Source organism: Haematobia irritans, chromosome 2, assembly GCF_050003625.1.
Source record: "Haematobia irritans isolate KBUSLIRL chromosome 2, ASM5000362v1, whole genome shotgun sequence".
In the NCBI taxonomy this organism is placed as follows: Eukaryota; Metazoa; Arthropoda; class Insecta; order Diptera; family Muscidae; genus Haematobia; species Haematobia irritans.
Genome location: NC_134398.1, coordinates 71,060,579 through 71,162,634, shown reverse-complemented (window position 1 = coordinate 71,162,634; position 102,056 = coordinate 71,060,579). Strand labels below are relative to the sequence as shown.

At 32.4% G+C, this 102,056-nt stretch overlaps 1 protein-coding gene across 1 annotated transcript; it reads right to left on the bottom strand.

The window, feature by feature from the left end:
- Positions 1-10,688: 10,688 nt before the first annotated feature.
- On the bottom strand, positions 10,689-77,212 carry H2.0 (Homeodomain protein 2.0). The gene is made up of 3 exons (XM_075295243.1): positions 76,339-77,212; positions 11,161-11,750; positions 10,689-11,091 (listed from the first exon to the last, which is right to left on the bottom strand). Exons 1-3 carry the CDS (start codon positions 76,973-76,975, stop codon positions 10,852-10,854), a joined length of 1,467 nt encoding a protein of 488 aa, XP_075151358.1. The 5' UTR covers positions 76,976-77,212; the 3' UTR covers positions 10,689-10,851.
- Between the last annotated feature and the right edge of the window lie 24,844 nt (positions 77,213-102,056).

Here is a 102,056-nt window from a genome sequence, read left to right as displayed (position 1 = left end):
GTAATAAAAATAAGTTCAAATACGCGTTAGTTTAAATACGGACTTTTTTATTCACATTATCGAGCGAAAATAGTATTTTTTCCACGGCTACTTTTTTTTACTAGTTAATTTTAAAGAATAAAAATAATTAAATAAAGAATAAATATAAAACAAGTATATACGGCCGTAAGTTCGGCCAGGCCGAATCTTATGTACCCTCCATCATGGATTGCGTAGAAACTTCTTCTAAACACTGCCATCCAGAATCGAATTACTTAAGTTGCGGTAACGCTTGCCGATGGCAAGGTATGTTAAAACCTCCTAACACCATCTTCTAAATTGTATGTAAGTCCATACGTGGTATATATTAAATCAAAAAAGATCAATCCAATACGTATATAATTCAGTTTGACAAAGTAGACATAACATTTTTACAAAATTTTCTACAGAAATAAAATTTTAACAAAATTTTCTATAGAAATAAAATTTTCACAAAATTTTCTATAGAAATGAAAATTTTGACAAAATTTTCTATAGAAAGAAAATTTTGACAAAAATTTCTACAGAAATAAAATTTTAACAAAATTTTCTATAGAAATAAACTTTTGACAAAATTTTCTATAGAAATAAAATCTTGGTAGATTATTTTTGGCTCGAGTGGCAACCATGATTATGAACCGAATAAAATTTGAACAAAATTTTCTATAGAAATAAAATTTTGACAAAATTTTCTATAGAAATAAAATTTTGAAAATGATGAAAATTTTATTATGAACCGAATAAAATTTTAACAAAATTTTCTCTAGAAATAAAATTTTGACAAAATTTTCTATAGAAATAAAATGTTGGTAGATTATTTTTGGCTCTAGTGGCAACCATGATTATGAACTGATATGGACCAATTTTTGTGTGATTGGACCAATTTTGGTATGGTTGTTAGCGACCATATACTAACACCACGTTCCTAATTTGAACCGGATCGGATGAATTTTGCTCCTCCAAGAGGCTCCGGAGGTCAAATCTGGAGAACGTTTTATATGGGGGCTATGGACCAATTGGACCGATATGGACCAATTCTGCCACGGTTGTTAAAGATCATATACTAACACGATGTTCCAAATTACAACCGGATTGGATGAAATTTGCTTCTCTTGGAGACTTCGCAAGCCAAATCTGGGGATCGGTTTATATGGGGACTATATATAATTATGAACCGATGTGGACCAATTTTTGCATGGTTGTTAGAGACCATATACCAATATCATGTACCAAATTTCAGGCGGATCGGATTGAATTTGCTTCTCTTTGAGGCTCCGCAACCCAAATCTGGGGATCGGTTTATATGGGGGCTATATATAATTATGGACCGATGTGGACCAATTTTTGCATGGTTGTTAGAGACCATATACCAACATCATGTACCAAATTTCAGCCGGATCGGATGAAATTTGCTTCCCTTTGAGGCTTCGCAAGCCAAATCTGGGGATCGGTTTATATGGGGGCTATATATAATTATGGACCGATGTGGACCAATTTTTGCACGGTTGTTAGAGACCATATACCAACACCATATACCAACTTTCAGCCGGATCGGATGAAATATGCTTCTGTTAGAGGCTCCACAAGCCAAATCTGAGGGTCCCTTTATATGGGGGCTATACGTAAAAGTGGACCGATATGGCCCATTTTCAATACCATCCGACCTACATCGATAACAACTACTTGTGCCAAGTTTCAAGTCGATAGCTTGTTTCGTTCGGAAGTTAGCGTGATTTCAACAGACGGACGGACGGACGGACGGACATGCTTAGATCAACTCAGAATTTCACCACGACCCAGAATATATATACTTTATGGGGTCTTAGAGCAATATTTCGATGTGTTACAAACGGAATGACAAAGTTAATATACCCCCATCCTATGATGGAGGGTATAAAAATGGGAACAGACCTAATTTTTTTCTTAGCAATTCGCTATCTTCGTCTAGATGTCTCATATTTAATGAAATGTTATCTAATACACCAATCACCAATTGGTGTTTGTCTTGGCTATTGTATTGAGTACTACTATGTACGTATAGATGGCAGTATCGAAGGCGAGTTGATAGTGTATTTATACCATTGGAGACACTAACGGCCTACCCCAACCGAATGTGCTTACTATGCTGAGATATCAATTTACTGTGGTGAGAAGAAATTGCAAGTTTGTTGTACCCATTTATTTTACAAATAAAATTACTTTTTATTTATGTTTTGGGATAATCAGAACATACCAAGCCATGTGATATCGTCAACAAATGTTAAATTTCTTACCTGGATTTATGTCAAATTTTTACTAAAGGTGGGTACTAAGTTCGAGTTTAGTCATTTTTTTACGATTACTTTTCTTTAATAATCCATTTTAAGGAATACAAACTTTGTGAAAATTCGCTTTGGGATATTCCCCAACAAATTATAATGAAATATGCAACAAATATGTATAATTTTATGATTTTTATTGATTTAGTTTTCACTTCAGTTTCACTTTAGCGGCTAAAGGTGAGTATTAAGTTCGAGTTTAGCCGCTAAAATCGCTAAAGTGAAAACTAGATCAGTAAGAAAAATGCATGAAATTACACATATTTGTTGCAAATTTTATTATAACTTGATGGGGAAAAACCCAAAGCAAATTTTCACAAAGTTTGTATTCCTTAAAATGGATTATTAAAGAAAAGTAATGGTGAAAAAATGACGTTTTTAGCGGCTAAACTCGAACTTAATACCCACCTTAAACTCTAACTTAATACACTGAAAAAAAAGCATACTCGGTTCCAAAGATTTTGTCTTTACTTTAAAAAATTTGGTATTGATTCCGAGCCAAAGAAGCGGAGAATACAAGTAAGGATACTTTTAAGACACAATTCTCTTTTAAATTTAGGTTTTGTGTACTTGCTTCTAGGAAGCAAATTTTAATTTTTCGCATTCTCAGCTTTTTTTCTTCATATGCTATCAAAATCCGTTAAAAACGAGTTAACGGCAACTTTATTTTCCAAATTAGGACTCGACTTCCAGTAGAAATTATTCTATGTTTGAAGTAAAAAACTTCTTTAAAATAAAGTTTTGAAAAACATGTCCTATATTTGAACGATTTTTTGCTTTGTACTCAAGATGCAAAAAGACAACAAATTTAAAGACAATTTCATTAAATTTAAAGAATTTTTCTGAATTATTAAAGTCAAGTTGACATTAGCCTATACATTTTTTCTTTCATGTTAAGATACCCATTTTTAAGTCAAATCACTTAATTATAAGGACAATACGACTTCATTGAAAAGTTTATCGACTTTTGGACAAGGAAAATAACTTTATTTTAGAGAAATGCGTCTTCTATGCTAAGCAAAATTTGTATTCGTATTTTAAAGACATGCAATCTTTGACCTCACGACAATATTTTTTTCAGTGTACCCACCTTAATGCTCAAAAAAGTATCGGTTTCGAACAGACCCTCAGTTAACAAAAAGTAAGAACAAGGTATATCCGTTGTCGGAAATACCACTTAAGTTTCTAACTGACGCGTGTGTAACCTGAATTACATGTACAACTGCACTCAAAAAAAGTTTACTTGGATCCAAAGATTTTGACCTTCTCTTAAGGATTTTTGTATTGATTCCGAGCCAAAGATGTGGCGTCTTTAAAATAAAGACATTTTTTAGCGACCTATCTGTCCTTAAATCTAGGATCAATAAAATTAAGATTAGGATATTTGAAGCTTTTTTTATCTTAAATCTAAAGATTCAATATTTCAGTTAATTTAAGGACGATTTCTTTAAATCAAAAATGTGTTTCTTTATTTTAAAAGAAAACGTTTCTTAGTTCAAAGACTTGAACAGAAGGACGCAAATTTACAAAATTTGTGTCCTAAATTTAATGAAAAAAGTTTTGAAGTGAAGATTATAAACTTTATTTTAATTAAAATTTCATTGTTTTAAAGAAATTTGTCTTTAATATTTTGAAAATTTCGCATCCTAAAATTTAGGTTGCGTAATCTTTAATATCACGTAAATATTTTTTTCAGTGCAGAGAAGGAATATGATCACCTAGTAGAGCAAAATGATAATTTTGGGCGGTGAACATGTAACATTTTTGTCGGAATCATTTTATTTTCTCATTATGTATCTGATTTCAACAACCATTTTATTTCCCCATCCAAAAATAACATTTGGCTCTAGGAGGTAACCATATTCCTTCTCTGAGTGCAGGAAGAAAAATATCGGTTATTGTTAGAAATGTTTATCTAAATTCAGAGAGTATTAAGAAAACAAGAGGACGAAAATTTCTCTTCTACAAAAACAAGAAATGTCAACCGTATAGATGTCGCACACTGCCTGTAGCTTTGGTATAACCGACGTTGCTGTCGGAGCGCTGTTTTGATAAATTCTTTATTAAGGCATCGGCAGTTATAATTTCAAATTGTCTGACAAAAAATTTAATAGAATGAAAAGATTTATATAAAAGAACATTTGTTACTACAAAGTAGGTTCTAAATCCTATTTTTCTTACGTATCATAGGGCCTGTATGATATTTGAGAGAAGCGCCGACAAAAACTGCATGACATTAGATAAATGTCCTCATGACTGCCACCTACTGTCGCAGTTTCGTTCTCTTGTTTTCTTAATACTCTCTGCTAAATTGTACTGCAAACGCCCATATCACAAAAATATGTAAATATATAGTGAACACAGAGAAGGGATTGGTTGGAAATCGGTTGTAATAATGAACATTCCGATTATACAACAAAATATCAAGTGTATCAAAAATATTCTGTATTTATCACATTGGTTCTATTCTTAAGACCATCTGGGAGCGATTACAAGAAAAAGTTATTTATGACAATAGACAAATTATTGAGTTAACCAAATGTCTCTACTGTGAATAATTTTATTGGAAATTGCTGGGTAGAACATACCAATAAAACATTTTGCAACTTTCATTCAATACTCATCATAATCATTCGGTTGCACAAACCGAATATTATTGGAAATACTTTTAATTGACAATAATAACAATAAGGCACATAAAGGGTGATTTGTTAAGAGCTTGATAACTTTTTTTTTTAAAAAACGCATAAAATTTGCAAAATCTCATCGGTTCTTTATTTGAAACGTTAGATTGGTCCATGACATTTACTTTTTGAAGATAATTTCATTTAAATGTTGACCGCGGCTGCGTCTTAGGTGGTCCATTCGGAAAGTCCAATTTTGGGCAACTTTTTCGAGCATTTCGGCCGGAATAGCCCGAATTTCTTCGGAAATGTTGTCTTCCAAAGCTGGAATAGTTGCTGGCTTATTTCTGTAGACTTTAGACTTGACGTAGCCCCACAAAAAATAGTCTAAAGGCGTCAAATCGCATGATCTTGGTGGCCAACTTACCGGTCCATTTCTTGAGATGAATTGTTCTCCGAAGTTTTCCCTCAAAATGGCCATAGAATCGCGAGCTGTGTGGCATGTAGCGCCATCTTGTTGAAACCACATGTCAACCAAGTTCAGTTCTTCCATTTTTGGCAACAAAAAGTTTGTTAGCATCGAACGATAGCGATCGCCATTCACCGTAACGTTGCGTCCAACAGCATCTTTGAAAAAATACGGTCCAATGATTCCACCAGCGTACAAACCACACCAAACAGTGCATTTTTCGGGATGCATGGGCAGTTCTTGAACGGCTTCTGGTTGCTCTTCACTCCAAATGCGGCAATTTTGCTTATTTACGTAGCCATTCAACCAGAAATGAGCCTCATCGCTGAACAAAATTTGTCGATAAAAAAGCGGATTTTCTGCCACTGATTTTGGTAATAAAATTCAATGATTTGCAAGCGTTGCTCGTTAGTAAGTCTATTCATGATGAAATGTCAAAGCATACTGAGCATCTTTCTCTTTGACACCATGTCTGAAATCCCACGTGATCTGTCAAATACTAATGCATGAAAATCCTAACCTCAAAAGAATCACCCTTTAGTATTTGTATCATTATAGGGGTAAATTTGTATGACGAAACTGCTGCAGACTGCTTTCCTTTTGAGTGTGATGCTTTCTCATAGCATATTGACAAAGAGAAAGACATGGTCGGTGTAAATCGCCTTTTTATTGACATACGTAAGAAATTTAAAGCGGAGTTTTACTTTTCAAACTCCACACTAATTTTCTACATGCAAAATTTCCTAAATGCGGGCTATTATGGTTTACCACTAAGTGCTCAATTGTGGAGGACCTTGTATACATATACTGAAGAATTCAAAGTTACCAGTTACCGCGTTTCCCGTTCGTTCTACAATCAATGCTGATTGCTATGTGAGCTTCATCTAAAACCGTCTCAGATACATAAATGTTTAAAGGTATAATTTTTTTGATTGCGATTAATGTATTGTATTTAGTTATAATAATTTTATTTACTCTATCAATGTAACATATATAAGCATTTTTAAATAAAATACAATACTTTGCGAAAACGACATTAATTTGCAATTTGATTTTGGATGCTGTTTAGGTTGGGTAATACAACCGAATTGAGAAGGGGGTAACGACCAATTACATTGGTTGATACAACTAACAGGTTGGCTGATAAGCCCCCGGTCTGACACATAGATGGCGTCGCTAATATTAAATGCATATTATTTTTATATAGTACCAACCTTCAAATGATTCGTGTCAAAATTTGACGTCTGTAAGTCAATTAGTTTGTGAGATAGAGCGTCTTTTGTGAAGCAACTTTTGTTATTGTGAAAAAAATGGAAAAAATTGAATTTCGTGTTTTGATAAAATACTGTTTTCTGTAGGGAAAAAATACGGTGGAAGCAAAAACTTGGCTTGGTAATGAGTTTCCGGACTCTGCCCCAGGGAAATCAACAATAATTGATTGGTATGCAAAATTGAAGCGTGGTGAAATGAGCACGGAGGTGGTTACCGACGAAAACATCAAAAAAATCGACAAAATGATTTTGAATGACCGTAAAATGAAGTTGATCGAGATAGCAGAGGCCTTAAAGATATCAATGGAACGTGTTGGTCATATCATTCATCAATATTGTGATATGCGGAAGATCTGTGCAAAATGGGTGCCGCACGCGCTCACATTTGACCAAAAACAACAACGTGTTGATGATTCTGAGCGGTGTTTGCAGCTGTTAACTCGAAATACACCCGAGTTTTTCCGTCGATATGTGACAATGGATAAAACATGGCTCCATCACTACACTCCTGAGTCCAATCGACAGTCGGCTGAGTGGACAGCGTAGAAAGACTCAAAAGTCCGCTGGTAAAGTAATGGCCTCTGTTTTTGGGATGCGCATGATATAATTTTTATCGATTATCTTGAGAAGGGAAAAACCATCAACAGTGACTATTATTGGAGCGTTTGAAGGTCGAAATCGCGGCAAAACGGCCCCATATGAAGAAGAAAAAAGTGTTGTTCCACCAAGACAACGCACCGTGCCACAAGTCATTGAGAACGATGGCAAAAATTCATGAGTTGGGCTTCGAATTGCTTCCCCACACACCGTATTCTCCAGATCCGGCCCCAGCGACTTTTTCTTGTTCTCAGACCTCAAAAGGATGCTCGCAGGGAAAAAATCTGGCTGCAATGAAGAGGTGATCGCCGAAACTGAGGCCTATTTTGAGGCAAAACCGAAGGAGTACTACCAAAATGGTATCAAAAAATTGGAAGGTCGTTATAATCCTTGTATCGCTCTTGAAGGGAACTATGTTGAATAATAAAAACGAATTTTGACAAAAAAAATGTGTTTTTCTTTGTTAGACCGGGGACTTATCAGGCAACCTGTTAGGCTTGCCAGATGGCCAGGAAGTGTACCGAATCTTTCACAAAATTTGCCAAAAATCCCGGAATTCCAATTGCTCAATGCATAGGTTTTAATTTTTTCACTTGAGCATTTTATTCTAATTTTATTCTAAATTTACGTTCTTCTGTGAAATATATTTTTACACATTATACTTATCAGTTTACGGTTGGTGCCAACTCTATTCAAGTCTGTATTTCCGGCCAACATTTCAAAATCGATTTTATCCCTATCAGTACCATAGACACTTTAGTGACACTGTGATGCGAAATATACCCAAATTCATGTCATTGGCGACACCCAAATTCCTACACCCTAAAAAAATCGCGTCTGTAACATATACCCCATTTTGCTTCAAGCATATATATATTGAGGATTGGTCCAAACAAAATATTGTTTGTATTGTTCTAACATATTATGTTTCACCTTAGGGCATACACTGGTAGAAAAAAAATTAATGAAATTTTCTTTGTGTGGATATATTTTTAAGCGCCCATTGGTTACTTCCATTATTTTACTTGCAGCATACTCTCTAGGTCTCTCTTTCTAAACACATATATGTTTATAGGCTATTTCTAAATTAATATATGTTTACATCTAAGCATATTATATTTACAAAAATTTTATGTCCCAAACATAATATGTTCTTATATATTAACATATATGTCCCAAACATATTATGCTAGTTTATGAACATTATATGCTTGTACCTAAAAATAATGTGTTAAAAAAGTTGAGTTCGAAACATATGATTTTTTCATTCAAACATATGAAAAACAGTCTTTTTCGTCCTTTCAAGAGACAACTTGATATAAAATCATCGCAGCCATCTTGGGAGAAAGTTTCAGAGGCTCCAACATATCTAGGATTTTCAAAGTCTGCAGGCAACAACGACTGCGACATGGCGTTTATGCAAACTTACCAAAAGAAATACCAAGTGATAACATATGGGCTACTATTTTCGAAAAATGTGACTGTTTTTACTTGTCCCGACAAATCCCGGAATGTACGGCGCTATGTTCCGGATTTCGGCAACCATAATCTGGCAACCCTAGATACAACCATTTCCATATGTAGTATTAGTTGCATCTCCCATAATTCGATTGAGTTGACCGAATCAGTTGGGTGCCACAACTACCAACAGATAGTTGCTGCAACTGCCAAAATGAGGTTGGCAATATATTCGGTTATCACAACCAATCTGTATTCTCTGTGTGACGACCGTTTGCCTTTGCTTGTATCATCTTTTTCATGCGAAGCAGATGATGATACCCGAAGTATACCCTCTTCGCCTTGGAGAGCACATAAAAAATCCTCACCAACCCTGACATTGAACGAGCCTTCCCTCAGGAAGCTAGCGACCAGCCTGCACGTTTGCTTATCGAATCCGAAAAATTTTATGTTGAAAAGCAATCCGTCATGCCAAACTGAATCGAAACCCTTGGAGAGATCCAATCCAACTCGGACAACAAAACAGAGTGGGCGTGCGCAGAAGAGTACCCCGACCTAAAGCCGAACTGCGAATCGCAAAGAACTCCTCCACCCTCGACAAACCCCTCAATCGTGCTCAAGATAAAACTCTCGAATTGCATTCCTGCCGAAAAAACCTGGCAGGAGCTGGAATAGCAACCATCGTAGCCACCGAACGAAACAAGCAATCGACTTTAAACTTGGCCCAAGTAGTTGTTATTGATGTAGGTCGGATGGTATTGCAAATGGGCCATATGACCACTTTTACGTATAGCCCCCATATAAACCGACCCCCAGATTTGGCTTGCGAAGTCTCTTAGAGAAGCAACTTTCATCCGATCCGTTTGGAATTCGGTACGTGTTGTTACTTTATGACCTCTAACCCCCATGTAAAAATTGGTCCATATAGGTCCATAATTATATATAGCCACCATATAAACCGATCCCCAGATTTGACTTCCGGAGCCTATTGGAGGATCAAATTTCATCCGATCCGGAGGGAATTCGATACGTGGTGTTAGTTTGTGACCACTAACACCCATGCAAAAATTGGTCCATATAGGTCCATAATTATATATAGTCCCCATATAAACCGATCCCCAGATTTGGCCTCCGGAGCCTCTTGGAGGAGCAAAATTCATCCGATCTGGCTGAATTTGGCAAGTGTTGTTAGTTTATGACCTCTAGCATCTTCGAGAAGCAAACTTCATCCGATCCGTTTGAAATTTGGTATGTGGTCTATGTATTGTTAGTCTTTAAAAACCATGAAAAAATTCGTCCATATCGGTCCAATTATATATAGCCCCCATAAAAACCGATCCCCATATTTGATCATCGGAGCCTCTTGGAGGAGTAAATTTCTTCACTATATTCCATATACCGGGTCAAGAACTGAATTATATACGTTTTTAATTTATACCACGTATGGACTAACTTAATATTTAGAGGACGATGTTAAGAAGTTTTAAGATGGCAAGGTCATCGACAAGTATTACAATAACCCAAGTAATTCGATTGTGGATGGCAGTCTTTAGTAGAAGTTTTTACTCAATCCATGGACCGATATAGACCGATCCCCAGATTTGATTTCTTGAGTGTGCTTAAGCCTTATATTTCAACCGATTCACAATTCGATATCTGATGTCCGTATCCAACCCTTGAGTATCTACTACTAAACGAAAACAGGCAGGTTGCCGTGAAAATGTGTGATATCATATAAGTTTCTTCTCTGCATGCATGAACAAGATTTGGATATTTCACCATCCTAATGTACTAAGGCAAAACTAATATTTTTTATAGATCCTATTTATCAGATAACTAGATCCTATTTTACCAAATCTACTTTATCTACGAGTATAGTTAAATGAAAATTCGCCACGACCAAAAATATAATAATGAAAAGATTTTTTTTTCATAAAATTAAATACACGTTAGACTTGTTCAAAGTCTACAATCACTTTATATACTCTAAGATTAAAATATTAATTTGAAAGAAAAATTAACACAAGAATAGTATAGCATGTGTAACTAAGAACTAATAATAAATAATTTCTTAAATCTACAGGTGGCACATAGGGTCATTCCACAACATCAATTTCATCTTCATCATCATCAGCATCACTCATCTCTAAACTTGAAGATCCATCAGATGAATAACCTGTGCCACCAAGGTTATCAATGCCGCTATCAGAGTTCGCCTTCAAACTACTTCCTGGCTGGTTGTTATTAGCTGTTGAGGGTTGTTTCTCTTGGCCACTTTTCAGATTTTCTCTTGTATGACGCCATTTCATTCGTCGATTTTGAAACCATACCTTAACCTATGGGATGGAGAAGTAATAAAGACATTAAAAAATATAGTCCGCTTGTGAAGGCTTAGAGGAAAATACCTGAGCATCTGTTAGATTTAGTCGAGCAGCCAATTTACGCCTATCCGGCTTTGTGATATATTTCTGCTGCTGAAATTGTATCTCCAGGCCCTTTCGTTGTAGATTACTAAAGACCGCTCTAGACCATGATCGTTTCCGTTTGCCATTATTGTTGCTTATATGAGAGGGAGTATTACTTGCTGAACTTGTCGCTGCGGAATTACTTCCCTGGGAACTTGTGTTTGTACCGATATTTTGGAAATTTATATGAGATTCATTTGATGCTGTGTTAGTTAGATGATGATGCCTTAAATTCGATATACAATTCATATTTGGGCGCATTCCTGGAATGTCAAAATTGATAGAGGCTTTAGGAGAATATCGATTGTTTGGTATTGGTGATGGAACTGGAAAGTTTTGAATTGAAAGTTGATGTTGAGGTGCTCCCATTGTTTTCATACTACACAGCGGACTCATTAGGGCGTTCAATGAGAAATTTGTTTGTGCAGGAATGGGATGAGGAGGCAATGGTTTTTGATGCATCTGGGCATGATGCAATCTGATGAGGGCAGAGGGCGTTATGGAGGCATAATGTGCCGCCATCTGAGTTACTGTAATGAAAAAAGAAAAAATTGTATGTAACATTGAAAAAATTTTTAACAATTAATAAATAAATGTAGGGTGATTTTTAAGAGCTATACACTCAAAAAAAAGTGAACTCTCTATTTCACTAAAGCCAATTTAACTTTATTTTAGTTCATGGAATTATTATGTTTGAAGAAAGTTTCCTTTACTCTAATAATTTTTTGTTTACTTTAGTTAAATTAACTAAAACCGAGGAAAAAATGAACTCAAATGAAGCATAATGATTAACTAAATTCGTACCTTCCACAAAATAGTTCAGAATTTCTTTAAATTTGTAAATTTTACCAAAAATGCGTCCATCATGAACTTCGTATATCACTAAAGACATTCTTGCAATTTTGAACTCCAAGTTTTTCCTTCAAACTACAAAATTTTCTTTAACAAGTGAAAAAACTTAGTTATGTCTAATAAATTTTCTTGAATTTGTCGAAAAATATTTACTTATTTTTATGACATCGGCGTGATGCCAACGTTTGTAATACTGTTTAGTTAAAATTTTCTACAAATGTTCAAAATTTTCTAAAATTAACCGAAACTTTTCTTCCTGGTGGGTTCACTGTTTTTTCAGTGTAGGAACATTTTTCAAAACACAAGCACATAAAATACAGAATCTTGAATCTATAGTACGGTTCATATAGTTTAATGTTTGGATATTATTTCATGCAAATGTTGGCCATGATTGCGCCTCAAATGGTCTAACCGCTTAGTCCAACTTTGGCATATTCTTTGCAACATTTCGACTGGTATCTCACGAATAAATGCTACAATGTTGCACAGAAAAAAAGGTGTCTTGTTAATTTTAGGACCAGTTTAACTTCCACATAGTTCAAAAAATTTACTGTAATATAGTTCATTTTTCGTAACCACTGCGAAAATTAACTTAGCTAAAGGAAAACTTATAAAACTTCAGTAAATGTTTTTTAGTTCACTAACTACGAAATGGGACGGATTTTTCCTTAAATAAATTTCCAATACAATAGTTAATGCATCGTTGATTGTATTATAAAAAGACATAGGCAATATAAAAATCTTACTACGAAATGTGGACAATTTACTAAGAAAATTTTTTATATGGAAAAAAATTTTTGTAGTAAAAATTAACTTAACTACAGTACCGATTCGTATGGCGGCTTCCTACAGCTTATTTCGGTTTTTACTATAAGTTGGAGTATATTTCCTCACATTGAAAATTTTAGATAAAGTAGAATAAAAAGTAGTTAATTTAATCCTTGACGGGTGTATATAATTTTTTATGGATTCCTCGTAAATTTTGAATATATTTTACCTTATCCTATAGATAGAATACCAACTAATCAATAAACGTGATACTGGAAATTGAAGTGAGAAGAAATTATGAAATTATTGCATCATCTTTTTTTTTTGTTTGTGTTTGTTATTGCGATGATGTTATGGAATGTGTGTTGTTGGTATCTTTTGTGGTGATAGTTGTTTTGTTGCAATAGCGAGATCAGAAAGGGATCATGTGTGTGTGTGGAGTTGTTTTTCTTTACATATGTGTCCTTTATGACTATTTGTGTCTTTGAGTTTTATTGGTGCATTCAGTTCTGTTGATGCATTTATGAAGCGCACACGTGGTGAGCTTGCGTGCGGTATTTGTGTTTATTAATAAAAATACATTTATTTCGTAACATTTTAGAAACTGATAAGTGAATGGTGTGATGTAAGAGAAAACAAAAACACTTTATATTGATAAAAAAAATAAATAACTCTAAAATAAATCACATATTAAGAAACTGTATATTTCTATTAATAATTTAAAATTAGTGCGGTTTTAAATTGGTTTACATAAAAATATTCATAATGAGTGGTAATAAAATGATCTATATTTACTCTACATCTGGATCACAGTACAATTTTTTGAGTCTATATTTTTATGTTATAGCGAGTCCTTAAGGTTCGAGTTTAGGCGCTAAAATCAGAAATAAATCAGTAAGAAAAGTATAAAATTATACGCCTTCGATGCAAATTTAAATATAACTTGATGGAGAATAGCTCGAAACAAGTTTTTTATTAAGTTTATATTCTTTAAATGGATTACACGATTAAGAACAGAAAATCGTTTTTAAGCTTATGTAGAACGCTGTTTTTTTTAATTTAATATGATGAATCGTTTTCAAGTTATTCCAATATATATAGCGGAAGTGCCTTAATTTTGAACATAACCGTATATCTCAAAAAGTCGAGCTCTTAAAAAAACAAGTGTAAATTTGGATTCAGCGACCTCAAATTACTAAAAATTTGATATAAATTTTAACTGAACACAAAAACGGTTCAATTTTGTTCCCATGTAAAGGGTGATTCTTTTGAGGTTAGGATTTTCATGCATTAGTATTTGACAGATCACGTGGGATTTCAGACATGGTGTCAAAGAGAAAGATGCTCAGTATGCTTTGACATTTCATCATGAATAGCCGAACGATCTGCCACAACGTCGAATTTTCAGTGAATGGGCCCTAGAAAAGTTGGCAGAAAATCCGCTTTTTTATCGACAAATTTTGTTCAGCGATGAGGCTCATTTCTGGTTGAATGGCTACGTAAATAAGCAAAATTGCCGCATTTGGAGTGAAGAGCAACCAGAAGCCGTTCAAGAACTGCCCATGCATCCCGAAAAATGCACTGTTTGGTGTGGTTTGTACGCTGGTGGAATCATTGGACCGTATTTTTTCAAAGATGCTGTTGGACGCAACGTTACGGTGAATGGCGATCGCTATCGTTCGATGCTAACAAACTTTTTGTTGCCAAAAATGGAAGAACTGAACTTGGTTGACATGTGGTTTCAACAAGATGGCGCTACATGCCACACAGCTCGCGATTCTATGGCCATTTTGAGGGAAAACTTCGGAGAACAATTCATCTCACGAAATGGACCGGCAAGTTGGCCACCAAGATCATGCGATTTGACGCCTTTAGACTATTTTTTGTGGGGCTACGTCAAGTCTAAAGTCTACAGAAATAAGCCAGCAACTATTCCAGCTTTGGAAGACAACATTTCCGAAGAAATTCGGGCTATTCCGGCCGAAATGCTCGAAAAAGTTGCCCAAAATTGGACTTTCCGAATGGACCACCTAAGACGCAGCCGCGGTCAACATTTAAATGAAATTATCTTCAAAAAGTAAATGTCATGGACCAATCTAACGTTTCAAATAAAGAACCGATGAGATTTTGCAAATTTTATGCGTTTTTTTTTTTTTTAAAGTTATCAAGCTCTTAACAAATCACCCTTTATTTCTAAAGAAAACTAATCATGAAAAATTGGGATTTTAGCCACTAAACTCGAACTTAATATCCACCATAAATACTAAATGCTATATTGACAAGTGGAAATTATATCTAATTTTATAATAATTTTATTTCATTTATATTCTGAGAAGGATTTCAAAAATGTCCCATTTGTGCATGGATATGATTCCACTAATGTAGTAATTGGATGATGTTTTTCAATGTGGTAAGTTTTTCGTCCATTTGTAATAAAGCCAAAATTACTATTTATTAAAAATAATTTTCATTTGCAGGATGACAGCAAATCTAATGGTATTTTTTGGAATCTTCTTACTGTTTAATGCTAACTAAGCTGATATCCCTATTTGCTCTAAGAAAATTCTCTTGTAAGTTAAAGATCAAAATACCATAGAATTTGATAATATTTTTATATTTTATATACCTTTTTAACTTCAGAGGCTTATGACGCAAATCCACACAACAAAAACTAACGATATCGGTGAAATTGGACAAAAATGAAATGAAAGTAGCAACTTATGGCATATATCTTTCATATGGATAAAAAATGGAAATTGATATTAATTAGTTTCATTCTACTAACATAGAATATTACTCTTTTGAAGAAGCAATTACTAACTACCGAAAAGTAACAGCATACAGCGTACGAATAAAAACACTTCTTTTATTGTATATCATAAGCCATAGTTTTATGTAATATAATAATAATTTTTTGAAATAAAATACTGGTAGTTATGAAAAATTGTCTTATATTGTACGAAAAATTTCTTAGTTGTATACAGGCTTGTTGTACCTTTAATTCCTCAATTTATTTACTTCTTTGAAAATTATACTGATAAACAGTTTATTTGAAACCAATTTCTAAATATAGGATTCCCAAAAACTTGTTCATTTTTCCGGATAGCAAGAATATTTTGAATGAGTGTAAGTACATTCTTCCCACAGCGTAGTAAGAATGAACTAAAATACGATGCAATACATAAACTTATTTATAAGAAAATCATGAACTTATCTAGATGAAAAAAATCTTTGGCGCCAAATCATGGTCATTCTTACTATGGGTTAGTTCATTTTTCGTAAACAATAGTAAACTTTTTTTTCGGTGTGTCTTCCAATACGCCAATTGAAGCGGGTTTGTCTGTATAGCTTTACCATAGCTTCATAAAAAATAGTCAAATCCCATGATCTAGGCGGCCAACTTTCCAAGAGCCCATTCACAAAAAATTCTACGTTGCGGCTTCAATTCTTGCACCAGCTGAAAGGCTTAACGAATCGATTATTAATGGTCATCTTTAACACTGGCCGATAGGGCTGCGATATTTTCTTCAACTCGCACTCTACTTTAGCATGTTGGAGGTATAATGTCCAGCAAGGTAAATTTGGGACAAAAGTTAGATGTAATAGCTCGAATAGCTGCTTCAGTGAGTCGTTAAACTGACCATAAAATTAAAGAAGCGCGCGATGAACTTTCTTAAAATACTAAAATTCAATAATTTGCAATTGTTGTTCGAATGTTTCTACTTGCTAAATTAGTGAAGAAATTGAAAAGCAACCACAAAACACGCATCATATACTTTCTTTCGTATTTTCAACAACGCTATTATTTAGGTCGAGGAATAAAAGCGTCTTCAACAGTTGTTTGAAAGTGTAACCATCTGTACCGTAGACTAGCTACAGTGCAAAATGGGTTACATTTTTGGTCTTGCGATCGAACGTGCACATTTTGGGTAGGCTTCACTGGATTTTCCAATCGAACAAAAATTTTCGAATTATCGGTGTAGGGTGTAAAATCCCAGCAAAAAAGCGTCGCCAAAAAAGTAGTGAAAATGTTCTTTTTCAAAAATTTTTCTAGAATGGATTTGGCATTTTTTTCGGCAAAATTTAAATAATTTGTACCATTTTATAAATTCTTAATCTGTTTTTAACCTATTTGAAACACAAAAAAAAAAAATAAATTTCCCATTAAAAATATGAAAAAAGCGATTTATAAAGAAATTGACTCAAATGAACTTCCTATGCAGTTAAAATAAAGAGCATCTTTGGGAGAGCATTTTTGGAAGTTCTTTTAAAGTTGTGCCATGAGAAAAACTTCCAAATTTGTTTGGTAGGATATGTAACATATTTTTTTCAAACGAAATCACTATTAATCATAAAGAAGCCGATTGCTTTGCTCGAAATCAATACCAAACACACTAAGTGGAAATCTTTGAAGTGAAGTAATTTGATTCTCAATTAAATTGATTTTCACATCCTGTAAAATTGACTTCAGAAACATCAATGCTCTTCAAATTCAAGTGGCCCATATAAAAACACCAATTGAAGCTCTCAATTTGGCCATTTAATTAACTACTCATGCACACCCTAATTTCACTAATTAAATGGTTGTAATTATGTTGAAATCGGCCATAAAATAAACACATCAAATAATCGTGTAAAAATTTAGATCACGTAATTAATCACACTTTAGTGTGGATGATGGAAGAGATCATTTAAACAAATTATTGCCAATGGAATGGGCACCTATTTAAAATTAAAGATCAATAAACGTGAAACAAATCAGTCAGAAAGAATTCAATCAATCCCTCTCTCCGCCATTTACGAGGTGTTTATATTCATCTAAACGGGTCGATTAACAACATGGTTGGGATGGATAGGAATCACATCATGATTGGGAATGTTGTCTAGTCTGATTGTAGTGGTAAGGAGATGCAGAACTATGGGAGAAAATCGATTAACGTGAGTAATTAATTGTTCCGATCGATAAAACAACAGCAACAACAAATGCAGACTGATTAATATCTCTAGAATGAGATGAGTTAAACAATCACCACACAATCGCCAAACAGCAGAAAACAATAACAATGTGCCCCTGAGGCTGCTGCCCGCCACCACCGGCGAATCATCTAAACACAACACTGAGCTATACGCACACACACACATACAAATCTCATTTGATTTGAATGATCGATGAGGCGCCTCATTGGCACTGATAAAGTCAGCGCCACAAAGACGATTTGTAACAAAAACAACATCTTATACAGGCCACGCATATTTGGTTTAAGGCTTAAAGCTATGTGTGATGATCGTGGTAATAGAGCTCAATAAAGATGATCACAAAACAATCGATTCCTATGGCTGCTGCAGCAATCACATCAATAACATCACAGTTATAGTCGTACTATCTACCAGTCAGTTGAAAAGTCATAGACCCCCACCCCCTTCCAAATCAAAAATAGCCACAACACTATTTAGATTGTTATCGTACATGTTAAGAAGTTATGGCTGTAAAACAGTCACCACCTCACTATACCACCACCATTCTTAGCCATATTTTTTTCTGTGAGGTGATTATGAATCCAGTGGGGAATATTCAGTATGTCTTTATTGAGTCCTGCATTAAGTGCATACACGCAAAGAAAAAATACTTTCCTCAAAAACGAACTTTTAGACAAACGAAATTTTTCTCCATTAAAACTTATTTTTTAAGGAGCAAATAACCCGTGTAAAAATTGGTGGATCTAAATAGATATAATCATATCTCAAAATTGGCCGCTTCAGATCTAGGCAGATACACCCAGATATGATGATATAGAATTAGATATAATTATATGTAATTCCATATATAGGGAGATCTGACACCAGATCTACTTACATATAGGGATAGATATAATAATATCTAAGAAATTAGATCTGGGCCAATTTTGAGATCTGATCAGATCTATTTCCATAGTAATTAGATATGATTAGATCTTACCATTTTTCGGATCTACTCATATCTAATCATATCAAATTAGATCTCTCAATTTTTACTCGGGAAACCAGAATTTTTAAAAAGCGTTTCAACGATTATTTTTAATCTTGGTTTTGCCCAGTAAAGAACATTTTTTATCGTCAAAAGAAAACTTCGTTTTGATAAAATTTCGTTACTTAGGAAACTCAGTCCGGATAGAAAAAATGTGGCTAATTTAAAACAAAATGTTGGCATTAGTTTGGCCCATCTACAATCATATACATAACTACTTCAATTTAACCACAAATATGTAAGAAACTCACAAAAATTTATATAGATTTTATACTGCTAATACTAACAATGGATGCAATGATTAATATGTCTGTCTAACATACAAATGGAGGTGGGTTCAACCCCAGTTTCGACCAAACACCAACAAGTTTTTCAGCTGAAACGACGCGTCGTTCAGATTCGGCATTGTCAGTGGGCTTAGCATCCGGTAGCACCCATTGATAAGAAAGAAGTTCGCCTTTTGTGGTATCATAATGGTCTGAATAGTCTGAAAGGGCATAAAATATCGACCCACACTGAAAAAAAAAGCATGCACAGAAAAAAAAAAATTCACGAAAATTTTTCCAATTCCAAAAAAAGCATGCACAAAAAAAATTCACGAAAAAATTTCCAATTAAAGTCTTAATTGAGTTTTAAAAAATATTCAATTAAAAAGTTAATTGATTCAACAAATTTTTTAATTTAAACAAAAATCAATCAAAAAATTAATAGTATCAATTAATTTCTTAATTGACTTTCAATTATTTTCTTAATTGACTTTCAATTATTTTCTTAATTGACTTTCAATTATTTTCTTAATTGACTTTCAATTATTTTCTTAATTGATACTATCATTTCTGTGATTGAAGGCATTTCAATTAAAAACTTAATTGTATCAATTAATTTTGCGATTGAATCAAAAAAAAATTTTTTTTGGGTGCCCTGTTCCAAAGATTTTGCCTTTACTTTAACAATTTTGGTATTGATTCCGAGCCAAAGAAGCGAAGAATACAAGTAAGGATACCTTTAAGGCACAATTCTCTAGGAATCAAATTTTAATTTTTCGTTTTTCATTTTTTTTCTTCATATGCTATCAAAGTCTTTTAAAAACGAGTTAATGACAACTGTATTTTCCAAATTCAGACTCGATTTATACTAGAAATTATGCTATGTTTCAAAAAAAAACAAAATACGTCTTTAAAATAAAATGTTGAAAAACATGTCCTGTTTTGGAACGATTTTTAAAGAATTTTTCTGAATTATCAAAGTCAAGTTGACCTTACCCCAAATACTTTTTCTTTCATGTTTTGATACCCATTTTTAAGTCAAATCACTTAATTATAAGTGCAATATATGACTTCATTGAAAAGTTTATCGACTGTTGAACAAGGAAAAAAGATTTATAAATTTGCATTCGTATTTTAAGGACATGAAATCTTTGGCCTCACGGCAATATTTTTTTCAGTGGACTATACCTAACCTAACCTTCAACTGATAATTAATTTGAAGCTTTGCTAAAAGTAGAGAAAATCTATACTAAATGCTGTAGAAATGAACATTCGTCGGTGTTAAAACATGTATAGATTGGAATCAAAAATTTCCTTTTCAGTACACTCAAAAAAAGTTTACTTGAATTTAAAGTTTTTGACCTTCCTTTAAGGATTTTTTGTATTGATTCTGAACCAAAGATGCTGCTTCTTTAAAATAAAACAAGTAAGAAAAGTCTAAAGTCGGGCAGGGCCGACTATATTATACCCTGCACCACTTTGTAGATCTAAATTTTCGATACCATATCACATCCGTCAAATGTATTGGGGGCTATATATAAAGGTTTGTCCCAAATACATACATAATAAATACATACAAAATATATAGACTCAAAATTTAAGTGGGCTAATGCACTAGGGTAGAACACAATGTTAGTAAAAAAATATGGGAAACATTTAAACCTGAAGCAATTTTAAGGAAACTTCGCAAAAGTTTATTTATGATTTATCGCTCGATATATATGTATTAGAAGTTTAGGAAAAATGGAGTCATTTTTACAACTTTTCGACTAAGCAGTGGCGATTTAACAAGGAAAATGTTGGTATTTTGACCATTTTTGTCGAAATCAGAAAAACATATATATGGGAGCTGTATCTAAATCTGAACCGATTTCAATCTAATTTGGCACACATGACTATATTACTAATTGTACTCCTAGTGCAAAATTTCAACCAAATTGGGCCAAAACTCTGGCTTCTGGGGCCATATAAGTCCATATCGGGCGAAAAACATATATGGAAGCTATATCTAAATCTGAACCGATTTCAATAAAACTTGGCATACTGAACTACACTACTAATTGTACTCCTAGTACAAAATTTCAACCAAATTGGGCCAAAACTCTGGCTTTTAGGACCATATTAGTCCATATCGGGCGAAAGATATATATGGGAGCTTTATCTAAATCTCAACCGATTTCAATCAAATTTTGCACACTTGACTATACTACTAATTGTACTCCTAGTGCAAAATTCGGCCAAAAATCTGGCTTCTGGGGCCATATAAGTCCATATCGGGCGAAAGATATATATGGGAGCTATATCTAAATCTGAACCGATTTCTTCCAAAATCAATAGGGTTTTATTCTGAAATTAGGAACATGTGCCAAATTTGAAGGCGATTGGACTTAAATTGCGACCTAGACTTTGATCACAAAAATGTGTTCACAGACAGACGGACGGACGGACAGACGGACATGGTTATATCGACTCAGGGACCCACCCTGAGCATTATTGCCAATTATTGTGTCTATATCGTCTCCTTCTGGGTGTTACAAACATATGCACTAACTTATAATACCCTGTTCCACAGGGTGGCGCAGTGTATAAAGAATTTTAGGGAGCTATATTTTTGTGATATATCAACAAAGTTATTCATGTACAAATATTGTAGCAGATTTTTCAAAGCAAAAAATATTCCATACTTTCAATTTAAGTTCTTTTTTGCAAGTCTTAGAAAATGCACTACTTGACCGTTTTAAGTGAAAATTTACATTTGGACAAAAACAAAGAAAATAAAATTAATGAAATTTAAATTTGTGTCGTTAGACTTTTTCTTTGAATTTTGTGTTGAACGTAAACAGTTCTAATATCGAATCTAATACGAAGACCTTTTACTTGACGAAAAATCCGCTTTAAATTTATTTAAGTCTTAAGTACTTTCATTTTAAAATAATAAAACGTTTGAACGGCATTGTTCCTTTTTTTAATTTTCTTATCATTCAAAAAAAATATTCATTTTTTTGTATTCCAAAGCCACAATCGAGTTCGTTTAGGTAAAGTTATTAAATAATAGGACACAATAGTTTTCACTGTTTAAAAATGTTGGTCATGACTCATGACATCTTAAAATTTCTAGATTTTCTTTTGTTTTTAACGGTATGTTCCTGTCTATAATTTCTTTTTGGAGGACAGTATAACTATTTGCGTATAATGATTGGTTCTTAGCACTTTCATAAATTCGAAAACCCGCAATAACAAATTCAGTAACACAGTTATAGTCTACACTCAAAAAAATAAAATTTTTGACATTTTTTTTTGTTAAATAAAAAACTATTTTGTGTGTGACCGAAGCTGTGCTTAAACCCATGACCTTTTGAATACAAGTCGGCTGTGTTAACCATCTTACGATGGCTTCCATTGTAAGAGAACTCGAATTGACCGCACGAACTTTAAGATTTAAATTATATTAAATTTCTAAAAAAGGCATTGTGGAACAACTCGATATGAAAATCCATTCAGATCTTTCCTGCTGGGGAATTGCAGAGTTCGATTGCATTGGGAGTATTTTTATACTAGACATTAAGCCCGCTTGCAATGGCATTGGCGACCCCACAACACCCTAACCAATGCACAGCATGTAAAGCACCTGTGGTGTGGCAGATATTTCTTCAAATTACTCACAAAATCATTAAGCATTTATTGGATATTTCTTCTTGTGGTGATCGAATAATGACCATTATAAATATATTTTGGAATTTAGGTTTTATTTTGTATTATCTGCATATTAGAGTGAGTTTAATTTTCTTTTACGCTGAATAAATACTATTATGATAATTAAAAAAAAAAAAAAACAATTACATGTTTGTTATGTCAAATAACGAAAACAGTCATTATCTGAACGAAAACATAATTATAACAAAATGTTTACAAAATAAGTAAGGAAAGTCAAAAGTCGGGCGGGGCCGACTATATTATACCCTGCACCACTTAGTAGATCTAAAGTTTCGATACCATATCACATTCGTCAAACGTGTTGGGGGCTATATATAAAGGTTTGTCCCAAATACATACATTTAAATATCACTCGATCTGGACAGAATTTGATAGACTTCTACAAAATCTATAGACTCAAAATTTATGTCGGCTAATGCACTAGGGTGGAACACAATGTTAGTAAAAAAATATGGGAAACATTTAAATCTGAAGCAATTTTAAGGAAACTTCGCAAAAGTTTATTTATGATTTATCGCTCGATATGTATGTACTAGAAGTTTAGGAAAATTAGAGTAATTTTTACAACTTTTCGACTAAGCAGTGGCGATTTAACAAGGAAAATGTTGGTATTTTGACCATTTTTGTCGAAATCAGAAAAAAACATATATATGCGAGCTATATCTAAATCTGAACCGATGTCAACCAAATTTGGCACGCATATCTACAATGCTAATTCTACTCCCTGTGCAAAATTTCAACTAAATCGGAGTTAAAAATTGGCCTCTGTGGTCGTATGAGTGTAAATCGGGCGAAAGCTATATATGGGAGATATATCCAAATCTGAACCGATTTCAACCAGATTTGGCACGCATAGTTACAATGCTAATTCTACTCCCTATGCAAAATTTCAACTAAATCGGAGCAAAAAATTGGCCTCTGTGGGCAATTGAGTGTAAATCGGGCGAAAGCTATATATGGGAGCTATATCTAAATCTGAACCGATTTGACTGATATTTTGCAAGTTTTTCGAGACTCATAAAATATTCGGATGTACGGAATTTGAGGTTGATATACATGCCAATTATGACCAGATCGGTGAAAAATATATATGGCAGCTATATCTAAATCTGAATCAATAGGGATCGTCTTTGAGCCGAAACAGGACCCTATACCAAATTTTAGGACAATCGAACCAAAACTGCGAGCTGTATTTTGCACACAAAAATACACCAACAGACAGACAGATAGACGGACAGACAGACAGACGGACATCACTAAATCGACACAGAATTTAATTCTAATCCGATCCGTATACTAAAAGGTTGGTCTATGATTACTCCTTCTTGGCGTTACATACAAATGCACAAACTTATTATACCCTGTGGTGAAGGGTATAAATATGGTATAAACATACACTCAAACAAAGTTTACTTGAATCCAAAGATTTTCACCTTCCCATAAGGATTATGGTAATGATTCCGAGCCAAAGATGCGGCTTCTTTAATATAAGATATTTTAAGCGACTTATCTGGCCTTAAATCTGGGATCAATGAAATTAAAAATAGGATACAGATCTCATTTATTGAGATCTGTATCCTATTTTTCGCGATATATTAATAATCCGTATCCTATCTGTATCCTATCTCTTTTCGCGATATATTAATAAAGCTATTCACGTACAAACAAATACCTGTTTAAAAATCCATATTATAACAGATACCTCAAAGTAGAAAAGGTTTTCGTGATTCCAAAACAAACTTTAAACCAAAGATGCTAAATCCTCAAAATAAGTCTTAGCCTATATTTGAAGCGTTTTTATCTTAATTCCAAAGATTCAACATACTTGAAGGAAAATTTGCCTTAGTTCAAAGACATGCGACCTTAGAGGAGGGATGCAAATTTACAAAATTTGTGTGCTAAATTTAATGAAAAAAATTTTGAAATAAAGATTCTAAACATTATTTTAATTAAATTGTCATTATTTTAAAGAAATTTGTCCTTAATATTTTGTAAATTGCTCATCCTAAAATTTAGGTTGCGTAATCTTTAATATCATGTAAATATTTTTTCAGTGAAACATAAAAAATGTAAAACGAACCCATTTTAACATTAATTTAAAATAAATTGAGATTTTGCCTTTTTAGAGGTTTACACATGAGTAACATTTATGTAATACACGCTCACGCTTAATCATTGCTATTTTACTAGAGGCTCACAAACCTAAATTACTTACAATAAGTGAACATAATAACACTTGTGAAACAAAACACGCCACGAAAAATATTAAATATTGTGAATGAAACTATTTGCACAATTAGAACACACACCAGGGACTACACACAAAAAAATAAAATATGAATTTGTACATAAATTTATACATTTTTATAATTTTATGGACTTTTTCATAAAAAATGTGTACACTTACATAATATATTGTTTTCATAAATACTTGTTATGAAATTATGAATCTTTTAATAATATATAGAGACGGTTTCATAAAATTAATGAAATAGTACTTAATATATCAAAAAATACTGGTTTTCTCTTAGCGTGAGAGAGCCCCAACTTAGAGTTACTCTCATATAAAGGGTGATTTGTTAAGAGCTTGATAAATTTTTTTAAAAAAAAAAACGCATAAAATTTGCAAAATCTCATCGGTTCTTTATTTGAAACGTTAGACTGGTCCATGACATTTACTTTTTGAAGATAATTTCATTTAAATGTTGACCGCGGCTGCGTCTTAGGTGGTCCATTCGGAAAGTCCAATTTTGGGCAACTTTTTCGAGCATTTCGGCCGGAATAGCCCGAATTTCTTCGGAAATGTTGTCTTCCAAAGCTGGAATAGTTGCTGGCTTATTTCTGTAGACTTTAGACTTGACGTAGCCCCACAAAAAATAGTCTAAAGGCGTCAAATCGCATGATCTTGGTGGCCAACTTACCGGTCCATTTCTTGAGATGAATTGTTCTCCGAAGTTTTCCCTCAAAATGGCCATAGAATCGCGAGCTGTGTGGCATGTAGCGCCATCTTGTTGAAACCACATGTCAACCAAGTTCAGTTCTTCCATTTTTGGCAACAAAAAGTTTGTTAGCATCGAACGATAGCGATCGCCATTCACCGTAACGTTGCGTCCAACAGCATCTTTGAAAAAATACGGTCCAATGATTCCACCAGCGTACAAACCACACCAAACAGTGCATTTTTCGGGATGCATGGGCAGTTCTTGAACGGCTTCTGGTTGCTCTTCACTCCAAATGCGGCAATTTTGCTTATTTACGTAGCCATTCAACCAGAAATGAGCCTCATCGCTGAACAAAATTTGTCGATAAAAAAGCGGATTTTCTGCCAACTTTTCTAGGGCCCATTCACTGAAAATTCGACGTTGTGGCAGATCGTAAGTCTATTCATGATGAAATGTCAAAGCATACTGAGCATCTTTCTCTTTGACACCATGTCTGAAATCCCACGTGATCTGTCAAATACTAATGCATGAAAATCCTAACCTCAAAAGAATCACCCTTTATATACAATACAAGCATATAATATGAGACAAAAAAACGAAACATAACATTTTGAAGGCAACACGTGAGTTTGATGTGTTTGAGTTTTTCAGTACAGTTTGAGTCGCCGTCGCGATTAGAAGATTTTTTATTGCTGTAAAAAAAATTTACGAAACAACAATATTAACTGGAAGCGTTGGTGCTCATGTTTATCAATAATATAAAATATTATAAAATTATGTTCTTTGCTGGCTGGTCTTTAATGTGGGGTTTAATAAATGGGTTCATACATTTTGACCAATTATGCAGGCATTAAGAATCAGGGGAAAATTTAAAACAAAAGTTACATATAATGCATTTTTGTATATATTATGTAAAGGTACATATTTTTCAAAGACAAAAATATGTACACTTCATTTGTAATATTAAAAATTCCATTCATATTATGTACACATTCATAGTCAATGAAAACCTGTATTTTTGATTTTATGAATTGTTTTCATATAATTTATGAATCTCGTGTTTGGAAAATTTTTGTGAACACTATTCATAAAATAAATGTATTATTTTTTTGTGTGTAGTTATATAACGGTCCTGGGGACGATCCATTTCCCGTAAAGTTTTACTCCCATTATTCGAATGAGTAAGATAAGTACAATTTGTAAATTTTGCTTTTAGTTTCGAGCAATTTGGAAGACCAATGCGGCTTCTATCCTCTCAAGGAAGTTGTTCCACAAACATTTCTTTTTAAGTGCATCCCGGGATCTCTCATCAATTTTTTTCTACTTTTAATGAAGTTTTTTGGTCCATTCTTAGAAAATACGCTATTTGGCGGTTTAAAGTGAAAATTTTACATTTTGGATCATTAAATGTCGCAACAAAATAATAGAAAATAAAAAAAGAAGAATGAAAATAAAATTAGAAATGTTACCCCCGCGGTAAGTTGAACCTGTGCCAACAGACTTTTTCACTTCCATGCAAGTTCTTTTGAGAAAGTTTTGCAAATTGTTAGAATTTAAATCTTATATTGAGTTTTAATGGAAAAAAAAAACTATATTTCAAAAAAAATGTATAAGGCGAAGATAACGATGTGAAACATAAAAAATTTTTTGAGAAAATATTTGATAAAAAAGTTATCGCTGGTGAGATTTGAAATTTTGTTCTTTATTTTTTCATTCATACTATTAAAGATCATCTCGAGAAGTAAAGGGTGATTTGTTAAGAGCTTGATAACTTTTTTTTTTTAAAAAACGCATAAAATTTGCAAAATCTCATCGGTTCTTTATTTGAAACGTTAGATTGGTCCATGACATTTACTTTTTGAAGATAATTTCATTTAAATGTTGACCGCGGCTGCGTCTTAGGTGGTCCATTCGGAAAGTCCAATTTTGGGCAACTTTTTCGAGCATTTCGGCCGGAATAGCCCGAATTTCTTCGGAAATGTTGTCTTCCAAAGCTGGAATAGTTGCTGGCTTATTTCTGTAGACTTTAGACTTGACGTAGCCCCACAAAAAATAGTCTAAAGGCGTCAAATCGCATGATCTTGGTGGCCAACTTACCGGTCCATTTCTTGAGATGAATTGTTCTCCGAAGTTTTCCCTCAAAATGGCCATAGAATCGCGAGCTGTGTGGCATGTAGCGCCATCTTGTTGAAACCACATGTCAACCAAGTTCAGTTCTTCCATTTTTGGCAACAAAAAGTTTGTTAGCATCGAACGATAGCAATCGCCATTCACCGTAACGTTGCGTCCAACAGCATCTTTGAAAAAATACGGTCCAATGATTCCACCAGCGTACAAACCACACCAAACAGTGCATTTTTCGGGATGCATGGGCAGTTCTTGAACGGCTTCTGGTTGCTCTTCACTCCAAATGCGGCAATTTTGCTTATTTACGTAGCCATTCAACCAGAAATGAGCCTCATCGCTGAACAAAATTTGTCGATAAAAAAGCGGATTTTCTGCCACTGATTTTGGTAATAAAATTCAATGATTTGCAAGCGTTGCTCGTTAGTAAGTCTATTCATGATGAAATGTCAAAGCATACTGAGCATCTTTCTCTTTGACACCATGTCTGAAATCCCACGTGATCTGTCAAATACTAATGCATGAAAATCCTAACCTCAAAAGAATCACCCTTTAGTTAGAATGTTATGCCTTGGTGTCATCTTGCGATCATATCACAGACATTTGAATTGGCATTTCGACGCTTCGTGTTCAATGGCGTTTGTGGCTGAGTGTGCTAAGGCGTTCTGCTATGGTGCAAACATACCCAGGTTCAACCCCTGATCAGGTCGAAAAAGTTTTTCAAATTGTAAAAATTTGATTAGAAAGAAAAATGTTGATAAAAATAAAAAGTGAAATTGGCAAGAACTTCTTTTTTCTTTTTTTTTTCCTTTGAATATCTTCATTCAAATGAACTTCCAAGACACAACTTCTAAAGCAATGCATATGATCCGAAAACAAAATATTTCATATACGTCATATGACAAGCCCTTGAAAAATTCATTGGAGGTGATCCAAGTTTGCACTACTTCCGGATCACAAGTTTGGAATCCAAACTACTTTTTTCGAAGAAATCGGGAGATCGGTCTATATTGAGGCTTTACCAAAAAATGAACCGATTGAAACTAAATTAGACACAGATCTTCAGATTTCCAATTTCAGGCAAATCGTATAAAAATATATATGAAAATGTTTCTAGAAGCCCAATAAGTTAAATCGGGAGATCGGTATATATCTGGTACACCTATTTTCGGATCTAAAAGAACTGTAGATATCAATTTTTATGAAAATTGGGTAAAAATTGGGGTTTCTAGAAGCACAAGAAATCGAATCAATAGATCGGTCTATATAAGGGCTAGACCGAAACATGGACCGATACGAAGCACATTACGTACACCTATTTGTGGTCGTAAAATAGGTGTAAAAACCACAATATCCAAAAGCCCAAGAAATTAACTCGGGAGATTGGTCTATATCGGGACTATACCAAACCACGGACCGACAAACACATTATTCGGCACACCAATTTGTGGTCCCAAACTACCTTTAGATATCAATTTTCACTATAAACGGATAAAAATCTTGGTTTTTAGAAGCCGAAGAAGTTAAATCGGGAGATCAGTCTTTACCAAATAGGGACCACCATACACACCTATTTTTTGTCCTAAAATGCTTCTGAATTTACAATTTCAGGCAAATCACAACAAATAAAAAAAGAACTATAGCTTCTAGAAGCCCAAGACCCAAAATCGGGGGAATTTCTCCCTGATCAAGAATGTATATACTTTATGGTGGTGGGTTAATCACCGAGATATGCGTGAGTAACTAAAATTATAGGTCACGTGCACAACTCTCATTTGCAAGTGCCAACATTGTGTTAGTGTTTAACATTGTTTATGTGTTGATTTTAGGCGGCGTTGAAAGTTGCTTGTGTTTAGCTTTATATCAGCTGTCCAGATGTTTCTTATTGGTGTTGATGGTGCTCCTTGGTACTTGGCGTTATTGTTGTTTGGCTGTATTTATCGAGTGGCTAAACGATGGACATATGGAAGTCATTGATTGATTAGATCGCATCTCACATCATAAAATTGCAACAAACCACATACACTAAATACCTCACGGAGACTGATCGGAACAGCTGTGAGCAAAAATATACGACTAATTTAAAGAGAAAACTTGTTAAATAACTGATGAGACATGGGTTCAAGAAAAACGCTTTATTCTATGCATGCATTTGTATAGGGTCCTGGATTTAATAAAATCCTATCGCTTTGCTACTATTACCGTTGATATTGGAAATATTTTATTCAAAGGGCCATTCACAATCGGAGTACATCCTACAATTTGTTGTAGAGTGTCGTACGGGATATCCATTAGCAGAGAAGACGCATTTCTTTGGTATACAGTTTTTTCCTTGTCAAAAAGTATAAAACAACTTTTGAATGTCTTAAAAATGGGTAGCTTTACTGGAAAGAAAAATTTGTTGACCTTCAACTTGGATTTAAAAATCCTGAAAAAATCTTCAAAGTTAATAAAATTGTCTTTAAATTGGTTATTTTTTTGTATCTTGACTACAAAGCTAAATACCCAGCAAAAAAATTTGGAAGTTCCTCCACAGGCACAACTTTAAAAGCACTTCCAGAAGATGCACTCCCAATGATGTTCTCTATTTTAACTACCAAGGAAGTTCTTTTAATGCAATTTTTTATAACTTGGTTTTTTCATACTTTTAATGGATAATTTTAACTTTTTTGTTTCAAATAGGTTAAGAACAGAGTAAGAATTCATAAAATGGTACAAAATATTTGAATTTTGTGGAAAAAAATGCTAAATCCAATTTGAAAAAATTGTGAATTTTTGAAAATATTTAGGGTCAAACGTCTCCGAGAAGCGTTAGAATCCATTAAAAATTATGAAAATTATTTATTTGACAAAATATCACAGAATTTGTTAATTTACATCCAAAACATTGAATTCGAATCACACCTAAAGAAGTGATGCAAATTCTGTGCAACGGCTGTTGAAATGAAGGACTTCCGTCCTATGACAAGCACCACTTCCGGATCCAAAAAGAACATTTTCATTACTTTTTTGGCGACGCTTTTTTTGCTGGGTAGGTGTTCCAAAATGGGAGATATTGTCCGAAATTTCATTTTTAAGACGTTTCTTACTTGAAACATAGCATAATTTCTACTTGAAGCCGAGTCTGGATTTTGAAATTTAAGTTGTTGTTAAAATGTTTTTAAAGGACTTAAATATCACATAAAGAAGAAAGCAGACAAAACGAATGAATTATTTTTTTTTTTGTTAGTATCAAGGACGCAAAACTGAAATTTGAAAGAGAATTGTGTCTTAAGTATCCTTACTCGCTTCTTTGGCTCGAAATCAATACCAAAATCATTAGTGTAAACACAAAATCTTTTTAATCTGTGTAATACCAAAGGATATCAATGAGTGCTGCTTGATTCAATATTTGTCTCAATGACAAGGGACGTTCTTTTTATAACTTAATCCAAACGGCGTTTCACAACACGGTCGTACGGAATAGGTGTCGTTAATGATTCAACTTTTAAATAATTGAATGTTTATTCCCTTAATTTAAAAATAAATTCCCTTACATTAAGGACAATTTGCCTAAATTCAAAGGCCTATGATATTCACTGTAGAAAGCGAATTTTAAGGGCAGTATTCTAACTTGAAATCGAGGATTATGAACATTTTTTAATTAAACTTTTTAAATTAATTTATCTTTAATTGTGTGGAAATGTTGTCTTCTAAATTTAGACTATAATATTAGGTTAATATTTTTTCAGAGTAAAAACGTTTAAGAATAAACAAAAAAATCTTTTAATGAAAATATCTTTATAACGAGAAAAAATCTCTTTAAATACTTCATTCAAATAACAAATCGACGTACTAATGTGTACACACAAAGAAAAAACAGACTCCCCTCTGGAACGAAATTTTAGACAATTGAAATTTCCCTTTATTGTGGATATTAGCTTCGAGTTTAGCCCTTATAATAAATCTGCTCACAAAAAAAAATATTTTTTGTCTTCAATCACGAAATTAATTGATCCAATTAATTTTTAATTGAAATATCTTCAATCTCAGAAATAATAGTATTAATCACCAATGGTAATTAAAAAATTAATTAAACCCATTAAAAACAATTGATACAACTAATTTTGTGATTGATTTTTGTTTCAATTAAAAAATTTGTTGAATGAATTAAATTTTTCATTGCATATTTTTTAAAACTCAATTAAATGTTTAATTGGAAAATTTTTCGTGATATTTTTTCTATGTATAACCCCTTGTAAAAATTGGTGAATCAGATCAGATATGATTAGATCTCAAAATTGGCCCATTTTTATATAAGCAGATATACTCAGATATGATAGCAAATATAGAAATAGATTTAATTATATATAATTCAATGTATGACGAGATCTAACATAAAATCTAATTCCATAGTAATTGCACAGCAAAAAAAAGCGTCGCCAAAAATTTTATGAAAATGTTCTTTTTCGGCCCGGAAGTGGTGCAAAATTGACGCAGAAGCGATGAATCTAACATGTGCTTGTCATAAGACGGAAGTCCTCCATTTCAACAGCCGTTGCACTGAATTTTTATCACTTTTATAATTTTTAATGGATTCTAACGCTTGTCGGAAACGTTTGACCTCAAATATTTTCAAAAATTCACAATTTTTCCAGATTGGATTTAGCATTTTTGTCGACAAAATTTAAATGATTTGTACCATTTTATGAATTCTTGCTCTGTTTTTAACCTATTTGAAACAAAAAAGTTAAAATTATCCATTAAAAGTAAGAAAAAACCAAGATATAAAAACTGAATTAAAGAACATCATTGGGAGTGCATCTTCTGGAAGTGCTTTTAAAGTTGTGCCTTTGGAAGAACTTCCAAATTTTTTTGCTGGGTATATATTACCATATTTCGAATCTACTCATATCAAATTAGATCTCTCAATATTTACTCGGGAAAGCACACTAAATATATAACTTTGTAGGGAATGATCCAATGCAAAAATTGGAAAAGTTTATTTTCTTTAAAATTATTTATGAAAGGAAAGTAACAATGATAATAATATAATATACCGTACTGTAATGTAAAGTATATGCTTTAAGAGCAACTAAACCAGAACTGACGGCAACACATTCACCGATTATTTTTAATCATTGTTACTTTCTTGAAAAAAAAACTTTTTTTGTTTAAGCTGATGTTCCTAAGAAAAGAAAGCTCTTCTCTCAGTGTACAGTATGTAACGGATATAAGCACATCTCATATAAGAAAAAAAAAACGCATATAAGAAACTGTAACATGTCTCTTTGCTCTGTTTTTGGTGAGAAAAATTCCTATAAGAAAAATGTTTCTAAGAAACAACGATACAAGAAATGATTATATTGAATTTATTTAATATTTTTTTTTTATTATTTTTATTAATAAATAAATATTTTGTTACTTTTTTATTTTAAGATTCAGTTTTGCAATGACAACGATGCTGCTCTACACGAGATACTTTGTGTGGCTACGCAACGTCCCAAAAAGTTCTTAGGAACAACCTTAGTCTCCGAAAGTCTTTAACAAATCGAAACAATGGAAAAGCATCCCGTCTGCTATTTTTACAATCCAAACTGTAGTCACCTGAAGAGTAACATTAAAAAATTTTATGTTGCTTTCCTGCCACTTGAGAAGATTGAAATAAGAAAATTCCACTTTTCACAGACATACCTCCAAGCAAATGTATGTAGTGGTTGAATGATCTTTGATTCCATCACTAAAATTTTATGCTGTTTTCTTCTTGATATTTTTGGTTGGAGATCAAGATAAATGGGTGTTAAATTGTGAATAAAATCATTAATTAATTGATTTGTTTGTTTGTTTTCTTAGTGTGTTGTTTGTACATTATTCCATTATTGTTTTCCTTTTATTTTCATCATTAGTGCGAGCACTATTATTATTATTATTATTACTGCTAAGTGATGTTAAAACAAAGTTTAAATCGTTTTCGGTGAAAATTAACGATGCTTATGTGATTATTGACGTGATGGTTATGGGTTTTTGGAACTGTCAAATTAACGGATTCACATCATTTGTTTTTAGTATTCGAGAATTAGCACTGAATTTTCTTTTTGTCGATTGAGATCGAAAGCAAAAAAAGAAAGGATAGTATGTAGAGTAGCTTGTTCCTTCGCGTTCACTGAGAAATCGGTGATACCACACAACCAGAGAATGAAGCCGCTGAGTCGCGCCGCCAATTTTAGCCGCAGCCGTCCAATTTTTGCGAGTCGACCCCGCCGCTGAATATGTCGACTCATCGCAAATCAAATTTATTTGCCAATTAATCAAAGATATTGATTTAAATACGAAAAAAAAATTTAATAATTGTTTTATTTTTTGCTAAAATTTCGAACTTTCCATCCACAATTGATCAGTATCAAATTGCTATAATAATTTTGCAAGAATTCAGCTCCGTAGATTTGAATGAAATTTGAATTTAATTATAAGTTTGGTTGTTCAATTAATCTCATTACCATTTCGATGACATCAAATTGATTTTATAATGGCTTAGCCGTCAAGCTGCCGCCGCCGGAGGCAAAAATTTAGTGCCAGTTGCCGTCGACAAAAATGGGTCGGCTTCATTCTCTGCACACAACCGTAAAATACATATTACTATATCAGGAGAAAATACCGTGAATTTCTTTTCTGCCTGAATGATAGCCATTTATGAAAGTTAATCGATACATAATTGATGTCATAAAACAAAGAAACTTAGCAAAAATTACAGTATAGGTGAAAGATGTGCAACCTCCACGTATGAAATTCATGAGAAAAATACCTGCAACGAAAAGTGCGTGATATGAAAAATTACCAATGTATTGTATTCTTATCGTATTCTTAGACTTTGCAGCTTTGAATCCTAGCTTTTCCTTATGGATTGGTGATGTCAAATTTTCTTCATGGCGGCAGACCACATAAAGAAATAATGAATTCCTCCTAAAAAAACTTTAGGCGAACGGACATTTATTTTCTTGTTAATGTTGGCTCGTTAAATGTAAATAAATTCTTATTCATGATGCCCGTTGCCAAGATGGTCCTGAACTTTATTTGGACTGAAAAAATAGTTTTAACAACGAAAGCAAATACCGTTTGCGTGTATCTAAGGGCGATTTCGTTTTGCAAAAAAATATGTGTTACACTACTTTCGCCCTCATTGTTTTTTCGCCCAAATGATAGTGTCGTTCCAAAGTTATTGATATTTCATAATATTGTGAGGGATACGGACTCGAAATCTATGATAGTGTCCTTCATCAATTGATTATCAATGTGAAGAATGGTGCACCTTTTATTCCAATCGAAATCGCCATAATTGTGTATTTTAATGCTATATTCCTAACTTTATTTCCACTTCATAGCAGATTCAGACACCTAAAGAAGATGTAAATTATATTGCGGAAAAATTTAACAAAACTCTATTTAAAATGGTGACATGAGAAATATAAGTAAATATTTGTAGATTAATGCAATAAAATTTATTAGACATATAATTTTTTTCTATGGTTGTAACCCCAAAGAAAAACTTTACACAAACGAAATTTTCCTTTGTAAGATCGAGTTTAGCCGCTAAAATGAAAACTAAATCAGTAAAACAAGTTGTAAAATTATATCTCTTTGTTGCAAATTTTATTATAACTTTTCACAAAGATTGTATCCTTGAAAATGGATTATTAAAGAAAAGTAATCGTGAACAAATTGCGATTTTAGCGGCTAAACTCGAACTTAATACCCACCTCAAAAAAATAACTTTCATTAAGGGCAAAGCCCGAATTTATGATAAACAATGTAACATTTGTCTCTAATATAATATATTTGCTTTTAAAGAAAGTTGTTGAAAGTTATAATAAAACTTCAAAAATTTTGCTTCTCAGACCATTTCTTTCACAGAGCGTAAAAGATCTTAAACTTAATTCAAGCAAAAAACATAATAATTACCATGAACTATATGTAATATATAATTATATTGCCACTGGGAAGGCACTAATTAATTTTTTGAGTGTATCGTTATCCTCCTAAATGATGATACTTGACTGTTGTGAAATCAGGATAGTGAAACATTCCCTATATGTTCACCATTTGTATACGACACAAAAGAGCATACAACTGTCGTACAAGCAAACGAAATTTTCGACAAACAAATATCGTATGCCGTTTGCTTTTTTCCACAACAAAGTTTATTTGGAAGAAAAGTACAGAGTTTTTTGTCATAAGTGTTTAGTTTTTTATACCCACCACCATAGAATGGTGATGGGGGTATAATAAGCTTGTCATAATATAATAAGTTTTGTCTGCACGCAGTCCAAGTTCCTAGATGGGCTACATCGGTCCAGGTTTGGATATAGGTGCCATATAAACCGATCCCCCGATTTGGGGTCTTGGGCTTCTAGAAATCGTAGTTTGTATTCCATTTGCCCAAAAGTGAAAATCTGGAGGTATTTTAGGACCACAAATAGGTGAGTCGGATATCCCCCATTTTGACAGCCGTTGTACTGAATTTGCGTCACTTCTCAAGGTGTGGTCCGAATTCAGTGTTTTAGATGTGAATTAAAAAATTTGTGATATTTTGAAAAATGAATAAGTTTTATAATTATTTATGGATTTTAATACATTCTAACGCTTGTTTTAATCATTTAAAATACCTCATTTTCAAAAATTCGCCATTTTTCTAAAAATTCGCATTTTTTGACGGAATTTTAGTGATATGTACCAATTTATTAATTTTGACTATATTTCCAACCTATTGCCTATTAAAAATATGGGGGGGGGGGTGGGTTCAACTTAAACAAAAAATATTCATATAATCTCATGTGTAGAAAATTTTAATTATGCATAGGTATGTATACAATATTTTTATAATATTAAATTGAACCGTCGGGCTTTTTGGGCAGCAAATAAATCAATGACTTCTTCAGTCGGCACATTTATTCGGCGATGAACCGACATTAATGCCAATCCTTTGAGTCTATTCTCGCTAGTCGAATTTCTATGATACGTCTTTAATCTCTTCCATGGCTGAATAAGGAGGTTGAATCACGATAACAAAAACAACAAATTCAATATGTTGTTTACAATTTTAAGAAGTCAAAATCAGCTGATAAAAGAATCGTATGGCATTGGTAAAAGTGGCAATTATTTATTCTTTCAATTGTCCTGAAAAAATAATTCAAATCCTGAGGAAAATAAAGGTTCAAATTTAATTGCGTCACCTATGAGTGATTGTGAAGTGGATAATTCATCCGAGGAACGCCGATATGAGACCAAAGTTAATAATGGAAGTCAGTCAAATGGATATTCGCCATCTATTAACAAAAACAGTTTATGATGCAGTTTAAAAACTGATGTGCGTGGTATTTTGGGTCTGGAATATGTTATCAAGATACTAAAGTCATCTTTGAACAATTCTCCAGCTATGAATGCGCGAGTTTGTTTGAGAGGCATTTGCTATGCAGTGTCATTTGGAGAGCTGCAATCACCATAAACATATGATTTTGACATCTTAAAATTTGGTCGAAATAAAAAAATGTAATCATATGGCCCCATGATTTAACCTTCTTGTTCATCCATGAATCTCTTCATTGTTGAAAATGAACGTTCGGATGAGCACGTAGTAACTGCAGGGATGGAAAATGCAGTACTATAGTACGTTTTTAAAACTATAGTACGTTTTTAAAACTTTTTCACCCCGGTCAGTAACGTAGTACCCCCGCGAATGATTAGTACCTTTTGTGTAGACATTTTTGAGTCGATATCAGATTTATGGTACAATAGCTTTGACAAAATATTTTAATATTTTGAGAAAGTCTTTATCAACCTTATTTGCTAATAGTTTTTTACAAATATGGCAAAACAGACATGTTCATGTGGGAAGAAAATCTCTATTTTGTAAAAGACATAGTCAAAAACAGGATTTTATTGAACTTCAAGAATGTTTTAGTCGAAAAAAGAATGCGATTCTATATTATCGATTTTTTATTTCGGTAGAAAATGTTGTCAACATTTTATTTCTATATAGAATTTTTGCAAAATTTTATTTTATAGAAAATTTTGTCAAAATTTTATTTCAATTGAAAATTTTGTAAAAATTTTATTTCTATAGGAAATTTTTGCAAAATTTTATTTCTATAGAAAAAATTTTGCAAATTTTTTTTTCTATAGAATTTTTTTGCAAAATTATTTCGGCATAAGCCGGCTATCATACAAAACCTTTTTTCGGAGGGAACTGCCTGAATTTATTCTGATAATTGGTTGATAGTTTTGCTGCAAATAGAGGATGCTGATAAGGAATGTGGTAATTCCGAAACCATCCAACCATCTTGCAGTCTATAGGTCTTTGCCCAAATAAATTTGACAAACATTCTTTTCCTCTGTTGGTTAAACTACACTTGTAGTTTAGTCAATGTATGGTTTTAAGCTGCAACAAAAAAAAAAAAAAAACAACAATGCTTAAAGATCAAAACCAACAATAACAAAACGAATGGAAAATTTTATTTCTATAGAAATTTTTTTCAAAATTTTATTTATATAGAAAATTTTGTCAAAATTTTATTTTCTTTAAAATTCAGTCTCTTGACAATAATATTCAAGTGAAATTTTTGTTGAAATTTAGTAACAAGTACCTTTCCGATCAAAAAATACCTTTTTTGTACTTTCTTAAAAATTGTATTTTCCATCCCTGAGTAACTGGCAAAGTGACCAAAATTTTTAAAATATGCACGTTTGGAAATATCTCTTTATTGCTTCCATCGCTAAATTAGGCAGGTTCTTTTCGCAGGTTTTGCTCCATTTTATTTACACACGTGTGTTTGGCTGTTTCGTTGTTGTTCTATGGCCAAACAAGTCGAGTCATGTTCACAAAAAGAACAACAAACACACATAAAAAGCAGAAATACATTTTCCAAAAATGAAATTTGTGGTGCGAGAACAAAAACAATTTGTTTTTTTTTTCGACCGTCGTTTGACGGGCTTTTCAACTAGTATTCTATGATTTGTGCAAGTTTTATAGGTAAGCGTTTTTCAAAATAAAACCTCCAGCTTTTCTTCAACATCTTCGATAAGATTTTTCTATGCAGCTAAAAATATATATTTATTTATATAAAAATATTCATTCATTTCGGGGGGGGGGGTTTGATCCCCCTCATCCCCCCCTGAATACGGCCTTGTATATAGCCCCCCCACATATAAACCAATCCCCTGATTAGAGGTGTGCACGTGAGTGCAATTTCACTCCCTCTCACGTACATTCACGAAGCAAACTGTTTATTCACGAAATGAAAAAAAAGTACTCACGAACGCTCACGCACGAACTACTTTCAATGACCCACGCTCACGCACGATTCACGACAATTCACGTGACTTACGATATTTTCCAACCGGGAATGAGCAAAGGTCACAAAATTCACGAATAGAATATAGTTCGACAGCTAAATTAATTTCAGTTAACATACGAGTAAGAATTAAATCGTTATTTTTTTTCATGAGCGTGATTTTGCAGAAATTTTATTCACGCACATTCACGAACCGATTTTTTTTTCTCACCCACGCTCACGCACGACACATTTGTTTCAGTCCCATTCACGAGAGATGCTTCAGATTTCGTTCACAATTCACGTGATTCACACGTGTCCCGCGCACACCTGTACCCCTTATTATTCCTTTTGAACTTCCAGGGGGAACAAATTTCATTCAACATCGGCAATTGTTATCATCTACCTGTACATGTTGGTGTATAACAGTAATTTCATGGCATTGTCTACAATTGCTAATCATTAAAATATTTAGAATTTTTATTCGCATTCATTTTATTCAGTTTTATTTGTTTAAATAATAATAATAATAATATATTGTTTTGTTAAGAAATGAAGAATTTTACGCAGAGAGTATCTGTGGGGAATGAGGTAAAAATGTGAGAAAAATATCTATTGCAAAATATTAGAGGAATGTTAATATCCAGTTGTATAAAAATCATCAATTGCCGCTAAAGAGTGATGAAATAGCCTGCCATTTGCCACAATAACAATGTTGCCAGTATCGGAGTTTTTGTTTTTATTGACGGATGGGAACGACATTATTGAGTGGGGACTTGGGGATTTTATGGGATATTTTCGTAAATTTGGGCATTTTTCAATTCAGTGTACACGCAAAAAAAAATAATTCTTTCCTCCCACACGAAATTTTAGACAAACAAAGATCGTTTCTCATTTGCTTTTCGCTGTAAGGAAGTTTATTTGGAAGAATTGGCTAACTGCATTTTCCCTCGCATCTTTCTCACTTACACGAGGTTTTTTAGTTCTGAGCACCTTGTTCTGTAATGCAAACAATGCAGAAGAATTTATTAGATTTTATATTTTTGTTTTTTTGTTTTTTAATTTTACATTTCGCCTGGACGGAGAATCGAACCGAGCATGCAATCTGTAATCCAGCACACTATCCATTGGGCTACGTAGCTGTTAGTGTCATCAATAAAAAATTATCGTTCTAAGTTATATTTATATAGCATAGTTTGCGATGCACACGAGCCTATTAAACAAATTTCATTTAACAGAAAAATACATTTAGTTGGGCACCGTGGAGCAGTGGTTGGTACGTCCGCCTTGCATACCAAGGGTCCTGGGTTCGATCCTTGCTTTCACCGAACACCAAAAAATAATTTTTTTATTGCAAAAATAAAAGTTTTTGTAACAAACGAATTTTTTCGGTGATAAAAGTTTTAAAATTTAAAAAAAAAAAAGAAATTCAAAAAACTCTAACAAAAGAAAAACGTTTTCGGTACACGTTTTCCAAACGTTTTTTCTTTGCGTGTAATACTAAAGATGGTTTAGAGTAATTATGATGTGGAAAATTCTTAAGAATCATAACGAATCCGCAAAAAATAATTCTTTCCTTGAAAGGAAATTTTAGGCCGACGAAGTTTTCTTCTATTGGTAATGTTGTCTCTTCGAAGGCAAATAAATCTTAGTTTGCGGTACCCGTTGCAACGCTTGTTCCCCACGAATATTCCTTAGCCTTAAAGAAATTACTTTAACAACAATAGAAAACTTCGTTCGCCTAAAATTTGATTTCGCAGAAAAGAAATTGTGTGTTTGCGTGAATTACAACCATTTCTTATCGTATGGGAGTGTAAAAAATTGGCTATTCACTTGAAATTTGGCATAGAAACTTATCGCAGTAGATTGCGCGAATTGCAAATGTATATTTTACTACGCTTTTCCCTGATGTTTTTACACTATTGCGAAATCTATACCCGGAATCCTCCTTAATATGTCACATAAATATACACACAACAAAAACGTGTAAAAAGCAATGAAAATGATCTGTTTGGATCCGGAAGCTGTGCAAAATTGGCTCAAATCAATGAATTTTACATGGACTTGCCATAGGGTGTGATGATATTTGTGTATTTCAAATTTCATTTTAAAAAGATAAGGAAAACATAAACAAGTAAAATATTTCTAAACTTTTTCTACTTGCATCTCTACACAAAGTCCTTTTAAATAACAATAGCAAATATTCGGTCGCATTTCACGTCTGTTAAGAAATGGTGAACTTTCCAAATATTTTGTGGAAATTTCCGGTAAAATGCAGAAAATTTAAATTTATTGCTTAGTAAAATAAACGATTATTATAAAGGGTGATTCTTTTGAGGTTAGGATTTTCATGCATTAGTATTTGACAGATCACGTGGGATTTCAGACATGGTGTCAAAGAGAAAGATGCTCAGTATGCTTTGACATTTCATCATGAATAGACTTACTAACGAGCCACAACGTCGAATTTTCAGTGAATGGGCCCTAGAAAAGTTGGCAGAAAATCCGCTTTTTTATCGACAAATTTTGTTCAGCGATGAGGCTCATTTCTGGTTGAATGGCTACGTAAATAAGCAAAATTGCCGCATTTGGAGTGAAGAGCAACCAGAAGCCGTTCAAGAACTGCCCATGCATCCCGAAAAATGCACTGTTTGGTGTGGTTTGTACGCTGGTGGAATCATTGGACCGTATTTTTTCAAAGATGCTGTTGGACGCAACGTTACGGTGAATGGCGATCGCTATCGTTCGATGCTAACAAACTTTTTGTTGCCAAAAATGGAAGAACTGAACTTGGTTGACATGTGGTTTCAACAAGATGGCGCTACATGCCACACAGCTCGCGATTCTATGGCCATTTTGAGGGAAAACTTCGGAGAACAATTCATCTCAAGAAATAGACCGGTAAGTTGGCCACCAAGATCATGCGATTTGACGCCTTTAGACTATTTTTTGTGGGGCTACGTCAAGTCTAAAGTCTACAGAAATAAGCCAGCAACTATTCCAGCTTTGGAAGACAACATTTCCGAAGAAATTCGGGCTATTCCGGCCGAAATGCTCGAAAAAGTTGCCCAAAATTGGACTTTCCGAATGGACCACCTAAGACGCAGCCGCGGTCAACATTTAAATGAAATTATCTTCAAAAAGTAAATGTCATGGACCAATCTAACGTTTCAAATAAAGAACCGATGAGATTTTGCAAATTTTATGCGTTTTTTTTTTAAAAAAGTTATCAAGCTCTTAACAAATCACCCTTTATATATATCACCTCAAAAGAACATCTTGTGAAGAGAAAATGAAGTTCATCTCTAGAAGAGCATTTTTGGATGTTCATTAAAAATAATGAATTTCAAAAACTTTTGCTGGGTAGATGCTGAAAATGGAATATATTATTTTTTTAACACTCAGAAGTAAATTTAGTTCTCAATTATCTTATGGGACTTATTCATTGTATGTTCCTTAAAAATAACTCTTTTTCTTAGAGATCATATCATTCATAGCACAAAAATTTGGAAGTTCTTTAAAGTTCTTCAAAAGCTCTTTCAAAAATGTGCTCCTAAAGATGTTCTTTATGTTAACTATGCAGGAAGTCCTTTTGATTCAATTGTTTCATATTTTTAATAGGTAATTTTAACTTTTTTGTTTCAAATAGGGTAAAACGGAATTAGAAATTATAAAATGGTACAAATTATTCATTTTTTGTCAAAAAACGAAAAATCCATTGTAGAAAAATTGCGAATTTTTGAAAATATTTGAGGTCAAACGTTTCAGACAAGCGTTAGGATGCATTAAAAATGATAAAAATAAATTTAAAAATTATTTATTTGGCAAAAATAAATTTGGATCACACCTTAAGAAAGGATGCAAATTCTGTGCAAAAGTTGTTGAAATGGTAGACATCCGTCCTATGTCAAGCCCATGTTAAATTCATCGCTTCTGCGCAAATTTTGCACCACTTCCGGATCCAAAAAGAACATTTTCACTACTTTTATGGCGACGCTTTTTTACTGGGATGATAATTATCTCTCATTTTCTTTTTAAATGAAAGGAAATACAAATTTATTTCTCCAAATCATCATATTTTCTTGATATGCAACAATTCAATATAAATTTAATTATATTAAATAAGATCCTTTAGATTTTAACCAGGTGTTCACAGTTATTTTCAATCTATTAAAACAATTTTGCCAACGCCCACATATTTATTCTAATGTACAAGGCGATGATTGTTAGCAAATGAACTCATTAAAATATTTGCTTTGTGTTTTAATAAGCAATCATCATAATCTCCATAAATCGATGAAAATTTATTGAAATGAGAGGAAGGTGGGTATGTGCGTTTTCTTATTTTGGTTCATGGCGAATAAGCATTTTCGAATAAATATTTATGTTTATAAATCAATACAGTGAAAAGTACCAAATATTTATTATATTTATTTTTGGAAAATGAACGTGATAACAAAGAATGACTACGGCAAAGTCATTTCGCCAGAAACTACACAGTAAAAAAAGTCCATCGTTAAACTTAGCATAAGCTTTCCAATAAAAAACGTAATATAAACTTAAGAAGACAATTTCATTGGTCTGGGAAAAATGTTCTTAATAATTTATAAAAATAAACTAATTTTATAAATTATTAAGAAATAAACTAATTTTTATAAATTATTAAGAAAATTTTCGCAGACCAATGAAATTTTCTTCCTTCCTAAAATATTCATTTTTAAAATAATTTCAAAACAAACTAAAGTAGAAGACAATTTTCGTACAATTCTCAATAATAGTTAGGTTAGGTGGCAGCCCGATGTATCAGGCTCACTTAGACTATTCAGTCCATTGTGGTACCACATTGGTGAACTTCTCTCTTATCACTCTTTTTTATAGCCGAGTCCGAACGGCGTTCCACATTGCAGTTAAACCACTTAGAGAAGCTTTGAAACCCTCAGAAATGTCACCAGCATTACAGAGGTGGGATATTCCACCGCTGAAAAACTTTTTGGTGTTCGGTCGAAGCAGGAATCGAACCCACGACCTTGTGTATGCAAGGCGAGCATGCTAACCATTGTACCAAGGTGGCTCCCTCAATAATAGTTAGATTGAACTACGGCGTGATTAATATGGTAAAGTTTTGGGGCCAAAGATTTAGCTATTTATTTTCATTTATCAGGAGGACAAATTTCATAATAGGTTGTTAAAATAGAAAGAAGGTTTGCACCATTTCATTAATTTAACGACGCATTAACGCAATGAAATTTAGTTAAATTTATTCACCAAGTAGTCCATTTTTCCAATAAAACAATTTACTTTCTTCTGTGTAATATACACTAAATAAGTTTACTTGAATCTTTGAACAAAGACATTTTTAAAAATCCAAACTATAACGGGTAATTCAAAGTAAAACATTTTTTACTTTTAATTTTTATTTAAAAAAATTATTTAATTTTTATTTAAGATTGAGGACAATGATTTTGTTGGACGTAATATCTCTTTTTCCAAACATTCCAGTAAATTTGGCGATTAAGATTATAAAAGAAAAATGGGACGAAATAAAGGACTACACAAAGATACCGATCGATGTTTTCATACACCCAGAAAAAAGTGTCTTCCACAATAAAGGAAAAAATGTTCATCAATTTAGTTTAGCCATTTTATTTCCATTCAGTTAAATTTTTGTGTGAATTAATAAAATTTACTTGTTTCAGTAAAAAATTCTAAACTGAAAGCAGTTGGGAATAGTTCATTAACTAGAATAAGGCATGGAATTTTACTAATACTGTTTTCTTCGCTGGGTATAAGAATTTTAAATTTTTTTCATTCTGTAGTATAGTGGTACATAAATATAGAAAATGTTAACTAATATATGGAATGCATTCTACCTAATTTCTACGAAAATCATATCGTTCAAACAAATATAAATGTCTTTGGCGCTATACGAAGTTCAACTTTCTTCACAATGAGTTCATTTTAACTTAAAGAAGTGGTCACTTTTTTCTGGGTGTATGTGTTAATATATTACAACATATTATGTTTGGGATATAAAATGTTTGTAAATATAGTTACTATGCTTGGAAGCAAACATATAATATTTTAGAAATAGCATATAAACATAAAGGGTGATTTGTTAAGAGCTTGATAACTTTTTTTTAAAAATAAACGCATAAAATTTGCAAAATCTCATCGGTTCTTTATTTGAAACGTTAGATTGGTCCATGACATTTACTTTTTGAAGATAATTTCATTTAAATGTTGATCGCGGCTGCGTCTTAGGTGGTCCATTCGGAAAGTCCAATTTTGGGCAACTTTTTCGAGCATTTCGGCCGGAATAGCCCGAATTTCTTCGGAAATGTTGTCTTCCAAAGCTGGAATAGTTGCTGGCTTATTTCTGTAGACTTTAGACTTGACGTAGCCCCACAAAATATAGTCTAAAGGCGTCAAATCGCATGATCTTGGTGGCCAACTTACCGGTCCATTTCTTGAGATGAATTGTTCTCCGAAGTTTTCCCTCAAAATGGCCATAGAATCGCGAGCTGTGTGGCATGTAGCGCCATCTTGTTGAAACCACATGTCAACCAAGTTCAGTTCTTCCATTTTTGGCAACAAAAAGTTTGTTAGCATCGAACGATAGCGATCGCCATTCACCGTAACGTTGCGTCCAACAGCATCTTTGAAAAAATACGGTCCAATGATTCCACCAGCGTACAAACCACACCAAACAGTGCATTTTTCGGGATGCATGGGCAGTTCTTGAACGGCTTCTGGTTGCTCTTCACTCCAAATGCGGCAATTTTGCTTATTTACGTAGCCATTCAACCAGAAATGAGCCTCATCGCTGAACAAAATTTGTCGATAAAAAAGCGGATTTTCTGCCAACTTTTCTAGGGCCCATTCACTGAAAATTCGACGTTGTGGCAGATCGTTCGGCTATTCATGATGAAATGTCAAAGCATACTGAGCATCTTTCTCTTTGACACCATGTCTGAAATCCCACGTGATCTGTCAAATACTAATGCATGAAAATCCTAACCTCAAAAGAATCACCCTTTATATGTATCTAGAAAGAGAGACCTAGAGTGTATGCCTAACTTATAAGTAAAAGAATGGAAGCAACCAATTGGCGCCTTAAAAATATATATACACTAAGAAAATTTCGTTAAAATTTTTTCTACCAGTGTATGCCTAAAGTTAAACATAATATGTTTGAACAATACAAAAAAAGTTTTGTTTTCGATTAATCCTGGAAATATATATGCTTGAAGCACACATAAAAATGTAGCTCGTAATTTATGACAAATTTTGAACTTAAATTTAGTTAAGCGCATTTCTACCCAGGTAGTTCAATTTTCAAAAATTTCATGAAAATCTCGTAATAATTATAATCTCTTGCAGTTCACGCGACTCTTTAAAATTAGTTAAACATTTTACTTAAAGTGGTGTAATTTGATATAGTTTGACATTAAAAGATTTGGTCAGTTTTTCGTGCCAGTAACAAACATTTTACTTACACGTATTACAAAATTTTTTCATACCAGTCAGTGCTCAAAATTTCTACAAATTTTAAAGAAATTTTGTACGGTTAAGTAAAATCATTAACTAGATTTTAATAATATTTTACTTCAAGCGAGTTCATTGTTTATTACTGCAGGGGACATTTCTACCAATTTTAAGGAAACTTTTGTATGGGTAAGTGAACTTGTTATTAGTATAGAAATTTGCTTTGTTTTTAATACATTTTTCAACTAATACAGTTTATTTTTATACCCGTCACCACTACTGTGGTACAGGGTATAATAAGTTTGTGCATTTGTATGTAATGCCAAGAAGGAAAAGTCTGAGACCCATCGTTTAGTATACCGATCGTCTTAGAATTAAATTCTGAGTCGTTTTAGCGATGTCCGTCTGTCTGTCTGGCTGTCTGTCTGTCTGTCCGTCCGTTTGTCTGTCGGTTCATGTATTTTTGTGCGCAAAGAACAGGTCGCAGTTTAAGTCCGATCGTCCTCAAATTTGGCATAGGGTCGTTTTTTGGGACAAAGACAATCGCTATTGATTTTGGAAAAAATCGGTTCAGATTTAGATATAGCTGCCACATATACTTATCCCCGATCTGGTCATAATTGGCGTATTTATCAACCGATGTTCTTCAAATTCAGTACATCCGAATATTTTATGAGTCTCGAAAAACTTGCAAAATATCAGCTAAATCGGTTCAGATTTATTTAAATTTGATTGAAATCGGTTCAGATTTTGATAGCTCCCATATATATCTTTCGTCCGATTTGCACTTATATGACCTCAAAAGCCAGAGTTTTGCCGTGATTTAGTTCAAATTTTGCACAAGGAGTACGTTTAATAGTATCGATAAGTGTACCAAATTTGGTTCAAATTTAGATATAGCTCCCATATATATCTTTCGTCCGATTTGATCTTATATGGTCTCAAAAGCCAGAGATTTGCCGTGATTTGGTTCAAAATTTGCACAAGGAGTACGTTTAACAGTATCGGTAAGTGTGCCAAATTTGGTTGAAATCAGTTCAGATTTAGATATAGCTCCCATATATACCTTTCGCCCGATTTGTACTCAAATGACTACGGGGGCCAAAGTTAACTCCCATTTACGTGAAATTTTGCAGAGATAACAGAATTATTATTCTAACTATGCATGTCAAATTTAGTCGAAATCCGTTCAGATTATATATAGCTCCCGTTATATGTACACCAGAGTTGGGGAAATATGGTAGACTGTTTCATATTTTAGACCCATTTTCAATGAGATTTTCCTCCAATTGACTGGATAGTTTCCACAGAGAATATAAAGGGTGATTCTTTTGAGGTTAGGATTTTCATGCATTAGTATTTGACAGATCACGTGGGATTTCAGACATGGTGTCAAAGAGAAAGATGCTCAGTATGCTTTGACATTTCATCATGAATAGACTTACTAACGAGCAACGCTTGCAAATCATTGAATTTTATTACCAAAATCAGTGTTCGGTTCGAAATGTGTTTATCGACAAATTTTGTTCAGCGATGAGGCTCATTTCTGGTTGAATGGCTACGTAAATAAGCAAAATTGCCGCATTTGGAGTGAAGAGCAACCAGAAGCCGTTCAAGAACTGCCCATGCATCCCGAAAAATGCACTGTTTGGTGTGGTTTGTACGCTGGTGGAATCATTGGACCGTATTTTTTCAAAGATGCTGTTGGACGCAACGTTACGGTGAATGGCGATCGCTATCGTTCGATGCTAACAAACTTTTTGTTGCCAAAAATGGAAGAACTGAACTTGGTTGACATGTGGTTTCAACAAGATGGCGCTACATGCCACACAGCTCGCGATTCTATGGCCATTTTGAGGGAAAACTTCGGAGAACAATTCATCTCAAGAAATGGACCGGTAAGTTGGCCACCAAGATCATGCGATTTGACGCCTTTAGACTATTTTTTGTGGGGCTACGTCAAGTCTAAAGTCTACAGAAATAAGCCAGCAACTATTCCAGCTTTGGAAGACAACATTTCCGAAGAAATTCGGGCTATTCCGGCCGAAATGCTCGAAAAAGTTGCCCAAAATTGGACTTTCCGAATGGACCACCTAAGACGCAGCCGCGGTCAACATTTAAATGAAATTATCTTCAAAAAGAAAATGTCATGGACCAATCTAACGTTTCAAATAAAGAACCGATGAGATTTTGCAAATTTTATGCGTTTTTTTTTTAAAAAAGTTATCAAGCTCTTAACAAATCACCCTTTATTTAATATGATATTTAAGTGTGTCAAGTTTGATCTAATTTGGTTCAGATTTAGATAAAGCCTCCATATATTCGTTTTTCCGGTTTATACAAATATGGCCAAAATTCCCACACTTGACACAAAATTCTGTGATGATTTCCCCATATCTTAGTCATATCCTAAACACTGTAATGTTTAGGATATGACTAAAAGAATTTCCACAGAACGGTTGAGTTTTAAATAAGGCTCCAAGTCGCCCGACTTGACCAAATAATATATCACAACCCATACTTGACTATATATCTTGGCGGGATCTAACCAATATCCCTGTAAAGTCGCCACTGCTAAGTATAAAAAATTGTAAATATTACTAAAATTGCCCTATATCTCGAATACATATGTATCACCTGATCAATCATAAATGCTCTTTTGTATAATTGCATTAAAATTTCTCTCGCTTCATATTTCCGATATTTTTTTACTATTTTAACATTGTGTTTCATCCCAGGGCGTTAGCCGATTTAAATTGTAATTCTAGAGTTTTTGTAAAATTACAAAAAATTGTCTCCATTAAAAGTATTTGTATCTGGAAATGCAAACCTTTATATAGTTCCCAGCAAATTTGAAGTAGCTGAGAGTCTACATAGTGGTGAAGGGTATAATATAGCCGGCTCCGCCCGACTTTAGACTTTACTTACTTGTTCTAACTGTCAAGTACTCATTAGAATAATATTAAACTTATTCGAACTAAGAGTAAGAAAATCGAAGCTAAATATAAACATTTTAGATACTTACACCAAGTTAATGATTTCACTTAATCGTACACCCTCAAAAAAAATCGCTTATTTAACATATGTTCCAAACATATTTTGCAGGAAGCACATATATTATTGCATACTGCCGAAACATTAATATGTTTGTTTTATGTGAACATATTATATGTTTGGAAGCATTTTGAGCCAAAAATATTATATGCTTGGAAGAATTTTTCCCAAACACGATTGTGCTCATTCCCTAACATACTCGTAATTTTCACTTCCACGAAATTTTTTAGTTATTGGCACCTTTCTCTGTAATACAAATAATGTTGAAGAAATTATTCACTTTTATAATTTTTTTAAATTTTACCTTTCGCCTGCACGGAGAATCGAACCGAGGACCATACAGTTTGTAAGCCAACACACTATCCACTGGGCTACGTAGCTGTTATAGTCACCAGTAGATAATTATCGTTTTAAGTTACATTTATATAGCATAGTTTGCAGCGCCCACAAGCCCATGCAAACATAACATTATTTAACAGAAACATACATTTGTTTGCCACGTGGAGCAGTGGTTAGCATGTCTGCCTTGCATGCAAAGGGTCGTGGGTTCAATCCCTGCTCCGACCGAACATTTTTTTTTTTTTTTTTTTTTAATTTACACATTTATATTTATACTATATTAATTTTTTTAAATGAAACATCGAAATGTGCGTTATTAAAGATTTATAGTCAGTAACAGTGCTTGATATAAACGAAATTGAATGATTTTTGGATAAAATATTATTTTTTATTGCAAAAATAACAATCTTTAATAAAAAACTGTTTTTGTACAAAACTTTAAAATTTGGAAGGAATTCAAAAACTAACAAAAGAAGAACGTGGAGTCGAGTATAAACATACATACATAATTTTATAATATAAACATAAATTTATTTAGGAGTGAACAGTTTTTTACTAGCATTTAACACCATCGCTCTAAAATTCCTTTTATTTTTCTTTAATAATTCATTTTAAAGAAAATAAACTTTTTAAATTGTTTTAGCTGTAAAAGTCGAACTTAATGCCCGCTTTTATATTTGATGGTGTCCGTCAACTCCTCGTGGACTACTTTGTAATAAAGAGAAACTAAACTTTGTTTTTTTTACATTTTACTGTGTAATTTTTCACTATTTCCTCCTTATTTCATTTTACCGTCCAAACTCTAAAAAGAGTATAGTGCCCTTTCGTTATTTTTATGAAGACCCCTGATTTCTTTTAACGAACCAAGAAAAAAATAATGCCAAAATGATAAACAAAACACATGTCCACACATACATAAAATGCTGCTCTCAAGGTGAAAACATAAGCTGTTTGTTTTTCAAATGTCTATTCTCTTGGTTCAGAATGTATATTCTCTTTATTCAAATTAAATAATATTTAGACTTAAACATATCAAATTTTTGGCCCTATCATAAAACAGTTTTCCGAAACAACATACAAGCGATTTCACAGAAATTGTTCTCTTTTGACTCTTTTGCTGTGTTATATTGATATCTTTCGTCAACTCTCACGGTTTCCATCTCTATTTCTCTCTATACTCTCTCTGTCGCTTTGAATAAAATATCACAACATATGTATGTTTAGTTGAAATTTGTAAATTTATATATGTTTGTATTCACACATATGATTTTTATGAAACATTCATGCCCCAAACATAATATATTCTAACATATTAACATAGATGTCCCAAACATTTAGTGTTAGTTTAGGAAAATTACATGTTCGCACTTAAATATATTGTGGTTTAAAATCGTGCCCGAAACACATTTTGTTTATATCGGAACATATGAAAAACATATTTTTCTAACAGTGTAGAAAATGTCTTTAAATAGGTACAAATTTCGTGAACCATAGTAAAAAATGAACCTACTGCACTAAAAAAAATATTGTCGTGAGGTCAAAGATTTCATGTCTTTAAAATACGAATACAAATTTTGCTTAGAATAGAAGACGCATTTCTCTAATATAAAGTTTTTTCCTTTTCCAAAAGTCGATAAACTTTTCAATGAAGTAGTATTGTCCTTATAATTAAGTGACTTCACTTAAAAATGGGTTTCATAACATGAAAGAAAAAATATTTGGGGTAAGGTCAACTTGACTTTAATAATTCAGAATACTTCTTTAAATTTAATGAAATTGTCTTTAAATTTGTTGTCTCTTTGCACACAGAAAAAAATTTCCGTAGTAACTTATTTTTTTTGGAAAAAAAAAATAGTTGCTTGTAGTTAAATTTTATTATTTTTATCGAAATTTTCCACAGCTTAATGAAATCTTACTTTTTTTAAGTATGTCTCAAAAATTTTATGAACTAAACGTGAGTATAAAGTTCAATGAGCGTACACATAAGTTCAATATGAACTAAAACAAATGAAAATTTTCGTACGATTCCCAAAAATAGTAAGAATGAACTACTGTATGGTTAAAATGGTCATGATTTGGCGCCAATGATTTTCTTATTTACTTTTAGTTAATTTTTTCTTCTATGAGATGATGTAATTTCGTGAACTGCAGTTTAAAAGTACAACAGGGCATTAAAATTCCCTGGTTCTAACAACGCTTTGTGGAAATCTCAAAATGTGGAGTAAAACTTAGTTCAATTTTCATGCGAGGTAGTTCATTCTTCCTATAAAACAGTTCACTTTTTTTCGATGCTTCTTGACTACAAAGCAAAAAATCGTTCAAATATAGGACATGTTTTTCAACACTCTATTTTAAAGATACTGGAAGTCGAGTCTTAGTTTGGAAAATAAAGTTGTCGTTAACTCGTTTTTAACGGACTTTGATAGCATAGGAAGAAGAGAAGCTGAAAAGGCGAAAAATTAAAATTGGCTTCCTAGAAGCAAGTACACAAAACCCAAATTTAAAAGAGAATTGTGTCTTAAAAGTATCCTTACTTGTATTCTTCGCTTCTTTGGCTCGGAATCAATACCAAAATTTTTAAAGTAAAGACAAAATCTTTGGAACCGGTCATGCTTCTTTTCAATGTGACTAAAACTAAAAATAAAACTGTCTTAAGGGCAAAATCGTGATCATTTTTAGCACCATGTAAGAAAAAATATCATTAAGTTTTATAAAATTGAACTGACTAGTATGAAAAAATTTTGTAATACACTGAAAAAAATATTGTCGTGAGGCCAAAGATTTCATGTCCTTAAGATACGAATGCAAATTTTGCTTAGCATAGGAGACGCATTTCTATAAAGTTTATTTCCTTGTCCAAAAGTCGATGAGCTTTTCAATGAAGTCGTATTGTCTTTATAACTAAGTAATTTGACTTAAAAATGGGTATCATAACATGAAAGAAAAATTTGGCTAAGGTCAACTTGACTTTAATAATTCAGAAAAATTTATTAAAATTAATTAAATTGACTTTAAATTTGTTGTTTTTTTTCATCTTGTCTACAAAGCAAAAAATCGTTCAAAAATAGGACATGTTTTTCAACACTTTATTTTAAAGACGTTTTTTACTTGAAACATAGCATAAATTCTACCGGAAGTCGAGTCTGAATTTAGAAAATAAAGTTGTCGTTAACTCGTTTTTAAAGGACTTTGATGGCATGTGAAGAAAAAAACTGAAAAAACGAAAAATTAAAATTTGCTTCCTAGAAGCAAGTTTGTTTACTTGTGTACCCAAATTTAAAAGAGAATACTCGTAATGTCTTAAAAGTATCCTTACTTGTATTCTCCGCTTCTTTGGCTTGGAATCAATACCAAAATTGTTAAAGTAAAGACAAAATCTTTGGAACCGGGCATGCTTTTTTTCAGTGTATGTCTAAGTAAGAATTTCGTTACTGGCACGAAAAACTAAAGAAATCTTTTTAATTTAAAACTATATCATAGTACACCACTTTAAGTAAATTTCTTAACTAATTTTAAAGAGTCGAGTGAACTACAAAAGAGTTAAAAATAATAATTATTACTATATTTTCATAAAATTTTTGAAATTTTAATTTTTTAAATTTTAACTGGGTGGAAGTGCGATTAACTAAATTGAAGTTCAAAATTTGTCATAAATTTCGAGCTACTTTTTGTTCAGTTCTGAATGAGTTTGGGGTATATGTTACAGAAGCGATTTTTTTGAGGGTGCACAGAAACAAAGTAAACTACATTATGGGAAAAATTAACTATCTCGTGCGAAAAATGAACTAAATTATATTCCAAATTTTGAGATTCAATAAATTAACTAAAATTTTCCGAAATTTTTGGATTTTTAATTGCCATTTACGAAATGCATCTTTCTCGAAATGAAAAAATGAACTAAAAAAAGAAAAAATTTTAGGCGCCAGATCATTCCCATTTTAACCACGCTGTACTATTTTTGAGAAGTGTACGAAAAACTTCTTCTGTTTTAGTTACATTTAAACTAATTTGTATGTCATTGAAATTTTATTGCCATTTAGTTCATAAAATTTTTGACAGATACTTGGAATAAAGTTGGGCTGGGGAAAATTTCCTACAAAATTTTAAAAATAAACTAAAACACAATAAAATTATTGCAATAAATGTTAAATACTTTTAGCATCAGTTGTACAACAGACTTTGTTATCTGTGTGAACCGGTACAAAAATAAAATTTATGAAAATATGTCAACACATTTTCGACTTGTGTATCCTAGTAAAAAGGTATGCTATGGATTTTAGTTCAAATTTAGAATGTTAATACTTTTAATTAAATTTTATACGAACAGGTAATTCAACGACATATTTTCACAATATTCCACAAATATGCCAATAAACTTCATTTCTTTCATCGATCAACATCGTGGGTGGTGCATATTCATATGCATCTCTAAAATGTACAATCGTGTTTGTTTAGCACCCTGCATTAGGTACCATTGTTCGGGCAGTGGACGATATGGGTATGAAATTTAATATTGTCACAGTGGGAATTTTTTCTTTTCATGTAAGGTAAACAATGGGAGGTTGTGGGCTCAAATTATATATTGTATAAATAACTTGGAATAATGTCTTTTATATATTGAATATAAAAATCATAATAGCTATTGGTTTAATTTGTCTATGAAACTTTGTTAGCAACAACATTTGAACGATTTTTTATGAAAGGCAACAGCAAGCCGGATGTCATGAAATTGTATATATTTTTGTAGAGAGTATCGTACGCAGAAAAAATCTTTTCTGATTCATTAACGAAATTAGTAGTTCTAATATATTTTTGAATTGAAATCTTTTCAGTCACAAAAATTTAGTATCAATCATAGAATAATCAGAAATAAAAAGTATAAATGATTAAAAATTATTCAATTAAAAATCATTCAATTATTTTTTTATATGACCCAATAAAACATTTAATTGATTTTTATCGTAAGGCCCAATTAATTTTTTTATTTGAAGCATTCATTTACTGTATATTTATTTCTTTATAATTATTTCACCTTTTGATCAAATATATATATTTTTTTTAATTTTTGTGAGTTCATAAGAAATAGCACTTCCAATTATAATTATTTATTTTGCAATTATAATTTTAGTTGGATATTTCCTTGGACTTGATTAAACATTTAATTAGCCAACCATATTATATAGACCAACTATTCATTGGTCTATATAATAACTAAATATTTCCGACCAATATTATGTTTTATTTTTTTTTTTCAGTTGCAATATTAGCTCGTATTGTGATACTCTGTAAAATGTTTTTGATTAAATAAAATCTTAAATGAGATAATTAATATTTTTTAATTTTTTAACTGAATTATTTTTTCATTTCGTTAAAAAGCGAAGTGTATCAAATTAGGTACTATCCTAATGATCTGTTAACCAAATCGAGGAACTGCGAGATTAGGATGACCTATCTACTCTATATTTTTAAAAAAGGACACAAACAAGTAACATATCCCTGTTGACTTTCATTAAGCGGACGGTGGTAACTGAAATTTTCCCTCCGGAATTGATGAGAAACTTGAACTGTTTATTGAAGAATTATTTATTTATTTATTGTTTATTTTAATCATACAGTAAATGTATGATAAAAAAGAAAAGGGAAAAGTAGCATTGGCTGCTAAGGCCATCAGCTATTGTTTATTGAAGAATAAACTATAAATTATCCCAAATATCTTAGGGTAATTTATAGTTGATATAGTTTTCGATCTTCTCTCCTATGTATCCATATCATAGATAGGTTAGCTTAGGCTAGGTTAGGTTAGGTTAGGTATATTGGCAGCCCGATATTTCAGGCTCACTTAGACCACAGTGGTGAACTTCTCTCTTATTTATAGACGAGTCCAATCGGCGTTCCACATTGCAGTGAAACCACTTACAGAAGCTTTGAAACGCTCAGAAATGTTACCAGCTGAGAATGAAGCCGCCGAGTCGCGCCGCCAAGTTCAGTCGCCGCCGACCATTTTTTGCCAGTCGACGCCGCCGCCGAATATGTCGACTCATCTCGACTCAAGTTTAGGGCGCTAATTAATCAAAAATGTCGGTTTAAATCAGCAAAATGTATTAATAATTGTATTTTTTGCCAAAATTTTGCAACACTGAAAAAACAGTGAACCCATCAAGAAGAAAACTTGTGGTTAATTCTAGAAATGTTTGAATATTTTTAGAATATTTTTACTAAACAGTATTACAAACGCTGACATCAAGCCGATATCACAAAAATAACTAAATATTTTTCGACAAATTCAAGAAAACATAATTAAGTTTTTTCACATGTTAAAAAAAAATTGTAGTTTGAAGGAAAAAATTGTAGTTCAAAACTGCAAGAATGTCTTTAGTGGCATACGAAGTTCATGATGAACGCATTTCTAGTAAAATTTACAATTTAAAGAAATAATGAACTATGTTGTGAGAAATACGAATTGAGTAAATCTTGTTTTTAGTTAATTTATCTAACGTATGCAAAAAATTATTAGAGTAAAGGAAACTTTCTCCAAACATAATAATACCATGAACTAAAATAAAGTTAAATTGACTTTAGTGAAATAGAGAGTTCAATTTTTTTTGAGTGTATAATAATTTTGCAAAAAAATAGCTTAGAAAATTTGAATGAAATGTAAATTTGATTGTAAGATTCGCTGCGTGTTAAATTTTTACTACGAAATTGTAAAGTGTGTTTTATAAAAGACTTAAAGTCAGAAAAGAAAAGTGCTTGATATAAACGAAATGGACTGAGTTCAAATCAAATATTATTTTTTTATTGCAACAATAAAAATTGTGTAACAATAAAGGTTTTTGTATACAAGTTTAAAATTTTCGAAGAAATTCACAAACTCTTACAAAAGAAGAACGTGAAGTCGAGTATATATAAATATTTTTCCATCGAATCCTAAGGTTAACGATAACCATTCAAAAACACATAATATTTAAATTCTAAACAGTAATTTTAAAACAGCACATAAATTTATTTTGGTGTGAACAATTGTTTGCTAGCATGTTACACCAACAATTTAGAAATACAAATAAATATGAATTTTTAATAACGAATAATTTTGTACTTAATTTAATTCTTAAGGCCGGTATAAATTGGCATTATCACGTTAAAATGGTCATGTTTACCATTTTACTTTTCTTTAATAATTTCTTTTAAAGAAAATAAACTTATTCAATTGTTGCTTTGGATCTTTCCCCACCATGTTATAATACAATTTACCGGAAAAAGTTGTAATGTTATTCTGGTTTTGCCGCTAAAATGAGAAATAATTTTAGCGGCAAAACTCGAACTCAATGCCCACTTTTATTTTCGAAAAAATCCGTCAACTCCTCTTGCACTACTCATTAATAAAGAGGAACTAATCTTTGTTTTTATAGATCTTCAAAGGTCGATACTTTCAATGAAGTCGTGTTGTCGTTATATTTAAGTGATTTGACTTAAAAATGGGTATCATAACATGAAAGAACAAATTTTGGACTAAGGTCAACTTGACTTTAATAATTCAGAAAAATTCTTTAAAATTAATGAAAGTGTCTTTAAATATGTTGCATTTTTGCATCTTGACTACAAGGCAAAATTCATTAAAAAAATAGGATATATTTTTCAATACTTTATTTTAAAGACATTTTTTACTTGAAACATAGCATAATTTCCACTGGAAGTCTTGTTTTTAACGGACATTTTATAGCATATGAAAAAAGCTGAAAAAGCGAAAAATTGAAATGTGCTTCGTAGAGTCAAGTACACAAAACCCCATTTAAAAGAGAATTGTGTCTTAAAAGCATCCTTACTTTTATTCTCCGCTTCTTTGGTTCGGAATCAATATAAAAATTGTTAAAGTGGAGACACAATCTTTGGAACCGGACATGCTTTTTGTTCAGTGTATAGTGCCCTTTCGTTAGTTTTTATGAAGATCCCTTTAATTACCTTTGTTTGAATATTTTGACTTACTCGTCCTACGTTCCGATTTGTTTTGACGAAACAAAAAAATTGTGCCCGTAATGCGAAAATGATAAACAAAACTCATGCTCCTTTTTTCAAATATATTTTATCTTGGTTCCGAATGAATTTTCTCTCCGAATACTCATTTTAATATTTTACTTAAGCATATATAATTTTTGACGAAGTCTTATATCACAACATATATATTTTTACTCATAATATGTAAATTTATACTTGTTTATATTCACACATAGTATTTTTCCTATATTTAATGAAATTTTCTTTGTGTATATATATTTTTAATGCGCCAATTGGTTACTTTCATTATTTTACTTCCAGCATACACTTTGTCTCTCTTTGTAAACACATATATGTTTATGGGCTATTTCTAAATTAATATATGTTTGCATCCAAGCATATTATATTTACAAACATTTTATGTCCCAAACATAATATGTTCTAACATATTAACATATATGTCCCAAACATATTATGCTAGTTTATGAACATTATATGTTTGCACTCAAACATATTGTGTTTAAAAATTTGAGTTCCAAACATATAATGTTTATACCCAAACATATGAAAAACAGTCTTTTTCGTCCGTGTATATTATATATAAAATAGTATATATGTATGCATACATATATAATATCTTGCCAAGTGTGTAGAGTTCAGTTGAGTGAATATATAATCTACGTGTAGGGTGTTCATGTCACCTGCTTCGCCAGGTTATAATTCTTTCGTTACCATTCACTCAAACATTTGGTTTTTGTTATCTAGCACAATTCTACCATCAACCATTCCAAGCCCCTCCCATCACACCTCAAGTGTTTATCATTCTCATTAACATTATCGTCGTCATCATTGTCGGTTCATTACCGTTAAATGAGTGTTCGAGTAAGAGTGTATGCAAGTACGAAAACACATACACCCACGCAATAGCCTATTGTGTAAACACAACCTCAATTGCTTCCCTGTGTAACATTACACAGCACAATGAGGCTGTCCCTTGTGCAGCGCTCCCCAAATGAGCTCTGTGTGGTATTGGGGACCTATAGATTGGTCTTGATTGCAAAAGCTTTCCCCTACACTAAAAAACAGTTAACCCAATACTAGTAAAGACATTTTTGGTTAATTTTAGAAATATAATTTTCCCCCATTTTTAGTTGATTTAACTAACGTGCACAAATAATTATTAAAGTCTAGGAAACTTTCTCAAAACATAGGATTCTTTAATAAAACTTAAGTTTAATTGAGGTGTTAATAACATAATGAATATTTTATGTTTTCACAATCATTAAATTGTAAAATACTTAGGCGTAGGAAGGCCTCTGGGAGGGGTTAGACCCTCCCAAGAAAATTATAGTCCCCCAGAATTTGAAAACCTACACTGAAAAAAATATTGTCGTGATGCCAAAGATTTCATGTCCTTATAATACGAATCCGAGTTAAGTGATTCGACCTAAAATTTCGTTTCCTAATATGAACGAAAATTTTGTTTGACTAAGGTCAACTTGGCTTTAATAATTCTGAATAATTCTTCAAAATTAATGAAGTTTTCTTTAAATTTGTCGACTTTTTGCATCTTGAATACAAAGCAAAACAGCATGTAAAAATAGGATATTTTTTCAACACTTTATTTTAAAGACTTTGTTCCACTTGAAGTCGAGTATACATTTGGAAATTTAAGTTGTCGTTAACATTTGTTCAAAGGACTTTGACAGCACACGAAGAAAAAATCTTAAAAAACCAATAAATTAAACGTTGTTTCCTACAATTAAGTACGCAAAACTTAAATTTAAAAGAGAATTGTGTATTAAATTTGTCCTTATTTCAATTCTCCGCTTCTTTGGCTCGGAATCAATACCAAAATCATGAGTGTAAGGACAAACTCCTTGGAACCGAGCTTGCTTGTTTTTCAGTATATTTACGATTTTCCATTGTTATACTTACCACCATAAAATGGTGATTGGGTTATAATAAGTTTGTCATTCCGTTTGTAATACATCAATATATCGATTTCTGACTGTATAAAGTATATATATTCTTGATCAGGGAGAAATTGTAAGACTATGTAAGCATGTCCACCTGGCTGTCTATCTGTCTGTTGTAATCACGCTACAGTCTTCAATAATGGCGCTATCGTCCTGAAATTAGGCACAGATTCGTCGTTTATCTGCACGCAGGCCAAGTTCGAAGATGGACTCTATCGGTCCAGGTTTTAATTAACCTCCATATAAACCGATTGTACTGCTTTGGCTTCTAGAAACCGTAGTTTTTATCCGATTTGTCTGAAATTGGAAATCTAGAGATATTTTAAGACCACAAATAGGTGTGTATCGGTCCATGTTTTGGTATAGCTTCTATGTTGTAAATCTGCCGATTTCGATGTTGGTATATATGTTTGCTGGGTAAAGTATTCGCTACACATATATACGGACCGAAAATACCTTTAAATTTTGAATCGGACATAAATTGCGGTGTCTACGCCCCATATTCGGCTTACTTATGTGTGGAAACAAAATACACCTTGATTTTGAATTTCAGGTAAATCGTATAAAAATTGGTCAAGAGGTCAAAGGTCAAGAGGTCAAATCTGGAGATCGGTCTATATGAGGTAAATACGAAAACGTGAGCCGATACACACCATATTCGGAGTACTTATGCGTAGACCCAAAATATCTCCAGATGCCGTGTCTAGACGCCCAAGAAGTCAAATAGGGAGATGGGGCTGTAGCAAACCGTGGAAAATACCCCTCGATTTGGAATTTCAGGCAGATCGGATAAAAGTTCGGATGACTCAAGAAGTCAAATCGGGACATAGGGCTATATGGAAGCTAAACTAAACCTTGGACCGATACACACCATATTCGGCTCACCTTTTTATGGACCAAAAATGCCTTTACACTGAAAAAAACATTTTCGTGAGGTCAAAGATTTCATGTCTTTAAAATACGAATGCAAATTTTGCTTAGCATAGAAGACGCATTTCTCTAATATAAAGTTTTTTTCCTTGTACAAAAGTCGATAAAGTTTTCAATGAAGTCGTATTGTCCTTATAATTAAGAGCTTTGACTTAAAAATGGGTATCATAACATGAAAGAAAATAAATTTTGGGCTAAGGCCAACTTGATTTTAATAATTCAGTAAAATTCTTTAAAATTAATGAAATTGTCTTTAAATTCGTTGTCTTTTTGCATCTTGACTACAAAGCAAAAAATAATTCAAATGTAGGACATGTTTTTCAACACTTTATTTTAAAGATATTTTTAGTTAAAACATAGCATAATTTCTACTGGAAAACGAGTTATAAAAAATTTAATTAAAAAACTTCTTGTGTATTTAAAATAATTAACTTCATTTGTTTTTTTTTTTTTTTTTGGTTTGTTCTTCAATCATAGTTGTTGTTGTCATCTCAGCTTAAGACCATTGCGCTGACTAAACTACAAGAGTAGCTTAACCAACAGAAGTGCAATGGTTAGCATGCCCGCCTTGCATACACAAGGTCGTGGGTTCGATTCCTACTTCGACCGAACACCAAAAAGTTTTTCAGCGGTGGATTATCCCACCTCAGTAATGCTGGTGACATTTCTGAGGGTTTCAAAGCTTCTCTAAGTGGTTTCACTGCAAGGTGGAACGCCGTTCGGACTCGGCTATAAAAAGGAGGTCCCTTGTCATTGAGCTTAACATGGAATCGGGCAGCACTCAGTGAGTAGAGAGAAGTTCACCAATGTGGTATCACAATGGACTGAATAGTCTAAGTGAGCCTGAAACATCGGGCTGCCACCATTAGCGTAGCTAGACAATTTTCCTAGGGGGGGCTATAGCCCCCTAGCTAAAAATTTATAGACTGAACTTATAGGTTCAATTATTGTTTTATTTCAAAAAAAAAGAATAAAAAAATAGACATCAAAATAATATATAATAAAGCAACTAAACGTAGTTCCACACTTTTCCCAGCAAAAAAATTGGGATTTGTTTTAAAGGCACAACTTTAAAAGCACTTCCAAAAATGTTCTCACAAAGAAGTTAATTATATTAACCACACAGGAAGTTTTTCACTTCAGTTTTTTCATATTTTAATGCGTAATTTTTGTTTTCTTTTTTCAAATAGTTTAAAAAAAGAGTAAGAATAAATAAAATGGTAAAACTTATTCAAATTTTGCCACAAAAATGCTAAATCCATTATAGAAAAATCGATAATTTTTGAAAATATTCAAACAAGCGTTAGAATGCATTAAAAATCATAAAAAAATATAAAAATTATAATAAATTAATGTTTATTGAAGCTCGAGGTCTTTATAAATATTTATATAATTCTAACAAAAGTTCGACCAAAAATCAAATAAAAAACGAATAAATAAAAATTATTTATTTGGGAAAATATCACACAACGATATGGATCACACCGTAAGAAGTGATGCAAATTTATTGCAACGGCGGTTGAAACGGTGGACATTCGTTCTATGACGAGTTCTTATTACATTCATCGCTTCTCCGCCAATTTTGCACCACTTCCGGACCCAAAAGAAACATTTTCACTTCTTTTTTGGCGACGCTTTTTTGCAGCATTATTAAGATATTAATTTATGAAAGAATAGTTTTAATACCAATTACTATTTTTTAATTAAGATTACTAAACCAGACTAAACAATATAATAAAGGAGCTTTACAGCCTGTTTATGTATGTCGAATGAGCTCTGTGGATCGACTAAAATGGAAACAAACAGCTGAATTTATAACCAAAGAACAGCTGTTTCTAGGCATTTCAGTCGATCGATTGAACTCGTTCGACATACAGAAACAGGCTGTTAGTTATTCAACTAAACCATAAGTTCAATCACAGCTCTATATCATAAATATCAGACTTCAAACATTGCCATCGGCAACTGCTACCACAACTCAAGTAATTCGATTGTGAATGAAAGTCTTTAGCGGAACTTTGTGCGGTTGTATATACTTGTTTAATTTTTATAAAAATGTAAAATCGTAAATAGGTTTTCAAATTCTGGGGGGGCTAAATTTTTTCTGGGGGGTCTAAGCCCCCTCCCCAGAGGCCTTCCTACGCTTATGACTGCCACCTAACCTAACCTAACAGAGGAAAAGTATATTTGTAAAATTTATTTGGGCAAAGCACTATGACTGCAAGATGGTTGGATGGAAAGCTTTTTCGGAATTACCACATTCCTCATTAGCATCCTTTACTTGCAGCAAAATTATCAACCAATTATCAGAATAAATTCGTGTAATTTACTATACCCAATGTAAATTACACTCGACAACATTTTTGTATTTTTGGTTTGTATGTATCTTTAAAATTTAAATGAGTTAATAAAATCCCATAAAATCAATTGTTGTCCGACATTTTCATTTTGGGCATTAATGGGTTAATAAGTAATCGGATGGCATGTTATACGGATGGTCGGGCGGACGGAAGACGACTCTACCCCCAGTCGATACAGGAGGTGATTCTGAATGGAACAGTATATATCATAGCGGGGCTATGTGACAATTAGATTCGGAAGCACTGGATTATTGTATGCATAGTGATAGTAAGTAGTGTGTTTATTTGATACATACAGTAATCTTCTCTCTTGACTCTTTGAACAGTGGCTCTTGTCTCACACCTACCTATAGTGTATGTAATTCACACCCACTAACGATATTGCACTTGTCTAATTGTTTTTGATGTTTTTATAAACACACATACAAGTCGGGGATATTTTGTCCGGGAGAAAGTGAGTGCATTGTTGCTACTGAGTCTTGCGGTAGCTTTATTTATAGGTGAGAGAGTATGGTTAATGAGATAAAGGAGTGTGTAAATATTCATACTGACATAGTTCACTTAATTACAGTTATTGGAGGAAGAAATGCGTAATTTTACTGATGTTCGATCTTTTTTAGTATTTGTTAATGGAATTTCTGTGATATATTCTAGTAATCCCCGCTTAAATACCTCTCTGATTGGCACCAAACTTTTGGCTTAATATCCGAGTTTGGGAACGCTAAAAGTAATAGTAGAATACTTGCCGCGAAACATGTTTTTAGGGTATTTGAAAACTTAATATACAAATTTTTAACCTACTCATTTTTAATTTTTTTCTAGTCAATAATTTGGCAAAATATGGTGATGCATACATATGGGAGCTATATCTAACTCTGTTACGATTTATATGATATTTTGTGGATTTGGTTGATATTTCTGAAGATTACTTTGTACTTTGTTAAGGTAGGTAGTACGCATGTTTTCCACCAAAAATGTAGTTTTTTCGGCGTTACATTTTAAATGTCATGCCTTGGATTATTCATTTCCAGTTTAGGAGGGGGATTGTCACCAAGCCTTTTTGTTTAATTGTTAAATGGACCGAGAAAAATATTTTCTAATGCTCGAAAATTTTTAATAAGTATTAGGTACTCTGCTTACTCCCCTTTATTTTTAACGTCGTCTTTGCACCTATGACGTGGGAATTATGTACACAATCTACAAGTGATTGGAAAAATTGTAAACAGGAATACCTTGATTTACGTTGTTTCGATTTACGTCGTCAAATTTTTTGTTCCATCCAATTCCGATTTACGTCGCCATTCGATTTAGGTCATCGATTTTTTGCCAACTTTATCAGAAACGCCTTCTATAAGTAAAATAATTACCTACGATGATGACATCGAAACATTTATTTCTGAAATTCTTACCGAAAATTCGTCAAATTCTGAAACAAAATGTACGAACTCTTTGAATTTATATGTTTACACGTACACGGACAAAAAAGACTGTCATATGTTTGGGTGTAAAAATTGTATGTTTGGAACTCAAATTTTTTGACACAATATTTTTAAGTGCAACCCTATAATATTCATAAACTACCATAACATGTTTGGGACATATATTTTATTATGTTAGAACATATTATTTTTGGGACATAAAATGTTTGTAAATATAATAAGCTGGTTGCAAACATATATTAATTTAGAAATAGCCTATAAACTTATATGTGTTTAGAAGGAGAGACCTAGAGAGTATGCTGCAAGTAAAATTGCCGACTTAAAAATATATATACACAAAGAAAATTTCATTAAAATTTGTTTCTACCAATGTATGCCTGAGGTGAAACATAATATGTTTGAATAATACAAACAATATTTTGTTTGGACCAATCCTGAAGATATATATGCTTCAAGCAAAATGTGTCTGGGACATATGTTACAGAAGCGGTTTTTTTGAGGGTGTAGAAATAATATGCTTCAATAGCATATATTCTAATTAATGACAGAACAAATATATTATTAAACGAAACAAATATTCAAAGCGAAAAATACGAAATTAGTGAAAATGAGTTTTAAACAATCATTTTATTAAAAACAAAAAAACAAAGAATTAATAATTCATTTTAAGCTAAAAAATAAATTAATGATGTATTTCCAGTGTAATAGAAAAAACAAGTAAGTAAAGTCTAAAGTCGGGCGGAGCCGACTATATTATACCCTTCACCACTATGTAGACAAACATTTGTGTTACCATCTCAACTACTTAAAATTTGCTGGGAGCAATATAAAAGTTTGCATTTTCAGATACAAATACTTTAATGGAAACAATTTTTTGTACTTCTACAAAAACTCTAGAATTAAAATTTAAATCGGCTAACGCCCTGGGATGAAACACAATGTTAGTAAAAAATATGGGAAATATGAAGCGATAGAAATTTTAATGCAATTGTATAAAAGAGATTTATGATTTTTCAGACTATACATATGTATTCGAGATATAGGACAATTTGAGTAATATTTACAATTTTTGCTACTCAGCAGTGGCGATTTTACAAGGATATTGGTTAGATCTCGCCAAGATATATGGTCAAGTGTGGGTTGTGATATATTATTTGGTCTAGTCGGGCGACTTGGAGCCTTATTTAAAACTCATCCGTTCTGTGGAAATTTTGGCATTGCAGTGTGTAGGATATGGCTTAGATATGGGGAAATCATCACAGAAATTTGTGTAAAGTGTGAGAATTTTGGCCATATTTGTATTCTCTGAGGAAACTGTCCAGTCAATTGGAGGAAAATCCTATTGAAAATGGGTCTAAAATATGAAACAGTCTACCACATTTCCCCAACTCTGGGGTACGTATATATGGGAGCTATATACAATCTGAACCAATTTTAACTAAATCTGACATGCATAGTTAGAATAATAAATCTGCTATCTATGCGAAATTTCACGTAAATGGGAGTATAACTTCGGTCCCCCTGGTCATATGAGTGCAAATCGGGCGAAAGATATATATCGGAGCTATATCTAAATCTGAACCGATTGCAACCAAATTTGGCACAATTACCGATACTACTAAACGTATTCCTAGTGCGACATTTGAAGGAAATCACGGTAAAACCTTGGATTTTGAGGCCATATAAGTTCAAATCGGACGAAACATATATATGGGAGCTATATCTAAATCTGAATCGATTTTGACCATATTTGGCACATATAATAGTATCGTTAAAAGTACCGCTTGTGCAAAATTTGAAGTAAGTTAGGGCAAAACTCTGGCTTTTGAGACCATATAAGTCCAAATCGGGCGAAAGATGTATATGTGAGCTATATCTAAATCTGAACCAATTTTAACAAAATTTGACACACATAAAGATACTATTAAACGTACCCCTTGTGCAAAATTTGAAGCAAATCACGGCAAAACTCTGACTTTTGTGGTCATATAAGTTCAAATCGGACGAAAGATATATATGGGAGCTATATCTAAATCTGAACCGATTTCAATCAAATTTACCAAGCATTGGTAGAATATCAATTGTACCCTCTGTGCAAAATTTCACGAAGATCGGTAGTAAACTTTGGCCTCTGTGGTCATATGAGTCTAAATCGGACGAAAGATATATATGGGAGCTATATCTAAATCTGAACCGATTTGGCTGATGTTTTGCAAGATTTTCGAGATGCATAAAATATTTGGATGTACGGTATTTCAAGAAAATCGGTTGATAAACATGCTAAGTATGACCAAATCGGGGATAAATATATATGACAGCTATATCTAAATCTGAACCGATTTTTTCCAAAACCAATAGCGATTGTCTCTGTCCCTTGAAACGGCCCTATGCCAAATTTGAGGACGATCGGACTTAAATTGCGAGCTGTACTTTGTGCACAAAATTACATATACAGACAGACGGACGGACAGACAGACGGACGGACATCGCTAAATCGACTCAGAATTTAATTCTAAGCCCATCGATATACTAAAAGATGGGTCTATGACCACTATTTCTTGGCGTTACATACAAACTTCTTATACCCTGTACCACAGTAGTGGTGAAGGGTATAATTAATGCTGTAAATGTGCTCCCTTTACAAGTTATATTTTCGTTTATTTTTTTATGAATATACTGGTTTACTGATGATAGATTTTGGACTATAGGACTTCAGTACATGTACAGGAATATGACCCCCCCCAAACATGTTTCAAGAGCAAAATGTTATTTTTGGACGAGGAACATGCAACATGTTTGTCGGAACCATGTTATTTTCTCAGAAATTGTATATCTCATTTCGGCAACCATGTATATTTTTGGCGGAAAACAACATTTTTGGGACAAACATTTTCAATGTTGAAAATTAGGATTTATTTGCTCTCAATGAAAAGACTTTACAACAAGAAGATTTCGTTTGTTTAGTAAACGACAACCAATTCAATTCTTCATTTGTATCAAAGAATGTGAAATCGCCATAGAGAGAGAGAAAGAGAGAGAGATGGAACGTGTTGATGGTAGTCAGTTGTTTCTCAATTTCAGTACCTCTTTACTAAAAGTTCGGTATTCGGAGGAATCATATGTCAAAATAGATAGAAATAGAAATCATTGAAATACAGGAAACCGGTTAACCGATGGTCAAAACCCGGTTTTCGGGATTAACCGAAAATTCTAATGTTTTCACTATACGGTTTCGGTTTGGGTAATTGAACACGATTAACCGATGTCGGTTTTCTATATCCTATTAGAAATCTACTAAGCCACAACAATTTTTTTATAATTTTTAGTTGGTATTTCCAACAAATGATGAACGCATGAATATTTCACAATATTCATGCATTCATAATATATATTTTGTATTTACATTCACGACCCATTATGTCATTAATTAAATGCATTCGTAATGGTAAATATTTTACAAGATGTTTGAAATATTTTTGCCAAAACGTATGCAAATTGTCTTCATCAGTCGATAAACAATGAGAGGCACTTAATTTGAATTCGATTGAAAAAAGGAAAACAGAAAATAAAATTGTTTTGATCTTTATAGGCAAGATGGCAATGTGAGGAAATGCAAGGTGGATGTTCAATGATATTTCGATGAAAATCATTTGCACAGAAAAATGCATTATGATGTAGTGCAACAACAGGGTACACCCGCTCAATACGGAAGAGTTGCCTCCATTGATGCTTCTACAGATTCCAGTAATGTGTGGCCATATTGTGAGAAAAAAAAACGAGAATCCACAACGAGCGACTGATAGATCTACTGCCGCCCTAATGTCGAGACCACCAAACTGCACCAGTTGGTCATATATTTCTAACTTGGATGATAACAATGGTGGAATACAGAATGGATTTTCCAAACTCAACGAATGATTTTTAGCGAAAGCAACAATAACAACAACCGAATTCAAATAAATGTCTTCCTGCTGTGCGGACATCAAAGAAGGTTTTCAGTGTTTACTTCATCTTGGAATGTATGAACATGGAAAGATTGCTGCTCTTGGCCCAAGCAGCTAATATCGATCGAATTCTTCTTCGTTCATTGGGACTGGGGTTAATGAGGGATATGCCACCGGACTTCAGTGGTTACACACATTTTGTGCCACACTTTCCATGATTGTTTACATTGTTCTTTCTATTCGTTTTCATAAATATCCAATTGATGAGCATGCCTTCTTATTATTCTCATAGACATCATCATTGCAGTCCACTTGATTCTTTATTTGTTTCAGTCAAATTGTGAGTTGTGGGTTTTGGTTGTTTCGATTTCTCCTGTGGTTAGGAGGTGGTAGTGGTAATTCTGGTGGAGAAGTTTTCACCACTTGGCAAAATAAACAATAATTTTATTGCCTTCATAGAATGTTATCAAACATTTGTAGCAATTTCCTGTATAGAAATATCAAATAAAAATATAATTATATTATTCTTCAAAAAAAACAATGTTTACAAAATGAGGTTCTTACTAATTTTTGTTTTTTAATGTTTTTTTTTTCAGTTTCCCATATATCCATTATTTATTATGTTAATCACCTATTTTGTTTTGTATCTCATATAGACATTTATATTTTAATAACCTCCATTAGAAGTACACTGAAAAAAAAAATACCGGAAAAATGAACTATCTCATGCGAAAGTTGAACTAAATACGAGGGCAACTTCTTAGCCTAGTACAAAAAGCGCGGTATAAACAGAAAAAGTTAAGTGTTTTGGAAACTTCCATCTCTGTTATGAACACATTTTAAATTTTGTTTCGATCTGGCAACTCCTTCATATAGAAACAGGTGTTCAAAAAAGACGCATCCGCAATTTTTTTACAATGGAAAAATTAGAAATGCGTGCTGTCATTAAATATTTACATAAAAAAGGTTTATCGGGACGGATATGGTGAATTTGTTAGGTGAAAGTGCTCCTTCATATGCAACAGTAAAAAATTGGGTTGCTGAATTTAAACGTGGTCGTACAAGCATTGAAGATGAACCACGTAGTGGACGTCCAAAAACAGCAATAACAACAGAAATTGTAGCCAAAGTGCAAGATATGGTATTAAATGATCGACGAATAAAAGTGCGTGAAATTGCTAAATGATCGAGTCCATTTAATTTTGCATGAAGAACTACAGATGGAGAAGCTTTCTGCAAGATGGGTGCCGCATTTGTTAACAGTCGATCATAAACGCATAAGAATGAACATTTCTCAAGCTTGTTTGGATCGTTTTAAGCGAAATAAAATGGATTTTAAGCGTCGTTTCATAACTGTTGATGAGACATGGATCCACCACTATACTCCAGAGACAAAAGAACAATCCAAACAATGGACTGAAGCTGTAGGAAGTGCCCCAAAGAAGGCTGGTAAGGTTATGGCAACGGTTTTTTGGGATTTCAAAGGTATTTTATTGATTGACTATCTGCACAAGGGTAAAACAATAAATTCAGAGTACTATTGCAACCTTTTGGATCAAATAAATGTACAAATTCGAGAAAAACGTCCTGGCTTACAACACAAAAAATAATTTGTCATCAAGACAACGCACCAGCGCACAAGAGTGTTTTAACAAAGGCTAAAATCAACGAATTTAAGTACGAGTTGCTTGACCACCCACCTAATTCTCCTGAGTTAGCTGCCAGCGACTTTTACTTGTTCCCAAATCTAACAAAAAATCCTTGCTGGCAAGCGTTTTACCTCAAATGAAGATGCAATTACAGTTGTAAACCACTATTTTGAAGACCTTGAGGAAAACTATTTTAATCAAGGGATAGAATTGCTAAAAAAGCGTTGGACCAAGTGTATTGATGTTTTATGGGATTATATTGAAAAATAAAAATATTTTTGAAAAACTAACTGCACCGAAAAAAATTAAAGGGTTTTATAGGAAGAATGAACTACCTAGCGTGAAAATTGAACTGTTTTGCACTCCATGTTTTGAGATTTCCATGAAGTGTTGTTAAAACCAGGAAAATTTAGTACCATGTTGTACTTTTTAACTGTTGTTCTCGAAATTACTCCCTCTCATTGAAGAAAAAATTTACTAAAAGTAAATAAGAAAATCATTGGCGCCAAATCATGACCATTTTAACCATACACTAGTTCATTCTTACTATTTTTGGGAATCGTACGAAAATTTTCATTTGTTTTAATTCAAAATGAACTTATGTGTGCGGTCATTGAACTTTATACTCGCGTTTAGTTCATAGCATGTTTGAGACATACTTAAAAAAAACGGACATTTCATTGGACTGTGGAAAGTTTCGTAAAAAATAATAAAATTGAACTACAAACAAATAATTTTTTTGCAATAAAAATAAGTTAAATTTGGCGTTAGTTTAACTACGGAAATTTTTTTCTGAGTATTCTCTTTCGTTGATAGGCTAAGAAGTTTCCGAACCGCCCTCGTATTGTTATAAATTTTTTGCGTTGTTGGAATTAGAACAATTTACTGACATTTTTGAATTTTTTACTGCAATATTCACCGAGCAAACATAACATTTTGCTCTTGAAACATGTTTGGGGTGATTAGTGCCTTGAAGTTTTGTACGGGCATGGAAATTTATTAGTTCATAAAAATTTTGAGACATACTTGCAATAAAGAACATTTCATTAGGATGAAGAAAATTTCTACAGAAAATAACATCTTATTTAGTCTTTCGTATATTTTCCGTGTTTGTATTATAAATTCATACAAAACATTCTATTTAATAAATTATTTATTAACTCACATTGCAAATTGGCTCGATATTATGAAACTAATTAAACTCAACATATGGAAAGATTTAACATGAATTAATACGGTAGTGTAAGTGTTTCGGTTCGAAAAGAACCAAGTACCACAAACGACAAAAATCCGAAACATAGTACCGCCTTGAACAGCTCAAAATAAATAAACGTTAAATCAGTTTGGATCAATTCATGTCAATTCCTCAAAATAAGTCTTAGCTCATTTTTGTAGTTTTTTATCTTTAATCTATAGATTCAATATTTATTTTATTTCTTTAAAATAAAAATGGTTTTCTTTGATTTAGGGAAAAATTATCTTTCTATAAAGACATGCGTCTTTAACGAAGGGATGCAAATTTCAAAGATTTGTGTTCACAATTTAATGAAAACAAAGCAAATATTACGAACTTCCCCTAATAACAATTTTTTTAAAGAAATTGGTCCTTAATATTGTGAAAATTGTGTGTCCTAAAATATTTTTTGCTTTAGATCAATGTATTTTTTAATGCAAAGTGAAACATGTTTTATTAATTTCAAATAAATTGAAGATGAAATAGCCTCTAATGAATTTTAGCCTATATTTCAGAATTGTTCATATTTTTGATCCAAATATCAATTCAATATCTCTTGAGAACCCAACGAAAAATGGACCTTGTTCCTCAAACATTTCTTTTAAAGCGCATCCCAAAATCCTCCATAATTTTTTCAACTTCCGATGCAGTCCTTTTGGACAAGTCCACAAACATTTCCATTAAAGCGAAATAGACCGTTTTAAGTGTACACTAAAATTTTGGAAAATTAAATTTCGCAAAAAAGAATAGAACATCAATAAAAACAGTAAAAATAATAATAAAAAAATTATTCACTTCCATGCAAGTTCTTGTGAGAAGGTTTTTGTAAATTACGATTATTTTATTAGGTCCGTGGTATCATATTAGGTTCATATCACAAACATTTGAATATACGTTTTCATTCATCGTGTTCCAAGGCGTTTGTGGCTGAGTGTGCTAAGGCGTTCTGTTATGGTGCCAACAGACCCAGGTTCAAACCCCGGTGGAAGCGAAGAAGTTTTTCAATTTGTAAAAATTAGAAAATAAGCAAATAGAAGCGTAACAAAAAATACTGATAAAAATAAAAAGTGAAATTGGATTTTTTTTGTGTTGTTTAGGTTTTTAAATTTCTTCATCCAAATGAACTTCCATGTCACAACTTCTAAAGCAATGAAAAGGATCCAAAAATCGAGTACTTCCGTCCTATGACAAGTCCATGTAAAATTCCTTGGAGATGATCCAAGTTTTCACTACTTCCGGGTCACAAATTGGGGATCCAAACTAGCAGGTGACTTAGAATTTCTTTGCAAGGTGGCAGTTTATACAACCACACTAGAATTTCTTATTAGGTAGCTTTGAACTCTCCACTAAATATTATTGTTGCATATCTACGTGGCAATTATTTATTCATTTATTTATTTATCTTCAAATAAAAAGCAAAGTAATAAGAAATTCCATGTACAATACACGTGTCTTCAAAATCGTGCCTATTTTTCCTTGCTTAAATTCTATAGTTGCATTAATATGTGTTTGAAAAACTCAAAACAATGCTTTCGCAATTAAAGCAGCTTTTCGCATGAGAACGTGGTCTTAGAACTAGGCTTAATAAGGAAAGAAAAAATTTTTGCCTATCGTTATTCCATATGGCTATATTGAGAAGTAAGTAAAAAGTTTGTAATCGCAAAAGTCGAAGATCGACATTTCTAAATTTTTAAACTGTCTACAAGTCAATTTCTTCAGAACCCGAAATTGCAAAAGTTGAAAGTCTATCATTCAAAATGATAGAAATGTCAAACATTATCAGGCATTTACTGATAATACGTAACATATATCACATTGTGTCTGCTAGGTTAGAAGTACCTTAATATCCCCCATGTATATGAGTATTATATAATAAATTAAAAGTTCCTGTACCGAAATCGTATTCTTTATAGTACAGTCGCACCGGGCAGATATTTTATAGAAATCAAAAAAGGATCCGTCGACACCGTCAAACGAAGAAACATGTTTAACTCGTATTTCCTGTTAGAAGTATTTTTCGAAAACGGTATTCAATTATTCGAAAACTGCACAATCAAAAAAAAAAGTGAACTCTCTAAAGCCAATGTAACTTTATTTTAGTTCATGGAATTATTATGTTTGGAGAAAGTTTGCTTTACTCTAATAAAAAAAAATTAAACACATCTTGGACTTCGCATAGCACTAAAGACATTCTTGCGATTTTGTAAAATTAACCAAATTTTTCTTTGGAAAAGTTGGACACTCATATTGGTCAAATATGCGACCCACTATGATGTATTGGCTAGCAAGCCCGCTTAGCATACAAAGGCTCGTTGGTTCAAGTTTCAACCGAATACCAAAATGTTTTTCAGCGATGGATTATACCCCCTTCAATTTTCAGGACATGCTGGTGACACTTGTCATTGACCTAAGCATACACGGATGAAAAAGACTGTTTTTCATATGTTTGGCTATAAACATTATATGTTTGGAACACAAATTTTTAAACACAATATTTTTGAGTGCAAGCATATAATGTTCATAAACTAGCATAACATGTTTGGGACATATATGTTAATATGTTAGAACATATTATGTTTGGGACATAAAATGTTTGTAAATATAATATGCTTGGATGCAAACATATATTAATTTAGAAATAGCCTATAAACATATATGTGTTTAGTAGCTTGGGCCGCTATTTAACAAGGAGCGATATTGAATTAAGTTGGTGGTTGTTGCTTGTTATTACAAAATTAACATTTTATTTTTCCTTCGGCAATTGATCAGCTACTTCTTTCATCCTTACAAACTGTGTGGTCCGCTGTTCGAATCCCCGTCCGGCAAAAGGTAAAATTAAAATAAAAAAAAATCATAAAATTGAATAATTTCTTCTACAATGTTTGTATTACAGAAAAGGGTGCTAAAAACTAAAAAATCTCGTGGAAGTGAGAAAGATGTCGGGGAATATACAATTGGGCAGAAACAAAATTTTGAGCATTCAGGTCGAAAACCTATGTTGCTAGCACCTATATTACCTGTTTATTTTCATAATTCATTATGATTGTAAATATATAAATAAATAAATAAAGTTTTGAGCACAATATTGTTTGGGAGAATTTTTTTAAGCATATAATATTTTTGGGTGCAAAATGCTTCCAAACATATTATATGGTCACATTATAACGTATTGTTTTTTGGAAGACAACATTATTGAATTTGGATGCAAAAATACAAAATGTTTGGAACTTAGACTACCCAAACATATATTGTTTAGACCAATATGCTTTCAAACATATTATATATTGGTAGAGATCAAACATATAAATGTTTGGGCAATACCCAAAAATGTATATGCTTGAAGCAAAATATGTTTGGGAGTATATGTTAAACTGTGGTATTCCCTTTTTTATTTATTTTTTAATTAAATTTCAATTTTCAGGACATATAGCTTAATAATATTTAACCAAAGGTTTGTTTTACAAAACGAATATCATTTATAAATGTTTATTTGTTGTGGTGTCGCATTTTAAAATGCTCAAATATTTGGCCAATGTGTTCGTCAGGAAGATCAAAATTTTCAATTGTAGCAAAGAGAACCAAAAATTTACTTTTGGATACAAATTGTATCTACTTTAGTAATACTCGCGACAATTTTACATATTTTAGTTTTTGAAAACAAAAGTTCCCTATAGGGTGCAATGGTTAGCATGCCCGCCTTGCATACACAAGGTCGTGGGTTCGATTCCTGCTTCGACCGAACACCAAAAAGTGTTTTCAGCGGTGGATTATCCCACCTCTGTAATGCTGGTGACATTTCTGAGGGTTTTAAACGCTTCTCTAAGTGATTTCACTGCAATGCGGAACGCCATTCGGACTCGGCTATAAAAAGAGGTCCCATGTCATCGAGCATAACATGGAATCGGGCAGCACTCAGTGATAAGAGAGAAGTTCACCAATGTGGTATCACAATGGACTGAATAGTCTAAGTGAGCCTGATACATCGGGCTGCCACCTAACCTAACCTAACCTATAGGTGTTAACCCATTTTGTTAAGGAGAGATATTACGAAATACGCGTTTTCAGTCCCCAAAATTATTAAATATCTTTTTAAAACCTGTAGACAAAATTTTTTAAATATCTTTTTAAAATCTCTAGACTTTTAAAATTAAAATTATAATGTCCATACTGTAGACACTACATTTCCTCACAACATTTTTAGTGCAGAATGCAGCGCTTTATTCTATGCATATAAAACGAACACCATACTTAAACTATGTAAATAATGGCGTTGTTGAAATTAGCGCTTACAAGATTGCACTCCTGTAAAGAAGAGTTATTTGTGTATTTTATCACGACTTCTTACGAACTATGTGGCAAGTTACGATTTCATCCTCCCCACATACATAATGTGTGCTTCCGAAAGCGTTGAAATTCATACATAGAAGAAGCGCATTTAAGTGGGACATTTCTTTATAAATTCATCGATGAATTCTTTGCAAGGTTAAGTGCTGCTTGTATTTTCTTCAACAAGTTTTTGCTGGGATTGGTTTGTATTTTCTGTCGATGAGACCGCTAAATATTTCAAATTGAACGAAATTGGTCATTGTAGTACCATTGTACTTTTTGCATATAGAATGTACCAATTTTAGTACAATTGTACCAACTTTTACATCCCTGGTGTTCGTTATTCTGTTTATTCCTCATATTTGGTGAGTTTTCTTTATGCAAATTTTATTTTAAAATATTTGTAAAGCCTACCTTGCTCTGCATTATTTCCCATAGCTCTCATCGGAGTGGGTCTAACAATCGATTTAAAATCCATAACATTTTGAGGAGCGGACATTGTATGCATATCTTCATCCATTGTATTCGGAAATGTATTTCCCGGCGCTAGGTGATTTGTTGTCATTGATGGATTTGAGGCTGATGAATTGACAAGACAATTTGGCAGAGAACAACACGAGTAGCCGTTATTCATTTCGCCACAACATTGATTATCACCACTATCCAGGGTTTTGTGATCCTGTTGCCGAAGGGATTCCCCGGGCATTGTTTTATTACTCAATAACCGATCGACACTAAAACTGAGTTGAATTCTTGTTTCACTGGCAAACTCTTTGACTTGATCTTCATTGGCAGTTGTTGTCACCGTAATTTTTCTACCTGTATTATCATATTTTTCTCTTAATTCTTCAGAGATTTGAAGCTCTGAATTTATCGAGGTCACCTTTGGGGATTTTGAAATTTGATCTTGCTCTTTCGCTTTTTCATTATCACAATTTTGATTATTTTTATCCAAACTTAGATTAGTGGGCATATCCTGCATTTTGGTGGATTGCACAAAATTTATTTCCTCATCAAGTATGACCATATTTTGTTGTTGTTTTGATATCATTTCACTTGGATGCTTAATCAATTGGTATTGCTTGAAATAAAACACATCACTTCATGCTTTTTTGTTTTTAATTCCGCATTTTTACATTTACAATTTCTTCGTATATTTCTTAAGGATGTTTTATTTTACCGCCGCCTTTTCAATATTCGTAAATTTATTCGTTTCACAAACTTGAAGATAATCCGATTGTGTGGTTTCCGTTTCGCTGGTATTACTAAAAAATCAAATCGATGTGTAAGACGTCCCACATCGCACTGAAATGCCTATAGCAACGATCATCGATCGATTTGTTCCAGCGTTGGGTTGTTCTGTTTATTCAACAAATTGATACAAACATTGGGATTGCTGCCTGTTGCTGTGTAGTTGTAGTTGTTATGTGCATGGGGGATCTCAGCAGCAGCCATCGCAATCACTGCATTGGTACAGTGGGTCAAAGTACAGGTAAAGGGCTATTCAATGCGGTGAACGTAAGTTCACAGAAAAAAGAAGAAGCTTAGATGACCAGCGACCATAGGGTAGAGGTGTGCACGTGACACGAAATTCTCGTGACTCACGCTGACGGCAGCGGCGTGAGCGTGATTAACTAACCAAATGTCGTGCGTGAGCGTGAGTCACCAAAATGGTATCGTCATGAGTGTGCGTGAGTACAAAATTTCGGAAAAACACGCTCACGAAAATAATCCCGCTTACGAACATAAAGCGCTTACGAGTTGAGTTCATTTATAATTTTAGTGACATCCTAGGTGTTAAGAGTTTTATAACTCTCTCGTGTTTAATCATACTCATGTTTTTAGTCAGGTTCTATAGGTAAAATAATCATTAAATTAATCGTGAGTTACGCGGTTTTTCGTGAGTCACGACATTTAAAAGATTTTCGTGCGTGAGTACAAATTTTCTTTTCGTGAACGTGCGTGAGCGTGAGTCCTACCTAAAAATATCGTGCGTGAGTGTGCGTGAATAAGATTTCTCCGTCGTGAGTGTGCGTGAACGTGAGCAAAATATTACTCACGTGCACACCTCTACCATAGGGCAATGTTATGCAGAGATGGTCTGTCGTGAACTGTAAGGTATTCGATTATATTTACAATTTTTGTATTTGGACCAGAGAACCACACCACATATGCATAGCTAGCCGGAATACCTTTTCATGTCCTGCACCCTTTCCAATGAAACTTAGTATTTTGAAGAATTTAACATTCGATTGACCGCGCGTAGCATAGATTTTTTTTACCATTTTTATACCCTCCATCATAGGATGGGGGTATATTATTATACCATCCATCATAGGATGGGGGTATATTAACTTTGTCATTCCGTTTGTAACACATCGAAATAATGCTCTAAGACCCCATAAAGTATATATATTCTGGGTCGTGGTGAAATTCTGAGTCGATCTAAGCATGTCCGTCCGTCTGTTGAAATCACGCTAACTTCCGAACGAAACAAGCTATCGACTTGAAACTTGGCACAAGTAGTTGTTATCGATGTAGGTCGGATGGTATTGAAAATGGGTCATATCGGTCCACTTTTACGTATAGCCCCCATATAAAGGGACCCTCAGATTTGGCTTGTGGAGCCTCTAAAAGAAGCATATTTCATCCGATCCGGCTGAAATTTGGTATATGGTGTTGGTATATGGTCTCTAACAACCATGCAAAAATTGGTCCACATCGGTCCATAATTATATATAGCCCCCATATAAACCGATCCCCAGATTTGGGTTGCGGAGCCTAAAAGAGGAGCAAATTTCATCCGATCCGGCTGAAATTTGGTACATGGTGTTGGTATATGGTCTCTAACAACCGCGCAAAAATTGGTTCACATCGGTCCATAATTATATATAGCCCCCATATAAACCGATCCCCAGATTTGGCTTGCCGAGCCTCAAAGAGAAGATAATTTCATCCGATCCGGCTGAAATTTGGCACATGATGTTGGTATATGGTCTCTAACAACCATGCAAAAATTGGTCCATATCGGTCCTTAATTATATATATAGCCCCCCTATAAACCGATCCCCAGATTTGGGTTGCGGAGCCTCAAAGAGAAGCAAATTTCATCCGATCCGTCTGAAATTTGGTACATTATATTGGTATATGGTCTCTAACAACCATGCAAAAATTGGTCCACATCGGTTCATAATTATATATAGCCCCCATATAAACCGATCCCCAGATTTGGCTTGCGAAGTCTCCAACAGAAGCAAATTTCATCCAATCCGGTTGTAATTTGGAACATGGTGTAAGTATATGATCTTTAACAACCGTGGCAGAATTGGTCCATAATTATATATAGCCCCCATATAAAACGTTCTCCAGATTTGACCTCCGGAGCCTCTTGGAGGAGCAAAATTCATCCGATCCGGTTCAAATTAGGAACGTGGTGTTAGTATATGGTCGCTAACAACCATATCAAAATTGGTCCAATGACACAAAAATTGGTCCATATCGGTTCATAATCATGGTTGCCACTAGAGCCAAAAATAATCTACCAAATTTTTATTTCTATAGAAAATTTTGTCAAAATTTTATTTCTAGAGAAAATTTTGTTAAAATTTTATTCGGTTCATAATAAAATTTTCATCATTGTCAGAATTTTATTTCTATAAAAAATGTTGTCAAAATTTTATTTCTATAGAAAATTGTGTTCAAATTTTATTCGGTTCATAATCATGGTTGCCACTCGAGCCAAAAATAATCTACCAAGATTTTATTTCTATAGAAAATTTTTTTTAAATTTTATTTCTGTAGAAATTTTTGTCAAAATTTTCTTTCTATAGAAAATTTTGTCAAAATTTTTATTTCTATAGAAAATTTTGTGAAAATTTTATTTCTATCGAAAATTTTGTTAAAATTTTATTTCTACTTTTTCAAACTGAATTATATACGTATTGAATCGATCTTTTTGGATTTAATATATACCACGTATGGACTTACATACAATTTAGAAGATGGTGTTAGGAGGTTTTAAGATACCTTGCCATCGGCTAGCGTTACCGCAACTTAGGTCATTCGATTGTGGATGGCAGTGTTTAGAAAAAGTTTCTAAGCAATCCATGATGGAGGGTACATAAGCTTCGGCCTGGCCGAACTTACGGCCGTATATACTTGTTTAAATTTTATTTCTGTAGAAATTTTTGTCAAAATTTTCTTTCTATAGAAAATTTTGTCAAAATTTTTATTTCTATAGAAAATTTTGTGAAAATTTTATTTCTATCGAAAATTTTGTTAAAATTTTATTTCTACTTTTTCAAACTGAATTATATACGTATTGGATCGATCTTTTTGGATTTAATATATACCACGTATGGACTTACATACAATTTAGAAGATGGTGTTAGGAGGTTTTAAGATACCTTGCCATCGGCTAGCGTTACCGCAACTTAGGTCATTCGATTGTGGATGGCAGTGTTTAGAAAAAGTTTCTAAGCAATCCATGATGGAGGGTACATAAGCTTCGGCCTGGCCGAAATTACGGCCGTATATACTTGTTGTATTTATGAATGTCTTTTCTTTATTAAAAATAAGAAAATACTAATGTGCACTGAAAAAAGCATTCCCGGTTCCAAAGATTTGGTCTTTTCACTAATGACTTTGGTATTGATTCCGATCCAAAGGAGCGGAGAATTAAAGTAAGGACACATTTAATACAAAAATCACTTTTAAATTTGAGTTTTACGTACTTGATTCTAGGAAATAAATTTTAAAATTTAACTTTTTTTCATGTACAATCAAAGTCCATTAAAAACACCCAGAAAAAAAGTAACCCCTTCTTTAAATTAAAATGAACTCATTGAGAAGAAAGTTGAACTTCGTATAGCGCCCAATACATTTTTATTTGTTTGAACTATGTGATTTTCGTAGAAATTAGGTAGGATGCATTTTGAGCGCCGGTATAGACATGATCAATGACGACCTCCTTTCTGTGAATAACTGGGCTACAAGAAATGGATTACTCCTGAATCCAAGGAAGTCTAAATGCCTAGTGATACATGGACGTGGTATTCAAGTCCCTAACGACATTAAGGTTGAGATTGACGGACAACAGGTGGAAATTGTTTCCACGGCCAAGAATCTTGGTGTAGTATTGAATAGTAACTTGTCTTGGGGGGATCATATAAACTACATTGTTGGTCAGGCATATGCGAAATTAAGAACTTTATGGCACACACAGCGATTTACGCCGCTCAAGACAAGGGTTATCTTAGCTAAGAGATATGTCTTGCCAGGATTGTTGTATGGAAGTGAACTATTTTCGGGTTGCGATGCCGGAAGCAGACGGAAGTTGAATGTTGTTTACAATAATATTGTGAGATACGTTTATGGATTGAGGCGCTTTGACTATATCACGAACCTACACACAAATTTTTTTTTTCTGATTCAATCACGAAATTAATTGATCCAATTAATTTTTTAATTGAAATGTCTTCAATCACGAAAATGATAGTATCAATCACAGTTTTAATTGGGCATAGAAAAAATTCTTGATAAAAAAATTAATTGATTTCATTGCCAAATTTCAATTAATTTTTTTAATTGATTCAATTAAAAATTTAATTGATGTTGATTGCAAAACTCAATTAATTTATTAATTAAAAAAAGGTAACTATTTTCAATTACATTCTGAATTGGCTTAGAATTTTTATTTGGATTAACAATTGATTGTTTGAAAAAAAATTTTAATTAAAAATTTAAAAAAAATGTTCATCATCATCATAAACTGACTTAGTCTTCCGAATTTGATTAAAAGTTAATTATATCAATTAACTTTTTAATTAAAAATTTTAAAATGTTCAATCATTGACTTAATTAACTTAATGTTTCTATCTTGATTAAAAAGTTAATTGTACCAATTAATTTATTAATTGAAAAAAAAATCAACTTCAATTAACTTTTTAATTGGAAATATTTTGGTGATATTTTTTTCTGTGTAGGTACCTATATGAGAGGCTTCGCTTCGCGGCATCGAAGTCTGGTTTGTGTCTGGAATGTACTCCCTCATAAGATACAACGAAACAACAACACATTAGATTTCAAAAACATATTATTTTCCCATTATTCAAATTTATTATCAAACTAATCTTAACCTTCTATATTTCTTTTCCTTTGTCTTAATAATTATAATCATTTAATAATTATTTTTGTAATTAATTTTTATAATTATTTTTGTTTATTGCTTTAAAATTATAATATTTTCTCTTAATTCTTTAATTGGATTTTGTAGATTTTTTGTTTCGATTTTCTTTATTTATATGAACCTAACGTAACTTGTTATTAAATTACTAAGAGGAAATACTTTTTAATGAAAATTCCTGTCGTAAGTCTTGTTGTGCAGGATAAATAAATTAATAAATAAATAAAATAAAATAAATATATTAGTTAACATTTTCCTATATTTATGTACCACTATACTACAGAATGAAAAAATCTAACTGAATTGAATTCATGTATGGAATGATTTTATTGGACTTTTTTCATTCATTTGGACAAATCTTACATATTTGTGGTAGACCTTTTACTTCAAAATTAGAACTGCTTATCTTCGTTTTTAAATACAATTTTATTTATTTATATAGACAATTTTTTCTTCAATAAAAGACAGGTTTTATTAATATATTAAATATATTTATTAAGAATCAATAGCATCGAAATATTAGTTTATTATTCCATAAAAAATATTGAGTATATTTTTTCCTCGGTTTTAGTTAATTTAACTAACGTACACAAAAAATTATTATAATAAAGGAAACTTTCTCCAAACATAATAATTCCTTGAACTAAAATAAAGTTGAATTGGCTTTAGTGAAATTGAGAGTTCACTTTTTTTTTTGTGTAATTTTTTCACGAATGAATGTTACCTGATGAATGAAAGGGTTGTTATTCTGTTGGTGTTTTCTTTCATTGTACACCATCACGAAAATTGATAGACTTATTGTTTGTTATTTATGTTTAATAATTTTCAAACAACGAAAATTGTTCTCACTAATTTAAAATAACACATATTTTATATATTTTATTTGTTATTTATTATATTATTTTACTATATTATTTTTTAACAATCTCTCCGTATACCATAACAACGCTATTCCAACTAAAAAACAACCCACGTGCAAACATATCGATTACACAGATGACAGGTATCGATTACAGGTAGACAAAAGAGGAAAATATAGGAAAATTTCTTATTTTCTAACAAGTATGTTTCCTTAAGTTTTGAAAGGATTGAATACTTCTTAGTACGAATGAACTAAAATATATTTCTATGCCAAGTGTTATTCGTATGTGTGATAAACTTTCTATAATAGAGGAAGTCAGAATTATCATTTTATAAGAAATTTTACTAAATTTGAGGAAACTTGGTTTTAGTACGGTTTTTGTTTATTTTTACGAATGCTTTGTTATCAGTGAATAAAATTTTCTTGTTCAGTAGTAAATTCTTATACCCAGCGAAGAAAACAGTATTAGTAAAATTCAATGCCTTATTCTATTTAATGAACTATTCCTAACTGCTTTCAGTTTAGGATTTTTTTACTGGAACAAGTAAAAGTGTTTTCATATCCAACTTTTATTTCTTCTGGTATAGAACTTGTGTTGAACGTTAATACTATTAAGCCTGTTTCTTTTAGGTTTTCGCCTTCTTTCTTTTTTTATTTTGTCAACTTTGTTTTGGTTTCAGCTCAATGAGAATCTCGTCTTCGGGTGTTCCGAAGTGGTCGGGAGCATAGATAACACCACCAGAGTAATTTAAAGTTGTATGCTCAGTGACTTCCTCGTCAATATCGCGGCTGAGTGAGCATAATTGGATAAGCTTGGTAGCTTGGTTATAATTCTTTGTTTTTATTAGAATTGTACCGTTTAACAATTTCTTGCACATTTCAATCACTTCCCCGCAGGTTCCGTATATTACCCTCTTTATTAACCCTTTCGACCCCGAATTTTTATAGATATTTCTAAAATAATTTTTATACTCTTAATCATGTTTAAGTCATTTAAGAAGCGTTTAGCCAAAATTTCGAGTAGACACGCCCATTCGTTTGGGCGGTAGAGAATGTTGCCTGTGAGCAATTGTGGCAATAAAATGGTTTGTTTTGTAATTAAGACGTATTACGTTTTATTGGATTTTTTTTTTTAAATTTTTTGATATTATTACAGTAAATGTATACTTAGATGTGGGCGTGAGTGAAATTTCACTTACGCTCAAGCGCCTTCACGAAGAAATATTTATACTCACGCACGCCATGTGGGTAGGAATTCACGATCACGAAATGAAAAGTTATACTCGCGCACGCTCACGCACGAACAAAGTTTATGCCTCACGTTCCTGCATGATACACCAACATTTTCGTAATTCACAACAAATCTCGTGACTCAGGAAAATTTTCGGAACACAACAATTGGCATGATTCACGACAAATCTCATGACTCGCTGCAGTTACTGATCAGTAAGTTATATTCATAACTCACGACGGAACCATTTGCAAAATTCAATCAAAAAAAAAAATGATTCATAATCAAACAACGGACGCTATTGAAATCTTAAGAGTGATAAAATTCGTGAGTGTGATTTTTTTCTGTATCTGTCTTAACGTGAATGTGAATTTTATCGTAAACGTAAATTTTATCGTGAACCCATGCCAGTTTAACTGGCGGTCTAAAAAACCAAAGAATAGTAAAGCGACAATATTCGTGCTAATCCACCAGTAGGTTAGGTTAGGTGGCAGCCCGATGTATCAGGCTCACTTAGACTATTCAGTTCATTGTGATACCACACTGAAAAAACAGTGAACCCTTTTCCATTGCAAAATGAACTAAACTGTAGTAATATTGACCATGATTTAGCCCTTAAGATTGTTTTCAACTTATCTAGTTTATAATTCTCTTAAATTTTAGTTCATCTATAACATTGTAGTTTAGTTCATTTTTACAACACCATAAGATTTATATACCCCTACCAAGTTAAAAAGTCAGTATTATTTTGGTTTACTTGCTTATTTTTTGGAAACCCGATAATAAAAATTGGTTAACAGTCTCTTTAAAATGTCGACAACTAAACTATTTTTAAATCAATCATTCCACAGTACAGAGAAATTAAATAATTAAAGGAACAACAAACCGTTTTAAAATTATGAAAATTTTCATACATTAAAATTAAACTTTCTTTAAGCAAAAGTACTTTATTATAAAAACTTATGATGAAAGTTCTTAATACAATGTTTTTTGTGAATAAAAATTATGACCACGTAGAACAGAGAGTAGTTAATTTGAACCCTAGTTGAAAGAAGCCAAAGTTTTAATATAAAACTTACCAATTCTCTATTAAATTATATGCTGAGGGGAAATATAAAAAGTTGTCCAAATTTATTTGGGTTACTCTGAAATTAAATATTTATTTTTTACATTAAATAAAATTATTAAATAGGTTTTCAAGAAATCTAATGAAAAAAATAATAATATGCTTAAAAAACCAAATATTCTTGATAATCGTCAAAATGACGACACATAATTTTATTTTCGATTTAAAATGCATTTTAGTCTATTGGGAAATGGTAAATTTAAATTATACTAATTCGACCGTTTTATGAATTTTTGTTTTATACTACATAAAAAAATTGAATAAGAAAATAAATTGAAGTTTGTTCACTTTTTCGCTCACGATGAAAATTATAGCATCTTGAAATCAGCCGTAGTCAAAATGACAAAGGATGACGTTAATGTACAAAAAAAACGGATGACTGTCGAGGGTTAAAAGAAAGTTAAAGAATCCTTACCAATTCACTATTAAATTACAGGCAAAGGAGTACTAAAAATGTGTCCAAATTTTTAAGGGTTATTCTGAAATTAAATATTTGTTTTACATTAAAAATATTACATTGGTTTCCAAAACATTTGATTAAAGAAATACTAAAATAAGGTATTAAAAACCTGTAATTTTGATTATAAAAAGGTCACAAAAACGTAAATATTCTAGTTGAAATAAAGCCAGTTTTTAGAAGAAAACTTACGAATTCTCTATTTTTTAAATTTGTTCGAATCCATCTGGAATTGCTATGAAATTAAATATTGTTTTTACAACAAAGAAAAAATTAAACTGGTTTCCAAAAAAATTAATTAACAAATAATAATATACATAAAAATATTATTTTTAAAAGAAAGCCATATTAAAAAAATACTTACCAATTTATGAATAACTATACGATAAAATATAACAAAAATTTTCCAAATTCATCTGGAATTGAATATTAATTTTTTACATAGAATAATAAAAATTTCAATACACTTTCAATTTCAACATATTTTCCTAAATATTCTTAATAACTTTTTTTTAAACTACCGATAAAATATTATAAAAGGTTTAATAAACAAACACCAATATGTGTCTCAAAAATCCAAAATATTCCATGCCTTTATATTCCCTTGTTGCATACATGCTTAAAAGATGCAACAGCCCACGCCAACGCCAACTATACATCTGAAGCATGCCAAACAAAACCAAGCAAAGCCAAAACATTCCTACAACAACAAAAACACATGTGCCTTTATTGAAAACAACACCTCATCCAGCCAAATAATCCATCCACGAATAACAAACACACACACAAACCACTAAATGAACAAAAATAAAAACAACCCCATGCTCATGTATACACAACAAAACTAAAGTAACATCATCTTTACATTAACCACATTCCACTATGTCGATAAAAATCTCCGTACTATGCATTAGTTCATCGCATCTGCTGACAATTTACTCTAAGAATAATATTCGTAAAGGCACACCAGTTTATGAACGATGAAACATTTAACTTAAAATTTGCAAAATTTTCATGAAATGTTATCTGCCATTTTTGACGAAAATGTCTATAAATTTAATTACATGTGAACTAAAAATATTTCATTGGGTAATTTTTTACCAACAATTATTAACTATAGGAATTGTCAGTAAGAAATTGCTATCCACTTTCAAGTTCATTTTTCGTAAAAAAATATTTTCTCGTACAAAAAAATCTTATAGTAAATTGCACTTATTATTTAGAAAATACTTTACATTTCACAAGTAGTTTTATAGCATGACAAACGAATTTTTAACTACCAGTTAAGAAATTTTTTAAGGAAATTTCCATCGTATTTTGTAGGCCATGAACTAAACGATTGTTACTTAGAATTTGTAAAATTTCCTTTCGAGTAGTTAATTTTCGTTGAAGATACGAAAAATGAACTAAAATTCTGGAAAATTCTTGTAATAAATTATTGTAAAAATCTTCTTAAATTTACGAGACACTTTTTTTTCTGTGCACATTGGTGAACTTCTCTCTTATCACTGAGTGCTGCCCGATTCCATGTTAAGCTCAATGACAAGGGACCTCCTTTTTATAGCCGAGTCCGAATGGCGTTCCACATTGCAGTGAAACCACTTAGAGAAGCTTTGAAACCCTCAGAAATGTCACCAGCATTACTGAGGTGGGATAATGCACCGCTGAAAAACTTTTTGGTGTTCGGTCGAAGCAGGAATCGAACCCACGACCTTGTGTATGGAAGGTCGTGGGTTCGATTCCATTGCACCACGGTGGCTCCACCAGTATGTTGCCAAGAAGGCAGATATCTATGGCTTCTTCCCTTTTTACGATTCCTTTCAAATTCCTCCTCAGCACTGCAGATATGTCTTCCACATCGTTGCCACATTCCTCGTCACTGGGACATCCCAATCGAAGTTCAAAATTGGTTTAATATCATGGTTTTTCAAACCTTTTTTTCTCTAGGTCCTGTGGGCAGAAATATTTTGTTTGATATGTACTACAACAGATTTAATAAAAACTTTCAATACTTTTGTTGTAATTTTTGAAAAAAAAAAATGTCATTTATTAAAACCGTTTTCCAAATATTTTTTTCTTTAGGCTCGTGCATATTAATGAAAAAATTTTTGCTAATTGACAACCAAATTAACTGATTTTTCATTCAACTTGAAGAAAACACTTGTAGCTTTCGATATCGTTACAGTTTTATGAACAAAAACAACGCCGACAGTAAGTCTCAAAACACAAAAAGTTGCCCACAGGCAACTTTAGGGTCGAAAGGGTTAAGAAGGGGGAAACATTTGAGAGAGTAGATTCACTATTTACTCTTTTCATCATTAAGTATTTGGCGCCTGGGGAAATGATTGTAATTTTTTTTTTAATTTTGTCATATTTTATTGGTTGATTATTTTCGTCTGGAGGGTCTTTCATATTTCGTTTTTGATATTTCAATTATGATAATAGGAAACCAATAATATTTAACAGATTTTTATTTGTTTAAAGAAAACTTTTATAATTTGGATTTTTAAATGTTTATGGTAATATGCACAACAAAACTCCTTTAAGTCTTAATGATTTTAAAAGTGTTTAATCTTTGGGAGAAAACCTGTGACTCTATTTTTTATACCCTTCACCACTACTGTGGTACAGGGTATAATAAGTTTGTGCATTTGTATGTAACGCCAAGAAGGAAAAGTCTGGGACCCATCGTTTATTATACCGATCGTCTTAGAATTAAATTCTGAGTCGATTTAGCGATGTCCGTCTGTCTGTCTGTCTGTCCGTCTGTCTGTCTGTCTGTTGATGTATTTTTGTGTGCAAAGTACAGCTCGCAGTTTTAGCCCGATTGTCCTAAAATTTGGTATAGGGTCCTGTTGCGGCTCAAAGACGATCCCTATTGATTTTGGAAAAAATCGGTTCAGATTTAGATATAGCTGCCATATATATTTTTCACCGATCTGGTCATAATTGGCGTGTATATCAACCGATCTTCCTCAAATTCCGTACATTCGAATATTTTAAGAGTCTCAAAAAACTTGAAAAATATCAGCCAAATCGGTTCAGATTTAGATATAGCTCCCATATATATCTTTCGCCCGATTTATACTCATTTGCCCACAGCGGCCAATTTTTTGCTCCGATTTAGTTGAAATTTTGCACAGGGAGTAGAATTAGCATTATAGCTATGCGTGTCAAATTTGGTTGAAATCGGTTCAGATTTAGATATAGCTCCCATATATAGCTTTGGCCCGATTTACACTCAAATGACCACAGAGGCCAATTTTTTGCTCCGAATTAGTTAAAATTTTGCACAGGAAGTAGAATTAGCATTGTAGCTATTCGTTCCAAATTTGGTTGAAATCGGTTCAGATTTAGATATATCTCCCATATATAGCTTTCGCCCGATTTACACTCATATGACCACAGAGGCCAATTTTTAACTCCGATTTAGTTGAAATTTTGCACAGGGAGTAGAATTAGCATTGTAGCTATGCGTGCCAAATTTGGTTGACATCGCTTCAGATTTAGATATAGCTCCCATATATATGTTTTTCTGATTTCGACAAAAATGGCCAAAATACCAACATTTTCCTTGTTAAATCGCCACTGCTTAGTCGAAAAGTTGTAAAAATGACTCTAGTTTTCCTAAACTTCTAATACATATAAATATATTGAGCGATAAATCATAAATAAACTTTTGCGAAGTTTCCTTAAAATTGCTTCAGATGTAAATGTTTCCCATATTTTTATACCCTTCACCACTACTGTGGTACAGGGTATAATAAGTTTGTGCATTTGTATGTAACGCCAAGAAATAGTGGTCATAGACCCATCTTTTAGTATACCGATCGGCTTAGAATTAAATTCTGAGTCGATTTAGCGATGTCCGCCTGTCTGTCTGTCTGTCCGTCTGTCTGTATATGTAATTTTGTGCACAAAGTACAGCTCGCAATTTAAGTCCGATCTTCCTCAAATTTGGCATAGGGCCGTTTCTTGGGACAGAGACAATCGCTATTGGTTTTGGAAAAAATCGGTTGAGAATTAGATATAGCTGCCATATATATTTATCCCCGATTTGGTCATAGTTAGCGTGTTTATCAACCGATTTTCTTGAAATACCGTACATCCAAATATTTTATGAATCTCGAAAATCTTGCAGAATATCAGGCAAATCGGTTCAGATTTAGATATAGCTCTCATATATATCTTTCGTCCGATTTAGACTCATATGACTACAGAGGCCAAAGTTTACTACCGATCTTCGTAAAATTTTGCACAGAGGGTAGAATTGACATTCTACCAATGCTTGGTAAATTTGATTGAAATCGGTTCAAATTTAGATATAGCTCCCATATATATCTTTCGTCCGATTTGAACTTATATGGCTACAAAAGCCAGAGTTTTGCCGTGATTTGCTTCAAATTTTGCACAAGGAGTACGTTTAATAGTATCGTTAAGTGCGTCAAATTTTGTTAAAATCGGTTCAGATTTAGATATAGCTCACATATATATCTTTCGCCCGATTTGGACTTATATGGTCTCAAAAGCCAGAGGTTTGCCCTGACTTACTTCAAATATATATCCTTCGTCCGATTTGAACTTATATGGCCTCAAAATCCAGGGTTTTGCCGTGATTTGCTTCAATTTTCGCACAAGGAGTACGTTTAGTAGTATAGGTAATTGTGCCAAATTTGGTTGAAATCGATTCAGATTTAGATATGGCTCCCATATATATCTTCCGTCCGATTTGCACTCATATGACCAGGGGGGTCAAAGTTATACTCCCATTTACTTGAAATTTCGCATAGATTGCAGAATTATTATTCTAACTATGGTTAGGTTAGGTTATGTGGCAGCCCGATGTATCAGGCTCACTTAGACTATTCAGTCCATTGTGATACCACAGTGGTACATGTCAAATTTAGTCAAAATTGGTTCAGATTGTATATAGCTCCCATATATACGTACAACAGAGTTGGGGAAATATGGTAGACTGTTATACATTTTAGACCCATTTTCAATGGAGGTTTCCTCCAATTAACTGGATAGCGTTAGCCGATTTAAATTTTAAATCTAGAGATTTTGTAGAAGTAAAAAAATTGTCTCCTTTATATAGCTTCCAGCAAATGTGAAGTAGTTGAGATGGTAACACAAATTTTGGCCTACATAGGGGTGAAGGGTATAATATAGTCGGCCCCGCCCGACTTTAGACTTTACTTACTTGTTTTTTACTAAAATTGTGCACTATATTTGTATACAACTTTTTTTCTTAGTTTTTTTTTCAAGTCGTAAAGTTAGCAAAGATTGATTCAAATAAGGAAAATTTACTCAAATCGGGAAAATTTTAACTAAAGTCAACAAATTTTCATGAATTAAAATAGAGTTAAATTGGCATTGGCGTCCCCTTTTTTGAGTGTAGCATCTTTTACTTCACACGAGACAGATAGATAGACAAAGCAATAACATTGGATATAAACATTTGATGTCCCAAACATAATATGTTATATATAGTTATATACATTTATTGCAATCGTTTTATACTAGATTATAAATATTATATGCTTGTAATTAAAAATGATGTGTGTAACACAAAAGTCATTAAACCTTGTATCAATGCTTAATATCAATTTTTATTTCGCGGCCTCATCTTTAAGGCCCACTGTAGATAATTTGTTCATTTTCTTCTCTCATTCCGGTATGTGCTACGATGGTGTTGGTGTACATTTTGGACCCTCACTCTCACACATTTTATCTATGGATATTTCAACGATTGTCATTTGCAGCATCCAGCTTCTGCATTCTTTGTGGCCTCTGAGAATGGGATTTATTTCGCAAAATATAACCCAACATATGAAGAACATAATGCAGTGTAGTACAATCTTAGATTACGAGTAACTCCGAAATTGCAATTCTGTATCCCCCAATTAATCGTGAGAAAATGCCTAACTAAATTGAATTGATACACAGAAAATAATATTTTTTGTTTTCAATCACGAAATTAATTGATCCAATTAATCACGGAAACGATAATATCAATCACCAAAGTCAATTAAAAATGTAATTGACCCAATTAAAAATTAATGACAATTAATTTTTGCTTCAATTAAAAAAAATTTTGAATCTATTAAAGTTATAATTGAATATTTTTTTAAAATTCAATTAAAATTTTTTGTGTACGTGATTGGCTATCGTGCGTGAATAAACATTTTGCTCCGTGAATGTGAGTTAATTTTCTCTCACGCGCACACCTCTATTCCAAATTTAAGAGCGTTTTCCTCATTAATAGTGAATACATGCGTGCTTTGAAAAAATGTTGACCTAATATTGACCTAATTTGAAAGATTACGCAACCTAAATTTAAAGACACCCAAATTAGAAAATATTAAGGACATATTTCTTTAAAATACATAAAATAATTAATTAAAAAATCAATACATTTGCTTTAAATTTAGGACATGAATCTTTGACATTTGCGGGAATCCATTAAAGTCGTATGCTTTTGAAGTAAAGCCAATTTCGCTTGTAGTAACGAAAAACATTTATTTCTTCCTTGGATTCAAGATAAAAAAGCGTCAAAAGTAGGATAATACATATATTGAGGATTTTCAATCTTTAGCTATTTTTTTTTTTTGAAATTAACAAAACATTTTTTTAATTAAGTCTTTAATTGGAAAAGTGTTCGTGAAAGTGTCGCGTACGACAAAAGTATACTCAGCCATGTAAATACGGAAAATACTATATCTTCACAATCACTATTTACACTCCTATAACTGAATATGTTTTAGCATTATAGTAAGCTACAAAAAATCGTGGAATTTAAGGACGATTTCAATAATATTGAAGATTTATTCATGACTCTTTTAGGGCAAGTTAAACTCAGTTCAATAGTCGTAAAAGAAAAAAAAAAATATTTCTAATGTGGTCGTGTCTTTGAAACCAGTTTCTAACTAATTGAAACTGGTTTCAATGTAATTGTTGTTGACCAAAAACAAGACAGTGTGTGATCGTTCACCAATAAGGTGAATTCAGTAATGTCAAAAATTTCTGTTTATTGTTTCGTTATTGTAGTAGGTTAGGTTAGGTTAGGTTATGTGGCAGCCCGATGTATCAAGCTCACTTAGACTATTCAGTCCATTGTGATACCACAGTGGTGAACTTCTCTCTTATCACTGAGTGCTGCCCGATTCCATGTTAAGCTCAATGACAAGGGACCTCCTTTTTATAGCCGAGTCCGAACGGCGTTCCACATTGCAGTGAAACCACTTAGAGAAGCTTTGAAACCCTCAGAAATGTCACCAGCATTACTGAGGTGGGATAATCCACCGCTGAAAAACTTTTTGGTGTTCGGTCGTAGCAGGAATCGAACCCACGACCTTGTGTATGCAAGGCGGGCATGCTAACCATTGCACCACGGTGGCTCCCAAATTCGTTATTGTAGTAACAAACCGAAATAAGGAGTTTTAGTTACATGAAAACGATGCACAGTGGCGGTGAAAAATGGTTCAATTTGAGTATTTAATTTTCGCTACAAGGTAGTATATAAGATCCAAAATGAGTCATCTACCCCGAACTAATCTAAAGGCTATGGAATTTGAGCTAGCCAGCAATGAAATATGTGTACATCTAGGCTTGTGTAGATTGGTATCTGGTATTTTCTATTCAATAACTTTATATCAATTCCTTAATTTTCAAGTTCAATAAATTCGTTTGATAGAATAGAATTCAATAGAATTTTCTTTTATGTAAAGATATCCATTTTAAGTCAAATTTGCTAACTCCAAGGACAAAACGCCTCCATTGAAAGATTTATAGGCTGCTGGTCAATCAGTGTGAAATGTGAAATGCATTCTTTATGCTAAGCAAAACTGTCGTCCGCATTTTTGTATTTGTGCTTATGGCACATTTTTTCCGTGTAGTTATGCCAAATATCGCTTATAGGCCCATTTTTTATATAGCCTTTTAAAAAACGATCGCATTCAATTTGCCTGAAATTAGGAATCTTTTGAAAACCATTAAAAGATAATTAAAAATCGATTAGCTTTTATTCTATTTTATTAACATATAGAGTATTGTTATTTTTGTTCGATTTGCTTTCCCGCCACTATTTTCTGGTGTTATTTATACAATAAAACTCAGAATACTGTATTCTACCATAACACCAATATAGGCTGATCTCAAAATGTTACATTTGAAAAATGTTTAACCAATATGAATGAAATTTTGCATTCGGAGTTATTTCATACCAAAAGAAAGAAATTTGACAATGTGGTTCATTTTTCTCCATTTTTGAGGTATCTTCCATATACCATAGATCGGTCCCTTACATCGAAGAACTTTAATAGTCGCACGAATTGGAATTTTATCGCATTTGGATAAAAATAGGAATCGGGCGTATTTAAGTACTCGCATGTGGTGTTCGAAAGATGGTCCAAATTAGTCCAGTCTTTGGTATGGGGCTAGGCGCCCACGAGCCGATGTAAAGAAACTTTAGAAACATACCATTAGTTGGCCACCATGGAGCAATTGTTAGAATGCCCGCCTTGCATACAAAGCGTCGTGGGTTCAATCCTTGCTTCAACCGAACACCAAAAACTGTTTTTTTACATGTATTCCTAAAATGTGCAGAAGATTCAGATTGCGTGTGGAAGTAGCAATGTTCTTTTGCAAAGATATTCCATGTTTGCTAATATTTTTATAAATTTACCCACTTTTGAGAGGTTAATTTTGATGTACCGTCCAGCAGGATGTATATTTGCTAGTATCTAGTACGGTTTTTGGTATAGCTACCACATAGAGAGACTAACTCCTTCAAAAATGCTGATCTAAGATGGCCAACTAACTTTAGAATTTTAAATAAATCCCAATTTTTGAAGATTTTAAATACTAATAAAAGAGCGAACTAAAGCCCCTTTGACATTTTGTCTTTTTCACAGTGACTATTAAGTATGTTCCACCACATCAATGATTTTCCACTTATCCGATTTGAATTGTTGAGCACTTAGAAGCTAAAATGTTTTCATATCTCATTAGAAACTGATGTCCTTTTTGGTTTTGGTGTATCATATCAAGTTTTTATATAAATTGTAGTTAAGTGTATTTAATTAAATGTATTTTATTTTAGCTAATATTAATCTCTAATTAAAACTAAAGTAATTAAATAAATTTACATTTATTTATTCTAAATTATTTGTATTTAAATATACTGATATTTTGTAATTTTCTTTGGTTTGAATCGATTTATTTAACATAATGGCGTTGATTGAATTTTCGATTAAATTAAAATGTTGATTAATTTTAATTAAATTATGTAAAATTTAATTGAACTTTATTCGAATTAATTTAAGCTAGTTTATTTTGTAGTTTATTTAAATTAATTTTATTTGCCCTAAATCGTTTACTTTACGTTACTTCTTCTATTTATCGATACTTACATTTGCATATATCAATATTTTCCAATGGTTTGCCCTCTCTGGCTAGCATGATATTGTTGTTAACACATGGTGTTGTTGCTTTATTGTATATTGTGTTTGTTTTTTATTTGTGTTTTGTTCACCCACCACATGTTCATGTATTGTATGATAGTTGGGGGGGAGATGTGTGTTCACTTGTATGTTTGCGTTGTGTATGAGATCACCAATGACCAAACGATGTAGTCTCACAAACAAGGCGGGGCTTATTTAGCCCCAACATAAAAATCGAAATGCCTCTCTACTCGCTGATCTTTTAGTAGAGAGCAGCCAACAATTGGGTATACACAGCTTCGACCACCATATTGACGAGCCATCGAATGAGCATTGGACAAATGATCGCACATTCGTTAATAAATAATGATCGATGGCGATCGATCACAGATATCTTCAAAGTACAAGCATAGTACATTCACATATGCACATGTACACATGCTGATGTATTGATTATTATTATGATTGTGGCAAAATATTTATTCGATCGCTCATTGCTCATTAGCAATGAGTAATCAATCCAAGGGGGGTTACTTTTAAAAAATAATGGAGAATGTTGAACGAGTTTTTTATTATTATGAAAGTAAATCCATAATAAATGAATTTATTTTTCTTAATATTGTTTATTTTTGTTATGGATGTGTTTCGATGTGAACATTTGTATATATTATTAAATTTTTTATTTAACTTTCCTTGTGGGGATGCACACTGAGGATTATAGGTGTGCATAGGAGATGTACGATAATGGTACATATCACACGGGATGATTCCATACTTTCAAGCCTATTAGTTGTGTACTCAATCTCTTGTTTGTATACAACTAAACAATTCTGTCAACACCCTTGTTGTATTGGGATATCTTGGATCTCGATGCACATGAATTTGTAAGTCCAACATTTCTTATTTCCGTAACACTCAACTTGAAGCGTTTTCTCACCAACAGCACTCACACTACAAATGCTCAGTTCAGCTTCCTAGTCAAAATATCTATCGAAGAAGATGTAGTTTTGGCTCGAAATGTATACCAATATATAATCCAAGAAAATCCTAAAGTGAAGTTAAAAATCTGTGGATCCAAAAAAAAAAAAAAAAAACTTTTTTTGGCGTTGATACCACTATTAGAATAAAATTCGTATAATATAAAATAGCTTCTATAAATTTGACAGTAGTGAGGTAACTATTTTGCAAATGTAATCATTTTGTATAAAATTTGGGTTGATGATTAGTTTTCGGTCATTTCCCCATAAAAATCGACTTGGGGAATTTGATTTCCGTATTAACCCTCTGTAGCTGACGTCGTAGTCTGATAGATACCGCAAACTAAATTTTCGTGCGTATTTTCCTAATGTAATGTATGTAATAAACTACACCACTCATAAACATGTCTTTTATTTAAAATTTGTTAAATTTGTTTGCTTAATAACCATATGTTTTAATGGGAAATATGGCCAAAAAACTTTTTGATCAGAAGTGTTAACTTAAAAATTTTCAGTCGTATTCATAAAAAGTTAAACGACGGATAGACTATTTCGTGAAAAATAGCATTCATAAGCGATCAATAGCCTTTAATAAGTATTCGGTAAGTTGCAAAAATTTATTGTAAGATGTACCCTTCTTTAACTATTTGGTATTGTAATTGTAAAATGCTTGTTTTTGGACAATGTTTACACACCAAAAAATATTTTTTGTCTTCAATCACGAAATTATTTGATACAATTAATTTTTAATTGAAATGTCTTCAATCACAGAAATGATAATATCAATTAAAAAATTGAAAGTCAGTTAAAAAATTAATTGATACTATTAAGTTTTGTGATTGATTTTTTTTTTCATTAAAAAAATTGTTGAGTCAATTAAATTTTTAATTGTATATTTTTTAAATATCAATTAATATTTTTATTGGAAAAATTTTAATGAATTGTTTTCTATGTATTAATTTTTCACTGTTTTACACTTAAAGAATTCTCTTCGTTAATTTTTTTCTTTATTAACTATTCTTCGTGAATTCTTCATTAAAACAACGAAATTTTCATTCATTTTCGTAAATTTTACAAAGAAACGTCTACGAAATATTCTACATTAATTTTTCTTCAATTATTTCAATTTCATAATTCTTTGAAGAAGTTTTCACGAATTTATGAATATATTATGAAACTTTCTGCGTTAAAATTTCTTCATAAAAAGTACGAAACATTTTCTTTAAAATAACGAAGAAGTTTCATTGAAGTTGTAAAATTTCCTTTCGCGACATGAAATTGTCTTCGATAATGTGCTTTATTCTATTTTTTATGCATGTCTATGGTACTTCTCATTTGGGTGATAGCATGCTATGAATAAAAGTGAAGCAATAAAACTAAAAATTATTCAAAAACTTAAGATGTAAAGCGTGATGACATTTTCCAAACTTGTTACAACAACCAAATGAATTTTGGACTATAAGTTTTTTATTAAAAGTTCGAACATTAAAACAAAAACGTGCGAAAGTTTTTATATAAAGTACGAAACATTTTCCTAAAAGGAACGAAATTGTTTTATAAAAAGTACGAACATTATTCATAAAAAGTACGAGTTTTTTCTTACAAACTACGAAAAATTTGGAAGAATTTTTCTTCGTAAAAAGTGCGAAATATTTCGTATTTTTAATGAAAAGTTTCTTTGGTTGTAAGACAATGAAAAACTTCGCACTTTTAATGAAAGTTTTCGTTCTTTTTCATCATCATCTTTCGTTTGATAATTTAATGAAAAATGTGTTGATAATTTGCTCGAGAAATTATATAGATGAATTCCATTAGATTAGTGATGTGTTTATAATAACAATAGACTTGATATTCCAATATAATACGGGTCGATTAATACCAATATCGATACTAACATATTGACTAATTATAGAATGATTGTATAGTGTGAGTAATGCCTTTTATATAAATTAATTCAAAATAATTAAAATGTTGAGAAAATTAATTAGTAAGGTCTACCAGTTATAATCACTACGATGGAAATGACAAGATAGAACGTTGTTACCTGATTACTAAAAACACCTGATAACTATTAATTATTAATGAATACCTATTTTTATATAAAGCTTATAAAATAAAAAGAGAGTGACAGCAATCACTGGTTTAAAGTACACTTTAATGATTTTTTATGAATAAGGCCTTTTTTATTTAAGGAAATAATCTTTAAATTAATTTTTAATACGTTGTAGCTTTAAGTGAATTAAAAAAATATGGAATTTAAGTAATACTTCAATAAAATATGTGAATCGAGGAAATGGCACTTTATCAAAATGCAATCTGGCACCACCGACGTGACTTGCACTGATGAGATCGTTTCGATAGAACAACAAGGCAACGATGTTCTATCGTTGTGTGCAACGATGTTTATACAATATTGCATCAATAGAATGGCCTTTTATGTCAACTTACCCAATTTAAGAAACTCCTTTATGGACAAAATTTCATTGCAAAGCCTATCGACTTTTGATCAAGAAACTAAAACTTTGTTCTCGAGATATGTGTCTTCCATGCTAAGCAAATATCGCCTAGCATAAGAAATCTTAGTGTTCACGACAATATCTTTTCACTGTAAACAATTATAGGAAATAACTACGGCAAAGGTTTTTACGGGTTCATTCTGCTATTTATATGTCCACAACTATAATGGAAATTACATTAAATATGTTGAATACACTGAAAAAAAGCATACCCGGTTCCAAAGATTTTGTCTTTACTTTAAAAAATTTGGTATTGATTCCGAGCCAAAGAAGCGGAGAATTCAATTAAGGATACTTTTAAGATACAATTCTCTTTTAAATTTGGGTTTTGTGTACTTGCTTCTAGGAAGCAAATTTTAATTTTTCGCTTTTTCAGCTTTTTTTCTTCGTATGCTATCAAAGTCGTTTAAAAACGAGTTAACGACAACTTTATTTTTAAGACTCGACTTCCAGTAGAAATTATGCTATGTTTCCAGTAAAAAACGTCTGTAAAATAAAGTGCTGAAAAACATGTCCTATATTTGAACGATTTTTTGCTTTGTAGTCAAGATGCAAAAATACAACAAATTTAAAGACAATTTCATTAATTTTAAAGAATTTTTCTGAATTATTAAAGTCAAGTTGACTTTAGCCCAAAAAATTTTTCTTTCATGTTATGATACCCATTTTTAAGCGAAATCACTTAGTAATAAGGACAATATGACTTCATTGAAAAGTTTATCGACTTTTGGACAACGAAAAAAACTTTATATTAGAGAAATGCGTCTTCTATGCTAAGCAAAATTTTCATTCGTATTTTAAAGACATGAAATCTTTGACCTCACGACAATATTTTTTTCAGTGTAATTATGTAAGCAATTGTCACGCATAATAAAAAAACATTCTTCGAATTTGTAATAGATTGATTGTATATGAACATACCATACATACGTATTTGATAGTTGAACATATATAAGAGTATACTTATTGATTTTTAGAAAATTGATATTGAAACAAAAATATACATATTTCAATTTTGTTTATGAGCAGGGCTATCATTAAAATACAATATGTGAGGGAATTAGTACATATGTAGAACAAAATAGGAAATTGTTACACGAATATTTCTTTTTAAGCACCAACAATCTTTCCGACTTTTTATACCCACCACCATATATATGGTGGCATGGTGATGGGCAAACATTCTGGCAAAGTTGGCACTTGTTACTTTATGTACATTTTGATACGCTAGTTAAAAACACGTTGTAGAAAATTGGCCGTAAAAAAAACCTAATAAACTAAGTGACACAATGTAAAATGGAAAATATTACTATAGGTGTATAGAATAATATTAAAAATGTTCAAAATTAGTATGCGTTTGTCTTAAAAGCAATGTGTTGTCTTTAAGTGATAAGTTGTGAATCGAAGCGAAGGATATATATGGGAGCTATGTCTAAATTAGAACCGATTTCAACCAAATGTAGCACACTTGAAAATATTATCAATTCAGAATTAAGTGCGTATCGGATGAAAGAGCTATATCTACATAGAACACGAGAGCTATATCTAAATCTGGACTGGTTTCTTCCAAAATGAATAGGGGTTCTATTCTGACCCAGTACAATACCTGTGCACAATTTTATGTCGATTGGTCTCAAAATGCAACCCCACATTGATTTCGAAAATGTGCTCGCAGACAGACTGGTGAAGGGTCTAACTATTAACGTTTACAGGGGGCGGATCGATCTGAAAAATAAAATGTTTACAAAATTTTCTATAGAAATACAATTTTGATAAAATATTCTATAGGAATAGAATTTTGACGAAATATTCTATAGAAATAAAATTTTGAAAACAATTGAAAACAAACAATTTTGGAATAAAATTTTAACAAAATTTTCTATAGAAATATTTTTTTTATAGAAATACAATTTTGCAAAATACATTATTTTTGGTTGTTGTTTGGTAAAATTTTCTCCAAATTTTTGTAGAAACATGTTTGGGCTCATCATATTCCTTCTCTGGGTGCAATGTAGATTTACAGCCTGTTTCTGTATGTCGAACAGCGTTACCAATGTAGTTATTTTCCCGCTAGATTTGGCTTTTTTTTGAAGTCGTTTAGCGGGAAAAAATGCATTTAGCTTTTTTTCTGGCTTTTTTTCATGACCCTTTTAGCTGTTTTTTGCTTTTTTATTTTCGTCATGTTTCTATCGAAATATGGATAAAACAGCACTTTTATCTAAGCCTTGCTGCCAGAATAAGGTTTTCCACATATTCCAAAGATCAATTGAAAAATGAATAATGGTTTCAGCCATTATGCGGGCATTTTTGCTGTAAAGTTTTTTTTCTTCATATTCATAAAAGTTATCGTAAACTTTAAATCTAATATTACCATACAAATACCTTAGATAGACTGTCAGTAAATTATTAGGAATATTAGCATTTGACTCGTTTATCCCTTTCATGTTATTATAATATTCTAAAGTTATTATGATATTACCAAATTAAAATAGTAGATATGAATTGCTTTATACACTGAAAAAATATTGTCTTTGTCTCTTTGGCCTCACAAAGATTTCTTGTCGTTAAAATACGAACGCGAATTTAGGTTATAATATAAACTTTTTTCTTGTCCAAAAGCCGATGAAGTCGTTTTGTCCTTATAGTTAAGTGATTCAAGTTAAAAATGGGTATCTTTACATGAAAGAAGGCTAGGGTCAATTCTAAAAAAATCTTAAAATTAATGAAATAGTCTTTTAGTTTGTGGAGTTTTTGTATCTTGACCACAAACCAAAAAAGGGTTCAAAAATAGAAAATGTTTTTCAACTTGAATTCGAGCACTTTGATAGCTCATGAAGAAAAAGCTGAAAAAAACGAATACATTCGAATTTGTCTCGGAATTAGTGTACAACATCTTTGGAACCGGACATGCTTCTTTTCAATGTATGTAAGAAATAAAGGGTGATTTGTTAAGAGCTTGATAACTTTTTTTTAAAAAAAAACGCATAAAATTTGCAAAATCTCATCGGTTCTTTATTTGAAACGTTAGATTGGTCCATGACATTTACTTTTTGAAGATAATTTCATTTAAATGTTGACCGCGGCTGCGTCTTAGGTGGTCCATTCGGAAAGTCCAATTTTGGGCAACTTTTTCGAGCATTTCGGCCGGAATAGCCCGAATTTCTTCGGAAATGTTGTCTTCCAAAGCTGGAATAGTTGCTGGCTTATTTCTGTAGACTTTAGACTTGACGTAGCCCCACAAAAATAGTCTAAAGGCGTCAAATCGCATGATCTTGGTGGCCAACTTACCGGTCCATTTCTTGAGATGAATTGTTCTCCGAAGTTTTCCCTCAAAAT

Bases quoted from the DNA above. Each gene is read 5' to 3' on its own strand.
- H2.0 (XM_075295243.1), bottom strand. From the start codon at position 76,975: ATGATATCAAAACAACAACAAAATATGGTCATACTTGATGAGGAAATA. The intron at 11,751-76,338 runs GTAGGCTTTACA...TTTTCATTACAG, and splicing joins GGGAAATAATGCAGAGCAAG to TAACTCAGATGGCGGCACAT. The intron at 11,092-11,160 runs GTATTTTCCTCT...TCCATCCCATAG, and splicing joins TAAATCTAACAGATGCTCAG to GTTAAGGTATGGTTTCAAAA.